At 58.5% G+C, this 122,747-nt stretch overlaps 4 protein-coding genes across 5 annotated transcripts; all 4 read right to left on the bottom strand.

Moving 5' to 3' along the window:
* Positions 1-2,032: 2,032 nt before the first annotated feature.
* TRIM54 (tripartite motif containing 54) lies at positions 2,033-36,159 on the bottom strand. The gene is made up of 10 exons (XM_065400611.1): positions 35,992-36,159; positions 31,802-31,974; positions 31,304-31,475; positions 29,959-30,054; positions 19,950-20,183; positions 19,533-19,555; positions 17,226-17,350; positions 16,549-16,656; positions 13,197-13,235; positions 2,033-2,235 (listed from the first exon to the last, which is right to left on the bottom strand). Exons 1-10 carry the CDS (start codon positions 36,157-36,159, stop codon positions 2,033-2,035), a joined length of 1,341 nt encoding a protein of 446 aa, XP_065256683.1.
* Positions 36,160-48,905: 12,746 nt separating this feature from the next.
* On the bottom strand, positions 48,906-55,679 carry DNAJC5G (DnaJ heat shock protein family (Hsp40) member C5 gamma). The gene is made up of 5 exons (XM_065401334.1): positions 55,610-55,679; positions 53,284-53,402; positions 52,700-52,913; positions 50,769-50,922; positions 48,906-49,150 (listed from the first exon to the last, which is right to left on the bottom strand). Exons 2-5 carry the CDS (start codon positions 53,394-53,396, stop codon positions 49,062-49,064), a joined length of 570 nt encoding a protein of 189 aa, XP_065257406.1. The 5' UTR covers positions 53,397-53,402; positions 55,610-55,679; the 3' UTR covers positions 48,906-49,061.
* Positions 55,680-56,233: 554 nt separating this feature from the next.
* Positions 56,234-80,650, bottom strand: LOC135875680 (uridine-cytidine kinase-like 1). 2 transcript variants are annotated; one of them, XM_065400635.1, is made up of 15 exons: positions 80,604-80,650; positions 79,431-79,630; positions 74,272-74,378; positions 73,683-73,853; positions 73,265-73,336; positions 72,687-72,876; positions 72,071-72,132; positions 71,123-71,139; positions 67,504-67,602; positions 60,161-60,254; positions 59,662-59,724; positions 59,021-59,143; positions 58,777-58,884; positions 57,992-58,148; positions 56,234-57,743 (listed from the first exon to the last, which is right to left on the bottom strand). In XM_065400635.1, the coding sequence occupies exons 1-15, from the start codon at positions 80,648-80,650 to the stop codon at positions 57,670-57,672; spliced, it is 1,584 nt and encodes a 527-aa protein (XP_065256707.1). In that variant the 3' UTR covers positions 56,234-57,669. The 2 variants fall into 2 exon arrangements, with proteins under 2 accessions (XP_065256707.1, XP_065256708.1); XM_065400636.1 differs by lacking the exons at positions 79,431-79,630; positions 80,604-80,650 and having other exon boundaries at positions 73,683-73,870; positions 74,276-74,315.
* Positions 80,651-82,975: 2,325 nt separating this feature from the next.
* On the bottom strand, positions 82,976-111,359 carry LOC135875657 (cytochrome P450 26B1-like). The gene is made up of 5 exons (XM_065400609.1): positions 111,165-111,359; positions 102,793-102,841; positions 101,203-101,378; positions 85,509-85,784; positions 82,976-83,179 (listed from the first exon to the last, which is right to left on the bottom strand). Exons 1-5 carry the CDS (start codon positions 111,357-111,359, stop codon positions 82,976-82,978), a joined length of 900 nt encoding a protein of 299 aa, XP_065256681.1.
* Positions 111,360-122,747: the final 11,388 nt, after the last annotated feature.

The following is a 122,747-nucleotide window of genomic DNA, read 5'->3' as shown; positions in this document are numbered from 1 at the left end:
GACCAGAGGCAGCATGGGGACAGGGGAGCTGGGGGGCATGGGGACAGAGGCGCAGAGGAGGTGGGGGGACACAGGGACAGAGGAGCGGGCAGCACTGGGCAGTACGGGGACAGAGGCATGGGGGCACTGGGGGGACACAGGGACAGAGGTGCAGAGGGACCAGAGGCAGCATGGGGACAGGGGAGCTGGGGGGCATGGGGACAGAGGCGCAGAGGAGGTGGGGGGACACAGGGACAGAGGAGCGGGCAGCACTGGGCAGTACGGGGACAGAGGCATGGGGGCACTGGGGGGACACAGGGACAGAGGTGCAGAGGGACCAGAGGCAGCATGGGGACAGGGGAGCTGGGGGGCATGGGGACAGAGGCGCAGAGGAGGTGGGGGGACACAGGGACAGAGGAGCAGGCAGCACTGGGAAGTATGGGGACAGAGGAACGGGGGCGCTGCCAGGGAATGGGCCGTTGTGGGAATAAACAGGGTCACTCCAGGATTTCCCTGACTCTTGGTACCAGCCCCTCTAATGGCAGCTGCTGTTTGAGGCCTGACTGCCAGCGACCTGTGCAGGCCACAGGTTCCGGCGCTGCCCCCAGACCAGGGGCCTTTGCATGGCTGAGGAGGGGACTCAGCGCCCAGGATGCGACCCGCATGTCAGGGCCAACTCTGCGGGCACCAGGCGCCCCGCGGGGGGTGGGCATCGCTGGGGGGCCCATGGAGATGGACCCTATGACAAAGTGGGGATTTTCCCTTGTTATGTTGTATGTGAGTCTGACTGTTTTGCATGAATGCTGCGTGTGCCTCAGTTTCCCTGTGTATTGCACCAATGTCTAGGTGGTGGGAATAAGGGGAGTGACTTTTGCAGAGGCCCAGGAGGGGGATGTGGCCAGATGACTCTGGCCCAGGAAGCAAGACAAAGGCTGGAGGAGGAGCAATGGGCAGGGCAGGGGCCAGGCAGCTGGAAGCGAGTCAGTCCCGGCTGGCTTAGGGTGCAGGCTCTGGGTTCCCCTCCCCCCAAGATGGACTTGGCTGAAAGTCACTGATTGCTGTGCTAAGAAGTTCTGCGCTACGCCGCGTTCCTGTCGACAAATAAACTTCCTGTTTTCCCGGCTGGCTGAGTCACATCTGACTGCGAAGTGGGGGGTGCAGGACCCTCTGGCTTCCCCAGGATCCCGCCTGGGCGGACTCGCTGTGGGAAGTGCATGGTGGGGCAGGGGATGCTGAATGCTCCAAGGGCAGACCCAGGAGGTGAAGCCGTGTGAGCGTCTTGCCCTGAAGACAGTCTGCTCCGAGGGAGAGGAGGCTCCCCAAAGTCCTGACTGGCTTCGTAGGGAGCAGTTCCAGAGCATCGCCCGGGGACTCCGCGACAGACCCACTGTTGGACACCTGTGGGGCCGGGCCTATGGGGGTGAGCCCAGGGCTGGGTTCTGGGGGCGCTGGCAGGCACTTGGCGTCCCAAGGCTGCTGACCTGAGCCCCTGGCTGGCCTGGGCTCAGGGTTCCTCACAGGCCACAGCACCACTCGCTGCCCTTGGAAGTGGCTATAAAACTCTGCTGCTCCATGGCGCTGACACTGAGGGCCTGGAGGGACCCAGCTGCGTCTTGCGGCTGCCCTGACGCTCCCGTGGCGTCCTGCAGCCCCAGAGCCGCTTGCATTGGGTGTGGCGTCCCGTACAGGGCTGGGCAGCTGCAGGCTGGATGGGCCACCAGTCCCCATGCCCGAGGGCCGGGCCCTGCCATGGCTGGGGTCTGGGGGCCCCAGCCTGGCCCCTGGCCCCAAGAAGCAGAGGCCGGTCTGGGGCAGACTCCTGCACTTTCCGGGCACTAGCAGTGAGCTGGGGAAGGGGATATCAGCTTCCTTCAGCCACAGTAGAGGGGAGCCCAGTCCTTGCCCCCCATGGGGGGTATTCGGAGTGGGGGGCTGAGCCCCCACCATGCGATAAGTTCTGCACTGATCCACCTCGGCAGTGGCGTCAGAGCCAAGCCGGGGCTGCGCACAGAGCCCCGCCCGAGCGTGTGCTGAGCCGGGGCTGGCTCCTGCGTCACTGGGCCTCCGGCGGCTCCAGGGCCGGGGTCAGGTTTGTGGAGCCGGCGTGGGCTGCTGCAGGCACAGCGCCGGGGGCAGGCGGGGGCGCATCGCCCAGCTCACGGCAGTAATTGCACACAGCCCCACGCTGCCGGCCGCCTGCTTGCTCCAGCCCTGTTTGCTCGCTGCCGCCAGAGGAAATTGCATGAGACACAGCACCTGGCAACGGGGGGCTACTGGGGGCTCCGTGCTGCTCTCCCTCCCCTGCCGTGCCCACAGCTCCTTCCCATGGAGGAGCCACCAACCCCACAGCCGGATACAATTGGAGGCCCAGCAGGCTAAGGAGGGCAAAGCCAGAGCCCTGCACCCCAGGCAGCGTGTGCAAGGTGAGCAGGACACCTGGCTTCTATTCCCCGACACCCCCCCTCAATATATTAATACCTCACAGCACTGACCCCAGTGCGATGCCAGGGAGCAGCTCAGCAGGGGACGCTCTCCCCGGGCAGGCAGGGCTGGCCCCAGGGCGGCGCTAGGGGGCGCTGTGGGGCAGGGAGCAGGGTGTGGGGGGCTCAGCGGGGGGCGCTCTCCCCTGGCAGGCAGGGCTGGCCCCAGGGCGGCGCTAGGGGGCCCTGTGGGGCAGGGAGCGGGGCGGGGGCAGCAGGGGGCGCTCTCCCCTGGCAGGCAGGGCTGGCCCCAGGGCGGCGCTAGGGGGCGCTGTGGGGCAGGGAGCGGGGCGGGGGGCTCAGCAGGGGGCGCTCTCCCCTGGCAGGCAGGGCTGGCCCCAGGGCGGCGCTAGGGGGCGCTGTGGGGCAGGGAGCAGGGTGTGGGGGGCTCAGCGGGGGGCGCTCTCCCCTGGCAGGCAGGGCTGGCCCCAGGGTGGCGCTAGGGGGTGTTGTGGGGCAGGGAGCAGGGTGTGGGGGGCTCAGCAGGGGGCGCTCTCCCCTGGCAGGCAGGGCTGGCCCCAGGGTGGCGCTAGGGGGCCCTGTGGGGCAGGGAGCGGGGCGGGGGCAGCAGGGGGCGGTCTCCCCTGGCAGGCAGGGCTGGCCCCAGGGTGGCGCTAGGGGGCGCTGTGGGGCAGGAAGCAGGATGTGGGGGGCTCAGCAGGGGGCGCTCTCCCCTGGCAGGCAGGGCTGGCCCCAGGGCGGCGCTAGGGGGCACTGTGGGGCAGAGAGCGGGGCCGGGGGCTCAGCAGGGGACGCTCTCCCCGGGCAGGCAGGGCTGGCCCCAGGGCGGCGCTAGGGGGCGCTGTGGGGAAAGGAGCAGGGTGTGGGGGGCTCAGCATTGGACGCTCTCCCCTGGTAGGCAGGGCTGGCCCCAGGGCGGCGCTAGGGGGTGCTGTGGGGCAGAGAGCGGGGCCGGGGGCTCAGCAGGGGACGCTCTCCCCGGGCAGGCAGGGCTGGCCCCAGGGCAGCGCTAGGGGGCCCTGTGGGGCAGGGAGCGGGGCGGGGGCAGCAGGGGGCGCTCTCCCCTGGCAGGCAGGGCTGGCCCCAGGGCGGCGCTAGGGGGTGCTGTGGGGCAGAGAGCGGGGCCGGGGGCTCAGCAGGGGACGCTCTCCCCGGGCAGGCAGGGCTGGCCCCAGGGCAGCGCTAGGGGGTGTTGTGGGGCAGGGAGCAGGGTGTGGGGGGCTCAGCAGGGGACGCTCTCCCCGGGCAGGCCGGGCTGGCCCCAGGGCGGCGCTAGGGGGCGCTGTGGGGCAGGGAGCAGGGTGTGGGGGGCTCAGCAGGGGGCGCTCTCCCCTGGCAGGCAGGGCTGGCCCCAGGGCGGCGCTAGGGGGTGCTGTGGGGCAGGGAGCAGGGTGTGGGGGGCTCAGCAGGGGGTGCTCTCTCCTGGCAGGCAGGGCTGGCCCCAGGGCGGCGCTAGGGGGCGCTGTGGGGCAGGGAGCAGGGTGTGGGGAGCTCAGCGGGGGGCGCTCTCCCCTGGCAGGCAGGGCTGGCTCCAGGGCGGCGCTAGGGGGTGTTGTGGGGCAGGGAGCAGGGTGTGGGGGGCTCAGCAGGGGGCGCTCTCCCCTGGCAGGCAGGGCTGGCCCCAGGGCGGCGCTAGGGGGCACTGTGGGGCAGGGGCAGCAGGGGGCGCTCTCCCCTGGCAGGCAGGGCTGGCCCCAGGGTGGCACTAGGGGGCCCTGTGGGGCAGGGAGCGGGGCGGGGGCAGCAGGGGGCGGTCTCCCCTGGCAGGCAGGGCTGGCCCCAGGGTGGCGCTAGGGGGCACTGTGGGGCAGGAAGCAGGATGTGGGGGGCTCAGCAGGGGGCGCTCTCCCCGGGCAGGCAGGGCTGGCCCCAGGGCGGCGCTAGGGGGCACTGTGGGGCAGAGAGCGGGGCCGGGGGCTCAGCAGGGGACGCTCTCCCCGGGCAGGCAGGGCTGGCCCCAGGGCGGCGCTAGGGGGCGCTGTGGGGCAGGGAGCAGGGTGTGGGGGGCTCAGCGGGGGGCGCTCTCCCCTGGCAGGCAGGGCTGGCCCTAGGGCGGCGCTAGGGGGCGCTGTGGGGCAGGGAGCAGGGTGTGGGGGGCTCAGCAGGGGGGGCTCTCCCCTGGCAGGCAGGGCTGGCCCCAGGGCGGCGCTAGGGGGCGCTGTGGGGCAGGGAGCAGGGTGTGGGGGGCTCAGCAGGGGGCGCTCTCCCCTGGCAGGCAGGGCTGGCCCCAGGGCGGCGCTAGGGGGCGCTGTGGGGCAGGGAGCGGGGCGGTGGGCTCAGCAGGGGGCGCTCTCCCCTGGCAGGCAGGGCTGGCCCCAGGGCGGCGCTAGGGGGCGCTGTGGGGCAGGGAGCAGGGTGTGGGGGGCTCAGCAGGGGGCGCTCTCCCCTGGCAGGCAGGGCTGGCCCCAGGGCGGCGCTAGGGGGCGCTGTGGGGCAGGGAGCGGGGCGGGGGGCTCAGCAGGGGGCGCTCTCCCCTGGCAGGCAGGGCTGGCCCCAGGGCGGCGCTAGGGGGCGCTGTGGGGCAGGGAGCGGGGCGGGGGGCTCAGCAGGGGGCGCTCTCCCCGGGCAGGCAGGGCTGGCCCCAGGGCGGCGCTAGGGGGCGCTGTGGGGCAGGGAGCGGGGCGGGGGGCACAGCAGGGGGCGCTCTCCCTGGGCAGGCAGGGCTGGCCCCAGGGCGGCGCTAGGGGGCGCTGTGGGGCAGGGAGCGGGGCGGGGGGCTCAGCAGGGGGGGCTCTCCCCTGGCAGGCAGGGCTGGCCCCAGGGCGGCGCTAGGGGGCGCTGTGGGGCAGGGAGCAGAGTGTGGGGGGCTCAGCAGGGGGCGCTCTCCCCTGGCAGGCAGGGCTGGCCCCAGGGCGGCGCTAGGGGGCGCTGTGGGGCAGGGAGCAGAGTGTGGGGGGCTCAGCAGGGGGCGCTCTCCCCTGGCAGGCAGGGCTGGCCCCAGGGCGGCGCTAGGGGGCGCTATGGGGTAGGGAGCGCGGCTGGGGGGCTCAGCAGGGGGCGCTCTCCCCGGGCAGGCAGGGCTGGCCCCAGGGCGGCGCTAGGGGGCGCTGTGGGGCAGGGAGCGGGGCGGGGGGCTCAGCAGGGGGCGCTCTCCCCGGGCAGGCAGGGCTGGCCCCAGGGCGGCGCTAGGGGGCGCTGTGGGGCAGGGAGCAGGGTGTGGGGGGCTCAGCAGGGGGCGCTCTCCCCTGGCAGGCAGGGCTGGCCCCAGGGCGGCGCTAGGGGGCGCTGTGGGGCAGGGAGCAGGGTGTGGGGGGCTCAGCAGGGGGCGCTCTCCCCTGGCAGGCAGGGCTGGCCCCAGGGCGGCGCTAGGGAGTGCTGTGGGGCAGGGAGCAGGGTGTGGGGGGTTCAGCGGGGGGCGCTCTCCCCTGGCAGGCAGGGCTGGCCCTAGGGCGGCGCTAGGGGGCGCTGTGGGGCAGGGAGCAGGGTGTGGGGGGCTCAGCGGGGGACGCTCTCCCCGGGCAGGCCGGGCTGGCCCCAGGGCGGCGCTAGGGGGCGCTGTGGGGCAGGGAGCAGGGTGTGGGGGGCTCAGCAGGGGGCGCTCTCCCCTGGCAGGCAGGGCTGGCCCCAGGGCGGCGCTAGGGGGTGCTGTGGGGCAGGGAGCAGGGTGTGGGGGGCTCAGCAGGGGGTGCTCTCTCCTGGCAGGCAGGGCTGGCCCCAGGGCGGCGCTAGGGGGCGCTGTGGGGCAGGGAGCAGGGTGTGGGGAGCTCAGCGGGTGGCGCTCTCCCCTGGCAGGCAGGGCTGGCTCCAGGGCGGCGCTAGGGGGTGTTGTGGGGCAGGGAGCAGGGTGTGGGGGGCTCAGCAGGGGGCGCTCTCCCCTGGCAGGCAGGGCTGGCCCCAGGGCGGCGCTAGGGGGCACTGTGGGGCAGGGGCAGCAGGGGGCGCTCTCCCCTGGCAGGCAGGGCTGGCCCCAGGGTGGCACTAGGGGGCCCTGTGGGGCAGGGAGCGGGGCGGGGGCAGCAGGGGGCGGTCTCCCCTGGCAGGCAGGGCTGGCCCCAGGGTGGCGCTAGGGGGCACTGTGGGGCAGGAAGCAGGATGTGGGGGGCTCAGCAGGGGGCGCTCTCCCCGGGCAGGCAGGGCTGGCCCCAGGGCGGCGCTAGGGGGCACTGTGGGGCAGAGAGCGGGGCCGGGGGCTCAGCAGGGGACGCTCTCCCCGGGCAGGCAGGGCTGGCCCCAGGGCGGCGCTAGGGGGCGCTGTGGGGCAGGGAGCAGGGTGTGGGGGGCTCAGCGGGGGGCGCTCTCCCCTGGCAGGCAGGGCTGGCCCTAGGGCGGCGCTAGGGGGCGCTGTGGGGCAGGGAGCAGGGTGTGGGGGGCTCAGCAGGGGGGGCTCTCCCCTGGCAGGCAGGGCTGGCCCCAGGGCGGCGCTAGGGGGCGCTGTGGGGCAGGGAGCAGGGTGTGGGGGGCTCAGCAGGGGGCGCTCTCCCCTGGCAGGCAGGGCTGGCCCCAGGGCGGCGCTAGGGGGCGCTGTGGGGCAGGGAGCGGGGCGGGGGGCTCAGCAGGGGGCGCTCTCCCCTGGCAGGCAGGGCTGGCCCCAGGGCGGCGCTAGGGGGCGCTGTGGGGCAGGGAGCAGGGTGTGGGGGGCTCAGCAGGGGGCGCTCTCCCCTGGCAGGCAGGGCTGGCCCCAGGGCGGCGCTAGGGGGCGCTGTGGGGCAGGGAGCGGGACGGGGGGCTCAGCAGGGGGCGCTCTCCCCTGGCAGGCAGGGCTGGCCCCAGGGCGGCGCTAGGGGGCACTGTGGGGCAGGGAGCGGGGCGGGGGGCTCAGCAGGGGGCGCTCTCCCCGGGCAGGCAGGGCTGGCCCCAGGGCGGCGCTAGGGGGCGCTGTGGGGCAGGGAGCGGGGCGGGGGGCACAGCAGGGGGCGCTCTCCCCGGGCAGGCAGGGCTGGCCCCAGGGCGGCGCTAGGGGGCGCTGTGGGGCAGGGAGCGGGGCGGGGGGCTCAGCAGGGGGGGCTCTCCCCTGGCAGGCAGGGCTGGCCCCAGGGCGGCGCTAGGGGGCGCTGTGGGGCAGGGAGCAGAGTGTGGGGGGCTCAGCAGGGGGCGCTCTCTCCTGGCAGGCAGGGCTGGCCCCAGGGCGGCGCTAGGGGGCGCTGTGGGGCAGGGAGCAGAGTGTGGGGGGCTCAGCAGGGGGCGCTCTCCCCTGGCAGGCAGGGCTGGCCCCAGGGCGGCGCTAGGGGGCGCTATGGGGTAGGGAGCGCGGCTGGGGGGCTCAGCAGGGGGCGCTCTCCCCGGGCAGGCAGGGCTGGCCCCAGGGTGGCGCTAGGGGGCGCTGTGGGGCAGGGAGCGGGGCGGGGGGCTCAGCAGGGGGCGCTCTCCCCTGGCAGGCAGGGCTGGCCCCAGGGTGGCGCTAGGGGGCCCTGTGGGGCAGGGAGCGGGGCGGGGGCAGCAGGGGGCGGTCTCCCCTGGCAGGCAGGGCTGGCCCCAGGGTGGCGCTAGGGGGCGCTGTGGGGCAGGGAGCAGGGTGTGGGGGGCTCAGCAGGGGGCGCTCTCCCCTGGCAGGCAGGGCTGGCCCCAGGGTGGCGCTAGGGGGCCCTGTGGGGCAGGGAGCGGGGCGGGGGCAGCAGGGGGCGGTCTCCCCTGGCAGGCAGGGCTGGCCCCAGGGTGGCGCTAGGGGGCGCTGTGGGGCAGGAAGCAGGATGTGGGGGGCTCTGCAGGGGGCGCTCTCCCCTGGCAGGCAGGGCTGGCCCCAGGGCGGCGCTAGGGGGCGCTGTGGGGAAAGGAGCAGGGTGTGGGGGGCTCAGCATTGGACGCTCTCCCCGGGCAGGCAGGGCTGGCCCCAGTGCGGCGCTAGGGGGCGCTGTGGGGCAGGGAGCAGGGTGTGGGGGGTTCAGCGGGGGGCGCTCTCCCCTGGTAGGCAGGGCTGGCCCCAGGGCGGCGCTAGGGGGTGCTGTGGGGCAGAGAGCGGGGCCGGGGGCTCAGCAGGGGACGCTCTCCCCGGGCAGGCAGGGCTGGCCCCAGGGCAGCGCTAGGGGGCCCTGTGGGGCAGGGAGCGGGGGGGGGCAGCAGGGGGCGCTCTCCCCTGGCAGGCAGGGCTGGCCCCAGGGCGGCGCTAGGGGGTGCTGTGGGGCAGAGAGCGGGGCCGGGGGCTCAGCAGGGGACGCTCTCCCCGGGCAGGCAGGGCTGGCCCCAGGGCGGCGCTAGGGGGCGCTGTGGGGAAAGGAGCAGGGTGTGGGGGGCTCAGCATTGGACGCTCTCCCCGGGCAGGCAGGGCTGGCCCCAGTGCGGCGCTAGGGGGCGCTGTGGGGCAGGGAGCAGGGTGTGGGGGGTTCAGCGGGGGGCGCTCTCCCCTGGTAGGCAGGGCTGGCCCCAGGGCGGCGCTAGGGGGTGCTGTGGGGCAGAGAGCGGGGCCGGGGGCTCAGCAGGGGACGCTCTCCCCGGGCAGGCAGGGCTGGCCCCAGGGCAGCGCTAGGGGGCCCTGTGGGGCAGGGAGCGGGGGGGGGCAGCAGGGGGCGCTCTCCCCTGGCAGGCAGGGCTGGCCCCAGGGCGGCGCTAGGGGGTGCTGTGGGGCAGAGAGCGGGGCCGGGGGCTCAGCAGGGGACGCTCTCCCCGGGCAGGCAGGGCTGGCCCCAGGGCAGCGCTAGGGGGTGTTGTGGGGCAGGGAGCAGGGTGTGGGGGGCTCAGCAGGGGACGCTCTCCCCGGGCAGGCCGGGCTGGCCCCAGGGCGGCGCTAGGGGGCGCTGTGGGGCAGGGAGCAGGGTGTGGGGGGCTCAGCAGGGGGCGCTCTCCCCTGGCAGGCAGGGCTGGCCCCAGGGCGGCGCTAGGGGGTGCTGTGGGGCAGGGAGCAGGGTGTGGGGGGCTCAGCAGGGGGTGCTCTCTCCTGGCAGGCAGGGCTGGCCCCAGGGCGGCGCTAGGGGGCGCTGTGGGGCAGGGAGCAGGGTGTGGGGAGCTCAGCGGGGGGCGCTCTCCCCTGGCAGGCAGGGCTGGCTCCAGGGCGGCGCTAGGGGGTGTTGTGGGGCAGGGAGCAGGGTGTGGGGGGCTCAGCAGGGGGCGCTCTCCCCTGGCAGGCAGGGCTGGCCCCAGGGCGGCGCTAGGGGGCACTGTGGGGCAGGGGCAGCAGGGGGCGCTCTCCCCTGGCAGGCAGGGCTGGCCCCAGGGTGGCATTAGGGGGCCCTGTGGGGCAGGGAGCGGGGCGGGGGCAGCAGGGGGCGGTCTCCCCTGGCAGGCAGGGCTGGCCCCAGGGTGGCGCTAGGGGGCGCTGTGGGGCAGGGAGCAGGGTGTGGGGGGCTCAGCATTGGACGCTCTCCCCTGGCAGGCAGGGCTGGCCCCAGGGCAGCGCTAGGGGGCACTGTGGGGCAGGAAGCAGGATGTGGGGGGCTCAGCAGGGGGCGCTCTCCCCGGGCAGGCAGGGCTGGCCCCAGGGCGGCGCTAGGGGGCGCTGTGGGGCAGGGAGCATGGTGTGGGGGGCTCAGCGGGGGGCGCTCTCCCCTGGCAGGCAGGGCTGGCCCTAGGGCGGCGCTAGGGGGCGCTGTGGGGCAGGGAGCAGGGTGTGGGGGGCTCAGCAGGGGGGGCTCTCCCCTGGCAGGCAGGGCTGGCCCCAGGGCGGCGCTAGGGGGCGCTGTGGGGCAGGGAGCATGGTGTGGGGGGCTCAGCAGGGGGCGCTCTCCCCTGGCAGGCAGGGCTGGCCCCAGGGCGGCGCTAGGGGGCGCTGTGGGGCAGGGAGCGGGGCGGGGGGCTCAGCAGGGGGCGCTCTCCCCTGGCAGGCAGGGCTGGCCCCAGGGCGGCGCTAGGGGGCGCTGTGGGGCAGGGAGCAGGGTGTGGGGGGCTCAGCAGGGGGCGCTCTCCCCTGGCAGGCAGGGCTGGCCCCAGGGCGGCGCTAGGGTGCGCTGTGGGGCAGGGAGCGGGGCGGGGGGCTCAGCGGGGGGCGCTCTCCCCTGGCAGGCAGGGCTGGCCCCAGGGCGGCGCTAGGGCGCGCTGTGGGGCAGGGAGCGGGGCGGGGGGCTCAGCGGGGGGCGCTCTCCCCTGGCGGGCAGGGCTGGCCCCAGGGCGGCGCTAGGGGGCGCTGTGGGGCAGGGAGCAGGGTGGGGGGCTCAGCGGGGGGCGCTCTCCCCTGGCAGGCAGGGCTGGCCCCAGGGCGGCGCTAGGGGGCGCTGTGGGGTAGGGAGCGCGGCTGGGGGGCTCAGCGGGGGGCGCTCTCCCCTGGCAGGCAGGGCTGGCCCCAGGGCGGCGCTAGGGGGCGCTGTGGGGCAGGGAGCAGGGTGTGGGGGGCTCAGCGGGGGGCGCTCTCCCCTGGCAGGCAGGGCTGGCCCCAGGGCGGCGCTAGGGGGCGCTGTGGGGCAGGGAGCGGGGCGGGGGGCTCAGCAGGGGGCGCTCTCCCCTGGCAGGCAGGGCTGGCCCCAGGGCGGCGCTAGGGGGCGCTGTGGGGCAGGGAGCGGGGTGGGGGGCTCAGCAGGGGGCACTCTCCCCTGGCAGGCAGGGCTGGCCCCAGGGCGGCGCTAGGGGGCGCTGTGGGGTAGGGAGCGCGGCTGGGGGGCTCAGCGGGGGGCGCTCTCCCCTGGCAGGCAGGGCTGGCCCCAGGGCGGCGCTAGGGGGCGCTGTGGGGCAGGGAGCAGGGTGTGGGGGGCTCAGCGGGGGGCGCTCTCCCCTGGCAGGCAGGGCTGGCCCCAGGGCGGCGCTAGGGGGCGCTGTGGGGCAGGGAGCAGGGTGTGGGGGGCTCAGCGGGGGGCGCTCTCCCCTGGCAGGCAGGGCTGGCCCCAGGGCGGCGCTAGCGGGCGCTGTGGGGTAGGAAGCGCGGCTGGGGGGCTCAGCAGGGGGCGCTCTCCCCTGGCAGGCAGGGCTGGCCCCAGGGCGGTGCTAGGGGGCGCTATGGGGTAGGGAGCGCGGCTGGGGGGCTCAGCAGGGGGCGCTCTCCCCTGGCAGGCAGGGCTGGCCCCAGGGCGGCGCTAGGGGGCGCTGTGGGGCAGGGAGCAGGGTGTGAGGGGCTCAGCAGGGGGCGTTCTCCCCTGGCAGGCAGGGCTGGCCCCAGGGCGGCGCTAGGGGGCGCTGTGGGGCAGGGAGCGGGGCAGGGGGTGCACTGGGGTGCTCTCCTGTTGCAGTTAGTGGCGCTATCCAGTGTTGACCTGGTGGAGGCGCCATTGCGTGGCGGAGGTGTGGGATCGGGGGGTGACAGGCCTGGCCATTGGGCTCGGGGGGCTGTGATGGCTGGGGCCCCACTCCCTGTATGTGACCAGGGCTCTGCGGGACGGGGCCTGATGGCCCTCAGAGCTAGCGCAGCTGGTGATGCAATGGGAAGATCCCGGCCCCGGCCCCCACCAGTGTCACCTGAAGCCCAGCCCCTCCCCCCCACCCTGCCGCCAGCACCACCCAGCCAGTGACACAGGAGGGTTTTTCACATGCTTTTAACAAAATTACAAACAAAATTCCATTATTCTTGGAATATAGAAAACCTGAGGGAAGGGGGCCAGGAACGTGGCAGGGACTTAGCTGGGGGGTGGGTTCGAGATGGGGCCGGGAACGCAGGGTCGCGGCCGGGGGAGAAGGGGCCGGGAACGCAGGGTCTCGGCCGGGGGAGAAGGGCCAGGAATGCAGGGTCGCGGCCGGGGGAGAAAGGGCCAGGAACGCAGGGTCTCGGCCGGGGGAGAAGGGCCAGGAACACAGGGTCGCGGCCGGGGGAGAGGGGGCCAGGAACCCAGGGTCTCAGCCGGGAGAGAAGGGGCCGGGAACGCAGGGTCTCGGCCGGGGGAGAAAGGGCCAGGAACGCAGGGTCTCGGCCGGGGGAGAAGGGCCAGGAACGCAGGGTCGCGGCCGGGGGAGAGGGGGCCAGGAACCCAGGGTCTCGGCCGGGAGAGAAGGGGCCGGGAACGCAGGGTCTCGGCCGGGGGAGAAAGGGCCAGGAACGCAGGGTCTCGGCCGGGGGAGAAGGGCCGGGATCGCAGGGTCGCGACCGGGGGAGAAGGGGCCGGGATCGCAGGGTCTCGGCCGGGGGAGAAGGGCCAGGAACACAGGGTCTCGGCCGGGGGAGAAGGGCCAGGAACGCAGGGTCTCGGCCGGGGGAGAAGGGCCGGGATCGCAGGGTCGCGACCGGGGGAGAAGGGGCCGGGAACGCAGGATCTCGTCCGGGGGAGAAGGGCCAGGAACGCAGGGTCGCGGCCGGGGGAGAGGGGGCCAGGAACCCAGGGTCTCGGCCGGGAGAGAAGGGGCCGGGATCGCAGGGTCTCGGCTGGGAGAAAAGTGGCCAGGAACCCAGGGTCTCGGCTGGGGGAATCAGTCGCTGATGACACCACGTCCTGGGGATCTCACTCGTGGGCTCCTCCTGCATTGCCGGCTCTCAGTGCTGACCTGGTGCGGGGAGAGGGGGATCAGCACCCGCCCCCTGCGCTGGAGCCCTCTGGGCGGGCACTGGCTGAGATCCCAGAGGGTCAGGCCTGGTGCGGGGCTGAGCACAGGGCGAGGCGCTGGGGGGCAGGGGCTGGCGGCTCCCAACCCAGCCAGGCCAGGGTCTGGGGCAGGGTCCGGGGCAGGCCTGTCCTGACGGTCGGGGCTACAGGGCTCTCCCCCGGCTGGTTCCTAAGCATCCGAGCAGCAGGGCTCCCGGCCCCCCCGGGAGAGACACCCCCGGCTGCACCCATCTCCCTGCTGGGGCATTTGCAGTTCCACCCAGTCACCCCCTAGCCCCCCTCCCCCCATGGCCTTTGCTGTCTTATCAGCCCCTGCCTCCATCTACACTCTCCCCTGTGGGTCGGGACCTCCGGCTGGACGTCAGCTGCCCTCGGGGTAGGGCTCCCCCACCCCCAGGCTGGCCCAGCTGTGCCTCGGCCCAGTGGGGGCCTGGCCGGGAACGGCACTTACCATGCGGGGAGCTCGCTGGCTTCTGCCTGGGCCCCACTGCTAGGGAGGGAAGGAGAGAGGGTGGGTGAGCTGGAGCAGGAGGCTGCCTGCATCTGCCCCTCCCCAAATATTCCCCCTGCCCCTGCTGCCCAGCGCCCCCACCCAGCCCCACTTGGGAGCCTGGGCCAGGTGAGCTGATGGAGGAGGGGTCAGTGGCGGGCCAAGAGTGGGGCCAGCGGGGCAGCGAAGGCACATGGAGCCCTGGGCTCAGGGGCCTCCAGCCAGACCCACCCCCAGTGCAGGCCGCACCTGCCCCTCCCACCTCCCTGTGGCCCAAATCGCAGCCTCTGACCCGTGCGGGCCCCGGGCTGTCAGGCTGGGACTAGGGGGCATTTTTTGTAATATTTTATAAGCCCTGTGTGTGCCTCAGTTTCCCCTCGGTGCTGCGTCGTTACCGAGTGGGTGGAAAGGGGCTGTGTGCTCTCAGGGCAGGGGGAAACGGGGGTGGGTGTCGCCTAGGGTTACCATACGTCCGGATTTTCCCGGACATGTCCGGCTTTTTGGGCCTCAAATCCCCGTCCGGGAGGAAATCCCAAAAAGCCGGACATGTCCGGGAAAATAGGGAAGGAGGGGCCGGCGGTGCTCGGCCAGGGGCTGGAGCCGCTGGGGCCGGTGGTGTTCGGCCGGGGGCCGGGGGCTGGCGCCCCAGGGCCCAAGCTGAGCCGGGCGGGAGACGCCGGGGCCAGAGCCTCTTGGCCTGGGCCGGCCGCCGGAGGGAGCCCCTCGGCCGGGGGGGCCGGACTGGGCCGCGCCTCCTCGCGCCCCCCAGCCCCAGCTTACCTGCTGCCTGCCTGCTTCAGGCTTCCCGCGAATCAAATGTTCGCGGGAAGCAGCGGAGTTGGGGCGGGACCGGGAAGGGGCGGGGCAGGGCTGGGGGCAGAGTTGGGGCAGGGCCGGGAAGGGGCGGGACAGGGAAGGGGCGGAGTTGGGGCGGGACCGGGAAGGGGCGGGGCAGGGCTGGGGGCAGAGTTGGGGCGGGGCCGGGGCCCCGTGGAGTGTCCTCTTTTTGGACACTTAAAATATGGTAACCCTAGTGTCGCCCAGCTGCCCAGGTCCTCACCAGCGGAGCTCTGCAGGTGACAGTGGCAGATTCAATCCCCAACGCCCCAGAGGGAGAGGGACGTCCCGCCTCTCCGCAGGGCAGCTGAACACCAATCCCCAGCTGAGAACAGGCTGGGGGGGGGGGGGGATAAGTGTTGGCTGCTGGAGGCTCTGGCGGGGGGTCGGACCAAGGAGTGAGATGGAGACAGACAGAGCTTGAACCATGGGGGTCACTGCAGCTGGGCTGGGCGCCGGCTGCCCAGAACGGACTCTGCTGGGACCTTCACTTCTCTGGGCTCCCCCAGGGCTGCCTGTGCCGTGCGCCAGGCCGCGGATACACCCGCCTGTCTGCCCGCGCTGGCTGGGTGTCCCCGCAGACGCTGGTGGGGGGGTGCTGCTCCCCCAGATTGTACACGTCTCCCCCAGGTCTGTCCCAGACTCGCTGCCCGGCGCTCCCAGGGTGGAGCAGGGGGGCTGCAGGCCCAGGGGCCCAGTCTCAGGAGGCGGTGAGGCCGCGTGGCTCACCCTGGGGGAAGAGTGAGACCCCGGGGGGGGGGGGAGGGTCAGGGTCACTGAAGGCCCCTCCCAGGGACTGTTAGACTCATAGACTTTAAGGTCAGAAGGGACCATTATGATCAACTAGTCTGACCTCCTGCACAACGCAGGCCACAGACTCTCACCCACCCACTCCGGTATCAAACCTGTGTCTGAGCCATTGAAGTCCTCAAATCGTGGTTTAAAGACTTCAAGGTGCAGAGAATCCTCCAGCAAGTGACCCTTGCCCCACGCTGCAGAGGAAGGCGAAAAACCCCCCAGGGCCTCTGCCAATCTGCCCTGGAGGAAAATTCCTTCCCGACCCCAAATATGGCGATCAGCTAAACCCTGAGCATGTGGGCAAGTCTCACCAGCCAGACACCCAGGAAAGAATTCTCTGTAGTAACTCAGATCCCGCTCCCTCTAACATCCCATCACAGGCCATTGGGCATATTTACCGCTAGTAGTCAAAGATCAATTAATTGCCTGTTCCCAGGCTGGGGCGTAGCCCGGCCCTGGGGGTCTGTGACAGAGGGTCAGACATGCCCCTGCCCAGTGGCCCCAGCACTAAGTGGCCGGGGGTGAGAGCAGGAGGGAGGTTGATAAACTGGAGAGAGGTCAGGGAAGAGCCGCGGGAACGATCGAAGGGTTAGAAACCTGCCTCAGTGACCCGCCAGGAGCTCAACCTAGACCAAGGGAGGGTCCAAGGGGTGACGTGATCCCAGCCTAGAGCAGCGGCTGCTCCGCCTTTGTGGGCTCAGGGCCCATCTGTAAATGGCGCGACCCAGTAACTAGTCTGGGGGTGGGGGCCCTGGGGTGGTTTTGAACAGGTCCTGCCCCTCCAGGGGGGTTGGGGCCTGCCCGGTTCCTGTGCTGTGGGGGGGTTGGGCTTGGCTCTCTGCAGCCGGGGAGCTGTAGGTAGCCACGGACCCGCTACCTGCCCGGGGCATGGGGCGGGGCTGAGAGCAGGCCCTGGCCTGTGTCCCCACCCCATGGTCTGGCTGCAGCTCTTGGGCCCCCAAGGGCCTGCCCCCCCCCCCTCCCCGGCCAGGCTGGGAGTCGGAGCCAGGCCAGGGTAAGAGCCGCGCGGGCAGCTGTGGGGCGCCGTGGACCCTCCACCTGCCCTGGGTGGGGGGCCTGGGGGTCGGGGACACGGGGCTGCTCTTCGGCTCCCCCACCCCGAGCAGGTGAAGGAGCCCAGCCTCCCTGGCCCAGCTCCGGCTTCTGGCTTGGCCAGGGGGTGGGGCCTCAGGGGAAGAGGAGGGGCAGGGGCGGGGCCGCGGAGGGGGGCCTCGTGGCCCCCCCACCTTTAGGAAGAATCCATAGGACAGGAGCTGCCACACGACCCTTCAACACAGTCTGGGTCCCGACCCCCAGGCGGAGAAGCCCTGCTCTGGCAGTACCTCTGCGGGAACAAACGTTGCCCAAGGGGCTGTGCGGGCAGGTGGAGGAAGGGCGAAGCCAGAGCGGTACAGATCCCCACTGGCAATGGGGGTCGGTGTTTAACGGGGAGGTAATTAGCCAGTGGACAATCCCCTGGGGCCGGGTGGTTCTCCGGCACTGACAGCTCAGTGCAGCCAGCTCTGCTCCGGGGCAGGTCTCTGGCCCGGGTCGTACGGGGGCAAAGCACATGGTCACGGACCCTGCTAGCTGGGGGCTCTGGGGGGCTCTGTACAGCAGGAGGAGGCTGTTACCCTCGTGTGGCCCGGGGTGACTGTCCCTCACTCCAGGCACTCACCTTCGGCCCCCTCGAGCGCCTCTGGCCCCTCCGGCCTGTCCTCGTCGGCTCCAGCGTCTCCTCCATCCCCGCCCGCAAACCCGTCCATGTCGTCCTCACCCAGCGAGTCTGGGAGAGCGAGGGAATCCAGAGTCAGCACCCGCGCCGGTGGGGGCTGAGCCTGCCCCACCCTCCCCACTGAGGGTCCCTGGCCAGGCTGCCCCAGAGAGCCCAGCAGGGCGGAGGCGTGGGGCAGCCGGATAGGATGCTCCGGCCATGCCACCTGCACCCAGCTCAGCCAGTCCTGGGGTCCCTGCCAGGCATCCTGCCCCCAGCACAGAGCCAGCTGTGTGCTGGGGGCAGAAGCTGGGACCCACTGCCGGGGAGGAGCCGTGCTGGCAGCCACCCCAGGAGGCTGAGATCAATGCTCTGCCCCCCCCTCCTGCGCCCCATCCCCCCACCTGCACCCCAGCCACACCCCCTCCAAGAGCCCGTACACCCTGGGCCCCACACCCCTCTACGGGATCCCCCTGCCACAGCTAACACCAGCCCTGCCCCTGCCTTGGTGCATGTCAGACAGACACACAGACGGACGTCTGGGCCAAGGAGCGGCTCTGCCCACCCCGCACAGCACCAAGGGCCGGGGCTCACACCATGGCCCCAGGAGGACCCGCCGGTGCCATACCCCCCTGGGTCACCTGTCTGGAATTCGATGGTTCTCAGCATCTCGGCCAGGTTGTCCACATTGACAGAGAAGTGGTCCATCTTCTCGTAGCCGGGCTCCGGGCGGCTACTCATTGACACCTTCGACGTGTCCGTGATCCTGCCAGGCAGAGCCGGGGGCTTGTCAGACTCACAAATCTTCACTCAAAGCCAATGCAGGGCACCAAGCCTGACTCCGTGACACCCCTGCACAGCCTGACCAACCCCCCCCACCCTCTGGGATTGAGGGGGGCAGCAGAGCTGCGTGTGGGGCGCCCAGGGCTGGGGTGCCAGGGGGCCGTGGGACGGGACGGGGGCACTGGCAGAGCTGCGTGTGGGGCGCCCAGGGCTGGGGTGCCAGGGGGCCGTGGGACGGGACGGGGGCACTGGCAGAGCTGCGTGTGGGGCGCCCAGGGCTGGGGTGCCAGGGGGCCGTGGGACGGGACGGGGGCACTGGCAGAGCTGCGTGTGGGGCGCCCAGGGCTGGGGTGCCAGGGGGCCGTGGGACGGGACGGGGGCACTGGCAGAGCTGCGTGTGGGGCGCCCAGGGCTGGGGTGCCAGGGGGCCGTGGGGCGGGACGGGGGCACTGGCAGAGCTGCGTGTGGGGCGCCCAGGGCTGGGGTGCCAGGGGGCCGTGGGGCGGGACGGGGGCACTGGCAGAGCTGCGTGTGGGGCGCCCAGGGCTGGGGTGCCAGGGGGCCGTGGGGCGGGACGGGGGCACTGGCAGAGCTGCGTGTGGGGCGCCCAGGGCTGGGGTGCCAGGGGGCCGTGGGACGGGACGGGAGCACTGGCAGAGCTGCGTGTGGGGCGCCCAGGGCTGGGGTGCCAGGGGGCCGTGGGGCGGGACAGGGGCACTGGCAGAGCTGCGTGTGGGGCGCCCAGGGCTGGGGTGCCAGGGGGCCGTGGGACGGGACGGGGGCACTGGCAGAGCTGTGTGTGGGGCGCCCAGGGCTGGGGTGCCAGGGGGCCGTGGGGCGGGATGGGGACACTGGCAGAGCTGTGTGTGGGGCGCCCAGGGCTGGGGTGCCAGGGGGCCGTGGGACGGGATGGGGGCACTGGCAGAGCTGTGTGTGGGGCGCCCAGGGCTGGGCTGGCAGGGGGCCGTGGGGCGGGATTGGGGCACTGGCAGAGCTGTGTGTGGGGCGCCCAGGGCTGGGGTACCAGGGGGCCGTGGGGCGGGATGGGGGCACTGGCAGAGCTGTGTGTGGGGCGCCCAGGGCTGGGGTGCCAGGGGGCCGTGGGGCGGGATGGGGACACTGGCAGAGCTGTGTGTGGGGCGCCCAGGGCTGGGGTGCCAGGGGGCCGTGGGGCGGGATGGGGGCACTGGCAGAGCTGTGTGTGGGGCTGGTTTGGTTTCCTTGGTGTGCAAAGGACCCCCAGCCTGGGGCTGTGACTGCCCTGCTCTCAGCAATCTGTCCTGAATTGGCGCTCTCCGTTGGGTCCCGCCAGAACCAGCATTGTTACAGCTGCATCGTTACCCAGTGAGGGGAGAGCTGGGCACCCCCAGGCAGGCTCAGGCACAGATGGGAATGGTGCCCCGGTGGCTGGGACTACGTGGGTCATTGGGAACCAACTGGCTGAAGCCAACCCCGGATCAATGGAGAATCCATGGCAACGCTGGCAAATCTAATTGTGGGACATGGACACCTGGCCCCACCTCTCCGCAGGAGCCGAGCAGCATCTCCCCAGCTGGGGAACAGGGGCTGGGAGGTGCGAGGGGGGATAAGAGCTGGGGGCTGGCAGGAGTCGGGGGCAGGGCTCTCACCTGGAGTCTGACCAAGGAGGTTGGATGGAGACAGACAGAGCTTGAACCACGGGGGTCACTGCAGCTGGGCTGGGCTGTAACCGTCAGTTCTCTGGGCCGCCCGAGGGGCTGCCTGGGCCGTGTGCCAGGTGACCAATAAACCCACCTGGTCTGACAGCGCTGGGTGAGTGTCCCTGCAGACACTGGGCGAGGGGCACTGATCCCTGAGGAGAGGACACGTCTCCCCCAGGGTCTGTCCCAGACTCGCTGCCCGGCGCTCCCGGGGTGGGGCAGGGGGGCTGCAGGCCCAGGGGCCCAGTATCAGGAGGCAGGGAGACCACGTGGCTCACCCTGGGGAAAGAGTGAGACCCCGTGGGGCGGGGGTCAGGGTCACTGAAGGCTCCTCCCAGAGACTGTTCCCAGGCTGGGGGCTTAGCACTGGCCCCGTGGATCTGTGACTCTGCCCCAAGGACCCCCGACCCCTACAGGGATGGGCTCCAACCGGAGGTTTCTCTCCTCTGTTGTCTCCCCCCACCCCACCCCACCCCCCAGACTTACTTTTTAAGCAGCTCCTTGGATTGCTGCAGGGAGGGAGAGGCAGAGAGCTTGGTTAGCATCAGCCCCTGCTCCTGGAGTCGAGCCCCCGCCAGCCCCCTGAGCCCACAGGCCCTGGTCCATCAGCTGCAGGCTGGCACTGGCATTGGCACCAGCTCTGGCTGGGGGCAGGCTCAAGACCAAGTTTCCCTTCCAAGCGGCCTGTAGGATGAGCAGCCATCGGGCTTTACCCCTCAGCCAAGCAGGACCTTCTGGCTGGGGGTAGAGAGGCAACCACAGGCGCCCGTGGCCTAGCAGGCCCCTGCCCCCGAGCCCTTTGCCCATTCCAGGAGGATGGTGCCCACGGCTTGGCCAGATCCCAGCGTGGAGAAGCCCCTCTCCTGCCCCCCCCTTCCCAGACACCCCGCTCCCCGCACAGACCTGCAGGTATGCGGCCATCTGGGGCTCCTCCATGGCCTGGATGGCCGACTCCACCAGCTTGGCGGAGATCTCCAGGTGCTCCCCGTACTGGCGGATGAGGGAGCGCACGTGGCTGACCCGCTCCTCCTGCTCCCGGCTGACGCGCTGCACCAGCTCCTTCTTGCGCTCCTCCAGGGTGCTGTAGAGGGAGTCGAAACGCTGGCTCAGGTGCTGCTTCTGCCGCCGACTGTTCTCCTGCAGGGGGAGCCGCACGCACATCACTGGAGGGGCTCAGGGGCCACCCCACCTCCAGCCCCACAATAGCCCCCGCCTCTTCCACTGACCTCCACCAGGGAGCAAGGGGGCCAGTGGTCAGGGCAGGGGGCTGGGAGCCAGGACTCCTGGGTTCTCTCCCCAGCTCTGGGAGGGAAGGTGTCTAGTGCTGGGGTGGGAGCCAGGACTTGTGGGTTGGATTAGCCGTCAGGTCACTGACTCGCTGGGGCCGTTCCCTTCTGTTCTCCAGAGTCAGGAGATCACCCCCCTGACCCCCGTGCTGTTCTGGCCAGAGACCTCACCCAGCGATTCCTGCATCAAGCCTCGCCGTGCTGTTTGGGCCCCAGCGGATCCGTTACAGATGCCTGGCCTGTGACAAAGTGGGAATGTTTTTAACGTTTTTTCTGAATACGGTGTGTGCCTCAGTTTCCCCTGTGTGTTACTCGAGGATCTAGGTGGTGGGATCAGGGTGTGTGATCATTGTAGAGGCCTCTCAATGGCAGGTCTGACTGCTCCTAAGAACGGCCATACTGGGTCAGACCAAAGGTCCCTCTAGCCCACTGTCCCGTCTTCCGACAGTGGCCAATGCCAGGTGCCCCAGAGGGAATGAACAGAACAGGTAATCATCACGTGATCCATCCCCTGTCGCCCATTCCCAGTTTCTGGCAAACAGAGGCTAGGGACACCATTCCTGCCCATCCTGGCTGCCTGGGCCCAGAAAAAAGCCGACACTGTATCCTGGCAAAGGAGGGCCGGGCCCCCTCCTCTGCAGCAGCCGTGCGGAGGAGTTGGTGCAGCCCAGGTGACCTGCTTGCTGGAGAAAGGGACAAAGGATGGAGGAGGAGCAATGGGGGTGAGGAGACCAGGCAGCTGGAACTGGTCAGTGTCGTGCTTTGAGACCCAGAGGGGGGAGTCCGGCGCGCTAGGCCCTGGATCCCGCTAAGATGGACTTTGCTGCTGTAATCCGGGTCTGGATGAATTCTCCCGACAGCCAGCGGGGAGCAGGAGAGACGTCAGGAGCAAACCGTATTTACATGAACACCCCAACTCTGCGTGGGTGCAGACCAGACAGAGTGGTGCTGCTCAAAGTGATCAGCTTTGGTCGGCGTGGGGTACAAATCACGTTAGTACTGACTTCAGGGGGAGTGAAATGTTGTTGTCTTTATTGTATGAATAAAGGGGAGCAGAACTGTGCTTAACCTGTCCCAGCTGAGGGGTCACCTTCAGCTGAAAGCGCCTCGGTACGCCAGGGGCTTGAATGCCAGAGCCCTGGAAAGTAAGAGAGGGTGGGGACAGGGATCTCAGCCAGGAAGTGCGGCTTCTGTCTAAGGGTGCCTGGTCAGGTTTAACCTGTTCCTCCCCATTGTTTAAAGCTAGAGCTAAATAGGTTTCATTAGAAGCCTTTTGTTATGTTAAATGCTCAAAATAGCTGAAATCACTTGCGGTGGGTCAGTGTCTCTTCCCAGCCGGCTGAGAGCTGGGGGGCACCTCCAGAGATGGACTGCAGAGGTCCCAGCAGGGTGGTAGGAGGTGTCCCGTGAGTGGGACCACGGCTGGGGGGGTGGCCAGAGCGAGTGCTCCGATGGCAGAGCAAGCAAAGTACCTTCTTCCCCGGGTGGGACGGGAACTCACACAGAGGCACCTCTGAACGCCGGGTCCGCTCTGACCAAGGACAACCCCTGGGAGTGGGGTGTGGTGAGGGAGCAGAGAGGGGCATTCGAAAGGAGATTTGGGTTGTAGGACTCTAGAACATGAGGCGGAAGGCACTGCCCTCTGGGGTGGGCGTCCTGCTCACAGTGTTATGTGTATGAAACCTGCTTGTGGCATTTTCCCTAATTAGTGTCGGGTGATTTCCCTCCTTTCATTAAAAGTTTCTTTTCTACACTCAGACTCTGTGCTTGCGAGAGGGGAAGTTTTGCCTCTCAGAGGCGCCCAGGGGTGGTGTGTAATTGTCCCAGGTCACTGGGTGGGGGCTTGAGCCTATTCTGTGTTGGATGTATGAAAAGGAACCCCTTGATATTGAACCCGGCCCTAGTTGCTGCCGGCTCCAGCGGGCAGAAGGGTTACACTAAAAAATATTGATTTCTGAGCTAACAAGCTCTGTTCTGTGCAGTGTTGTGTTCCTGACAACTAAGAACCCGTCTGCATCACACGCTGGCTGGGTCACTGCTGGCTGCGGAGTGGGGGGCAGGGCCCTTTGGGGGCACCCAGGGGGACTCGCTGCAGGGAGCTCCCTGGGCGAGCAGGGGGCTGAACGCTCCGAGGTCAGACCCAGAAGGTGCCGAAGCCGAGCAGGCTCCTTGCCCTGGTGACAGGAGCCCTGAGCGGAGACGCTGCCCCAGACTCCTGCCTGACCCTCATTCAGAGCGAGTCCAGAGCCCTGGGACTCCGTGACAGAGAGACCCCACCCGCAATTCCTGCATCAAGTCCTGCCTTGCTGGTTGAGCCCCAGCATAGCTTTTACAGCTGCCCAGCCATCATAGGAAGCCCCCAAGAGCTGGAGAATCCGCTACTCCCCCCGGTCAGTCATTGCAGTGGTTAAATACCCTCTGTCCTGGATCCACAGGGTCGGGGCTACATCTCAGCCTGGGAACAGTCTCTGGGAGGAGCCCTTCACTGGGCCAGACCCCCCGGGGTCTCACTCTTCCCCCAGGGTGAGCCACGCGGCCTCACCGCCTCCTCGACTGAACTTCTGGGCTCCAGTCCCCCTGCTTCTCAGGTCTCTGAGGTCCCTTGAATCATAGAATAGAATCACAGAATACCAGGGTTGGAAGGGACCTCAGGAGGTCATCTAGTCCAACCTCATGCTCAAAGCAGGACCAATTCCCAACTAAATCATCCCAGCCAGGGCTTTGTCAAGCCTGACCTTAAAAACCTCTAAGGAAGGAGATTCCACCACCTCCCTAGGGAACCCATTCCAGTGCTTCACCACCCTCCTAGTGCAAAAGTTTTTCCTAATATCCAACTGTGACGTTATTGATATAATCTGGGACCATATAGATCATTGTTGCAACCAAAGTCCCGTAGTGGCACCAAATCTTGTATAAAGGGGTCAAATGAGGTGTCTAAGACCAGGTTATGGTTTGCTGGTTATGATTAGGCTGTCTATATGTGTGTATCAATTTTGTAATTGAAGTTATGAATATTGGCTCTGTACTGTCTGTATTTCAAATTTATGCTATGCTGCTGGGTGACATCCCAGACAAACTGGTGTTAGCTCTGCCTAGCCTGCTTGATGGCCCATTAAGGACCATCAGCTAAACAATTGACCCATTGCAAGAAGGCAAATACACCTTGTAACTCAGCAGAGTATGCAGGAACTTGCCTATGTGACTCCAGACTCCATTTTCCTGTAATTTTCCACAGTAAGAACAAAGAGGTGTTCTTACACCTGGAAAAGACTATAAAAGACTGATGCCTCATCTCCTGCCTGTGGAGGGACTTTGCTACAAACTGAAGCTCTGAACAAAGGACTGAGGACCCATCCCAGCTGTGGATGTTCCAGAGACTTGATTTGAACCTGCAGTTTATTCTATCTCTGCTACAAGCCTGAACCAAGAACTTTGCCATTACTGTATGTAATTGATTCCATTTAACCAATTCTAACTCTCATCTCTATCTTTTTTCTTTTATCAATAAACCTTTAGATTTTAGATTCTAAAGGATTGGCAACAGCGTGATTTGTGGGTAAGAACTGATTTGTATATTGACCTGGGTCTGGGGCTTGGTCCTTTGGGATCCGGAAAACCTTTTTTCTTTTACTGGGGTATTGGTTTTCATAACCATTCGTCCCCATAACGAGTGGCACTGGTGGTGATACTGGGAAACTGGAGTGTCTAAGGGAATTGCTTGTGTGACTTGTGGTTAGCCAGTGGGGTGAGGCCAAAGTCCTCTTAGTCTGGCTGGTTTGGTTTGCCTTAGAGGTGGAAAAACCCCCAGCCTTGGGCTGTAACTGCCCTGTTTGAGCAATTTGTCCTGAATTGGCACTCTCAGTTGGGTCCCGCCAGAACTGCATCGTTACACCAACCTAGACCTCCCCCACTGCAACTTGAGACCATTACTCCTTGTTCTGTCATCTGGTACCACTGAGAACAGTCTAGATCCATCCTCTTTGGAACCCCCTTTCAGGTAGTTGAAAGCAGCTATCAAATCCCCCCTCATTCTTCTCTTCTGCAGACTAAACAATCCCAGTTCTCTCAGCCTCTCCTCATAAGTCATGTGCTCCAGAGCCCTAATCATTTTTGTTGCCCTCCGCTGGACTCTTTCCAATTTTTCCACATCCTTCTTGTAGTGTGGGGCCCAAAACTGGACACAGTACTCCAAATGAGGCCTCACCAATGTCGAATAGAGGGGAATGATCACATCCCTCGATCTGCTGGCAATGCTCCTACTTATACAGCCCAAAATGCCGTTAGCCTTCTTGCCAACAAGGGCACACTGTTGACTCATATCCAGCTTCTCGTCCACTGTGACCCCTAGATCCTTTTCTGCAGAACTGCTTCCTAGCCATTCGGTCCCTAGTCTGTAACAGTGCATGGGATTCTTCCGTCCTAAGTGCAGGACTCTGCACTTGTCCTTGTTGAACCTCATCAGGTTTCTTTTGGCCCAATCCTCTAATTTGTCTAGGTCCCTCTGTATCCTATCCCGACCCTCCAGCATATCTACCTCTCCCCCCAGTTTAGTGTCATCTGCAAACTTGCTGAGAGTGCAGTCCACGCCATCCTCCAGATCATTAATGAAGATATTGAACAAAACCGGCCCAAGGACCGGCCCTTGGGGCACTCTGCTTGATACTGACTGCCAACTAGACATGGAGCCATTGATCACTACCCGTTGAGCCCGACGATCTAGCCAGCTTTCTATCCACCTTACAGTCCATGCATCCAGCCCATACTTCTTTAACTTGGCAGCAAGAATACTGTGGGAGACCGTATCAAAACCTTTGCTAAAGTCAAGGAATAACACACCCACTGCTTTCCCCTCATCCACAGAGCCAGTTATCTCATCATAGAAGGCAATTAGGTTAGTCAGGCATGACTTGCCCTTGGTGAATCCATGCTGACTGTTCCTGATCCCTTTCCTCTAAGTGCTTCAGAATTGATTCCTTGAGGACCTGCTCCATGATTTTTCCAGGGACTGAGGTGAGGCGGAGGTCTACTCGCATTGGCCGCTTTGGGTTTACCCCAGTCCCACTTCTGGGGCGTCTCCACGTCCCTCTCCCAGCACCCAGGCTTAGGCCAGTCCCCTTCGGGTCTCTCCACCCCCAGACCGACTGTCCCCAAAGTGATCTGCCCACCGGCCTGCCCACAGCCCCTTCGGCTTCCTGTCCATGACCCACGGTCTAGGCTCGTAGGGACACATCTCCTGGAGTTGTTCCGACCCAGCCAGGTTATACAAATCCTCCAGCGCAGTGACCCCTTCCCCCACCCCACTTGTGGGGAGATCCTCCCAGCGGGAGGCAGGGCGGCTTCCATGTAGGTCACCCCTGGGATCTTCTGCACACCAGTGGCGTAGCCATGTGACGGGAACAGGGGGAGCAATAAAAAAAAAAAAAGGCACCACCCGCTGCGGCGCTTTTACTCACCCGGCAGCGCTCCGGGTCTTCGGCCGCGGGCCCTTCACTCGCTCCGGGTGTCTTCGGCGGCAGTGAAGGTCCCGGCGCCGAAGACCCGGAGGGTCTGGGAAGCAGGAGCTGTGGGGGGCACTTTTGGGGGCCCACAGGCCCAGGAGTGGCCCAGGGGATTAGCAGCCTGCTCCACTTCCCTCGCCCCAGCCCCAGCCGTGTCGCTCAGGGGAGGGGGCTTGCGGGAAGGGATCCCCCCTGAACTCACCGGCAGCGGCAGAAGCGGAGCAGCCCGGCCCCAGCCCGCTCCACTCCACCAGCTTCCCGCCGCAGGTGAGTGCGGGGAGGCGGGATCTTTCCCCAGCCCCAAGCAACACGGCTGGGGCCCGGGCAAGGGAAGCGGAATTGGCTGGGGCTGTATCGCTCCGCTTCCCGCCGCCAGTGGGTGCAGGGGGGCGTCCTTTCCCCAACCTCCCCGCTCACCGCACTCACCGGCGGCGGGAAGCGGAGCGCCGCGGCTGGGAGCTGGCAGAGTGGAGCGGGCTGGGGCCACATTGCTCCACTTCCCGCCGCTGCTGGTGAGTGCTCTGGCCCCGGCCCCAGCCCCAGCCCCAGCCACCTTCCTGGGCTCCGCCGCGCCCGGCGGCTTCACCCCCTTCCCGGCCACCGCGCTCATGATCCTGCCCCTGCCCCTGCCCTGCTCCGGCCCTGCGCTGACCTTGCCCCACTGTCGCCGCCGGCCGCTAGGCACCATGGGAACGCCCCCTCTCACCCGGTTTAAAGGGACAGGCGCACCCGCTGTGCCGCGAGCTGACAGCGTGAGTGTAAAAATTTAAAAGGCGCCACTTTTGGGGAATGTGCTGAGTGGGGGAGCGGCTGCTCCCCCTGCTCCCCCCCAGCTACGCTAGTGCTGCACACCCCAAAACCTGTTCCCATAAGTCTCAGGTGCCCATTCAGACTTGAGCAGTGGAGGCTGGTTCCTAGTCCCCAGTATCGGCTCCGCCCATCTGGCTGGGCGCCCCTATGGCTCTGGGACCGAGCAAGGGGGTGAGACGCGGAGCCGGCCTGCGGGGTCAGCCTGGTTCGATCGCAGGCCTTCTCAAAGGCAGTGAGGTAGGACCCGATAGCCCGCCCCTCCTCCAACTGGGCAACAATTTGGGATCTAGGCTCCCCTAGAACTGGCATCCTGGGGCCTTTCCCCATTTTACCCTCGGTTTCTCCAGCCCCCGTTCATGCTTTCGCTGCCTCTCTTGCTTCTTCCTCGTGTTTTCACTGCATCTCATGGGCTGCCAGCCTCTGTTCCTCCAGCCAAAGCTCCTTCGCTCAGCTCCAGCTCCCACCAACTCCATCAATGGGGAACCAGGTCGTGACGACGCCCTGCTGCTGCCTCCATTACTGTGGGACTTTTCTGGAACCCCACTTGGGCCTGGAACCTGCTTCTTGGACCGACTGTCCTTCTCCAGCCGTGCAACCAGATGCAGCTTGTCGAGTTTCCCAATGTTTAACCCTCTCTCGCTGCACAGGTTTGCGACGTCCCTCTTATGGAGGTGGTTATACCCCATTTTCTTGCATTTCCTTTAAACTAGCCTTGTTTTACTGTTGCAAATCACTTATTGCAAAATGCTACTGGTGCATCCAGGATCCCACCCTACCACCACCTGTCTTGGCTCCACAGGATCAGTGCTATGGCCTTAGCTTGGGAACAGTTTCTGGAAGGACCCTTCAGTGGGCCAGACCCCCTGGGGGGGCCTCATTCATCCTTCAGTGTAGGCCACATGGCCACACCGCCTCCTTAGACTGAACTTCTGGGGCTCCAGTCCCCCTGCTTCACCCCTTGAGCTCTGTTCAGTGACTGTAACTGAGCCAGACCCTGGGGGAGACGTGTCCTCTCCTCAGGGATCAGTGCCCCTCGCCCAGCGTCTGCAGGGACACTCACCCAGCGCTGTGAAACCAGGCGGGTTTATTGGTCACCTGGCACACGGCCCAGGCAGCCCCTCGGGTGGCCCAGAGAACTGACGGTTACAGCCCAGCCCGGCTGCAGTGACCCCCGTGGTTCAAGCTCCGTCCGTCTCTCTGTGACGTTGCACTCTATATGATTTTATAAATATATGCTAATGAGTGAATATAATGTAACTGGAATATGCTTCATGCAGAAGGTCTCTTGTAAGGTATCATTACAAAGCTTATAATCTACTGTGTGTGATCATCCCATTTGTATAAATGTAACACTCTTGTATCTGAAACTAGAAATATGAAATATAACTCTGAGGGCCTATTGTAATTATGCAAAGCGTGGGCCATTAATGGTGGTTGGGAATCTTGATGGCTCCCATCAACCAGGACAATTGACTGTGGATGGCTCTGTTTGCAGGCAAGCCTTCCTGTGAGTCAGGCTGGGAGGAATGAAGGCTTGGGGGTCTCACAGTGACATGTGATCATGTCACCTGAACTGGAATCCATCTTTAACCTGGTGTCTTTCCATTGAGAAGGAGGGGTGGGGACCCAGAGCGGGACAAAGGGTTCCCGCCTTATGCAAAAGATATATAAAGGGGTGGAACAGAACAAAGGGGGGAGAGGAGCCAGCATGAGGAATCCCCTAGCTACCACCTGAGCTGGAACAAGAGCTGTACCGGGGAAAGAATTGTGCCCAGGCCTGGAAGGTGTCCAGTCTGAGAAAAAAAAACTTACTGAAACATCTCTAAGGGTGAGATTATCTGTATTCAGTTTGATTAGATATAGATTTGTGTGTTTTAGTTTATTTTGCTTGGTGACTTACTTTGTTCTCTCTGTTACTACTTGAAACCACTTAAATCCTACTTTCTGTATTTAATAAAATCACTTTTACTTATTAATTAACCCAGAGTATGTATTAATACCTGGAGGAGCAAACAACTGTGCATATCTCTCTATCAGTGTTATAGAGGGCGAACAATTTATGAGTTTACAATTTATAAGCTTTATACAGGGTAAAACGGATTTATTTGGGTTTAGACCCCACTGGGAGTTGGGCATCTGAGTTTTAAAGACAAGAACACTTCTGTTAGCTGCTTTCAGTCAACCCTACAGCTGTTAGGGGACGTGGTTCAGACCTGGGTCTGGGTTTGCAGCAGGCTAGCGAGTCTGGCTCAAACCAGGCAGGGCACTGAAGTCCTAAGCTGACAGGGCAGGAAAGCAGGGGCAGAAGTAGTCTTGGTACATTAGGTGGCAGCTCCTAGGGGGGTTCTGTGATCCAACCCGTCACACTTTCCATCCAACCTCTTTGGTCAGACTCCAGGGTGAGAGCCCTGCCCCTGACTCCTTCCAGCCCCCAGCTCTTAAATCCATCTCCCGCTGGGGTGTTGGGTGCCTGGTGTCAACGTCCCGGTGACTGGATCAGCCAGTGATGTGGGGTCAGCCTCGGCCAGTCCTTTTTAATGCCCCACCTGGCTCAGACTGCTGGGCGCCATTCCCACCTCCGTCTCTTAGCCTATCCTGAGAGCAAACGGTCCCTTCCCCCCACTGGGTAACACTGCTACATAAAGGGGAAACTGAGGCACATGCCGGCATCATAAAAATATTACAGAAAATTCCCCCTTTGTCCCACCCTCACTGTTCAGTATCTGCACCTTGTTCCCAGACTGAATTCGTGTAGTGCCCGCTCTCAGCCGGCGGCTCGTGTTAGACTCTCTGGCAGAGGGAAGAGCCGTCTGCTCTCACAGATCTCTTCCCACACAGGTACTAGCAGACCCTGAGCAAGTCACCTTTCAACCGTCTCTTTGGCGAGACGATCAGATCCACCTCCTCCAGGCTCTCCGCAGCCGGCGGATTTTCTAGCCCTTTGTCCTGTTCCCTGAACCTTGTCCAGTCCATCAACCCCCCATTGGCAGAGCAGGCGCCAGTCCCCGGCTCACTGTCCCTGTCTGGAGAGCAAACACCCTCTGCCAGTCCACCTTGTACATCGAAGGCGCCTTCGCCCTCTTCGCTACAGCGTTGCACGGGGCTACGCTGGGCTGGCTGGTTTCTCCCAGGAGCCCTTCCCTGCCTTCCCGGCGCACCTCCAGCCTCAGGCACCTGGGCTGTGACCTGGCGTTTGGCTACAAGGTGCGTTGTGCCCCAGGGCCCCGCTCCCCAAGCCATGTGGGAGGAGAGATCCCCCTGCCCACGGCCGCCAGCTGCTCTCGCCCCATGCAGGGGCCGCTCGGGGACCCCTCTCACCTCGATAGCCTTGCAGATCTCCTCCATCTGGGTCACGATGGCCTGGATGCGGTCGTTCCCAGCCACCAGCATGGCGACGCCGTCGCTCAGTTCGCTCTGCCACGGGGGGGGAGAGGGGTCAGTGCTGGGCATGGGGGGGGTCTGTGCTGGGCACGGGCAGGGGGGTCATTGCTGGGCATGGTGGCGGTCTGTGCTGGGCACGGGCAGGGGGGGTCAGTGCTGGGCATGGGGGAGTCAGTGCTGGGCACGGGCAGGGGGGTCATTGCTGGGCATGGGGGGGTCAGTGCTGGGCACGGGGGGCATTGCTGGGCACGGGGGGGGTCTGTGCTGGGCACGGGTGGGGGAGTCAGTGCTGGGCATGGGGGGGTCTGTGCTGGGCACGGGCAGGGGGGTCAGTGCTGGGCATGGGGGGGTCAGTGCTGGGCACGGGGGGCATTGCTGGGCACGGGGGGGGTCTGTGCTGGGCACGGGCGGAGGGGTCAGTGCTGGGCACGGGGGGGTCTGTGCTGGGCAGGGGGGTCAGTGCTGGGCACGGGGGGGGTCTGTGCTGGGCACGGGTGGGGGAGTCAGTGCTGGGCATGGGGGGGTCTGTGCTGGGCACGGGCAGGGGGGTCAGTGCTGGGCATGGGCGGAGGGGTCAGTGCTGGGCATGGGGGGGGTCTGTGCTGGGCACGGGCGGAGGGGTCAGTGCTGGGCATGGGGGTGTCTGTGCTGGGCATGGGCGGAGGGGTCAGTGCTGGGCATGGGGGGGTCTGTGCTGGGCACGGGCGGAGGGGTCAGTGCTGGGCATGGGGGGGGGTCGGTGCTGGGCATGTGCGGCGGGGGTCAGTGGTGGGCATGGGGGGGGGGTCTGTGCTGGGCACGGGCAGAGGGGTCAGTGGTGGGCAGGGGCGGGGGGCAGCCCCCCCCTCGCTGCAGGAGGGGGCCTGGCCGGCAGCCACCAGACCAATGAATACGTGGGTTGCTCAGCAAGCCCAGAGTGGGCCCTGCAGGCTCCCTGCCGGTCCCCGCTACCCCCCGGCCCTCTGCCAGGAGCCCCACAGAGCCTGCACCTGGGGCAGCTCTGGCCCCTCGGCGCCCCCTGGGGAGGAGAGACCTGCCCCAGGCCCAGAAGGGGGTGCAGCCGCTGAATCGCACAGACCTGGGGGTGGGGCTGCCTCCCTCCTGCTGCTCCAGCCAGGCCGGGCCAGGCCGGCTCCTGGGGGGATCAAGGCAGCCCAAGGGCCCCCGCAGCCAGGTGGGCACCAACCGCGGCAGAGGAGAAGGCGGCACAGGGACCCCGCCACGCCCCCGGCCACGCGCCCCCTGCGCCGGTTCCTGGCCCCCCAGGAGCAGCCCCAGTTACCTTCTGGCGCTTGTAGACGCTGGGCAGCGGGGCCACCTCGCAGTCCTTGTGGGCCCCGAACACCTTGCACAGGGAGCAGGTGGGCGCCTCGCAGCTCAGGCAGTAGATGTTGATCTTCTCATCCTCGTGTTCATCGCACATCAGCTGCTGCTCTGCCTTGGCGTGCAGGGGCCTGAGGGACGGGCACAGCATGGGCCCCACTCCCTGCACACTCCCTGCCGGCCCCCCCACCCTCCGTGTCCCCTGCAGCCCCCTCCATGGCCCAGAATCACCTCACGCCCTCCGGAAACCCCGTGCACCCCCTGCTGGGCCCCCCACCCTGCGGGTGCCCTGCAGCCCCCCGCACGGCCCGGAATCGCCCCACGCCCTCAGGAAACCCCGCGCCCCCCCCCGACCCCTCAGAATCCCCCTGCACAGATCTTCCCCTCCCCTCCCCAAGCCCTTGGGCCCCCCAGGCCCTGGCAGACCCACGCCCCTCGCTGTGCCTCTGCCCCCCACCTGGTCGACTCCTGCTTGTAGATGTCGATGATGTTCTCCACGAGCAGGTTGCGCTGCAGCCCGTAGACGCCGTGCCGGTCCAGGACGACCTCGTGGCGGCAGGAGGGGCACCGGAACCGCCCCCCCGACGACACCGAGCTCGAGCCCCGCGACTGCCACAGCGGGTTGGAAGCCTGGCAGGGAACGGGCACGAGTCAGGGGGGTGGGGCCAGCCCGCGCCAGGAACGCTGAGGCCAGGAGGCCATGGGGAGAAACCCACATACGCCCGCCCAGCGCTGAGCACCCAGCCCGGGGTCGCCCCTCTGTGCTCCAGCCCCAGAGCGGGCTGCAGGGCACCGGCCCAGGCGCCAGGCACAGAGACAGCAACACCCAGGGGGAGCGCAGGGCAGAGTCACAAACTCAGGCCAGGGCAGGGCTGGGCCGCGACGTACAGCAGCAAAGGGGCCAGCTCTGCCCGGCTCAGGGGAGCGAGCCCCTTCGATAGCCCTGCCAGCCCCACCATAGCCCTGCCAGCCCCGCCCACAGCCCTGCCAGAGCCACACCAGCCCCGCCCACAGCCCTGCCAGAGCCCCACCAGCCCTGCCCACAGCCCCACCAGCCCCGCCCACAGCCCCGCCAGAGCCACACCAGCCCCGCCCACCGCCTGCCAGCCCCACCCACAGCCCCGGCAGAGCCACACCAGCCCTGCCCACAGCCCCACCAGCCCCGCCCACAGCCCCGCCAGAGCCACACCAGCCCCGCCCACCGCCTGCCAGCCCCGCCCACAGCCCCGCCAGAGCCACACCAGCCCCGCCCACAGCCCTGCCAGAGCCACACCATCCCCGCCCACAGCCCTGCCAGGGCCACACCAGCCCCCCCCACAGCCCTGCCAGGGCCCCACCAGCCCCACCCACAGCCCTGCCAGCCCCACCATAGCCCTGCCAGCCCCGCCCACAGCCCCACCCACAGCCCTGCCAGAGCCACACCAGCCCCGCCCACAGCCCTGCCAGAGCCCCACCAGCCCTGCCCACAGCCCCACCAGCCCCGCCCACAGCCCCGCCAGAGCCACACCAGCCCCGCCCACCGCCTGCCAGCCCCACCCACAGCCCCGCCAGAGCCACACCAGCCCTGCCCACAGCCCCACCAGCCCCGCCCACAGCCCCGCCAGAGCCACACCAGCCCCGCCCACCGCCTGCCAGCCCCGCCCACAGCCCCGCCAGAGCCACACCAGCCCTGCCCACAGCCCCACCAGCCCCGCCCACAGCCCCACACCAGCCCCGCCCACAGCTGAACCAGGCCGCCCGCTCGTCACTCCCTGCACCCCAGCGCGTCTCGCCGGGCTCCTCTCCCCAAGCCCCAGACAAACGAGCAGCCCAGACTGAAAGACGCTTCCCCTGGCAGTCCGGATGGGGCTGGTCTGTCCCGACGGCCAGGCCTGAGCCCACAGTGGGGAAACTCACTGCCAGCCCCTGCAACCTGCTCCTTGCCTGTCTCACGCGCCCGACTTTCCATCAACGCCTGAATAACCTGCCCTGCATCGGCCCCGCGAGACGAGACGGCCACAGCCCGGCCGGCCGGAGGAGACAAGGCCCAGCCATGTGACGTCCCAGCCCGGAGTGTGAACCAGGGGCCAGGGGCGCCCTGCCAGCCAAAGCCCCGTCCGTGGCCAACCAGCGGCCCCGTGCTCCAAAGCTGCATTTCCCCAGCTTTCCTCTCCACTCTCCTCCGCCTTGTGTCCGGCTGGTGACCCCTCTTCACACAGCAGGACTGTGGCCAGGGAGCCCTTTCCGTCCTCCCCAAGGCCGCTCAGCGATGAAAAGGAGACGCAGGTATTTTACTGCCAAAGCAGAGAGACTTTCGCGTATGTTTGTGCTGCACAATCACTCAGTTTCGTTTCTGTGCAAATGCTTGTTTGAATTTCTTGTTCGTTCCTGTTTGAGCAGGAACCTGCCGGGCTCAGAAAGAATGGGGAGGGGAGGGGGGGCGGGAGGGTGTTTGCCAAGGACCCGAGTGTGACGAAGTTGGGGGGGGGGTTCTTGGTTTTTCCTTGTTTTTCCAATGGTTTGCATGCAGAGGGGGTGGGACTCAGTTTCCCTGGGTGTTACTGGTTTAACGAGGTGAGGGAGAGGGAGTTTGTTGTTACACGGGACTGGAGAGGGACCTTGGGACCCCAGCCGATGGCCTGGAGGATGGAGACCCCAGCGAATGGTGACCCGGAGGCCCAGCTCGGGAGTCACAGTCGGTTCTGGCCAGTGGGAGGACAGTGGGTTGAGGACAGAGGACCCGGGTGACCTTACCAGCCGGTTCCAGCCAGAGGGGCCAGAGGACAGAAGCGAGGAGAGGAGGCCCAGGGGACCCGGTTTACGACTGTTTACCTGGAGAGAAGACAATGGACAGAGGCGGGACCTGGGGCCGGGGATCTCAGATGCCCAGCTGGGAAGCAGGGGGGCTCTGGGCTGGAGACGGGGAGCAGTCAGAGCCCACCTGGATGCAGAGAGACTGGGACGTGCTGGGCTGAGGGAGGCCAGGCCTGAGGGTCAGAGAGTTTCCTGTGCTGGGTTCAACTCTCAATAAACCCTCCTGTTTCATGCTGGCTGAGAGTCACTCCGGTCTAGAGAACAGGGTTGCATCAACCCCTTCGGGGGTGGAGGCCCCGGGGGTCCAGAGCGAGTGGACTCCCTGAGGGGGCCCACGGCGAGAGACAGACGTGCTCAGGCTCAGAGAGGTGCAGCTCCAGGAGGTGGAGGGGCCTGACCCCGGGAGAGAGTGGACCCCCGAGAAGGGCTGTCGCACTGGAAGGGGCACCCCCCACAGACCGCACGGGGCCATGAGTGAGCCACGACCTGTGAGTCGGTGACACTGAGCCAGCCACGGGCTCTGGAAACCCCCCAAACCCGAGAGTCGCTGTTCTAAGGTGGGACAGTGACAGAGTCACTAAACACCTTGAGATCAATGCAACAGGCCTCGGCCCAGGAGTGGGGGCTGCTCAGGGCAGCCAGTGCCCGTGGGGGAGAGTCTCGCTGACTCGCACTACCCCCATGGGACAGCGGGCTCTGGCCACGGGGGGCACATGGCACAGGGACGGGGCACATTGTGAGCGCAGGCTCACCAGACACTCGTCCGAGCTGCAGCCGCAGGGGGAGACGGCAGCTGTGACTCTCGAGGGCTGTGCAAGCAGCTCAAAAACCCCGCAGCTGAGCCGGTTCCCTGCCTCCCGGCCACGGTGACCCCACAGGGGCGAACTGGCCGCCCAGGGAGCCCCCAGCCTTGGCAGCGTGTGGAGAACATGGGAGCACGTCGGGGGCTCGGACGCGGATCGCAGGGGCCGGGGCCAACGTCCAGGGCCAGCCGTCGGACCAGAGGGCAGCGCACCCCATGGACCAGAACTGAGCCCACGGGCCCCTGGGCCCCTCACTGGAGCAGTGACCCTGCAGGCTGCAGCAGCTGCTGCTGGTCCAACCAGGGAGGGGACGTGGGGCTAGATGGACCCTGATTCTGATCCACCTGCCCATTCCTGGGCCGATCTTCCACCTCCCCCCGGCCGGAGCTGAGGAGCCCCCTAACTTACCCCTCCAGTCCGGAAGCTGCACTAATCACCCAAAGCAGGGCCCCCCCACAACCTGAGCAGAAGCAGCAGGCACCAAGCAGGACCCAGGGACCCCTGGCGCCCACCCTGCCGTGCCCAAGAGGCCCCCTCCCGCCCCCCACCCTGCTGGTCGCGCTGGGCACTCACAGCCATGGAGGCTGCCCCACACCAATAGATCAGCTGTGCCAATGTCTCTGGAAGGGGCTGCAGAGGCGGGGTCCCCAGGGTGCCCTTGGGAGCCCCAGACAGGCACTTGGCAGGAGCCCAGGGCAGAGGCCAGTTACTATTGGAGATGGAGACGGGACGCGCAGGCTTGTGAGCAGGCCACAGGGAGTGCCAGGGGCTGGGGAAAACCACAGAGCCCCCCTCACCAGCCATGAGGGGTGGCTGCATGGAGGTGAGACAAGGCTGGGGGCCACTGCAGGTCCGGACATGTGACGCTGACTCCGACCAGGCTCTGCGGGGTGGATGAGAGTGTCGGGGGGCCTGGCCCCCCACGCAGCCCCATCCCCATCCCCCAGTGCCGCTCCAAGACCCCCATGCAGCCCCCAGTGCTGCTCCCAGCCCCAATGCCACCCATCCCCGTAGCCCATCTCTCCAGCCCCCCCACCCCCCCCACACACACCTGGAAGATGTCGTTGGCACACTTGCGGCACAGGTTGTGCTGACAGGGCAGGATGACCACGGGCTTGCTGAACATCTCCAGGCAGATGGGGCAGATCAGCTGCTTCTCCAGGCTGTCCATGCTGTGCGAGTCCCCCAGCATGGGCTTGAATCCCACCGCAAAGTTCATCCCCGCGGCCCTGCCCTGTGCCCCACGCCTGGTCCCACGCTCTGCCCCGGCCTCCCCTTGGGCTGCCTGGCCCTGGCCTGCGCTCGCCCTGTCTGGGCCTCTGGCTCCCTGCGTCCGTCTGCCCCAGAGCCGCTCCCCTGCCCGTCTGCACTCGCTGCCCGCTCCGGCCGCGGCCCCAGCCCCAGCGGTGAGCGCGGGCGCTAATTTTAGCAGCACGTGGGCCCCGTGGAATCCCAGAGCCAATTTTATCCCGGGCCGAGGCTGCAGCTGTCAGCGGCGTCGGGTGACACTGAGTCATGCTTCCTCGGTGGGGCCTGGCTCCAGCGGGGAGCCTGGGGGCAGGCAGCGGGCAGCCCCCGTACTGCTGGGGGGCAGCTGGAGAGCCAGGCGCTAAGCCGAGACCCAGCCACTGGGTCCTGGGCCTGGCTGGACGCGGGAGGCGCTCATGCAGTGGCGGGTTGCCCCAGCTCCCACTGTCCCGGCCTGTACTGCCGGGGGCTCTGGGCCAGGCTGGTGACGCTGGGTCCTGGCAGGCCGGTGTGCTCCTCCCCATCGCAGCCAGTGGCCCTGCGGTGCTGTCCCGGGGAGGCCGGCAGGAGGAAAAGGGCCCCATGCAGCGGGGTGACCCTGGAGGGCAACCTGCTCCTTGGGCTCTGGAATGGGAGCAGCCCCCGCAGCGCCGGCCCTGCCCAGATGTGCTCCCAGGCCAGGCCGCGAGGCACCGCAGGGAGAGCAGGCAGAGGAGGCCAAGCCGCGACGTGCGCGTGCTGGTTACTCCAGGCCGGCTGGGTGGGTGCAGCTGCAGCCACCCCTGGGTTCGGGGGCTGACATTGCTGCAGGGGAGAATTGGGCTCTTGGTGACTGTGCCACACGCCAGGGCCCTGCGCCTGTAATTCCCCTCAGGGGGCCAGCAAGGCCGGCGCGCTCGGGCCCCAGCCCCCTAGCCAGGGCCCCCTTGGAAACCCACGTTCCCCTCCCTCCTGCAGGGGCATTGCCTTCTCTGGGCTGTTCCCAGCAGACAGGCTGGCCAAGTGCCCGGACACTGACAACACAGTGACTGTCCCGGTGACAGAGCCGCACAGCTCTCCTGTGTCACCCAAGCACCCGGCTGCTTCAGGCTGACAGCAGAGCGACTGTCCCGGTGATAGGGCCACTGTGATGTTACGGACATGAACTGGGACCATATAGATCATGGTTGCAACCAAGGTCCTGTAGTGGCACCAAATCTTGTATAAAGGGGATCAAATCAGGTGTCTGTGACAAAGTTATGGTTTGCTGGCTATGATTATGCTATCTGGATGCACGGATCATTTTTGTATTTAAAGTTATAAGTATTGGCTCTGTACTGTCTGTATTTCAAACTTGTGCTATGCTGCTGGGTGACACCCCAGACAATTTGGCATCAGCTCTGCCTAGCCTGCTTGATGGCCCATTAAGGACCATCACCTACAACTGACCCATGGAGAGAAGCAGATACACCTGGTGACTCAGCAAGACATGCAGGGACCTGCCTATGGACAGAACTCTAAGGGTTTTCCAGGCCATGGGCTGGGGAGCTTGTGTTTGGAACAAAGGAAGCAGAGGCCACATGACAAGAGACTATAAAAGGCTGCTGCAGCTCATCCATCTTGTCTTCAGTCCTGCTTCTGACCTCTGGAGGGACTTTGCTACAACTGAAGCTCTGAACAAAGGACTGAGGACCCATCCCAGCGGGGGATGTTCCAGAGACTTGATTTGAACCTGCAGTTTATTCTATCGCTGCTACAAGCCTGAACCAAGAACTTTGCCATTACTGTATGTAATTGATTCCATTTAACCAATTCTAACTCTCATCTCTATCTTTTTCCTTTTATGAATAAACCTTTAGATTTTAGATTCTAAAGGATTGGCAACAGCGTGATTTGTGGGTAAGATCTGATTTGTATATTGACCTGGGTCTGGGGCTTGGTCCTTTGGGATCAGGAGAACCTTTTTCTTTTACTGGGGTATTGGTTTTCATAACCATTCATCCCCATAACGAGTGGCACTGGTGGTGATACTGGGAAACTGGAGTGTCTAAGGGAATTGCTTGTGTGACGTGTGGTTAGCCAGTGGGGTAAAACCCAAGTCCTCTTTGTCTGGCTGGTTTGGTTGCCTGGGTGTGCAAAGGACCCCTAGCCTGGGGCTGTGACTGCCCAGCTCTCAGCAATTTGCCCTGAATTGATACTCTCAGAAGTGTCCCACCAAAGGCAGCATCGTTACAGCCGCACAGCTCTCCTGTGCCACCTAAGTGCCTGGCAGGACGCTCCATTCAGGGTCAGAGCCCATGTTGGCACAAGCAACTGCCCGCTTGTCCTTGGCCCCCCGAGTCCCCCTTTCTCTCCCCGGTCTGCAGGTCTCTGGGCGCCTGTCAGGAGCCCAGCTATGGGGGAGGGCGTGGCTGAGTGGGGGTGCAAGGTAAATTCTCAGAATGGAGAGGGGTAACTAGTGGTGTTCCCCAAGGGTCAGTCCTAGGACCAATCCTATTCAATTTATTCATAAATGATCTGGAGAAAGGGGTAAACAGTGAGGTGGCAAAGTTTGCAGATGATACTAAACTACTCAAGATAGTTAAGACCAAAGCAGATTGTGAAGAATTTCAAAAAGATCTCACAAAACTAAGTGATTGGGCAGCAAAATGGCAAATGAAATTTAATGTGGATAAATGTAAAGTAATGCACATTGGAAAAAATAACCCCAACTATACATACAACATGATGGGGGCTAATTTAGCTACAACGAGTCAGGAAAAAGATCTTGGCGTCATCGTGGATAGTTCTCTAAAGATGTCCATGCAGTGTGCAGAGGCGGTCAAAAAAGCAAACAGGATGTTAGGAATCATTAAAAAGGGGATAGAGAATAAGACTGAGAATATATTATTGCCCTTATATAAATCCATGGTACGCCCACATCTCGAATACTGTGTACAGATGTGGTCTCCTCACCTCAAAAAAGATATTCTAGCACTAGAAAAGGTTCAGAAAAGAGCAACTAAAATGATTAAGGGTTTAGAGAGGGTCCCATATGAGGAAAGATTAAAGAGGCTAGGACTCTTCAGTTTGGAAAAGAGAAGACTAAGGGGGGACATGATAGAGGTATATAAAATCATGAGTGATGTTGAGAAAGTGGATAAGGAAAAGTTATTTACTCATTCCCATAATACAAGAACTAGGGGTCACCAAATGAAATTAATAGGCAGCAGGTTTAAAACAAATAAAAGGAAGTTCTTCTTCACGCAGCGCACAGTCAACTTGTGGAACTCCTTACCTGAGGAGGTTGTGAAGGCTAGGACTATAACAATGTTTAAAAGGGGACTGGATAAATTCATGGTGGCTAAGTCCATAAATGGCTATTAGCCAGGATGGGTAAGAATGGTGTCCCTAGCCTCTGTTCGTCAGAGGATGGAGATGGATGGCAGGAGAGAGATCACTTGATCATTGCCTGTTAGGTTCACTCCCTCTGGGGCACCTGGCATTGGCCACTGTCGGTAGACAGATACTGGGCTAGATGGACCTTTGGTCTGACCCAGTACGGCCTTTCTTATGTTCTTATGACACATGGGGACAGGGCAGATGTGCCTGACTGAATGGGAGAGGCTCCACAACAATCCCCATCCCCCCAAAAACCTGTTCCATTCTTCTTCCACCTACACCCAACAACCCTCCAGGTTTGCTCCCAGGCTCCTGTCCAGCAATTACTTCCCTCTCCCTCAGCTCGTCCGTTACCCCTGACTCCCCCCAGCCTTTGCAATGCTTCTGAGGGGTGTGGGAAAAACGGTTCTGTATTGTAGTTTAAATGAATTATTACTCAGAATTCTGTATTAATATGCCTAGTAAATCTAATTAAAAATGCCTAGTATGAATCTATTTGTCAAAAATCATTTCCTGAATCTTTTTTGGTGTCTGTATTGTTACAAACATACTTGCTGACAGGTATTTTGAAATAAATGACCAAAAATAATTGAAACTGGTGTGATTATATTGTGTTATTTTGATAAAATATGCAGAATTTTATTATATTGTGCGCAGAATTTTTAATTTTTTTGCACAGAATTCCCTCAGGAGTAATAGACTCATTGACTGCCAGGCCAGAAGGGACCACTGCGGCCATCTCATCTAGGGTGACCAGATGTCCCTATTTTATAGGGACAGTCCCGATTTTGGGGTCTTTTTCTTATATAGGCTCTTGTTACCCCTCACCTCTGTCCCAATTTTTCACACTTGCTGTCTGGTCACCCTAATCTCATCTGACCTCCTGAATAACACAGGTCAGAGCCTTTCCCCACTATAATTCCCAGAGCAGAGCTTTGAGGAAAACATCCCATTGTGACTGAAAAATGACCAGCGATTGAAAATCCACAGCTCCTGGTAAACTGTTCCAATGGCTAATTAATTACTCTCACCATTAAAAATGTATACATTCTTACCAGTCTGAATTCGTCTAGCTTCGACTTCCAGCCACTGGAATTAGACCTTCCTCTGCTAGACTGAAGCACCCACTATAAAATATTTGTTCCCATGTAGGTACTTACAGACTGGGCTCAGGTCACCAGAGCACCAATATGTTCCCGCTTGATGGCAGACAACCCCTCAACGTTCGGCTGGTGGACCGTAAGTGCCAGACCTACGACTAGGAAATCATCATCCGAAACCTGTTTGACCAAGATTCGTGGTAATCATCAAATTCAATCTGCTAGTTGCATCGTCTGTTTCTCCAGACCGCAGACAAGTTGCCACTGGGTACTTACAGAGGACGCGTCGTGAACGCCGATCCATTGCCCCAGTAACGGGGCTGGCACCCACCTCTCATGAGCACCCCCTTTCTCTGGCTGACATGCCTGCAAACACAGGTCTTTTCAGAGGACAGCACCCACCTCTCGTGGACGGCCCCTTTCTCTCGGTTGGGTGTGAGCCTGCTTGTTTTTCCGTTCTTACACCAGAGTGGCACCCGCCTCTCGCGAGCACCCCCCTGGCTGATGGTTCTCTCAGCGGGTCTTCAGCAGCTCAGCCCTCCAGCCGAGCCGCACACGCTGCTCCCCCTTCTGGGATAGACAGTCCAAGTTCTTATCTCGGCCCTGATACGGGGCCACAGCGCTAAGGCTTCTCCCAGGGGCACTGCCCAGCTGGGGCCCATCTCGGTACCCGCAGTTGGTGGTGTTTCAGCAGGCCCCACTGGGCTCAGTGGATGACCAGCCCAGTGGGGCCCATCTCGGTACCTCGTGGGCCTGGCCAAGTTCTGTGCTCAGTCCCCCGGGTGCAGCCTGCCTGCACTGACCTTCCGCTGGTCCCGCTGCTCTTCCCGCCAGCCAGGCACCCGGTCTTCAGCAGCCTTCCCTGGGCTTCAGTCCTGTCTGCAGTGAGCTGTTCATGCTGTGCCAGCCAGCCAGGCACCCAGTCCTCTATTGTTGAGCTCCACCCAGCAATGAAAGCTCTGCTCTGCTGATTGCCTTTTATCCGACCCTTCTGGTCCCTTATTGGTCAGTCCAGCAGCCCCTCTGATTGGCCACTTCTCTGCAGCCGCTCTAGGCAGCCTGGAGGACTCCTCGCTGCTCTATTCTGGGGCAGGGTGCCACAGGGCGGCGAGGCCTCCAGTAGGGGGCCCCGGCCCTAAGTCCACCCTGCCACAGTCCCCCTTTCACATATTGTGACCATCTTACAAAAACAGCAACTACCTGCTCAGAAAGCTGGCCAGAACGCCATGGGCGCCAGTGCCCAGACATCACACACGTTAGCCTTGGCACTCATTGGCAGAGCACTGCGCTCCAGTCTGGGCTCGCTCGTCTCACACAACAATGATCAACGTACAACTTAATTCCACCATGCGTATTATTTCGGGCACACTTAAATCTACTCCTCAGCCATGGTTACCGGTTCTCTGCACTATTGCTCCACCCAGTGTTCGCAGAGAGGAAAGCGTAGCAAAGCTTATGATGAAATTGTGTGATATGCCACATCTACCGTTAACTAAAGACTTGTTTAATCCGCTACGTGGTCGTCTGCCCTCACGGCGCCCACTGTGGATAAGTTTACCGGGTGAGGGATTTACGGTAGAGGACGCGTGGCGAGCTTCATGGTTCGCAGAGAAAGTGACAAATAATTAGCTTGTCTCTGACCCCACTCAACATCAACCCGGGTTTGATTTACCACAAAGGCAATGGAGCCTTCTCAACCGCTTTCGTACCAGATGTGGAATTTGTGCTCAGGGGAATTTCAGTGGTGTTTTAGAGCCAGTCACTCTGTCAGCGTGGGCAACCACAAACCCTGACACACATTGTTGAGGACTGCAAAATGACTCAACTTCCTGGACTCTTCATGCCTGAAACATTGTCGATAAGGACACTGGGGCTTGGCTTGACCGGATTGCGTACGCCAAATAAATAAATAAGTAAATAAATCAAGTTACTCCTTAGCTTTCCCTTAAGATAATTAGATTGAGCTCTTTGAGTCTATCGCTATAAGTTTTGTAATCCTTTAATCATTCTTGTGGCTCTTCTCTGACTCCTCTCCAATTTATCAATCTCCTCCTTGAATTGTGGGCACCAGACCTGGATACAGGATCCCAGCAGCAGTCGCACCAGTGCCAAACAGAGGTACAATAACCTCTCTGCTCCTGCTTGAGATTCTCCCGTTTATGCTCCCAGGATGGCATTAGCCCTTCTGGCTACGGTGTTACACTGGGAGCTCATGTCCAGCTGATTGTCCACCACGACACCCAGGGTAGAGTCCCTCTGCCTGTAAGTCTGACCGGCATCCTTTGTTCCTAGTGGTACATTTACATTTAGCCGTACTAAAATGTACACTGCTTGCTTGTGCCCAGCGTCCCAAGGGAGCCAGACCACTCTGTGTCACTGACTTGTCCTCTTCATTATTCACCACTCCCCCAATCTATGGGTCATCTGAAAACTTTATCAGTGTTGGTTTTGTTTTCTTCCAAGTCATTGATAAAACTGTTAAATAGTGTAGGGCCAAGACCCCATCCCTGTGGGACCCCACTGGAAACAAACCCGCTTGATGAGAACCCCCGTCTACAATTACCTTTTGAGACCTACCACTTAGCCAGTTTTAATCCATTTAATGTGGGACAGATTCATTTTTTATCATTCTAGTTTTTTAATCAAAATGTCGTGTGATACCAAGTCCAATGTAGACACTAAGTGAGGTGTCTACACTGACGCTGCGTCGCTCTAACTACGTTGCACAAAGCTCTATGCCTCTCGTCGCAGTGGTTTTCTGATGTCAGCGTAGCAGGGGAGTTCCGTCGGCGGGAGATGCAGCGCAGTGTATACTCGTCCAGTGTTTTGTCAACGAAAGCTGATGTCTGTCAACAAAACCGTGTAGTGTAGACAAGGCCTTAGAGAAGTCTGAGTATGTTACGTCAACACTGTTACCTTTACAGTGGGAGGGAGGGATAGCTCAGTGGTTTGAGCGTTGGCCTGCTAAACCCAGGGTTATGAGTTCAATCCTTGAGGGGGCCACTTAGGGATCTGGGGCAAAATTAGTACTTGGTTCTGCTAGTGAAGGTAGGGGGCTGGACTTGATGACCTCAAGGTCCCTTCCAGTTCTAGGAGATGGGATATCTCCATTAATTTAAATTTATTTATTTAATTTAATTTAAATTTACCAATCAAACTTGTCATCTCATCAAAAAATAGATCCTGTCAAACTAACTCAATGTATTTCCCATAAAGCTGTGATGATTGCCATTAATTATACCACCCTCCTTTAATTCTTTATTAACCAAGTTCTGTATCAGCTGCTCCATTTGTCTCGCCTGCCCCAGATCGGTGCTATGCCCCCAGCTTTGGAAGTCTCTTGGAGGAACTCTTCAGCGGGCCAGACGTCCCAGCGGGTCCCACTCTTCGTGCAGCCTCACTGCCTCCCGAGACTGGGCTTCCCCAGCTCTAGCACTTCCTACTTCTGGGTCCAAAGGCACCAGCCAGTAGCCTTTGGTGAGATCCGTGGTAATGAGGTACCAGGCCCCACCCCAACTTGTCTAGGGTCTCATCAGTCATAAGCATGGGGTAGGCATTGGAGACGGTGATGGCACTGAGCTTCCAATAGTCCACACAGAACCAGATCAACCCGTCCTTCTTGGGGACCAGCACCATCGGCGAGGCCCAGGGGCTGGAGGACGGCTGGGTCACCCCTAAAGCCAGCATGTCCTTGCCATCTTTCTGCAGGCCTGGGCTGGTTTCCTGTCTGCAGCAGACACCAAGTAATGCCCAGCATGTGCTGTATCTGTTCACCCTTGGCGCCAAAGGCATTCAAGAGACTTTTCCTTTGAGTTGTCAGTGACTCACAAACAGGTAACAGAGTGCCCCTCCCCCTCCCCTTTTGCCCACCCTTCTCACAAACGTTACCCTTCAGGGTTTCGAGATCCCTAGGTGGGGATCTACTGGGGTCAGCTACCCCCCCCCACTTTTTGCCTTTCCCCAAGTCCCACGTCTGGGGCACCCCCACTGGTTTGTTTCCCAGGACCCAGGCTTAGCCCCATCCCCTTTGGGTTTCTTTTCATACCCAGACCCACTGGCCACAAACATCTGCCAACCAGCCTGCACGGCACAGCTCCTTCAGCTTCCCACTAGCCCCAGGTTCAGCTCGCAGGACAGATCCTGGTGCTGCTCGAACCCGAGCAGCTCGTGAAAACGTGTGTGGAGACAAACTCCCATCGGGGGGGTGGCTTCCATGTACATCGATCCCTTGGGCACTGCGCACGCCAAAACCTTGTCCTGGGAGCATCCACGCCCTCCGTCCGGCTGTGCACCTCTACCGCCAGGGACCGGGCGGGGGGCCAGACGGTGGGGCCGGTCTGCAGGGGGGACCAGGCTCAAAGCGCAGCCTTCTCAAAGGCCAAGGTCTCCAGCACCCTCCCTTAAACGGGGCACTTTGTACACCGCAGGTTCCCGTGGACTCGCCCCTCAACGGGACCTCATGCTCCTCCTCCCTCCAAAAGCTGCTGCGGCTGCTTGTCCTGGGACAGCCAGTGTCTCAGCCAGCTCCCTCCCTCCCGCCCTCCGCTGCAGCTCCAGAGAGGGGAACTGGGCATGAGGACGCCCTGCTACTGCCTTCATTGCGCTTGGGCTCTCCGAGCCCCGCCCGGGTCTGACCAGCCTTCTCCTGCTGCACCTTGCTTTACTTCCGCCGCTCCCTGCACCACTCTGCCATGCTCTTCCTAGCGAGGGGGTGTCATGGACCCACAGGATCGGGGCTCTGGCCCCATCCTGGGAACAGTCTCTGGGAGGGGCCTTCAGTGGGCCAGACCCCCCCCCCCAAGGGTCTCACTCTTCCCCCGGGGTGAGCCACGCGGCCTCCCTGCCTCCTGAAACGGAGCCACTGGGCTCCTGCCTCCGCCCATCACTCTGCCCAGCGAGTCCTGCTGAGCCAGACACCCGGGAGAGCCTCGGCCGCTTTGCAGGGACCCCTGCGCCCGCCAGTGCCTGCAGCGACACCAGGCAGCCTTTCCCCCAGAGCCAGTCTTGGTCCCCTGGGTGCGGCATGGGGGGCCCTCGGGTTAAGACACAGTCCAGCTGGCCAAGCAGTTGTGGGCACCGCTTCCGCTCCCTCCTCTGTCTGTCCGTGCCAGGCAGCCCCAGGTCCCACCAAAGGCCAGCTCCTGTCCCAGCCTTCGGTCCCCACCTGCCGAGCCCTGCAGAGTCCCCAGCCCCATCTGCTGGAGCTTGTTCAGTCCTGGGGCTCCCATTGTCCAGCCGGATCCTCCCTTGAGCTGAGGCGGGGTCAGCCTGGCCTTAACGCCCCGCCAGGCCTGACACACCCCTCCTGCCCCTGCTCTGCCCTAGGAGCATTTAACTCCTCTGCCCCTGGGGCAGCAGCCCCCAACCCGGGAAGTCTCACCAGGCTCAGCCTTCAGGAAAACACTGCAAGAAATTCCCAATTTGTTGCAAGGGGGCTGGCGTGCTGCTGTTGGGGGAGGGGGAACCCAAGGTTGACGTGGTGCCACTGGTGGGGGAGGGGGGCACTGGGGGCTGGCCTGATGCGGTACCGTTGGTGGGGGCCCAGCAGCGCGGGGGGAGGATGGCTGGGGGGTGGGGGTTGAGCCACCTGACGGAGAGAAAGGCCAACAAGCCTGGCCCTGTGGGTCGGGGGAGGGGCTCCCTCCTGAGCGCCACGGAGCTGCCCTGGTTAAAGGGCCGGGTCATCCCCTGGCCTGGTCAGTCCCTGCCTGGTCTCTGCTACCAGCATGTGAAACTGGCTGGCCCCTCCCACAGAGCGTAGCCCCATGGCCTCTCTGCCCCATGGGACGGCAGGTGTGGCACCAACCATGGCACTGGAGAATGCGATGCCTCTGCCCAGCCACGCCCTGGCACCCCCACCTGCCCAGCCATGCCCTGGCACCCCCACCCGCCCAGCTGATTCCAGCCCCCAGGCCAGGGCAGCCTGAGCAGACAATGAACCCTGGGCACAGTGAGCAGGCTGTTGACACCGCAGCTCCAGAAGCCGTCAGTGGCCCTGGCAGGGCAGCAACCTGGACCCATTGCCCCCTCCCCATGCAGCACCCCCGAGGGAGGGAGGGCAGCCCGAGGCAGCGGGGGGACGAGCATTGGTGGCTCCAGCTCACAGCGACTCCCTTGGGAGCAGAGGCCTGGGCAGGCGCCTTCCCCAGGCCAATCTCCAGGTGGGGGAGGAAGCTGGACTTGGGGGGGGGGGAGGGGAAGGGGGTTGTGTTGGGAGGTGCAGTGCAGGGAGCAGCTGTGTGGTGGTGGGGGGGTGTGTGATTCCAATGGCCCCTTACCCTCCCCCAGGCCCATTCAGCCTCTAGAGCAAGGCCATACCCCACTCCCAGCTCTGCCAGGTGCCTGCTGGGCAACCATGGGGCAGGCGCTGCCCTGCCCCCCCTTAGCACAGCACAGTGGGGGCTGCTGCAGCGTCCAGCAGGCCAGGGGCACGTGGCCGTAACCGCTCCACTCTGAGCTCAGCCAGGCGCTGGGGGATGGATGCAGGAGGTGCTGGGGGGCTCTCCAGGCCAGCTGAGGTGGGGGGCACAATGGGCCCTTCCAGCTGGACTCCACCCCCCTCACACCTGGGCCCCAGCCAATGTCACCCCAGCTGACCCCCCCAGCCCTGCCCCCTTGGCACTGCCACAATAATCCACACGCCACAGCCGCTCCTGACTTCAACAGAGGGACAGGTCCCCACACACACCCCGAAGAGCCCCCCCGCTCACAGCTGCAGTGCCTCTGAGCCAGTGTAGGGACCAGCCCCGGGCTGCAGGGGGCAGGATGGCGACCGCTCTCCAGCCACAGGCACACACTGGGAAGGGGGAGGGGGGCCTTGGGCAGGGAGTCCCAAGCTAGGACAGCTGGGTTCACTCACGTCCCTCCCTGACCCAAATCACCTAGGCTCCCCCCCGCCCAAGGAGGAGCAGAACCTGGTCTGGCGCTGTGATAACATTAGCCTTAGGTCCAGCTGCTTGGGGAAGCAGAGAGTGGCACAGTGGGTGCTGCTAGGCGAGCCCAGCCCGCGAGCCCAGGGTGCCCTTGGCCTGGCTCTCTCCTCACCCCACACAGTGGCAGGAAGTTCCGCAGGCGAGTTATAGGTTATACAAGAACCAGGCAGCTTTGGCTCTTCTCAGGGACCCTCTGATTGCCCAATGGGCCTGCATCAAGGGGCTCACTCCTTCCTCCTCACTCAAGCCAGGCTGCGTGGCTGGCAACGCCCCTCGCATCCCCGAGTGCAGCTGCCAGGGGCTGAGGGCTGAGCAAGGACCCTACCCCTGCTCCGCCGGGCTCCCAGGGAGGAGGCCCAGCCATGTCCCTTCCCCTCTCTGGTCCCTCACTGTCCAGCTGACGGCCCCTGCAGGGAAGCAGGGAGGGCTCCCGCCAAGCTGTGACCACGCACCCGTCGCTGGCTCTGGGCACACAGTAATGCGACAGCGTGAGACCGGCTGGGCCCCCGGGGCTGGGGCCAGTCCTGGGGCACGGGCGAGAGGTCTCTGGCCACGCTCCTGAGGACACAGTCTGGAGCAAGGCTGGGCAGGGAGCAGTGCTGGCAGGGCAAAGACCACGGTGAGAGACAAGCCCCTCAGCAGCCTTTAATGGTGTCATCAAAGCCAGACAACAGGTTCCTTTATTGCCCTGACACCGCGCCCCGGTGGGCCCCAGGGCGCCGGCAGGGACACCACCGAGGCTCAGACACAGTGACTGAGGCTCTGTCTGGGCCAGGCCAGGAGCGCTGGGGGAGGGGGTGCTGCCCCTGGGGGGCAGCAAGCCACAGTACAAGCAGGCCGTGAGTGCGCTGCCTGCCAGGGGCAGCCCAGCCCGCCAGGCCCACGCCCAGCCCGGAGAGCTGTTTGGCACCCGACACAGGGAAGGGACAGGGTGGCCGGCTGGCTCAGCCCGCGGCTGCCCCGTCTCCATGGGCTAGTTACAGTGGGGTTGGTCTCGTTTGCCTCCAGACTGCGCGGCTGGGGCACAGACTTGTGCTTCTCAGGCCAGGGCCCTGCGAGCTCGGCATCCACGCAGCTGTAAACACAGGGTTTGTGGGGGGAGGGGCCCGGCTGGGGAGAAGCCAGGCGGGTGCTGGTGCTGCTGGTGAGTGACTGGCCGAGGGAGGGAGGGGGGCTGTGCCCAGGGGTTTCCAGTCTCCGGTTCCTTGTGCAGCAATGCCAGCGCAGGGAGCCTGGCCCGCCAGCAGGCTGCAGCAGCCAGAGAAGTCACAGCATGAGGAGCCTTGGCAGACGCAGGCGCGAGTCCTTGCAGGAACGGCCTCCCCACAGGCGTTGCCAGTTTACCTGAGATTCGAGCCACAGCCAGGTGGCCTGGCTGCCCCCAGCGGGGGGGACAGGATCCCCGGGCAGCGGCAGTTCCAGTGGGGTTCTCACCCAGAGTCCAGGCGAGGGGACAGGCAGTCGGCAGGTCGAAGCTGGCCTCATGCATCAGTCCTGGGGCTGGCGCCTGGCAGCGGCTCCTCTCCAGCTGCCGCAGGCAGGGGCTGCACCACAATGGGTGTCTGGGTCTCTGAGGGGCGACAGGCTCAGTGAGGGGCAGGGCATTCAGGGGCCTCAGAGCACCCCCACTTCCACCTGGGATCCCCCCAAGCCCACACCAGGCTACCTGCTTGGCACAGAACCTGGTAGCCACAGGCATGGGAGTCAGGGCTCCGGACAGCTGCTCCAGGCTCCGAGAGCAAACCCAAGCAGAGGCCCCAGGGAGGTGAGAGCCATGGAGCCCAAATGGCTATTATTGGCCCACGACTGTGGGCAAAGATGGTGGGGCCCTGGCAGCCAGGGAGAGCTAGGGGAGCCCAGGCTGGGCAGGTCGGGGGGTGGGGGGGAGCCCAGGCTGGGCAGGTCGGGGGGTGGGGGGGAGCCCAGGCTGGGCAGGTCGGGGGGTGGGGGGGAGCCCAGGCTGGGTTCAGGGGACAAGGGAGCTGTAAGTGCTCCTCTGACTCACTGAAAGGCTCCTCCAAGGGGCTGGTGAAAGCCAGGATGTACCACAAATCCTGTGGGTCCGTGACAAAGGGCCACCCACAGCCGGCACCAGAGGGGCAGTGGCACAAGTGTGGGGACTCCAGGAGCGCCCCATCAGCCGACGGGGCTGTCTCCCTCCACGCCTGCCTGGGGCCCCGGGGACACGCAGGTGGGGGAGGCTGTGGCAGGCAGGGCCTGGGGGACGCGGGGCTGGTGAGTGCTGGGGTGAGTCCCAGGGCGGCCTTGCCCCAAGCGTAGGGAGACAATCACCTTGTGCTGGGCCCCCCCTCCTGGCCACTCAAAGCACTGTCACCAGGCCTGTCAGCCGACAGGAGGACCCCCCACCCTCTCGCTGGGACCAACGGCAAGGAGGGCTCAGCCCCATATCGGAGGGCAGGGTCCCCCCGACTGCAACTGGTAGCAGCAAGAGCCGGACTGGGCCCGTCAGGCGGGGCAGCAGGGCAGGCCCCAGGGACGCTCAGCTCCCTCCAGGTGCCTGGATCCCAGCCGGTCTGCTCTGCCCTGCACCCTGCTCACACGCAGCCCTGGTGCCTGAGTGCCACACTGCGGGAGGGACCGACCCCCGGCTCCGCCAAGCCCCTGCTCCCACATGGGCTGCTGGCCCCGCCCCACAGGGGGCAGGAGAGCACAATCCCCCAAGAGCTCCAAGCACTAGGGCCCAGCACTGCCTGCCCCAGCCCAGAGGGGACCCCAGGGTGTCAGCGAGATCCTGACCCCCCTTTCCTCCACGTCCCCCCTCCCTGGTGATGGCTGCCAGGCCCCCCGCAGCCCCTGGGATGGGCCAGGACAAGCCAGCCACAGGGTCGTGTGGAGACAGCGCGGGGCAGGGCAGACGAGAGACCTGCCCAGAGTTCACAGCAAGCTGTGGCCAGAGCCCAGTACTGCCCCCTCCCCGAGCTCCTGCTCTTGCTGTCATCTGCCCAGCACCTGCCCCGTGCTGCCCACCCCCGGTGCTGGCCATGTGCCCGCAGCCTCAGGGCCTCCCCTCCTGCCCCAACCCCCCCGTTACCCTCACTGCTCAACCGCACACCTGCCTGGGGGTGCCCTGCCCCGCTCAGAGCGAGGCTCGGACGAAGGACATGCCCCGGGCTGAGCTGGGCTCCCCTCTGGCAGCAGCACAGTGCAGGGCAACTCCTCCTCCTCACCTTCGGCCTCAGCTTGGATCTGCGCCTCCAGGTCCTCCGGGTTGACATACTTGTAGGAGTCCTCATCCTCTGGCGGACGGCACTTCCCGCAGCAGAAACAGCAGCAGCAACAGCAGCAGCAGCAGGTGACGATGCCACAGCACACGGCCAAGGCCTGCAGGGGAGGGAGCAGCCGGGTCATAGACTCCGAGGGGCTGGGAGAGGCCTCCCAGCCCAGTGCCCCGCACTGAGGCAGGACTAAGGACTGTCTGACCAGCCCTGACAGAGGTTTGTCCAGTGTCGGGGATTCCACAGCCTCCCTGGGCAATTTATTCCAGTGTTTAACCACTCTGACAGTTAGGAAGTTTTTCCTCATGTCCAACCTAAACCTCCCTTGCTGCAATTTAAGCCCATTGCTTCCTCAGGGGTTAAGGAAAATAATTTACCTTCCTCCTCTTTATAACAACCGTTTATCTACTTGAAGACTTATCATCCCCCCCCCCCCCCCAATCTTCTCTTTGCCAAACTAAACAAACCAATTTTTCAATTCTTCCTGGAAGGTCATGCTTTTCAGACCTATAATCATTTTTGTTGCTCTTCTCTGGACTTTCTCTAATTTCTCCACATCTTTCCTGAAATGTGACGCCCAGAACTGGACACAATACTCCAGTTGAGGCCTAATCAGCACGGAGTAGAGCAGAAGAATCACTTCTCGTGTCTTGCTTACAACACTCCTGCTAATACATCCCAGAATGATGTTCGCTTTTTATGCAACTGTGTTCCACTCTTCACTCATATTTAGCTTGTGATCTACTATGACCCCCAGATCCCTTTCCGCAGGACTCCTTCTTAGGCAGTCATTTCCCATTTTGTGTGTGTGCAACAGATTGTTCCTTCCTAAGTGGAGTACTTTGCATCTGTCCTTCTTGAATTTCGTCCTGTTTACTTCAGACCATTTCTGCAGTTTGTCCAGGTCATTTTGAATTTTAATCCTGTCCTCCAAAGCACTTGCAACTCCTCCCAGCTTGGTATCATCTGCAAACTTTACAAGTGTATCTCTATGCCATTCTCTAAATCACTGATGAAGATATTGAATAGAAGTAGCCCCAGGATAGATCCCTGTGGGACCCCACTTGTATGCCCTTCTAGCTTGACTGTGAACCACCGATAACGACTCTCTGGGAAGGGTTTTGCACCCACCTTACAGTAGGTTCGTCTAGGTTACATTTCCCTAGTTTGTTTATGAGACAGTCACTTGAGACAGTATCATATCTCAACTTCAGTAAGGCTTTTATCTTCCCCCTATCCACAAGGCTTGTTACAATGTCAAAGGAGGATATTACATTGGTTTGCCAAGTTTTGTTCTTGACAAATACACGTTCACTGTCACTTATCACCTTATTATCTTGTAAGTCTTTACAAATACATTGTTTGAATATTTGCTCCATTATCTTTCCAGGTACCAAAGCTAAACTGACTGGTCTGTAATTCCCTGGTTTGTCCTTATTCCCATTTAGTGACAAGGGATATATTTGCCCTTTGCCAGTCCTCTGGGATCTGGCTTCCGGGAGTTCTCAAAGATAATCACTAATGGCCCAGAGGTCTCTTCAGCCAGTTCCTTAAGTATTCTAAGATGTATTTCATCAGGCCCTGCCAACTTGAAGTCACCTAACTTGTCTATATAATTCTTGTTCTTTCTTAGTTTAGCCTCAGATCCTGCCCCATTTACACCGATGGTCAGACTGACTGTGAACTCCCACCATGGGTGGCTCAGGGTCTGGGCACCCCACCCACCTCCAGTGGGGCACCCAGAGCCCAGGAGACCTCTCCGCATCAAGCCACGTGGCTGGAGCAGCCAGCGCTGGAGAGTGGCCCGTGGTGTCTCCGTGGGAGCCCGACAGGCACACAGAACAGGCCAGGGGGGCTGTGCCCAGCAGGCAGCGGGCACTCACCTTGAACCACCACTTGGACATGAGGAAGTAGTACTTGACGCTCTCCTCGCCAAACTGCTCTGCCACGTAGAGCCCCATGGAGCCATACTCGTCATAGATCCGCCGCTTGTTCTCGTCATTCAGCGTCGCGTTCGCATTGTTGATCTCCTTGAACTTCTCCACTGCCTCGGGATTCTCGGGGTTCTTGTCCGGGTGGTACTTCAGGGCCAGTTTCCTGCATGGTGCAGGGGAGCGGCAGGGCTGAGGAGACGTCCAAAGCCGCCCCCCCAGATCTCAGGTGGGCACCCAGAGAATCCTCCCTCCCTTTTCCCTGGGGCTTGGAGGCCCTAAGCTCCTTGGTATGACCCTGCCCCATGCTGGGGGCAGGAGGACCCTTGGGACGGCATGGTGTAACTCCACCCTGCAGTTCCAGGGTGTGCATTCCTCTCCAGACACAGGGCCAGAGCCCAGCATGCGTGCGGAGGCACTCGCCTGCATGGCTGGCTGGGCTCTCCCTGCCCCAGCAGGTCCGGCAGCGGAGGTGCAGCCACAAAGGGCCTGTGGGAGAGGCTGGGGTCGCTGGGCCCAGCAGGCGGGCTCCCTACCTGTACGCCTTCTTGATCTCCTCTGAAGAAGCCCCCTTCTCCAGGCCCAGGACTCTGTACAAACTCTCCCCGGCCCGGGACATTTTCCGCTGGGGTCGGCCGGGTTCCGCCATGTTGCTCTGTATTGGAGGGGGAATGGGGGGATGTAAGTCAACATGCCCATGCGCTGCAAGCTGCAGCCACCACTTTGTGGGGCAGGACTGGTGAGGACACAGGGAGCTGGGCGCAGGGCCTGGCACGTCAGCTATTCCAGCTCCCCAGAGCGAGCAGCGGGGCATGTGCTGGCCAGGATCCTGTCACCCACTGCAGGGCCATCTCATCATGGCAATCCAGGCAGGCAGCGGGGCACAGCTGCCCAGGGGGTCCCCCTCCCATCACAGGGCCCGCTCAGCAGAGCCCCCTGGGGGATTATGAAACCATGCAGACACCAGCTCTCCAGCAGAGGGTCAAGCCCGGGGCTCCTACGCTGCAGCCAGCGCTCACAATACCAGCGAGGAAGCAGGGAACAGCAGATTTCCGGCAGGCCCCGCGTGCACCACCTGGCCTGGGGCTCCCACACGCAAGGCCAGCAGTGCCTACAGCTCCCTCCATACCAAACCTCCCCACCTCCATAACACGCACAGCCCTGGACAGCGGAGACAAGGCCACATCAGTGCCAGGTGCAGCAAAGCACACCAGCACCACGGGCCCCCAGCAGCCTGGGGCGACCCTGCCACATGCGCAGACACTCTGGGCAGGCCGCTCGCAGCAGCTGCTCTGCCTCTCCTTCACCCTCACGAGTCAGGGCTGCCAATGGCCAGCACTGCCCACTCCTGGCCACAGGGCCCACAGCAATCCCAGATACATGCCAGCGCAGCACGCCCCATTCCCAGCCATGCACTAACCGCAGAGACATCGAAGTGCATCTCCCCACACAGACACCCCCAAACCCTCTGTCTGCAGCTTGTCAGAGCTCTGGGCTTCTCTCACCCTGCAAGCTCCCCTGCCCTACCCCCAAAAAGGGCACGAGAGCTCAGCAGCAGGACAGGGGCCAGGACGCAGCACTTACCTAGCCAGGTGCTGGGAATCCAGGCTCACCCGGCAGCAGGAATGAGGAAGTGAAACAAGGCAGGGCAAGAACTGGCCAGACCGGGACGAGAGACAGAGAGAAAGCCCAGCAACCAGCCTGCCCACGACCCAAGGGAGGGCACAGACAGCCCAGAAACCAGCCTGCCCACAGCCAGCGCCCACCTGCCCATGACCCAAGGGGGAGGGAGGCGGGGAGACACAGACAGCCCAGCAACCAGCCTGCCCACTGCCAGCCCCTGCCTGGCCCCATGGATGTGACGGAGCTCTTGGGCTTGATCCCTGGCTTGGGGAATCACTTCCTGCTCCGAGCCCCACCCCTCAGCCCAGCCCAGCCAGGCTTGCTCTCACTGACCGGCTGCAGGGCGGGAGCGTGGGGCAGCAGGGTTACGACAGACTTAGCAGGCTTTGAGACTGACCCATGTTAATCAGATTGCACAGAGCGGTGCCCTCACAGCATCAACAGGCACCAAGAACCGAGTGGGTCTCGCCTGCCGGGGCTTGGCCCGAGCGGACCGGACTTGGCCCAATGACAGCCCAACTCCTGGCCCCGGCTCTGGCCGACGGTGGATGGGGGGCACGGCACACGCAGCTGCCCCAGGCAGCGGGAGGGGTGATGAGCCGGATCCCAGACCCTTCCCTCACTCCCTGGAGGGGTCACGGTGATTGGGGGTCGCCCCAGGTCCCTGGGGGCAGCCGCCAGGAGCTCCGGGCGGGGACAGCTCACACCGGCCCAGCCCCGCGCGGAGGGGGCCAAGGGCGGCGGCGGAGCTGGGCCGCCCCAGGAGATGCTCCTGGGACAATCCGCGTAGGCAGGGCAGGCGGCCTGGCAGGAGACCGCTCCCGGCACGGGCAGGGCTGTCCCGCGGGGAGCCGCTCCCGGCGGGGCACCGGGCTGGGGGCGCGGGAGGACTCGGGTCCCCAGCTCCTGAACCCGGCCGCTCCCAGCGCCACTGCCCTGGCCAGGCCCCACCGCGGAGCCCTCGACTCCCGCCCCCCGAGGCGGGCAGCGAACGAGCCCGGCCCGAGCCCCGGCCGCCCACGGGCTCGCAGCCCGGGGCCCAGCGAGGGTCGGAGTCAGCGCCGGGCCGGGCCGGACCCCCCGACGCAGCTCGGGGCCGCGCGGCAGAGGCCCCGGCCCCGCCCGTCTCGTCGCGGGGAGTTCCGCAGGCCAGCGACGGCGGGAGGAGGGGGAGGCTGGGCCCGGCTGATCCGCCCCGGCCCGCCCATGACCCGGCCCCGGCCCCGGCCCGTCTCTCACCGGCGGCTCCCGCGGCCCCGCTCAGTCTCCACCACCGACCCGGTAGAACTAGATCCTCGTCGCGACTGCGCATGCGCAGCCCGAGCCCTGCGCAGGCGCCTTAACCCTGACCGGACCCTGCGCATGTGCAGATCCTTGTACGGAGATGAAAGGGCAGAGCCCGTCCCTAGGGACCACCGGGCCTGGGAGCCCCCCAGAGACACAACTCCCGGCATGCCCCGCTCCCCGTCACCCCCCGCTGGCCTCCAAGTCCCGGCATGCCCCGCTCCCCGTCACCCCCCGCTGGCCTCCAAGTCCCAGCATGCCCCGCTCCCTTCCAGATACACCAATTCCCAGCATGCCCCGCTCGCCTCCAACTCCCAGCATGCCCCGCTCCCTTCCAGATACACCAATTCCCAGCATGCCCCTTTCCCCTGCTATGGCAACTCCCAGCATGCCCCGCTCGCCTCCAATTCCCAGCATGCCCCTTTCCCCTGCTATGGCAACTCCCAGCATGCCCCGCTCCCCCCCCCCCCCCAGGCAGTGGAGAGGCCCCTGGCCCCCAGCTCTGGGCAGCCATTGCTCGTTGGTTGCCCTCTCCTTGGAGCTGATGTGCGAAAGGAGGCAAGCAGGGAAATCCTGGCAGACCCTTTATTAGCGCGTACAAAACAAAGCCCGCCATGTACAGTATTGCAAGGGCAGAGCAGGAGGGCACCCGGTCCCAGGGCTGGCGAAGAGCTGCTTGCAGGAACCAAGCGCTAGGGGCATCTGCCACTTCCCAGGCCTGTCAAGCGGGCCGAGGAGATCCTGCAGAAGCCTTGGATGCCCTTGCCAGTCTCAGTAAAGGGCCAAGAAACGCATGCCCCACCGGTGTGCTGCTGATGCCATTCCTGGGGCCCGGGCCCAGAGCCCCAGCAAGACATGAGGCAGCCCCTGGCTTCTAGCACTGTGCGTGGCAATGGGAGACCCCACTGAAACCAGCTCTCCGAGGAGACGGAAATCGTCTTGTCCCACTCTGTGGTCCTGATTTCCTGTGCATTGAAGTAATGGATGAGCCAGCTCTGGCGCGGCAGCCGTCTCCCCATGCCCCGGGCAAGGAGGCAGCATTGCGGGGAGGGGCTCGGACGGGGGGCTGCTGAAATATGTTGAGACTGCCTTGCCGTGCTCCCCCTTGGAGCAGCTTCTGCGGCAAGTAGCTGTCCTGCCCTGAGCACGAGACAGGAGTCAAGGAAGGAGCTCAGGGTCTCCTCCCAAGCCCACACCCATGGAGGGATGAACTGCAATCCCCCACCTGCCTCCCGGACAGGCTGAGCGTCTCCAGCAGAGCTGGCCCTGACCACCCCCCCATGGCCAGCGCCCCAGAGAAGAGGGAGCTGCCAGACTCATGAACCTGGCCCGTGGGCTGGAATGCCCGCTGTGGAAGGTGAGGGCACCTCCTATTCTGCACCAGCCCTAGTTCCCTGCCAGCACCAGACTGCTCCAGGCTAAACAGCCCCGGGGCCCTGCCCCATGTTCAGGACTATCTGGGCACTGGGGTGGGAGGGGGGAAAGAGTAGAGCTGCGGGTTGACAGAGACGGGGCTGTTCCCTTCCATTTGATCCTTGGTCCCTGACAATTTTTCAAGTAGCTGGCCCATGAGCCGGAACGTGGGGGGAGTAACTGTTCCGAGCAAATAAACATAGAGCGCCTGCCCCAGCCAGTGCATGGGCCTCACCTCGCCCCTTCCAGGCCACAGGGAGAGTTTTTTACCACCTCCACCACTCCACACACACCCACATCCATGTGGGGCCACAGGGAGAATCTGACCCCCCCTCCGCCCACCAACCAGAGGGGGGCACGAGGAGTGTGTACCCAGCGTGCGGACACTGCAGGCCACAGGCAGTCTCTTCCCTGCATGCACACTGGAGGCGCTGGTGGGCAGTTTCCAAATAGCTGCCCGCCCGACAGCGTGTGGTCCAGAGGGAAGTAGCATCAGGGCCCTGTGAGGCCAGCAGGGAGGGGCCATCCTTGGGGAGCAGAAGGGCGAGGCTGGAGGGAGGGAGGAGGCAGCGGGGGCAAGGCTGGCAGGCAGGGAGGCCAGCTCAGTAGTCCGTGCTCTCACTCTCACACCAGGCGGAGGGGGCATCAGTACCAAAGTACCTGTCTCCAAAGTTACCTAGACACAAAAGCAACACAGTAAGGCGACCAGCAGCAGCACCCTACCCCATGATGCCAGCCCCTCTCCCCCGAGGAAGCCAAAGGGGAATGAAACCATTGCCTCACATCAATCCGCCCAGGTCTGCAGCCCGGCCCGGCCCTGCCGGGAGCACAGCTGTCTCCGGGCCGAGGAAGGGCACCGTAGGGCCTGGTCTGAGCGGCCACAGGCAGTCGCCCAAGCCAGGCTGATCTCCCCACCCCCCTTACCGATGCCAGGGATGATGTGGAATTCCTCGTTAACCCTCTTGTCCACGGCTGTGGTGATGATGCGGACACGGGGGAAGGCGTAGGCCACGGAGTGAACCCCCATCTCCGCCATCAGCAGGGACAGCAGGAAGATCTTCTCTTCGTGGACATCGTGATCCTGCAGCACAGACAGTGCTGAGCAGTCTGGCCCCAGAGCGAAGTGCATGGGCGGCAGGTGAAGCCCCCTTCCGGGAGGCTAGGGCCCAGCCCTGCCCCTTCCGCCCAAGCACCCCCGGGCCGCCCCAAGCCCACTCCCCTGTCGTCCTTCCCCAGGCCGCCAGGAGCCCCAGGCTGCCAGGAGCCCTGAGCCCACCCCCTCCATCGCAAGCCCCAGGCCAGCCCCAGCCACGCCGCACCTCCCCTCCCGAGACACCCCACTGGAAAAGCAAAGCGCTTCCTGAAGTTTTTTCTATGCCCCGTGCAGGTTCCGAGGCGGCTGAGGAGGTGGTATCTGCTACTCCAGGAGATTACTGATGAACTGGGGGAGCTGAGTAGCACATACCACATCCTCAACCACCTCAGCACCTGCCTGGCGCATAATAATAAGCAAAAACTTTCCCCATGCAAACTGCCAAAACCCGCAACCTGGCAGCAGCGGCTAGGCCAGGGGAGGCTTAGCCTATTATACTACCACCTATGGCGAAGTGCCCCATGCTCTCAGAGCAGTAGCCTCCCTGCTTCCATGCTGGAAACCCCAGGCAGCCCGCCCTGATTCCCAGAGGGTAGGGCCAGCCCGGCAGGCTCACCAGCAGGACGCGCACAGCCATCATGGCTGCAGCCCCCGTGGACACGGTGCTGTCCATCAGGATGACATAATCTTCGCTGATCTCCTTGGGGAGCCGCAGATAGTGAAGCTGAGGAGAGATGGGGGACAGGGCTTATGAAGGAGTCAAGTGCGACACCCTGCCCCCACCCCGCAGCCCCTTGTGGAATTCACAAGCACTCTGTGGGCGCTGGGGGCAGAGAAGGGACGGACAGGGCAGCGCTCACCTCAGGCTCCCCTGTGTCGTGGTTGGTCTGGATCAAAATCTTGCCCAGTCGAATGTCTTTGCAGACAGCAGTGAGCGCCTGCTCCATGGTCTCCCCCGCCCGCAGGATGGACACACCTGTGATCTGGTGCAGAGGGAAGACAACAGCCACCTTAGACTGGACTGGGCATGCAGCTACCCCGAGGGGGCAGCGACCGCCTCCCGCCTCTCAGACCCCCCGCCAGGGCAGCACTTCCCTCCCTCCCCCCCACCTCCCACACTGGGGCAGCACATCCCAACAGCCCCCCAGCCCTCATACTGGAGCAAGGACCCCCAGCCACCCACCCTTCCTTCCTATTCCCCAAAACAGTCTGGGAAGCCTTGCATCCCCCTCCTGGAGCCCAAGGGGGTGTTGTCCTAGATGGGTGAATAGATATTTCTCTGGTCCCCATCAGCCCAGGACCTGAGAGCCTCACCATCTTCTCCCAATCCTGCCTCGCTGCACGGGACAGGGGGAACTGACCTCACAGAAGCTAAGTGACTGACCGGGGGTCACACAGGCAGTCTGTGCAGAGCAAGGAATGGAACCAGCTCTCCCCAGGCCAGGGCTGTGGAATGGCCACCCTTCCTCCCAGAGTTCTGGGGGGACCTGGCCAGTCTCACCCGCTGCCTGTGGAACCGCTTCCCTTCATACACAGTCCCCTGAGGCGTCTCCACTGTCACTGGCTGCAGGAGAAGAGCAGGTTGTTAATGTGGGGGCAAACCCTGAGCCAGGCTGCAGCATGACGCAGCAACTTCGTCCAGACAGCATAAGAGCAGGTAGCAAAGGGCAGGGCCTGGGCCTTACATGGCAGGTTGGGGGCAGGGCCTGTACTGTGAGTGGCAGGCAGGAGGGGTGGGTCACTGGGGAAGGGGCAGGACCTTTACTGTAAGCAGGAGGAAGAGGGGCAGGGCCTGTAGCATGAGTGGCAGGCAGGAAGGGCGGAGCCTGTAGCATGAGTGGCAGGCAGGAGGGGCAGGTCACCAGGGAAGGGGCAGGGCCTGTAGCATGAGTGGCAGGCAGGAGGGGCAGGTCACCAGGGAAGGGGCGGGGCCTGTAGCATGAGTGGCAGGCAGGAGGGGCAGGTCACCAGGAAAGGGGCAGGGCCTACAGGTCACATACGTTGAGTGGCAGGAAGGAGAGGGCATGTTCAATCAGCAGCCTCATCAGGCGCTTGGAATAGAAGATGAATTCGTCTCTGGTTGTGTCCTTGTTCCTGTGGGACCAGTGACACAGAGGTGAGAGCAGACTCCAGGCCCTGGGGCCCCTGCGTCCCCCCCACCCCAATGGCACCCCAATTCCAGCCCCATCCCACGGGCAGGAGAATGCAGCGCAGGGGAGTGGATGGGGGCAGAGTAGGCATATTGGGGAAAATATCTCGGCCCTTGCCAGAGTGAGATCCATGCACCCCCAGCACCAGGAGCCTGTCACCTCTCCCACGTGGGGGTCCCAGGGCATAGAGGGGACCTAGCCATCCCCTCCCCTCCAGGGAAAATAAGGGAAGAACTGATATGGGAATCACTTAATAAAGAATGGCATTACTTATATTACTCTCTTTTTCAATCAACGTGGAGTTATGGAAATAGTTTGACAGGATCTCTCTTTTTGTGATGAGGTTACAAGTTTGGCTGATAAAGGTAATAGTGGTGATGTGATAGACTTAGATTTCTGTAAGGCATTTGACTTGGTACCACCTGACACTAACTAAAATAATACAAATTCAAAATGGCACACAGTAAGGGGATTAAAAGCTAGCTGACCGGTCTCAAAATGTAACTGTAAACAGGGAATCCTCCTCCAGTGGGTGTTCCTAGTGAGGTCCCACAGGGATCTGTTCTTGGGCCCTCTGAAAGAAAACAAAACCAACCCTGAGAAAGATTGGGGGAGTGGTAAATAATGAAGGGGACAGGTCACACAGAGATCCAGATCACTCGGTAAGGTGGGTCTTTTAATATGGCTAAATGTAGATGTATAGATCTAGGAACAAAGAATGCAGCCCATACTCAGCCTAGGGGACTCTAGCCTAGGAGACAGTCACTTTGGAAAAGATTTGGGAGTGGGGATGGATAATCAGCTCAACGTGAGTTCCTCCTGTAATGCTGTGGCCGAAAGGGCTAATGCCAGCCTTGGATGCATAAATGGGGACTCTCAAGTAGGAGTCAAGAGGTTATTTTACCTCTGTATTTGTCACTGATGTGACCGCTGCTGGAATAGCGTGTCCATTTCATGTGCCCACAATTCAAGGAGGAGGTTGATAAATTGGAGAGGGGTCAGAGAAGAGACAAGAATAACTAAAACATTAGAAAAAGTGCCTTACAGTGTCGGACTCAAGCTCAATCTATTTAGCTTAGCAAAGAGAAGGTTAAGAGACGATTTGACCCCAGTCGATAAGTAACTACCCAGGGAACAAATACTTGGTAATGAGCTCCTTAGTCTAGCAGAGGAAGGTCTAACATGATCCAGTAACTGGAAGTTGAAGCTAGACAAAGTTGGACTCGACAGATGGTGTATTTTTTAAACAGAGTAATTAACCATTGGAGCAATTGACCAAGGATCGTGGTGGCTTCTCCATTGCTGACCATTTTAAATCAAGATTGGATGTTTTTAAAAAAAACAACGCTCTGGTTTAACGGGAATCAATCCAGGGGAGTTCAACGGCCTGTGTTATACAGGAGGTCGAAGAAGATGATCTCAATGGTCCCTTCTGGTCTTGGAATCTACAGACCAAGGAGCAGCAGGAGGGCTGCTCTCCCCAGTGGACACAGTGCTGCCTAAAGGGAAGCACAAAGCCCCAGTGAGCAAAGCCAGACAACCCTTCCACAGGCGAGTGAAATGCTGTGACAGCCACCAGCTGAACCCTAATGGAGTTCCGGGACAGCCCCTGTGTTTTTAAACACAGCAGGGAACTGAGCATGTCCATGAGGAGAGATGCAGAAGCGGACACAGATAGGGCTTCCTCGACCACGGCTGGGCCCAATCCGTCCGCAGCTGGGTTTGGGCCGCGGCAGGTCCAGGCTGCAGGCTGAGCTGGGTCCGGGGGGAGGGGGCACCCTAGCCGAGGCAGGTCCCTGAGCGCCTGCGTGGAGCTAAATAGGCTGCTGCATGGCTGCGCAGCTTACAGGGAACTTAGACCTGGAGTAGAACCTTCTTCCAGCGAATACTAGAGCAACAGGCTCGATCGCCCCCAGAAGCAGGTGCCTTAGGAGACTCTTGCGAGAAGGGTCTCTGCAGAGGGGCAGGGTACATGTGTGTGACAGTGCCCAAAGGATGCCTGGAGGCTGGTTCTGCAGTGAGAGATCTAGAGAAGGGATCCTCAACCAACACGTCAAACGGCTGTTTGGAGGAAGTTGCGGACTGCAACGTTCCCACTGAGGTCTGCACCTCTTTCTGGGGGGTTCTGCTCCTCTCCTTTAGGTCTGGAATTGAAAAGGCCAGGCGCGCTGAGCAGTCTGATTGCTAAATCGTCTCTGCTCAGGTGTACAGATCTCAAGGGGTTGAAGTTGCCCTGGAGCAAGCCGGTGGTGTCACTACTGAAGAGCTTGAGGCCTTAGAAAGGAAGGCCCAACACCATGTTCTGTACCACCGGGGAGGCCGGCAGACCATAGCCAGGAGGCTCAGTGCATGGAGACAGCAGTTGCCATCGAGCACAAGGCTGTGTCAGCAGCGTCAAGAGAAGCTTGAAGCGAAGCCTTCGCAATCATCTGGCCTTCAACCGTGAGGGCCTGAGCCAGTTCCTTTTGGTCTTGCGGTAGGTGGTCAATAAAATGTGAAAATTTGGCATAGTTTGTGAAATCCCAGAGCAGCCAATGAGTAGCTCTTTCAGCCCGGCAGGACCGCTTGAGTGTTTTATCTGAGGGAATCAATTTGGAGCTGGGTCTGTCGACTCCTCTTGTTGACCACGTCCATTACCAAGGAGTTGGGGGTAGGATGGGAGAAAAAATATTCCAGCCCTTTGGTCAGTACGTGGGTTGTAGCCCACGAAAGCTTATGCTCTAATAAATTTGTTAGTCTCTAAGGTGCCACAAGTACTCCTGTTATTTTTGCGGATACAGACTAACACGGCTGCTACTCTGAAACCTACAATATAGTTGTTATTTGCCCTCTTGCAAACAGGCAGGATGGTAGCAGGCATGTGCCACATGGCACAGACGGCTGACAGTAAAGCCTCGTTAAGGGCTAAGGCAAGGTGGTCCAGCAGGGAGTGAGTTTCCTGGATTTCCTCCCAAGGGATCTGGAATGATTCCGCTCTCTTCATCTGGTCTTGAAAAGCCCTGAAATCATCTACGTAGCACAGCGAATGGGATGTGCCTGCCTCACTGGGGGAGGAGGACTTGTTAGATGGCCTCCTGGGGAGGAGGTTCCTGCAGTACCGATGGCTGCTGCTCTGGATGGAACGGTAGCTATGCTACTGCTCACCAGAAAGCCCAGTGCACTGTGCATAAGCAAAGGGAGTGGGACCCCGCTGGGGATAACATGAACGCCTGCTGGATTCTGCAAGGAATACCTGCAGACAGGGCAGAGAGAAGGCAGAGTCTTGGGCAGAAATGTCCCAAGCTGAGGTGTCCTCTCCCATATCCTGTGGAGGAGCTCGAAGCATCAGTACCAGGAGACCGAGGAGGGGCTGGCGGCTGGGTCAGTACCAGTGGTTGAGATCTTGTGCTGGGGTGCAGCAGAACCAATGGCAGCTCTGGCTCCGAAGGGTGTGACAGGATTGAGGGGGATCCCTCTCGGTACCCCTTAAGAGGGGAGATCCAGGCCCTTCTGCAACTAGTAGCTCTTCATAGAAGAGGAACCTGGACAGACACCGGGGACAGTGCACAGGTACAGTCCGCGTGCTCCGTAGATACGCAAGCGGAGGAGGGTGGTTACAGACATGGTGCAGAGGTTTGGCCAATGTGGTTCTTGGGACTGCGACCCAGGAGGGCAAGCCCAGAGCATGAGATGAAGAAGGCTTCTTAGAAGAGTCCCTGTTCCTGGAAGGATCCTTAGCCTGGATCCTTAGTCTCTGCTTCCAGGACTGACAATCGTGCAGCTTGTTGTGACTTGCTAAAAGGCTCCTCAGCGTGGGGCATACCATAAGTCCTCTTGGGACCAGGACGCATAGAAGCCTCAGCAGTATCCATGCTGGGATGTGGTCTCCTTTCCTAGCCTCAGGGGTTACCTTCTCCTTCCTTTGGAGACTCCCTCAGGGAAACTGGGTTTCTTCTTTTGAGAAGGTTTCACTTCTGAAGCAGCCCCATGGCGTTTGCTCAGTGAGGCTGCAGTCACCCATGCAGGGAGCTAGAAAGCGTCGGGCCCTGCAGGAGCTTCAATCTACCGTCCTTCAGTTTGCAAGATATGCGCTCACACGCAAGCAGACCTTGCCCTCACGTGGGGCTTAGGACTCCCTGAGGCAGCTGGAATGCCTGTCACTGTGGGGGAAAGACCTGTGGCAGGTCTGAACCCCTTGTCATTGGCATAACTTGAGCAACGAGGGCACAGAAAAAAACAACGGCTGAGGGTAAGGTCCTGGCCACAAAGAAAACGGGCTGAAGGGGAACCCCCAGCCCCCCAAAGCACAAGCCTGAGCAAAAACCAATTGAAAAGCAAATATAATAAAACAAGACGACAATACTAAGAAAAGGTGGTAGCTGAGACACTAGCAGCAGACACTGCGCGGGTCTGTCTGGCACCACCGGCTGATGATATGGATATAAACAAATGGATATAAACTGGCCATCAGGAAGTTTAGACTTGAAATTAGACGAAGGTTTCTAACCATCAGAGGAGTGAAGTTTTGGAGCAGCCTTCCAAGGGGAGCAGTGGGGGCAAAAGACGTACCTGGCTTCAAGACTAAGCTTGATAAGTTTATGGAGGGGATGGTATGATGGGATAGCCTCATTTTGGCAATTGATTGATCTTTGACTGCTAGCAGTAAATATGCCCAATGGCCTGTGATGGGATGTTAGAGGGAGTGGGATCTGAGTTACTACAGGGAATTCTTTCCTGGGTGCTGGCTAGTGAATCTTGCCCACATGCTCAGGGTTTAGCTGATCGACATATTTGGGGTCGGGAAGGAATTTTCCTCCAGGGCAGATTGGCAGAGGCCCTGGGGGGTTTTCGCCGCCTTCTGCAGCGTGGGGCAAGGGTCACTTGCTGGAGGATTCTCTGCACCTTGAAGTCTTTAAACCACGATTTGAGGACTTCAATGGCTCAGACACAGGTTTGATACAGGAGTGGGTGGGTGAGAGTCTGTGGCCTGCGTTGTGCAGGAGGTCAGACTAGATGATCATAATGGTCCCTTCTGACCTTAAAGTCTATGATTCTATGAGAAGGAACTGCAGCCTTGGTGGCTCCCAACATGCCCTCACACTGCAGCCCAAGGGTGCACAGGGTGGGGTGGACACTGCTGACGAACAGCTCCAGGCAAGGTGAGCACACACCCCCTATGGTGCAGCACCTCCAGGGATGGTGACACAAAGACGTGCTGCTACAGCCTAGGGCGGGAGCGCCTGGGGGAGGGCAGTGACAGGCAGATGAAAGCCAGAGACCACGCTGGAGAGGAATCGGGGGGACATTCATGCGGATGGAAGGCGGCTTAGCCCAGGCCTGGTGCTACAGGGTGACACAGAGACAAACCCAACAGTCTGAATGGGGCCCGGTGAACTTTGCTCTGGGGCAGCCCAGGAGGGAGCTGGTTGTGTGCTGGTGGTGGGGGACAGTGATGTTGGGTGAGCCGGGCACTGGCAGCCAAGGATCTAACGGCTCTGAGTGCCCTAGTGTCCAGGCACCAAGGACGGGGAGTAGCTGAGATGCCCAGGCAGAGTCCCCATGGGCATCGGCAGAGCACATGCCACCACATGCACCAGCGTCGCGTGATGCCCAGGGCTCTTTGCTGCCTCAGCCAGGGTGGGGCCAGAACCCCAAGGAAGAAAAGACCCAGCCCCACAGACACTGCTGGCTAGAAGATCCGAGCTTATGCTATTCCCAGGAGCAGGGTCTGTCCACGCTGCATCCTGACCCCATGTGAATCTGCCTCCAAGCCACCCCTCATGTCCCTCCGACACGGCCCTGTTGCCAGGGGCACCAGCCATCCCCAGGACCAATGGCACATTGGTCGGGTTAGTCCGGGGTAACCAGAGGCCACCCCCAGCCCGTCCCCTACCAGCATGTCCCAGCCTCCCACGCCCAAGACGGCTGAGGGGGACGTTTCCATACCCCCAGGCTGGGCAAAGGCTGTAGGCCTCAGGAAGGGCCCTGCCAGAGGCCTGGGACTAGACAAGGCTCTGCAGAAAGGCCAGGGACGAGAGTGGGACCCTGTGACAACGTGGGAATTTTCTGTAATATTTTTTATGAAGCCTATGTGTGCCTCAGTTTCCCCTGTATTTTGTATGCCTGCTGGGAGGGGCCATGGGAAAGGACTGGCCAAGGCCAACCCATAGCAATGGAAAATCACTAGGACACTGACACCGGGGGGGGGGGGGGGGGGAGGGAGGAAAGAGACGGACGGACGGGACACCGGACACCAATTTCCACTTCTCAGCAGGGAAGCTGAGCAACGTCAGCTCAAGAGCAAAGGAGCTGGGAGGTGGGGGGCAAGAGCTGGCTGCTGGGAGGAGTTGGAGCTCTCACCTGGGATCTGAACGGGGAGAGAGAGAGAGCACTTCAGCCATGGGGTTCACCACAGCTGGGCTGGGCTCTGGGCTGACCAGAATGACTTGGACCATGCTTTCCCCTTCATCTCTCTGTGCTGACCAAGGCTGGCTCCCGTCGGCACAGGGGGCTACACGGGAGGCCTTCCAGCGCACTGCTGTAACCTCGCTAGTGTGCACGTAGCCTGACAAACCCAACCGGTTTGAAAACGCTGCCTGAGTGTCACTGGAAATACCGGGTGAGGAGCAGGCAAGGCTCTGCCAGGTGTCTAGTGCAGCTTGACTCACTGACGGGAGCTCAAGGGGTGGGGCAGGGGGGCTGGAGCCCCAGAGGCCCAGCCTCAGGTGGTGAGGCTGTGGGGCCTACCCTGAAGGAAGAGAGACCCCTCGGGGTCTGGCACCTCCCAGAGACTGTTCCCAAGCGGGGGAGCGTACCCTCAATCGCGTGGATCAGTGATAGACCAGCAGCCCTGCTCCACTTAATGAACCGGGGGAATCAGGGTAGACTGGACACCCTGCAGCGAAGGGAACCAGGGCCAAAGGAAGCCCATGTTTGAGAGACTTCGTCAACCACACCTCAAGGGTGGGGGGCTTGATTTGAAACATGCCTGGCTGAGAGTGAGTTACTGGAAAAGTCAGAAGAGAAACTGAGGTAGGGAGACAGGAGTGCTCTAGGACTGCAACTAGGCCAGTCTCCCCCCCCTCACCCCCCGGGAGAGGGCAGGGGGGAAAGGAGAGGCACCCCCCCGCCCCCCCAGGGAGAGGGCAGGGGGGAAGGAGAGGCACACCCCCCCACACACACCCCCGGACAGAGCAGGCGGGAGGACTCAGTACCTGATGATGGTGTGCATGCCTCGCACCTGCGGCGTGCTCTCGAGGACACTCAGAGACTTGGGCAGCGGCTGCCCTTGGTGGGCAGAGGCCAGGGCCGCTCTGCAGAGAGACACAAGTGAGTCTGGCCCAGCAGCCCTCTGCCAGGCGTTGGCACAGGCATGCACGCGCCAGCCCCCCTGCCAGCAGCACATGCAGGGACGTGCCGGTGGCCCCACCAGCTCTGTTCCATTCACTATCCCGCAGGCACGTGTGTGTCTGACACCTGCACGGCAGCTCCATCCACCAGGGGGCTGCCAGGCAGTCCCATGCCCTGCTCCCGGGGCCCCCTCCAAACACAGGGCACAGACCCCCACCTCCCCGAAACCAGCTGCATGGGGGGGCCACGTGGACACTTGCTCCGGCACGCAGGGCGGGCCCCACCTCCAAGCAGCTGGACTAGCAATGGCAGTGAAGCTGCAGTAGCCTGGGCGGTGTTGCAGGCTAGCCCCCCCCCCCCCCCCCCCCCGCCGGGGCCCTGGTACGTATTTATCACTCAAGTGAGTTGTGATCTAGCTAGATTGAGACTAGTTTAGATGGACGCTAACACAGGTGCAGCCTCCCCACGCAGTACAGACAGCCCTAAGGGCCTGCTGTGACAAGGGAATTGTAAGAGCTGTTCTGAAGCCTAGCTGTGCCTCAGTTTCCCCTATGCATTGCACTGGTACTCACTGGGGAAAAGGGATGACATTGGCTCTCAGGGCAGGCTAAGAGACCCAGGTGGGTGTCATCTCCCCGTCTGGGTGGAACGAACAGAGTCATCAGCGAACCAGCTGACACCCACCCAGATCAAGAAGGGGGCCAGAGAGACAAGACCAGCTCCGATGACTCCTGGATCCGCGCTCTCAGCAAGGAAGCTGAGCAGAGAACAAATGACTGGCTGGTGAGAGGTGGGATGAGTGCTGGCTTCTGGAGGAAACTCTCTCACCTAGGAACTAGGCAGGTCTACGCTACCGCTTCTGTCGATCTAACTTCCGTCGCTCAGGGGTGTGAAAAGGCCACCCCCCCACCCCCCCCGCGCGCGACGCACGTTACAGCCACCTAGGCGCTGTCCACAGCGGCGTGGTCAGCGGGAGACGCTCTCCCACCACCATCGCTTCCGCCTCTTGCCGAGGTGCAGTAATTACACCGATGGGAGAGCGCTGGCCCACTGGCATAGCGCATCTCCACCAGATGTGCTGCAGGCTGTGCCAATGTGGCGCTTCTGGTGTAGACAAGCCGTGACTGAGGAGGTCAGGCTTAGGGCTTGTCTATGCTCAAAATGCTGCAGCTGCCTTGCTGTAGCTGCTCAGTGCAGACACGACCCACGCCGAAGGTGTAGATCATCCACCTCCTCAGGAGGCAGCAGCTAGGTCGATGGAAGAATTCTTCTGTCAACCTAGCGCTGTCTAGACGGGGACTTAGGTCACCTCAACTACGCCACTCCCGGGGGGGATCTTTCACACCCCTGAGCAACGTAGTTACATTGACCCAATTTAAACCAGGGGGGGGGGGGGGGGGGGTTTAAAAATGGAGTTCACTGTGGCCTGGCTGGGCTCTGCACTCACCACCATGGTCCATGCTTCAAGCTTCTCCTCTCTGGGCTCACCCAGGACTCCCCTCTCTGGGCTCACCCTGTTTAAAGAAGCTGTGAGCGTCACTGCAAATATCCAGCGAGGTGCCTGGATCGTTGCGAGTGGACAAGTCTCTACTCGGATGGGTCTCAGCGGGACTCGCTGACCAGAGCTCTTGGTGTGAAGCAGGAGTGCTGGAGCCCAGCGGTTCAGACTCAGGAAGGAGGAGTGGGACCCGTGGGGTCTGGCCCACTGAAGGGCTCCTCTAAGAGTCTGTTCCTGAGCTGGGGACGCAGCACCGATCCCGTGGCTCCGTGACACCCGCGCAGCCCTGACCCCAGCTGGGTGCCCCTTCCGGGCCCAGCTGCTCTCACAGCTGTGGTGCAGTTTGAGGCCAATGAAGAGTGTGTCTCACTGGAGGAAAGGCAGGAGCAGCCTGCCCAGTGCTCCCCTGGGCGAAGCCCATATCCCGACTGCGCAGGCCGCAAAACTCACTGCCTCCCAGCTCCTCCAGGAGCAGGGCTAGCAGCTACTGGGCTGGGATGCAGGAATTGCCGCCTCCCCCCGGTGACCAGAGCCCTCCTCCCGCAGCAGGGAGCCCAGCGGGCACCAGGGCCCTGCCTGGCAGAGGGTGAGTGCCAAGAGGCTGCGGAGAGGCCTGGGTGACAGCACCAGCCCCGCAGGTCACACACACACAGCACTGGGGGAAGGGTCTGCTCCGCTCCGGGGGGCTGGGGCTCAGAGACAAACAAAGCAAGTCACCAGCCAAGGAGACATCCCCCCAAGCCAAGCAACACACAGAGGAGCGGCCAGCGCAGCAGGGGAGGAACGGAGACAAACTGTCCTCACATATCCCAGCGCAGCTTCCTCTGGTGCAGACACCGCGGGCCAACAGGGACAGGGGAGGGCACGACAGGGGGACAAGAGAGAGACAAACGGGCATTAGAGGGCAGCAGGCAGCGGCAGCTTCCTGCTGTGGACACAGAGTGCTGGGGGAGAGGGGGGCAGCCCAACAGGGCGCGAGGGGAGAAGCATCTGGCCCCAGCGGCAGGGACAGGGAGGGGGGTGGAGCAGCCTGGCCCCAGCAGGTGGCCATGGAGGACCCCCCCCCCCCCATTTTGGCTTTGCCCTGCCACCCCCCAGCAGCAGTGGCGGCAGCAGCACGGCAGTGTCTGAGCAGAGCATGCCCAGCAGCGCTGCGTTAAGCTGGCAGTCCCCGGCGTGGGAGTGTGGGCTGGGGCTGGTGCCCCTTTCCAGACCCCCTCTGGAGGAGCCGAGCCAGCCCCCCCGCCCCAGAATCTGAGCCCCACGACTCAGCAGCACAGCCTGGCCCGGTGCGAGCAGCAAGGAGAGCGGCCAGACCCCCCCTCGCATACACACACACTCCACTTGGCTGCCCACGAGGAGGCAGGGCACAGGTCCCGGCGCACCTCCCTCCGGGGAGCTGTGCCCAAGCTGCCAGCAAGCCGCAGCAGCTCTCCCTGCTTGGGGAGCCCCTCTGACTCCAGAGGGGTCGCGATCGGCAGCTCCCGTGCTGCAGGCCACCCAGCTGCGGGCTCAGCCGCGCCAAGCAGAGGCCCCCGGGGGACCCCAGCACACGCTGCGGAGGGGCCCGAGCCATCCCCGGTGGGCAGGTGGCGGGTGCGGGGCTCCCAGGGAGCTGGCTACAGGAGCAGCAGCAGGGAGTCTACGCACGCCATGCGCCACGGGAATCGAGTGGCCACTAGCACTGCCAGCCCTTCAGTGGGGCCGGTGCTCCCCACGCCTCGTCTGTCTGGCTGCTCCCCGCCCCCGTCCCCGCACTGCGCCCCGGGGACAGGTCTGGGCTGCTCCCGTCCCCGCACTGCGCCCCGGGGACAGGTCTGGGCTGCTCCCCTCCCCGCACTGCGCCCTGGGCTGCTCCCCTCCCCGCACTGCGCCCCGGGGACAGGTCTGGGCTGCTCCCCTCCCCGCACTGCGCCCTGGGCTGCTCCCCTCCCCGCACTGCGCCCTGGGCTGAGGTGCGAGAGGCCGCACTGCACCCATCATACCTGACTGTGATTTCACGCTGCAATGGTAAGAGCCCACGTCAGGAGAAAACAAGGTGATTACAGGGCAGGGGATGGGGAGAGAAATACAGAACATCTGTCACTGCATGCAACTGGCCACAAGCCAGCCAGCCCCCACGCCTGCCCCGGCGGCAGCCCAGCCCCCACGCCCGCCCCGGCGGCAGCCCAGCACGTCCAGCCATTGCTAACTCCAAGAGCAGTGGGTGCACGTATATCCATGGAGGGGCAGGGCTGGGGTAGCAGAGCTGTGTGAGAGGAGCTCAGGGCTGGCAGGGGGCAATGGGGCAGGATTGGGGGCACTGGCAGGGCTGTGTGTGGGGAGCTCAGGGCTGGCAGGGGCCAGTGGGGCAGGATTGGGGCACTGGCAGGGTCGTGTGTGGGGAGCTCAAGGCTGGCAGGGGGTTGTGGGGCGGGATTGGGGCACTGGCAGAGCTGTGTGTGGGGAGCGCAGGGCTGGCAGGGGGCAGTGGGGCGGGATTGGGGCACTGGCAGAGCTGTGTGTGGGGAGCGCTGGGCTGGGCTGGCCGGGGGCTGCAGGTCAGGACTGCAGAACCAGGCAAGCAGGGGCCAGCTACCAGCGCGGGGCGCCAGACTGGAGAACAAGAGGGGGTGGGAGATGTGCAATGTGGTGCCCTGGGCCAGCCAGCTCGGTCCCTGCTCGCTCTCACCGTTTCCCCCTCAGCCTGGCCGGGGGCACCACATGGGGCACCGGGGGCCTGGAGACGGGGACAATCCCGGGTCAGCAGGAGCCACAGTACACGGGGCCCGTGTCCCCCCCACAGCGCACATTGACCAAGGAGCCAGAGACAGCAGCAGCAGCAGGGCTGGGCCCAGCCCCCGTCACCTTCTCCAGCCCCCCACCCTGGCCCTGGCCCAGCCCCCCTCACCTTCTCCAGCCCCCCACCCTGGCCCTGGCCCAGCCCCCCTCACCTTCTCCAGCTGGCTGTGCACATGCTGCACAATGAGATCCAGGGCCACAAAGTTCTCCCCACCTGACAGGGGAGCAAGAACCGGAGATGAACCACAGCCCCACAGCCCTCCCCTGCTCTGTCAGAGGCCACCCCACCAGCCCTGCCCACCCCACACTTCCCCCCTCCCTGGAGCCCAGTCCTCCCCACCCACCACCCCGACCCCCCAGCCCAGCTCCCCACCTACTCAGCCCGACATCTCCACCCACCTGGAGCCCAGCACCCCAGCCCTGCCCACTCCACAACTCCACCCACCTGGAACACAGCCCTGCCCACACGACACCCTTGCCCTGCCACCCCAACCCCCAAGCCCTGCCCACACACCACGCTGATCCCCAGCCCAGCTCCCCACCCACTCACCCCGACACTTCCACCACCCTGGAGCCCAGCCCCTGACCTCTCCACCCTGACCGCCCAGCCCTGCCCACCGACACCCCTTCAGATACCCAGAGCACTGCCTCACCCCCTTTGCCCCCCGTCTGCCCGACAGCCCCGCCCACCCTGACACCCACTGCCCACCTGGAGCCTGGCCTCAGCCCCAGATCCACGGAGACCCGCTCCCCCCGGCCTGGCCTCACCTCTGGGCACCACGATGTCGGCCACCTGCACGGTGGGCTCGATGTACTGCTCGAAGGCCGGCTTGACGAACTTGTTGTACTGCTTGATGACGCCCACGATGTCACGCCCGCGCTCCATGATGTCACGCTGCAGCCGCCGCACCAGCCGGATGTCAGAGTCCGTGTCCACAAACACCTTCATGTCCAAGAGCTGGGGGTCCGGGAGGGTGAGCACCCGTCTGGGCCCCCCCGCACACCCAGCTCTGACCACACAGAGCACAGTGGGGGGTTCTCAGGAGCGGCCAGCTGGCTGTTCCTCCACCGCCCAGGTCAGTCTCCCCAACCCCGCTAGGGTGCTCTGAGGACAGACCTGTCCTCCCCACCGGTTCCCAGGCAGCGCTCAGCCCCCGCAGGCACCCAGGACAGCGCTCTGTGCCCCAGGCAGTGCCCAGCCCCCACAGGCACTCAGGACGCCCTCCCTGCCCCCGCAAACAGCGCCCAGCCCCCGCAAGCACCCAGGACGCCTGCCCTGCCCTAGGCAGCGCCCAGCCCCCGAAGGCAGCCAGGACAGCGCTCCCTGCCCCGCAGGCACGCCATACCTTCAGCAGCTCCTTGTTGGAAAAAGATAAAATCCCCTCGAACACTACCACATTGGCCCCATAGATGGTTTTCTGCAGGGAGAGAAGGGCCACAGCACGCTTCAGAGACTGGTAACCCTGCCCCGTCCACTCCCCCACTGCACCCCATGCCCCTGCCCTACCCCAACCCATCCCACACACCCCATCCTCCCCACAAACACACACACACTATGCACTGCCCCCAGCCCTCCCCTCCCCCCGGGAAGCCGTACGTCTGGAGGGGCTCCCCGCCCTGCCCCCACACACCCACTGCCCCCAGCCCTCCCTCCCCCCCCCGGGAAGCTCTACGTCTGGAGGGGCTCCCCGCCCTGCCCCCAGCCCTCCCCTCCCCCCGGGAAGCCGTCCGTCTGGAGGGGCTCCCCGCCCTGCCCCCACACACCCAGTCCTTGCGGCGGCTGTGCGTGGTGAAGTCGTACACCGGCACCTTGACGCTCTTGCCCTTCTTCAGCTTGCGCAGCACGCTGATCAGCAGGTCGAAGTCGAAGGCATCGGGGTGGTCGAAGTTGTACTCGTTGTGGGCAGCCAGCTCCTGCTGCTCCTTATTCAGCACCTGGGGGGGGGGCGCACAGGGAAGAGGGTGGAGCAGTGTAAAGGGGAGGGGCACAGGTGCAGTATGTGGAAGGGAGGGAGAGGGGCATGGGGAAGGGTTGATAAGATGGAAGAAACTTAGTCCGTTCGATCTGCCAAAGTTCAGACACGGAGCCCAGTGCCCCCACCCTGACACCCCCCAAGCAGCTGCCCCACTGGTAGGGACCCAGGGCTGTCTCCCAGGCAGGAGATGTTCCTGGGCAGAGCTCAGGGAGCCCAGCTCCCCAAGCCCTCAGCCTCAGCTAGGCTCTGGCCCCCCACCCCCATTCCCAGCAGCTGGTCAGCCTCAGGGCTGGGGCAGCCGAGTGCCAGAGCGCTGTGCAGCAGAGATGTCCACCCCTGTCGGGGCTCCCCCTTCTCCCAGGGGCGCACCGGCTCACCTTATAGAAGCAGTCCATGGACAGCAGCACCACCCAGGGCACATCCAGGGCCTCAATGATCTTATTGGCCACCGTGGTCTTGCCTGACGCGCTCCCTCCACACAGGCCTGGGGAGAGAAATCCGCCCAGGACGCTGGCGTTACCCGTTGCTTCCCCAGCGCCACGCAGAGGGGCCAGAGCCGCCTCCCCCTCCAGGAGATTCACAGGAAGGTCAGCATGGAGAAAACGGCCACAGCCCACCCGCCATCTGGGGAGGGGCACGGGAACCCTGTCGGCAAGGGCTTGTCACCAGCACGCTGCAGCTCGGGCCCGCCCCCCACATACCCAGCAAGCCCCACAGGGAACCCTCTGGGCCAGTTAGCGAGGGCTCCCAGCCCTCAGAGTCAGGCACAGCCCCTGCTAAGCCACACCCTCAGCAATGACAGTCACCCTACCCCACCCCCGAGGGGTATCAACCTCCCACCATGCACGCTGCTGCCCCTGCAGGCACTGGGCACCCTCGGGGCCACACGGGGGGGGACACCGGAGAGACGGCAGGCAACACATGCCCGTCCCCGTGGCTTCAGGGCAGCTGGTCCCTACTTGGGGAGCAGGACGGGACAGAGTTGGTCTGACCCACATCATCTCCCGAATATGCTGTCTGGTAGCATTGTTCCAAACTTAGACTCTGCCCAGGGCTAAGCTCAGGCTTGGCAGAGGCCAGGTGGGTCGGTGCAGGCTGCTGGGCAAAGGGCTGTGACGTTGTGCAGTCTATATGGTTTTATAAAAACTTGATAATAAGTCAATATAATGTAACTGGGATAGTTTTAGAGAAAATACGGTAATAAGTGAATGTAACGTAACTGGGATATGCTTCATGCAAAAGGTCTCTTGTAAGGTATCATTACAAAGCTTATAATCTACTGAGTATGATCATCTGATTTGTATAAATGTACCACTCTTGTATCTAAAACTAGAAATATAAAATGTAACTCTGAGGGCCTATTGTAATTATGTAAAGTGTGGGCCATTAATGATGGTTTGGAATCTTGATGACTCCCATTGTCTGCAGAGTCTCCCTGTGAGTCTCCCTGTATATAGAACAGGAGTACTTGTGGCACCTTAGAGACTAACAAATTTATCCCTGTATATGTGTGTGCTGGCAAGTGAGTAATGAAGTCTTGCAGTGACATGTGATCATGTCACCTGAACTGGAATCCATCTTTAACCTGGTGCTTTTCCAGTGAGGGGGGGTGGAAACCCAGAGGGACAAAGGGTTCCCGCCTTATGCAAAAGATATATAAAGGGGTGGAACAGAAGAGAGAGGGAGAGAAGCCATCATGAAGAATCCCCTAGTTAACACCGGAGCGGCAACAAGAGCTGTACCAGGGGAAAGAATTGTGCCCAGGCCTGGAAGGTGTCCAGTCTGAGAAAAACTTACTGAAGCATCTCTGAGGGTGAGATTATCTGTATTTAGTTTGATTAGACATAGATCTGCGCATTTTATTTTATTTTGCTTGGTGACTTACTTTGTTCTGTCTGTTACTACTTGGAACCACTTAAATCCTACTGTCTGTATTTAATAAAATCACTTTTTATTTAGTAATTTACTCAGAGTATGTATTAATACCTGGGGGAGCAAACAACTGTGCATATCTCTCTATCAGTGTTATAGAGGGCGAACAATATATGAGTTTGCCCTGCATAAGCTTTATGCAGGGTAAAACGGATTTATCTGGGTTTAGACCCCATTGGGAGTTGGGCATCTGAGTGCTAAAGACAAGCACACTACTGTGAGCTGTTTTTGGGTAAACTTGCAGCTTTGGGACAAGTGATTCAGACCCTGGGTCTGTGTCTGGAGCCAGACTGGAGTGTCTCGCTCAGCAAGACAGGGTGCTGGAGTCCTGAGCTGGCAGGGAAAACAGAAGCAGGGGTAGTCTTTGCACATTGGGTGGCAGCTCCCAAGAGGGTTTCTGTGATCCAACCCGTCACAAGGGCCAAGGCCTTTCATAGAGCAGCTCTGAGAACTGCCCAGACACCCCCTCCCCCACTCACCAGCACCTGCTGTCACCCCTTGAGCCTGCCCCCCCATTCTCCATTGTCCCCTCCCTGCCTGCCACTGCCCCCTCCCATCCGCATCACTCCCTCCGCCACTCACCAGCACCTGCTGTCACCCCTTGAGCCTGCCCCCCCATTCTCCATTGTCCCCTGCCTGCCACTGCCCCCTCCCATCCGCGTCACTCCCTCCGCCACTCACTAGCACCTGCTGACCCCTCCAGCTCACTGTCACCCCTAGACCCCCTGGCCCCTCCCTACTACTGCCCTCCCCACCCATGTCACCCCTCCCCCACTCACCAGCACCTGCTTACCCCTCCAGCTCACTCTCACCCCGCTCCCCCGTCCCCTCCCTGCCCCCTCCCGCCTGTGTCGCCCCCTCCGCCACTCACCAGCACCCGCTTACCCCTAGACCCTCCCCAGCCCCTCCCATGTCACCCCTCCGCCACTCACCGGCACCTGCTGACCCCTCCAGCTCACTGTCACTCCTAGACCCCCCGTCCCCTCCCTACTACTGCCCTCCCCACCCATGTCACCCCTCCCCACTCACCAGCACCTGCTTACCCCTCCTGCTCACTCTCACCCCGCTCCCCCGTCCCCTCCCTGCCCCGTCCCGCCTGTGTCGCCCCCTCCTCCTCAACAGCACCCACTGACCCCTCCAGCTCACTGTCACCCCTAGACCTCCCCAGCCCCTCCCATGTCACCCCTCCACCACTCACCAGCACCTGCTGACCCCTCCAGCTCACTGTCACCCCTAGACCCCCCCGGCCCCTCCCATGTCACCCCTCCGCCACTCACCAGCACCCGCTTACCCCTCCAGCTCACTGTCACCCCTAGACCCTGCCCCTCCCACTGCCCATCATCCCCTGCCTACTGGCCACTTCCCTCCTCACCCTCTCATCCCCCCAGCTCCTCCCTCCACTTGCCATCACCCCTCTGCCCCCTTAAGCTCACTATAACTCCCACGCTCGCTTGCCATCACCCCACCCAAAGCATGATCCCCTCTGATCCCTGTGTCCACCCTGTCAGTTGCTGACTCAGGGCCTCCTTGGACCCTTCAAGGCAGTCAGCATGTCCATTCTGACACGTCAGCCACACGGCCTCCCTCCCCCCTTGCTCTCTGCCCCACTGCGCCCCAGAGAGCTCAGACTGGGGAAAGAGAGGGGGTATTCCACAGCTGGTGCCGGGGGCAGCAGTGCTTGGAGCAGGCAGCTCATCTACTCACAGCAAGGCCCAGTGGGGGGAAGGCAGAGCGGGGGAACGGCGCCAGGCTGCAGGGATGAGGCTAGCAGTGCAGAGCCGGGCCTGATCAGGGGGTGGTGGAGTGGTTGGGTGGGCAGGAGAGGCCTGGGGGTTGAGGGGTGCACAGTGGCAGGTTCACACCCACAGACAGTCAGGGCAATCCATACTGGAGTCCTCGCTCAGCAACACCCACAAGCAACACTGCCTACAACCTCCGGCTGGCTAGGAGACCCTGCCCCTTCCTGGCGGGCAATGACCTGCCCCAGTTATACGGGCTTCAGCCCCCATCTGCATCACGGCAACGCGACACACCTGGGCAGGGAGCCCTGGGCACTGCAGGGACTCATAAGAACATAAAAAAGGCCGTACTGGGTCAGACCAAAGGTCCATCTAGCCCAGTATCTGTCTACCGACAGTGGCCAATGCCAGGTGCCCCAGAGGGAGTGAACCTAACAGGCAATGATCAAGTGATCTCTCTCCTGCCATCCATCTCCATCCTCTGACGAACAGAGACTAGGGACACCATTCTTACCCATCCTGGCTAATAGCCATTTATGGACTTAGCCACCATGAATTTATCCAGTCCCCTTTTAAACATTGTTATAGTCCTAGCCTTCACAACCTCCTCAGGTAAGGAGTTCCACAAGTTGACTGTGCGCTGCGTGAAAAAGAACTTTCTTTTATTTGTTTTAAACCTGCTGCCTATTAATTTCATTTGGTGACCCCTAGTTCTTGTATTATGGGAATAAGTAAATAACTTTTCCTTATCCACTTTCTCAACATCACTCATGATTTTATATACCTCTATCATGTCCCCCCTTAGTCTTCTCTTTTCCAAACTGAAGAGTCCTAGCCTCTTTAATCTTTCCTCATATGGGACCCTCTCTAAACCCTTAATCATTTTAGTTGCTCTTTTCTGAACCTTTTCTAGTGCTAGAATATCTTTTTTTGAGGTGAGGAGACCACATCTGTACACAGTATTCGAGATGTGGGCGTACCATGGATTTATATAAGGGCAATAATATATTCTCAGTCTTATTCTCTATCCCCTTTTTAATGATTCCTAACATCCTGTTTGCTTTTTTGACCGCCTCTGCACACTGCGTGGACATCTTTAGAGAACTATCCACGATGACGCCAAGATCTTTTTCCTGACTCGTTGTAGCTAAATTAGCCCCCATCATGTTGTATGTATAGTTGGGGTTATTTCTTCCAATGTGCATTACTTTACATTTATCCACATTAAATTTCATTTGCCATTTTGCTGCCCAATCACTTAGTTTTGTGAGATCTTTTTGAAGTTCTTCACAATCTGCTTTGGTCTTAACTATCTTGAGTAGTTTAGTATCATCTGCAAACTTTGCCACCTCACTGTTTACCCCTTTCTCCAGATCATTTATGAATAAGTTGAATAGGATTGGTCCTCCAATCCAATTGGACTCCAGCCAGCCCAGCCTCTGCAACACGTCTCCTCCGCAGCCAGGCTCCTGCCAGCACATCCCACCTGCCCACGGGCATCAGGCCAGGTTCAAGGTCTCGGCCCTTCCCTCTGGGGCGCCCCAGGGCCTGGGCCCAGCCGACCGAGCAGCGTGAGGCCAGGTCTAAACTGAACCTTTCGCCAGTCTAGCAACATTGGTGAGCGGCGAGTTTGAGCCGCCCTTGGACGCCAGCCCGAGCCCGACGCAGGCCCAGCGATGCTGCGCTTTCGCCGGGACGCACGGCACCGGACGGCAGCGCAGGCAGGGGAGCGGCGGGGGCAGCCTGAGCTGTCCTTGGGGCCAGGAGCTGGATTGGGGAGCCCAGCTGCGCGTGCGGCTGGGGCAGGCCCCTCCTGGCGGGTCCCGCGCCTGGCACAGCTGCAGCCGGGCAGGGGGGGGTCTCACCGATGACGAAGGCTTCCTTGAAGGGCGTGCCCGTCTCGGTGTACCAGGGCGGCCGCCCCGCCGTGTAAATGGTCCGTTTGCTGGTCCGCAGCAGCGGGGGCTCCGTCTTCGACTGGCTCCTGGTCCTCTTCCGCGGGGACAGCGCGGGCGTCAGCGGCAGGCGGCTCAGCAGCGTGTCCAGGGAGTCCTCACCACTGCCACTGCGGGGCACCACGCCTCAGAGCCGGGCCGGCTGGGGGCAACGCGCCCTAGAGAGCCCCCCCACCGCACCGGGCAGCGCGTCCCAGAGAGCCCGAACCCCCCCCCCCGCCGGGCAGCGCGCCCCAGAGAGCCCGAACCCCCCCCCCCCCGCCGGGCAGCGCGCCCCAGAGAGCCCGACACCCCCCCCCGCCGGGCAGCGCGCCCCAGAGAGCCCGACACCCCCCCCCCCCGCCGGGCAGCGCGCCCCAGAGAGCCCGACACCCCCCCCCCCGCCGGGCAGCGCGCCCCAGAGAGCCCGACACCCCCCCCCCCGCCGGGCAGCGCGCCCCAGAGAGCCCGACACCCCCCCCCGCCGGGCAGCGCGCCCCAGAGAGCCCGACACCCCCCCCCCCCGCCGGGCAGCGCGCCCCAGAGAGCCCGAACCCCCCCCCCCCGCCGGGCAGCGCGCCCCAGAGAGCCCGAACCCCCCCCCGCCGGGCAGCGCGCCCCAGAGAGCCCGACACCCCCCCGGGCAGCGCGCCCCAGAGAACCCGAACCCCCCCCCGCCGGGCAGCGCGCCCCAGAGAGCCCGAACCCCCCCCCGCCGGGCAGCGCGCCCCAGAGAGCCCGACACCCCCCCGGGCAGCGCGCCCCAGAGAACCCGAACCCCCCCCCGCCGGGCAGCGCGCCCCAGAGAACCCGAACCCCCCCCCGCCGGGCAGCGCGCCCCAGAGAACCCGAACCCCCCCCCGCCGGGCAGCGCGCCCCAGAGAACCCGAACCCCCCCCCGCCGGGCAGCGCGCCCCAGAGAACCCGAACCCCCCCCCGCCGGGCAGCGCGCCCCAGAGAACCCGAACCCCCCCGGGCAGCGCGCCCCAGAGAACCCGAACCCCCCCCCGCCGGGCAGCGCGCCCCAGAGAGCCGAGCCCAACCCAACCCAACCCAACCCCCCGCCGCCGGGCAGCGCGCCCCAGAGCCACCCCCCGCCCTCACCTGTCCCGCCGCGCCCCCGGCCGCTCCTCCGCGCCCGCCGCCGCCATCTTGCCGGTTGCCGCAGGGGCTGCCGGGAGCTGCGGGCCCCAGGGCCGTGTCTCGTGGCTCTGTCGGGCGGGGCCGCGGGAACTACAGCTCCCGGCAGCCCCCGCGCGGGGGGAGCGGCCCTCGGCCCCGCCCACTGCCTGCCCAAACCCCGCCCACTGCACCGCCCACCTGCTGCATAGCCCCGCCCACTGCCTGCCCCATGGTCACCCCTACCAATCCTGCCCCATAAACTGCCCCCCCCCGCTTGCCCCCAAACCCTGCCCACGGCCACGCCCACCTGCCCACGGCCCCGCCCACTGCTCCGCCCGCCTGCTGCATGGCCCCGCCCACCGCCTGCCCCACCAGCATCAAGGCGAGAGCTGGGGGCAGCAGGGCCTGGATCCCCGGCCCAGGCAGCCAAGCTGAGAGGACGAGGCAGCCAGCAGCAGCCTGGGGCGGATCATTTCTTCCTTCCCCGTCACACAACGTCATGGGCTTGGCCGCGTTTCCAATCCCCCGGCCGAGCATCGTCCCAGCTGCTCCTGCAAGCGGCCAGCCCGGCTCGCGAAAGGGCCTTTCCCTCCCCTCCGGCCAAGCCACGTTCACCAGTCGCTCGGCCCAAGGCTCCTGCTCAAGTCACTGCAGCTTTCAGGAATTCTTCCCCAGCCGCTGACTAAGCCGGAGGGAGACATTCCCGCTCTGCTCTGGAAGGGGACGTGGGCCCAGCCCTGCCTTCTCCCCGACGGAACTTGGCAAAGTCCAGTTTGGAAAAGAAAAACAACCGCTCCTGTCGGGGCTGCCGCTGGCGTCCTCCTCCCCCCAGCTGCGAGAGAACACAGGCAGCCCCTCCCCGCAAAGCCAGCAGTGCCGCTTCAGGGGGGTTTCCCTTGGCACTTACCAGCATACGAACACCCCCTTATCTATCTGCCCCCAGAGAGAAAGGAACCAACAACATCCCTCAGGCATGTCTGTCACGCCCACAGAGTGCCTGACGCTGATCTCCCTGACGCCAGGGTCAGCCCATTGACTTCACTGGAGCTATTCCTGATTTACACCCATCTACACCATGAATAAGCCCTACACCACTTCTGACCTGCGCAGTGCCGCCCCCTGGAGAGCAGCCTGGGTCTCCGTAGGCTCAGTCGTCCTAGGCCTGTCTCCTGAGACTGCTAACAAGGGCCTGGGATGGGTTCGCACTGGTGCCCACGGTATCAAAGGCTCTGCCCCCTTGCGAAGCATTCCAGTCTGTACGCAGCCTTTCCATGCCAGCTGCAGCCAGACGGCGGGCTGATGGCTCTGGAGGTTTTCAAACAACCGCCACCCCTAAAGCACTCCTGTCCAGCATTGTCTTACTTCGGGTTCTTCTTTCTCATGTGGTTTTTACCTCCCTCCCCCACAGATTTAGCATGCACTCAGGGAAAAGGACAGACTTCGTTCCAAAGGGAGCAGAGGGCACCCCACATGATGTGCTGCCTGGCCAAAAATATCCCCGTTCAGTTCGTTTACGTGTCACGGGAAGCAGAAAGGACCCCCAAGATTCTCCAGTGGCATTTCTTTCCTCTCCCTCTCCGCATGGCCCACCTTGCAATTTATAGCTACTTACTGGTTTTGAGCCAATGTTCAATCCAACAGAAATAAATAGCCATGCTGCAGGGTGTTCCTGGGGGTTAACAATGGGCTAGAAGGAGCTGATGGCCTATGATGTAGCTTACGGACCCTGGGCAGTCATTAACTGAGCGTAGGGTGAGGCTAGTGGTCCGAGCACAGGCCTAGGCACCAAGAATGCCCAAGTTCTAATCTTGGGCCAGACACAGACTCTCTTCCCTCTCGGTGCCTCAGTTTCCCCACCTGTACAATTGAGGATAATAATCCTGATCAGCCTCACAGTGCCACTGTGAGGACGAGTTAATGTTCGTTAACTGCTGGAAAAGAAAGAGTGCCGCTCTGTAATAATAATATTCCCCAGAAAGGATCTTCCCCAAAGCCTGGACAGGAGCTGCACATAAATGTAGCTCTTAGGAAAAAGAAGGGTCTGCTGGCACTGGGTTTGAGCCACACAGAGTCCAGGCAGGTGCTGTGCAAATGCTTGCAGATGGCTTTGCTAATCCATCCCTGCTATTCTCACCCCAGCTCTGCCAAGGCCCCTCAACCCGGCCCTTCAGCACCCTTCATTAATCCAGCCCTGAGCCTCCGCACAGCTCTGCTGCTGCCATTCTGCCCCTCGCTGATCCCAGCCGGTGCTGTTCCTGAGCAGAAGCTACCCGCCAATCACATGGAGTTTTGTGGGATGGGCACAGCCGTGGGAGACTGGGCAAAGTGAAGGAGGAAACCGGACCAATGGTGACTTAAGGGAGGAACTGACCCAAGGCTGAGCTTCCCCGGAGATGCACAAGACCCTGCTCCTGCATGGTCAGCTCTTTGCCGTGCTCCTTGCCGCTTTCTATCAGGATGTCCAGGGCATCGGAATAGTCCTTGCCCTGCGTGTTCTGCAGCTTCTCCCGAATGGCTTTCTCCAGCCCCTTCTGCAAAATCTCCCAAGCTCGGATCCCCTGCAAAACAGCAAGCCGTCGGTCCATGAAATAGCCACTCAGCAGCCAAGGCATCACAACGGTTCCTCAGCTCTGGGGCTCCCCGAGGAGTTGGCATAACGCTAAATGAGTGTTTAATTGGCCCACAACTAGTCAGTCACTAGAGGGAGAAATATAGATGGACAGTGGGACGGAAAACCTTTCCTGACAAAAATCTGGGAATGGCTGCGTTACGCACCACGGATGGAAGCTGCATGGGTCATTCCAAACCCATGGGTAGCGTCAGCGCTAGAGATTGGACTATTGGCAGCTGGCCCAGTGGGCTAGAACCAATGCAAACACAAATGGCTCATCGTGCCCACGTTAGCCAGGCTAACCTGGTCCAGAACCAGTGCCAGGTACGTCCCTGTTCCATGCTAGAACTGAGTTGTAAAGCCCGCTGGGGATCTATTGCCAGCGTGGCTTCTGGGAGACTTCTAAAGGCCAATGGTGCATCGTGACATAGCAAGAGGCGTATTTTGGAACCGTTTGTGCTGTTCCACCAGTGACCTATGCGCTAATTCAAACAGGAATTAATTCATGGAAGCCCTATACCCTGTGCTATGCAAGAGGTCAGACTAGGTCTATGACTTGTATCCACATTGTTACTATCTAGGGGCAGGATCTGTTGAAAGAAGGCCTGTATTTGGCATAGGAATACCCTGTTGCAGACAAGTACTAGGCATGTACGTACCCAGTTCAAACCACTTGTATGCATGGACACAAATTGTTTTACAAGCATGCTGGAAGGAACAGACAGCTCTTAGAACAATACAATTCTCTATTGCAGACAAGGTTATGCCAATCAAATCCTTATTGTACCCCCCAACCAACCTGAGCTCTGAATGCGCCACATGACACACAAACTAGCTATTTGGGGAATGCTAGAGAGTCTTAAAAAAAAATACTGGGACTGTTTCTTGTAACCTCCTCGCCTATAAAGCAGGTGCCTTAGTTACCACGATTCCAATGAAATGTCAGACTTCAGTGCCGCAGCATCACTAGATACAGCAAACCTGCCACTTTTGCAGGGCTGGATCTTGCATTTGGGGAGGAAACATTTCTGAGGAAGGTTTATTTGTTTTTTTAAAGACAACTGTTGGAAGTTGTTCAGGGGGTTGAAATCCTAGAAAAATCAGTCCTGGGCAAAAGTCTCTTTGACGTGAGTGGCATAACTCCAGATTTACCCCAGTGCAGACGAAGGCCCCAAATATGCAAGATTCCACAAAAGTCTAATTGGCACCACCGTATGAAGGTTGTGTTTTAAAGTGAGAGCCACAACAATTATCCCCAATGTTTGCCCCCCCTCTCTCCCCACTCCTTGTCCCACAAATCTTTAGGAAACTTTACCTCAAAGGAATGTATCCAATTCCTCTGAAGGAGTTCTCTTCCCAAGAACCCAGTCGAATTCCCAAACTAGCTCTCTCACTGAAAGAGTCTAAGCTTTGCAATGGCGCTGTGCTCTTATCTAGTGTTTTTTCTGCAGAGAATCTGAAAAGTGCTTTAAAAGGCAGGTTGACATCTGTATCCCCAAGTTTAGGGCAGGTCGGAAAATGAGAACTATTGCAACGAATTTCGAGAGAAATGAAGAATTTTCATTGCTTTCTAAATTTTCTGGGCTTTAGTTTTTGAAAACCGATTTTTCCCCCCTCAATGCTTCATTCAAAGACTGGGAAGAAGCTAGAAATTAGGAAAAGGCCATTTTTTTCAGTTGATGGATCCGTTCTATCCCTTTTCCACAGGGGAAAAGGCGGGGCAGAGCGAGGTCAAAGGACATGCACTCGGACAATAATGGCAAAGTCACCCGTCAAAATAACCAGAAAAGCCACCACCTTATCCTCCTTTATATTGAGCTGTACAGCTCCTGGCACAAGGGAACCTTGATTGGCATTCCTAGGCGCTAGCGTAATATATAGATTAACAAGGAAAACCAAGCATAGGATCTCAGGCCCCTGCCCACTGGACCTCACTGCCTTCTCCTTCAAGGCCAGAAATTTCTGGTTCCTTCCCACCTCCACCATCTAAGTGTGGCCCTCATCACTGCAGTATCTGAGCGCCTCCCAATCAGTAATAGATTTTATTCTTGACACCCCTGTGTGACGGGGGCTATTATCCCCCATTTACAGATGGGGAACTGAGGCACAGTGACTTGCCCAGGGGCACATAGGAAGCCTGTGGCAGAGCCAGGAATTCAACCCAGGTCTCCTGAGTACCACTTCAGTGCCAGATCCACTAGACCATCCTTCCAAGCGATGCTCAGTGTCGCTAGCTCAATGTCATGGCCATACGCAGTGCTAGAGCCGCCCCTTACCCGCCTGTAGCCACTGAAGGGCAGATCCACGGGCAGCGAGAAGACGTTCTCCACAAACTGCTGGTAGACCTCGAAGAGTCGGGTGAGCTCCTCATCAGAGATGCAGAAGCCCAGCAGGACACGGATGGCCATGCGGAAGGTGAGCTTCTGCGCCTCGTAATAGACGTTGATGGGCTCCGGGGTGCTGCTCCACATCCGGAGAGTATCCTGGATCACCAGCTGGATCTTCGGGAGGTAACTCTCCAGAGCTTCGTGGCTGAAGATTTTGGAGAATACCTGCAATACAAACCATACATAGACAGAGATGAACCCAAGGTCTTCCAGCCTTCCCTAATAGCCAAGTATTGCTTGCGTTAAATGGTGTCTAAGGGCACCAGTGGAGAGCAAGGATCACATTATGCTAGATGTTGTGCAGACAAGCAGTATTACAAGATCCCGGCCCCAGAATGCTCACAGTCTAAATAAGCAAGTCAGCAAAGGGTGGGAGGGAAAATGACTTCCCCAAGGTCACTGAGTAGGTCAGTGGCAGAGCCAAGAAGACAACCCAGTCCAGTGTCCAATTCCACAGCTCGCGAAAGACCCTCCAACAATAAACCAGCACATGGGCAACCCTACAATCACCAACTAGTATGCCAAGCCCCAGCGCTCAGGAGTGACCCTACAATAACAAAGCAGCATGTGAACAACCCTACAATAACAAACCAGTGAGAGAGAGAGGAAAGTCTATGTCAACAGACAGCATTCTTCTAAACTCTGCAATTGAGCCAGCTCCCCCTTCTGCTACAGGGCCTGTATTACTGTGCGAGGACCCCAGCAATGCAAGGAATGTTCTCTGCTCTCTCCCCGCATCCCTTCCCCTCTGCTATAATCCCAGTTGGCTAACTCCACAGCACACGCTTTCATTCTGACCCCCCCGCCCCGTCTCCCAGAGTGCATGGGTGGAAAAGCGCTGTTTGTTTACTTTTTATTAACTCTCACCCACGCTGCCACGCTCCGGGCCTCCAGGAACCGAGAAAACAAAATCAAATCAAGCCCCCGTAGAGGGAAGCGCGCGCCAAGGTAAAGGTCAGACGAGACGGCGCAAGCTCCTCCAGCTCCTGCCGAGGAGATGAGAGGGCTTGCCAGGAGGGAGGGAGGGAGAGGCGGGTCCCCATTTTATCAAATTTAAAAAAAGAAAACCCCCAGCCAAAGCCCCTCCACGAACGTAACCTTTCAAGCTGTAAATGTGAGAATTTCCCCCGCAGTCAGCACTGGAAGGGAAAGGTAACATTTTCCTGGCCGTGACCCTGCATTGCTAATGCTCGGCGTCGCTCGCTGGAGTTTGTTTGGTGAAATAACACCCCTGGCCCTTTAAAGCCTGACCCTGGAGACTCAACAATCGCTGGTTCATAAAGTGCTCCAGTCCCTACACGTACTGGCGCGCTGGGCGACAGGCAGGGCCGGCTCCAGGCACCAGGCAACCAAGCTGGTGCTTGGGGCGGCACCTGGAGGGGGGCGGCGCTCGGGCCGCCGGGGGGAGAGCCGAGCCCCAGCCGGGGCTCGCCGCCCTCTCGCCGCCCTGCCCCCGGCGCTCTGGCCGCCGAGGGGAGAGCCGAGCCCCCGCCGGGGCTCGCCGCCCTGCCCCCAGGGCTCCGGCCGCCCTCCCCTCCGGCGCCCTCCCCCCGGCCGCCGGGGGGAGAGCGGAGCCCCCGCCGGGGCTCGCCGCCCCCCCCGGGCTCCGCCCCCCCCCCCGCGGGGGGGGGGGGGGGGCTGCCGGAGGCTTTTTTGCCTGGGGCGGCAAAAAAGCCAGAGCCGGCCCTGGCAACAGGAGGGGCTTTTCCCTAGGAGCAAAGAAAGAAATGAAGGAAGAGCCCACAGGGCCAGCAGGCTTTGTGGCTGTTAATAAAAAATATTCTCCAGCCAAGAGCCGGCGGGGGAGGAGGAAAAGCAGACGGGGGGATGAGAAAGAGCCGAAAAGGGCAAGAGGAATGGATTGATCTTGTCCTGCTTTCTGGAGCGTGGAGCCTGCCTGGCCCATGGCACTTTGGCTTAGTCTATTTTTAAGCCCTGGAAAGAGACGTGTGTGGGTGGGTAAGACACATTTCTAAAAACCATAGCTAGTAAACCTGACAACACAGCAGCCCCGCCAAGCCCAGCCGCCAAGCTCCCCCCCACCCCCCCGAGATCCCCGAATGCCCGGGCTGCACCGAACGAAGACGAGGCCTCCCCCCGTTCATGCTCCTCCAAGATCCACCTGGGCCAGGGCAAGCAGGGAGGGAAAAGAAATATACAAGCGTAGGCCGGTTCCAGTAGCTGGGAAAGAGACATTTCCCTGGTGGCCATGACCGGGACATCGGGCTTTGATACGGCGCCAGGTGCAGAAATGTTGGCGTCTCTTAGTGATTGTTGGCACCGGAGCCCAGGCGCTACTGCGCGGTGGAAACCTCTGCCACCATAACGCAGAAGGGGAAAGAGGGGTGTATTTCTGCCTTCCCCGCCTGGTACCGCAGACAAATTGCTAGAGCTGCCGAAGGAACCCCCAGGGAGAACAACCAGTGACAAGGGCGGCCTGGCAGATGCCAAAGGTTCAACCCCCAGGCTCCTTCTCTTGAAAGAAGCTCAAGCGATCTTGGCTCTTCGTGATGTTGTGTTGAGGGAGAGTAGATTTGGTAAAGCGGGATATGGCCCAGCAGCATGGGCCTGGGCATCAGGAACTTCTGAACCCAAATCTCCAGCTGTTGCATACAAGCAACTCCCCTAGAATCAGCCCCTGATTCTGACACTGATGCTTTACGAGAGTTCGGACAAAACATTTAACCTTCCCCATGCCTCAGTTTCCCCCATCTGAAACACGGGACTGATACGGCATTGAATGAGCTGGGGTTCAGGCTCCAGACTGGGACTCCGGACACCTGGGTTCAAGTCCCTGCTCCACCACAGACTTCTTGTGTGACTGTAGGCAAGTCACACAAGAAGTCTATCTCCCCTTGTAAGTATTCTCACACTTGCTTCTTATCAAACTGTCTGTACTGGGCTATCTTGATTATCACTTCAAAAGTTTTTTTTCTCTTACTTAATTGGCCTCTCAGAGTTGGTAAGACAACTCCCACCTGTTCATGCTCTCTGTATGTGTGTATATATATCTCCTCAATATATGTTTCACTCTATATGCATCCGAAGAAGTGGGTTGTAGCCCACGAAAGCTTATGCTCTAATAAATTTGTTAGTCTCTAAGGTGCCACAAGTACTCCTGTTATTTTTGTAGGCAAGTCACTTAATCTCTCTGTGCCTCCGTTCCCCATCTGTAAAATGGGGATAATGACACTTCCTTCCTACCACCTTTTTCTCCTGTTTTGCCTATTTAGATTTTAACCTCTTCAAAGCCGGGACTGTCTCTTACCCTGTCTCTGTGCAGCCCCCAGCACAATGGAACTCTGATCTCAGCTGGGGCCTCTAGTTGCTACTGGTGTGCAAGCAATAAACCACAACAGTGTGTGTGTGTTACTGCACACCACTGCCCTTTCCTGGGTGGCATCAGGACTGCTGAGCTGTGTGCCATAGTCCCCTTACTGTGCCTGTGGATGCATGATTCTCCTGCAGGGAGCATGTGCTTTGGAGCAGGAGCCCCCAGTTCTACCCTGGGGGTCATCGTGAAGCTGCAAGTGATCGTGGTTGTGCGACGCGGTGGGAGGGTTAATGTCCCTTTGAAGGCGAAGAGTGCCGTCCAGAGCGCTCAGCACTATTGCGGAAGACGGCTATTTGTATAGCTGCCTCCGTCCTACAGCCGCCAAAAGTACTTTTCAAACCCTAGCCCTTCAAGGGATCTCTTCTATTTCACCACCACCGGCAGGCTGGCTAGCGACGCTATTACCCATCCAAAGAGCTCTCTCATCTCTGTCCAGTCCCGGTCTGTCATGTTTTACATCCCAACCTCCCCCTAATCCTCCCCTCTGGCTCAGTGACCATGGGAGCCTGAAGTCTCCCGCGAAGCACATTACCAAGCCAGCATGTAGGGAGAAGTGCCCCTAACCCTGCCTGTGCTGTACAAGTGTAGCAAGAGCACCAAGAAATCAAAGCCTTTCCCTACGTCCGATAAGTCACAATATTACCAGGGCCCTAACCTCACTCAGCAACATGGATTCTATTTTAATCCCCTCTTGAACCTTCAGCATATATCCTTGGTGGAGTCAGTGACCCGCACTGGTATGGGCCACCGGGCGATACAGCTGCAGGGACACCTGTGGCCGGAAAAGCTACATTAGCTCACACACTGATCCCCAGTCGAGAACTGCTGCTCAGCTAACAAGGAGCCCGGGGCCCCCGGCTCAGATGGATCGTTTGATTTTTTTTTCCATGGTGAGTTTCCGAGACTCCAGGCTGGGCTTGGAGTGGCAGAGAATCCCATTAAGTGTATTTGGGAAGGATAATAGCCAGCGTCCCTCTGTCCATTGCCCTTGTAGTAGGTTAGGAGGATCCAACCCTGGGAAAATAGCTGTTGTGTGATGCAATCTGGCCCATTCTAAAGGCAGAATAAATGTGCTCTTATGAGTACCAGGCAGGGATGGGTTAGCAGGATCCAAAGATGACGGTGACTTCATCAGAGACAGGGACATCACCCCAGCCCTGCCTTCAGCTTTGTTGTCTGAATCTTCAAGTGGGAGAGGAAAGTTCCCAAGAGCTACATCCAACACATCCCTGGCAATTACCATATTTATCCCAGTGCTTAAACACTCTTCAATTTCCATCGATAATTAAGGTTCCCTCGTTTTCAGTGGTATTCCCTCGGCCCTTTGCACAGGTGTAAAGAACAGTGCAAGGTGCAAGGCAGCGGAGAATAACGCAACTAGAAGTAACCGCATGAAAGTAAGAGCAGGAAAATGGAAGCAGAATCACAAGAAAAACTGCCTAGACAGCAAGATTCCTTGGACTGGAAGAGCACTCAGATACCAGAGCAATGAGTGGGATAATACAACCTAAATAGAATCGGTAGTTGAGACACTTAGAAGTGGAGGATGGATTAGATCACTTAAAGTTGCTACCCAATCTCTGTGATTGGTACATGGCGTTCTATACTCCCTGCCCTGCTCTGTTGCAGTACACTGTTGAACCACTGCTATGTTGCACCCCAGAGATGGTTGTGTTTCCAGGGTAGGCAAAGAGCATTTGGGGTAAAGCACTACCTTAAATTTCTATATGTCTCAGAGGACATCTGGCATCTTTGGATGATAGTAATAATAATCCCCAGCTCTCGTATAGCGCTTTTCATTAGCAGATGTCAAAGCGCTTTACAAAGGAGATCAGTATCCTTATTCCCATTTTACAGATGGGGAAATGGAGGAACAGAGAAGGGAAGTCACTTGCCCAAGCTGGTTAAACAGGGCTCTAGTGGAAGGTGGAGGAAGGCAAGGTGGCCTGCTTAGAAAAGCCTATGCTCCCAGGATATCTGTACGATTGCTGGTGTAGGACCAAAGGGATTGCACTGTAAAACATCCTTAAAGCTTGCAAGGCATTTCAGGATGAAAGGTGTTATGAAAATGCAAAATATTATAGGAGGCAGCATATCCACACGGGTGTTTTTTGTTAAAGCTCTTGGAGTTACCCTGGATTTTCTCTGAGAGTCAGATCCGGTCTAAACTCAGGGAGGCAGCCTCAGTGACAATCTCTCAGTCGGGACATGATCCTGCACAACGGGAGTCTTTCCACTGACTCCAAAGGGCTTTGCATCAGGCCCTTTGCATGTGAACTAAAACTCATTGGGCCAGATCCCCTAATGGTGCAAAGTGGCGTAGGTCTACTGATGTGCCAGCTGAAAAGTCCGTGGAGCCCTGCTGATTCACACCAGCTGAGGATCTGGCCCCATTGGCTCAGGACGGAGGAGATGGTTTCCTTTCCACCATATGATTTATACTCCATGGCAACACGGGCGAAAAGGTTCAATGGTAAACGTAAAATATTTTAAGAAGTTGGATCAGGGCTTTCATGATGTGAAAAGGTACCTTCCCGCCCCCCCTCCCTTTGCCCCTGCCCACAGCAGCTGGTTTGTATTTGGTTGTAAATTTATGGCCCCTTTTGTGTTCTTAATCCTCTCGCAAACTATATTAAAGCCTCAGACCTTTGTACTTGGTGCTAATAAGCTCAACACTTGTATGCCTCCGAGGCAGAACATTAACTGTGGTGTGGTAATGAATGCTGTAGTTTCGGACACTGGAGCAGTGAGACAAAGCAGGCCACTTGGCTTATGCCACAGTTTGCTTCCTCCAGAACTCCCAGGGTCTGGGACTTGGGGGATGGGGAGGGGTTTAAGCCAGCTGTGTCTGTTTTTAGGACTGCCATGCTGGAACAGACCAAGAGTCTATCTAAACTAGGATCCTGTTATCAATACTGAATGTTTCAGAAGAAGGTGTTACCCTTCACCCCATGCACACACCATAATGCAACTACCTGTACAATACTACCCCATGCAAGAGAAAATTCCTTCCTGACCCCAATTGGATGACCTGTCTATGCCCTGAAGCATAAGAGCTGAGAGCCTTCCAATTTTATTTATTTATTTATTTATTTTTTGCTAGCCAAGTTTGGCTGCAGAAACTATTATTATTCATAGAGGCGTGTGATTCGTGTTACTTACATTTCCTTATTGGTCATTCACATTTTACAAAGCACAAACCCATTTCCCCTAAACCCCACCACACAGCAGATTTTTCTCCTCATCTCTTACAGGTAAATATGGATTTCAGGTCATGTCCTCCCAGGACCCAAATCCTTTGCCAACCCTAAAATACATAGGGCCAGATTCTACATTAGCATATGCTGGTATAAATCCAGAGCAACTGCATTCACTTCAGTGGAGTTGTCCGGGTGTAAATGAGAATAGAATTCAGTCCATAATATTTAACTATTTAAATATATAATAGTGCCCTCTCTACATGGTATGTAGGATACAGCATTCAGTTCTGAGTGGTTAGGAACCGGAGAGGGGCCAATACATTAAGGGGAATTGAGTGAAGCGTAACAAAAATGGGCAAGGGGCTGATTTATTAGAAGCCTCGAAACAGCGTGAATGTCTGCAGTGAGGATGACCAAGATTGGGGTATGACATCAGTCTGACAAGTACTTCAGAGACTGAACTGGGGTAACACCAAAGAGGGAGAAGACTTGTTTAGGGTGATCTAAGAAGGAATAGCCCCAGGGATAAGACTGAGCAAAGGAAAAATCATAGGCTAAATATCCGGCAGACATGTGTGGAACTGTTCAAGGGCAGGAACTCCTATTAACCGAGGAGCTGATTTTAAAAAGCGATCAGCACCCGGGATTTCAGTGGGAGAGACAGGTGCTCAACCACTATGAAAAATCAGGTTCTTAGACAAATGTATTGTACTGCAGGGCACAATCCCGTCCTGGCAGAGGGATGCAAGAGCGGAACCCAGAGCAGCGCGTCTTTGCCTACTATGCAGACAGCGTATGATTTCGGGAAAGGGGTGTCTCATGCTTAGACTGTCAGCAATTTAGAGCAGGGGCTGTTCTTTTGTTCTGGGTTTGTCCAATGCCTAGCACAATGGGGCCCTGGTCCATGACTGCGGCTCTGAGAAGCTACGATAATACAAATAACAAACAACAACATTATAACAGCATCGCCTCGCTGGGTAAACTAGCGCCTGTATTTGTGACAGCTGGAGTGTTTTCTGTGCCTGATCACACACCCTAGCAGGAGGGAGCCTCGGCTGCAGTAGCTATTTTCAGTCTCATGCGCTCGGTTTGAAGTGGCAGGCTGTATATTTACAAGCTCCCTCCATGTGGGTGCATGGGGTTGGTGCTAGTTTGCTGCATAAGCCCAAAGCTGGAAATGGTTTTTTCAAAGCCAGCTAACATTCTTCTCTAACTTCAGTGTAAACCCTGTGATCCAACCACAGTAACAACCGCTAGGTACATATTGATCTGGGGCTTCCAGTGCTTGCAAATGTTCTTATCCCTCGGTTTCATCTTGGGCCAAGGATGAAGCCACCTTTGATGATATCAGCCATAAACAGATATGATTGCTTAAATGTGCAGTCCTACCAAGGAGACTGCATGCAGCTCCTTTCTCACCTTTCCACCCCAGCCCCTGAGCTGTTTGGTTCTGGAGCAAAGCGGTTCTTTAGCCACAGATGCACACTCCAATAAAGACTGACGAGTTAATTTCCCAAAGGCAAGCTTTCCCCAGTTTATATTCACTTGGACAACCACATGCGGAGGAGTTTTAATAAACAGAGGAGGGGAAAGCCGTGAGCTGCCATAGCTACAGACTTTTTAATACAGCGTAATAGGAATACTTTGTTCTTCTTTAGCACCTTTCATCCCAGGATCACAAAGCCCTCTACAAATGTTAAGAGATTAAAGCCTCAAGCACAGAGAAGTCAAGTGATTTGTCCAAGATCACAGGCTGTGGCGAAAACCTAGATCTCCTGATCCAAGAGTCCATGGCAAAGCTAGGAATAGAAGTACCTAATCGTCCAAGCTCCCAGATCCTGGTTCTAACCCCTACTCCACAGTAGCTCTGCTTCACCTCAAACATTCTCATTGCGTGAGACGTTTTGACCTGGAATGGACAAAGCGATGGAGATGAATACTGCAGAGAACAATCATCCTTCATTTCGCTCTCCACTGGGGAGAGACTAGATGATGTAAAACATCATCTTCTGTCGATAAGGCATCAGAGAAAACCTGCCACATGGCCTAGGCTGTTAAAGTGTCCTAAGTATATGGCTTCCACTTCCTCACATGCCCTGAAGCACATTCTTGTTAACACTCCCTTCAACACCAATAGCGGGATGAGAAGAGTTAGAAATTAATAATAATAATAACTGCAAAACAAATAGCAGCTTCGGATCGAGACTGCTTTATCCAAAAGAAACCTGAGACTACCATCTGTGGCAGGGCACCTGACCTGATAGGACCTTGGGCTGGTCATCATCTTGTCTACACCAGCCAGAGTACAGAGATACAGCCAAGAACAAAATGATCTTTGTTTTCTTCGTATTTGAAACATGTTTGTCTGATTTCCAAGGGAGTAACTTACTTAGAACTGCCTCCCATCCAGGGCAAGGACATGCTTGTGTGCATGGAAAAGAATGATTCAAGGGACTGCCAGGTAAATAGTTGCACTTGGGCACACACCAGATGCTGACAATCCAGAAAACAATAATTGAGAGGAAAGCTGACCAGGGAAGGCAAGGGAACCAGACTAAGTTTTTTCAAAGGAAACTGATCCAGCAAGCTTAATCGATTGGTACAACAGTAGATGTTGCTGAAAGAGAAAACTTAACAGTCACCACAGAAAAATACCTCATTAAAAATGGTTAGCATCTAAAAATGTCTCTCATTCTCCCTTCCCATCCCTCATGCCCCTAATCCTTGAAGGTAGCTTGTGTTTATTTATGATGTCAGCCAGAATTCAAATGGAAGGTAGGCGTAGACTAGCTGAGGAAACAGCATATAGGGTTCGGATGACACCAAAATCTTATTCGATTTCAGCTCCGCTCAAGTCAAAATTTTGTGAGAATATTTGGTGTCATGAGGTTCTGGCCACATTCTAACTGGAAAATAGGCCCCCGAGTTTTGGATCAGACATGGAACCAAACCATGTGAGCTGGGGTTTTCAGATTGGCGAATTCGGATCTTAATATGCCGTCCCTTTCCACACTCACAAAACTTGGCCTGCATCTAGGGGATGTTGTTCCCCCTCGGTAAAAATAAAAAATAAAATAAAAAATAAAATTAATGGAGATATCCTATCTCCTAGAACTGGAAGGGACCTTGAAAGGTCATTGAGTCCAGCCCCCTGCCTTCACTAGCAGGACCAAGTACTAATTTTGCCCCAGAACCCTACGTGGCCCCCTCAAGGATTGAACTCACAACCCTGGGTTTAGCAGGCCAATGCTCAAACCACTGAGCTATCCCTCCCTCATTAGTAAACCTGAAGGGCTCTATAGGCAGGTGTGAAGACCTTTTAAGTGTATTCCCTTTCCATTACCTCATTCCCATAACCTACTCTCTTCCTCCACTCCTCTATTTTTTTTCCTGAGGTCTAAACTTCATGGTTTTATTAAAGCTTCCACCTACTGAGATTTCAACCAAAGGTCCTCAGCTCCCCCTTGTTTGCAATAAAGAAGAAACATCTTTCCTTCCCTGAGGGAAACGAAAAAATATTTACATGGACTTTCAAGTAATTGTTTGACTCTGCCCCCTTCCTCAATAGGAAACTTGAGGGAGCTTGAGGGGACAAGTGAGCAAAGCCCGCAGGTAAGTGGGGAACATGGAGACCTGGGAGATGGGTCGGAAACGAGAGGGAGTGTGGGCTATATTGGCAGAGAGAAAGGAGGGTCAGGACAAAACTGGGAGGAAAGATCAAACCAGTATCTTAGATGCCTATATACAAATGCGAGAAGTATGGGTAATAAGCAGGAAGAACTGGAAGTGCTAATAAATAAATACAACTATGACATTGTTGGCATCACTGAAACTTGGTGGGATAATACACATGATTGGAATGTTGGTGTGGATGGGTACAGCTTGCTCAGGAAGGATAGACAGACAGGGGGAAAAGGGAGGAGGTGTTGCCTTATATATTAAACATGTACACACTTGGACTGAGGTAGAGATGGACATAGGAGATGGAAGTGTTGAGAGTCTCTGGGTTAGGCTAAAAGGGGTAAAAAACAAGAGTGATGTCATGCTAGGAGTCTACTACAGGCCACCTAACCAGGTGGAAGAGGTGGATGAGGCTTTTTTTAAACAACTAACAAAATCATCCAAAGCCCAAGATTTGGTGGTGATGGGGGACTTCAACTATCCGGATATATGTTGGGAAAATAACACAGCGGGGCACAGACTATCCAACAAATTCTTGGATTGCATTGCAGACAACTTTTTATTTCAGAAGGTTGAAAAAGCTACTGGGGGGAAGCTGTTCTAGACTTGATTTTAACAAATAGGGAGGAACTCGTTGAGAATTTGAAAGTAGAAGGCAGCTTGGGTGAAAGTGATCATGAAATCATAGAGTTTGCAATTCTAAGGAAGGGTAGAAGGGAGAACAGCAAAATAGAGACAATGGATTTCAGGAAGGCGGATTTTGGTAAGCTCAGAGAGCTGATAGGTAAGGTCCCATGGGAATCAAGACTGAGGGGGAAAACAACTGAGGAGAGTTGGCAGTTTTTCAAAGGGACACTATTAAGGGCCCAAAAGCAAGCTATTCCGCTGGTTAGGAAAGATAGAAAATGTGGCAAAAGACCACCTTGGCTTAACCACGAGATCTTGCATGATCTAAAAAATGAAAAGGAGTCATATAAAAAATGGAAACTAGGACAGATTACAAAGGATGAATATAGGCAAACAACACAGGAATGCAGGGGCAAGATTAGAAAGGCAAAGGCACAAAATGAGCTCAAACTAGCTACGGGAATAAAGGGGAACAAGAAGACTTTTTATCAATACATTAGAAGCAAGAGGAAGACCAAAGACAGGGTAGGCCCACTGCTTAGTGAAGAGGGAAAAACAGTAACAGGGAACTTGGAAATGGCAGAGATGCTTAATGACTTCTTTGTTTCGGTCTTCACCGAGAAGTCTGAAGGAATGCCTAACATAGTGAATGCTAATGGGAAGGGGGTAGGTTTAGCAGATAAAATAAAAAAAGAACAAGTTAAAAATCACTTAGAAAAGTTAGATGCCTGCAAGTCACCAGGGCCTGATGAAATGCATCCTAGAATACTCAAGAAGCTAATAGAGGAGGTATCTGAGCCTCTAGCTATTATCTTTGGAAAATCATGGGAGACTGGAGAGATTCCAGAAGACTGGAAAAGGGCAAATATAGTGCCCATCTATAAAAAGGGAAATAAAAACAACCCAGGAAACTACAGACCAGTTAGTTTAACTTCTGTGCCAGGGAAGATAATGGAGCAAGTAATTAAGGAAATCATCTGCAAACACTTGGAAGGTGGTAAGGTGATAGGGAATAGCCAGCATGGATTTGTAAAGAACAAATCATGTCAAACCAATCTGATAGCTTTCTTTGATAGGATAATGAGTCTTGTGGATAAGGGAGAAGCTGTGGATGTGGTATACCTAGACTTTAGTAAGGCATTTGATACGGTCTCGCATGATATTCTTATCAATAAACTAGGCAAATACAAGTTAGATGGGACTACTATAAGGTGGGTGCATAACTGGCTGGATAACCGTACTCAGAGAGTTGTTATTAATGGTTCCCAATCCTGCTGGAAAGGCATAACGAGTGGGGTTCCGCAGGGGTCTGTTTTGGGACCGGCTCTGTTCAATATCTTCATTAACGACTTAGATATTGGCATAGAAAGTACGCTTATTAAGTTTGCGGATGATACCAAACTAGGAGGGATTGCAACTGCTTTGGAGGACAGGGTCATAATTCAAAATGATCTGGACAAATTGGAGAAATGGTCTGAGTTAAACAGGATGAAGTTTAACAAAGACAAATGCAAAGTGCTCCACTTAGGAAGAAAAAATCAGTTTCACACATACAGAATGGGAAGAGACTGTCTAGGAAGGAGTACGGCAGAAAGGGATCTAGGGGTTATAGTGGACCACAAGCTAAATATGAGTCAACAGTGTGATGCTGTTGCAAAAAAAGCAAACATGATTCTGGGATGTATTAACAGGTGTGTTGTGAGCAAGACACGAGAAGTCATTCTTCCGCTCTACTCTGCTCTGGTTAGGCCTCAGCTGGAGTATTGTGTCCAGTTCTGGGCACCGCATTTCAAGAAAGATGTGGAGAAATTGGAAAGGGTCCAGAGAAGAGCAACAAGAATGATTAAAGGTCTTGAGAACATGACCTATGAAGGAAGGCTGAAAGAATTGGGTTTGTTTAGTTTGGAAAAGAGAAGACTGAGAGGGGACATGATAGCAGTTTTCAGGTATCTAAAAGGGTGTCATAAGGAGGAGGGAGAAAACTTGTTCACCTTAGCCTCTGAGGATAGAACAAGAAGCAATGGGCTTAAACTGCAGCAAGGGAGGTCTAGGTTGGACATTAGGAAAAAGTTCCTAACTGTCAGGGTGGTTAAACACTGGAATAAATTGCCTAGGGAGGTTGTGGAATCTCCATCTCTGGAGATGTTTAAGAGTAGGTTAGATAAATGTCTATCAGGGATGGTCTAGACAGTATTTGGTCCTGCCATGCGGGCAGGGGACTGGACTCGATGACCTCTCGAGGTCCCTTCCAGTCCTAGAATCTATGAATCTATGAAATTGCAGGCTTCAGCACAGCTTGGTTTCCTTCCTGCAGCCATCCCAAAGTTAGCATTGCTTTTTTCAGCATTGTATAACCAGGCCTCCTCTCCTCTCCCTCAAGCCTCCCAAGCTACGCCCCCATCATAGAGGGAGCAGGGTCATCTCTTTTGTGTGCAGTATCACACCCACATCCTGACACTACAATGGGGCGCATTGCTATATACTAAAAAAACCCCACAACAAATCAAATTTGCAAACTGGAATCCAATACAATGAATTCTATTAAATTCTCTGTAGGTTCTTATACTGTGCTCATCACTGGAGTGTCCGAGCATCTGCCAATAGCGCATTAAGAGATGGGATTAAAATCTCTCATCTTCTCCCCAGGGGGATAAACGTGCATGGTAGAGTGCTTTGTTTTGGTAGGGTGTTCCCCCGCCCCAACACACACACACAGCCTGCTTTGTGTTTATGTTAGAGAAGGCAAGGTCAATGAACCATTATGGGTCTTCAGTATGCAACAGTATACCTGGGTCTATTCAGCATGCAGCAGTATTGTGAGATAATGGTTACAGTCTTATATGTTTTGTGTCTCTTATTCTACTGTCCAAATGAAAGAAAGCTCAGAAAAAAACTATTTTCTGGTGAGAATCAAAGGGTACATGGGGGAAACAATTGCCCCTCTGTAATCTAGTGCATAAGCTTTCGTGGGTAAGAACCTCACTTCTTCAGATGCAAGAAGTCTTGCATCTGAAGAAGTGAGGTTCTTACCCACGAAAGCTTATGCTCCCAATACTTCTGTTAGTCTTAAAGGTGCCACAGGACCCTCTGTTGCTTTTTACAGATTCAGACTAACACGGCTACCCCTCTGATACTCTGTAATCTAGGCAATCCACAATACAAATACCTGGAGGTCAGGCCACCATCTCGTGCTAATGCAGTGCATTATGGGCCCGAATGCCAATGTTTGTCTGCTAACACCCAGATCTTGCCATGAGCTCTGTGTGGGCCCCTGGGCGCAGAAATTCTGCCTGCAAGGAACGCATTGCAGGATTGGTGCCTGGGACTGTAAACTCTAGGGAGGAGCAAATGCTGCGATCCTGATCTCTGTTACTCCAGAGTAATTCTCCTGAAGGCAATGGTTCCCTACAGTGTATATTCTAAGAATTGCCCTTTCCTCTGTGCTTAGATCAGATGTATTATGATGAGAGAGCTGTTAGCATGCTGGGCAATGCATAGGTCGCAGAGGAAGACAGAGGGACAGGTGCTGCTCTCAAGTTACCCTGGGGGTTAGGTCAGTGAATCAGAATCTGAAGTCAGTCCTACAGCATCGGATTTCAGCCCTTCCTGACTGAGATCAGAATCTAGCCCTAGGAGGTCGCCTGCGTTCAGTGCAATGCCCGGCATGCTGATGAAGCTCTGTAAAGAAAACCAGAGCCCAGCACAGGGGAAAGCAGGAGACTGCTCGAAACGCACTGTAAGGAACCAGTGGGTGAAACTACCGTTCTGCGCCTTTGAAATAACAGCGTCATTGTCTCTCCCCTTGCATTCACAGGGACAGGGACAGCCTCCCCCGCCCCCGGCACAGCCCTGGCGTTGCCCTTTTAAGAGGGGAGCTGATGGACAGAACTCGATCGGTTTTCAGGTGACTGCGGTTCAAGTCACACGTGCCACCGGCTGCAATTGGGGGGAAGGGGAGCCCCAGAAGGGAGGGGGGATGTGCCGCACTCTGTCCTCCCCAGTCTCTCCCCGCCGCCCCACGACAGACCCATAGCAAGTCCATGGATAAATCCAGAAGCGCTGACGAGCCCGAATTTCCTCCCCATCCCCCATCCCGCGCTCCGCCTCGGAAAGAAGCTGGCGCTGCCGGCGTCCGTCCCTGGGCTGAGCTCGACCAGCAGCAGCGCCCTCTGAGCAGTCGAGCTTGGAGCTCGGCCGGGCGGGCCCTCGTGTGCTGAGCCCCTCGGTGATCGCCCTTCTCCCGGCGGGTATGCAGAGCCGCGGGGAAGCCCGCACCAGCCGGCTGCCAGCCCTCACCCCCACCCGGGCCCGCTCGCATCTCTCCATCGCCCTTTTAAACTCCTCAAAGGACTGGCGGGGCTGCCGGCAGCGTTCGGAATTTCGAACGCTCGCCCTGCCGCGTTCCATTATCCGAACGCCGCGACTCTGCTGGGGCCACCCACGTGCGGGGGGGGGCGGAGCGGCCCGACCCGCAGGGGACCCAGGGTCACAAGTTTGCTGCCCCGCCCAGGAGCTGGGGGTGGGCAGTGCCCGTGCTCCCCTCTCCCCCTTCTGTGGCGGAGCAGGGACCCAGCTCCCGGGGGGCGGGGGAGCTCTGGGACAGGGGCCCACTTGCCTGGTTGGGGCACCCCGGGGGTTGAGAGTGGGGGAGGCATTAAGCTCGCTGCCGCCGGGAGTGGGGGGTACCCTAGTCTCCCTCCCCCCAAGCTGCTCGCTGTGGGGTGAGGGCCCCGCCCCTTACCTTTCTCTTGTGCCTGTGGATGTCCCCGATGGAGCTGGCCACCGTGTTGGGTCCAAGGAGCATCCTGGTGCTCCGGGGCCACTCCGTGCTCACCAGGTGGTGCTCTCCCATCAGGATCTTCTGCACGTTCTCGGCGCCGGTCACCCGGATTAAGGGGCGTCCCAGCAAGTGAGTCTAATGTAGTGCCCATCTTTAAACAAGGGAAGAAGGAGGATCCGGGGAACTACAGGCCAGTCAGCCTCACCTCAGTCCCTGGAAAAATCATGGAGCAGGTCCTCAAGGAATCAATTATGAAACACTTAGAGGAGAGGAAAGTGATCAGGAACAGTCAGCATGGATTCACCAAGGGCAAGTCATGCCTGACTAACCTAATTGCCTTCTATGATGAGATAACTGGCTCTGTGGATGAGGGGAAAGCAGTGGATGTGTTATTCCTTGACTTTAGCAAAGGTTTTGATACGGTCTCCCACAGTATTCTTGCCGCCAAGTTAAAGAAGTATGGGCTGGATGAATGGACTGTAAGGTGGATAGAAAGCTGGCTAGATCGTCGGGCTCAACGGATAGTGATCAATGGCTCCATGTCTAGTTGGCAGCCGGTTTCAAGCGGAGTGCCCCAAGGGTCGGTCCTGGGGCCGGTTTTGTTTAATATCTTTATTAATGATCTGGAGGATGGTGTGGACTGCACTCTCAGTAAGTTGGCAGATGACACTAAACTGGGAGGCGTGGTAGATACACTAGAGGGTAGGGATCGGCTACAGAGGGACCTAGACAAATTAGAGGATTGGGCCAAAAGAAACCTGATGAGGTTCAACAAGGACAAGTGCAGAGTCCTGCACTTAGGATGGAAGAATCCCATGCACAGCTACAGACTAGGGACCGAATGGCTAGGTGGCAGTTCTGCAGAAAAGGACCTAGGGGTCACAGTGGACGAGAAGCTGGATATGAGTCAACAGTGTGCTCTTGTTGCCAAGAAGGCTAACAGCATTTTGGGCTGTATAAGTAGGGGCATTGCCAGCAGATCGAGGAACGTGATCGTTCCCCTTTATTCGACATTGGTGAGGCCTCATCTGGAATACTGTGTCCAGTTTTGGGCCCCACACTATAAGAAGGATGTGGAAAAATTGGAAAGAGTCCAGCGGAGGGCAACAAAAATGATTAGGGGTCTGGAGCACATGACTTATGAGGAGAGGCTGAGGGAACTGGGACTGTTTAGTCTCCAGAAGAGAAGAATGAGGGGGGATTTGATAGCTGCTTTCAACTACCTGAAGGGGGGTTCCAAAGAGGATGGAGCTCTGCTGTTCTCAGTGGTGGCAGATGACAGAACAAGGAGCAATGGTCTCAAGTTGCAGTGGGGGAGGTCTAGGTTGGATATTAGGAAACACTATTTCACTAGGAGGGTGGTGAAGCACTGGAATGCGTTACCTAGGGAGGTGGTGGAGTCTCCTTCTTTGGAGGTTTTTAAGGCCCGGCTTGACAAAGCCCTGGCTGGGATGATTTAGTTGGGAATTGGTCCTGCTTTGAGCAGGGGGTTGGACTAGATGACCTCCTGAGGTCCCTTCCAACCCTGATATTCTATGATTCTATGATTCTTAAAGACGTTGCCAAATTTCTCCCTCCTGGACGATTGGAAGCAGGATCCCTAGGACAGACACACACACACTGAGCCTGGGGACAGACAATCACTTATGGGCACCGACTTTGATCCCTAAGGACAGGCACCTTTATTGAGATCTCTGCGGCTTTTACTTAAAGCTGGGGAGGGGGTCAAAATGTTAGTAAAGGAGTGGGGGGCTCCTCTCTTTTCTCACCGCATCCCCCCACTTCCCTCATGCTCCCGCTTGAGGTGGCAGACGGGGAATGCCCTAAAAGGTGCTCCTTGGGATTTCCCAGCGCTGTGATGAGGAGGGGGTCGTGCAGTGCACTGGCTTTTCCAATATTAGGGGCCCAGCCAGGAAAATGTTTCCCTGTCGAAACCTCCCTCTCCGTTTAAAGATCCCAGAAAATATTGTGGAGGGGAAAATAGATGATGAGCCTGCAGTGTGGCACGCACCCCAGTGACCTTTGATTCACCCCCAATGGGAGGGTGAAGGCTCCTTTAACCCCAATCAAAGAAACTTGTTCCAAGACCATCCCTGTACTTTGCAGCCCCTCAGGAACTATGGCCACTAGCCAGTGGCTAATAACAGAAGCCACTGATCCCCCAAGCTCCCCGTTGGATTTATGATGAAACGCATTGATAAGCAGTTTAAAAGGGAAACAATATGCTACTGTAGTTGCACCGCATAACAGGGAGGAATGCAAACTGGCTGTTGTGCAGGGAGAGACACAGAACTAGACGGATGCCAAGCAGGTCTTGGGCGCGGTCTGGAGAGAAGTTTGGGGAAAGAAGGTGGACTTGGGGGGAGGGGGCTCCCTTTTCTGGGGCGTCAGACCCACCGGACCGAGGTCCTCGATGTGTGCGAAAGGTCAGCGAGGAGAGACGGCATCGTTTAGTGGGAGGCAATGGGTCAGCGATGCGGGAAAGTGATGATTTGACGGAGGTTTGGACGTGGGTAACTGGGATGGGTTGAGTAATGTGAAACCAATAGGGCGTGTGATTCTATCCCAGCAAGACTCGGGGGCAGTCTGGCTGGATTGGGTAATGACTGGCATTAAGGTGCATGTAACCAATGCTAGTAAAATGATCTGGAGCAACAGGCGGTTGGGAAATACCTTGGTTGGTGGGGGGCAGGAAGGGGGGGGGTATAGACTGAGACAGCCTGGTGGAATGAACCTATCTATCTAGACACGGTTTTGCATAGCTGCGTGAAATCAAGTATCCTTAAAACTTATCAGGTTGGACTATCAGGGGTGTTGCCGGCTCCCATCAAGCTTGGAGGAAGAGGTCGTGTTTGTCACCTTGATACACTCAAGTTCCCTGGATCATCAGGCTAATTTGGAGAACTCTCCTTTTGTCCACACCCCGTCATTGAGTGAAGTGCTGGACCCTGGGCGATAGAGAGGCATTGTTTTCTCTGCCTGGCGCCCTAATGAAGTTAGGGAGTCCTCCTATTACTAATCTTATCCACTACCTCCCGACAAGAAACGTTGGCGTCGAGTTCCTACCCCCTTGCCAATGAATGCACAAACTTTACTTAAAGTACCGTGATAGCGAATAGCACGAACACTGGTTGTAAGTTGCTTGGTCCCCAACACAGGTAGATCTGTTTCATGCTACTCTTCTCTGTCTGCAAGGGTGAATTAATGACCAAGTCTTCCAATGAGGGCGGATTTAATGGACGAAGGATTTATCCTATAAAGAACAATTCATTCAGGAAACCAAAATAACTGACTGCCCCCTTTCAGTTTCATAACATACCAAAGCTTTAAAACTTTTCATGAAATCTGAATTACTTTTAAAGGGTGTAATTGTCTTGGGCTAAGTCAGTCTGCAGATTCTGGAGTTTTAATAACTTTTCCACATGCGCGGAGGTTCTTTTGTCATAGAAAAGGGGCACAAGGAGGCCAAAAAAAATTATGTGGTAGGAGTTTCGAGTGGAGTCCAATTTCTACAACATTTTGTATGTTTAGCCCTGGACTCTGTTTGGATGGAGCCTGTGGAAAGGGAGAACCCTTTTCTGGTCCCCCTGTAAAAATCTGATACATTTCTTTAAACATAAGAACATAAGAACATAAGAAAGGCCGTACTGGGTCAGACCAAAGGTCCATCTAGCCCAGTATCTGTCTACCGACAGTGGCCAATGCCAGGTGCCCCAGAGGGAGTGAACCTAACAGGCAATGATCAAGTGATCTCTCTCCTGCCATCCATCTCCATCCTCTGACGAACAGAGGCTAGGGACACCATTCTTACCCATCCTGGCTAATAGCCATTTATGGACTTAGCCACCATGAATTTATCCAGTCCCCTTTTAAACATTGTTATAGTCCTAGACTTCTTTAAAAAATAAAGCACTATTGAGACCGTGCAGTTAACTCTTTGGCTGCTGCCAGAAGGTCGGCGCTCTCCTCTTTTACAAGTCGGCTGGCGTGGAAAGAGAGGGTCTCTGGCTGGGTGTTTCCAGAGTTTGTTTTGATTCTAACTTGTTATGGCTAGAAATGTTGGGGTCCGAGGAGGAGGGAAAGTTGCTACCGGCATGCACACACACCAGCCCGATGCATTTTATGTCTTGTTAGCACCGAAATGTGCGAGGGGAGGAATCCGCTGAGAAACCAAGAACGTGTAAACCGGTGTAGCCTCCTCTTCCCAAACCAACCAATGAAATCTGACCTTTGCTCGTTAGAGCATCCTTAAAATAATACATTTGCTAATTCCAGGCAGGTTCCCTCCTAAACCAGTCGAAATGTATTTAACCGGAGTGGTGAATGAAAGCGACCGATTTGTGCATCGAACAGCCTGGATATTGAATTGAGATTGTTTGTTTGAAAAGTGTGAATTGGGAGTGCTTTGTTCCAGGTGGGCCTTGTGTGGGCCTGACTGGTATATAAGGGCAGTCAGCAGCGAACCAGCTGAGCGGCGAACAGCAGAGGCTAACAGAGGGAGTTTGCCTGGGAGCTGTCCGAGAGGAGGTACGCTAAGTGCTGCATTAGGGGGGCTGTGTTGGTGAGTATCTGAGTGTCTGTTGCTGGGGCAGTTTGTCAGTTTGACCGTGTGCTTGATTGCTTGCTTGTTTGTTTGAAAAGTGTGAATTGGGAGTGCTTTGTTCCAGGTGGGCCTTGAGTGGGCCTGACTGGTATATAAGGGCAGTCAGCAGCGAACCAGCTGAGCGGCAAACAGCGGAGGCTAACAGAGGGAGTTTGCCTGGGAGTTCGCCTGCGGAGAGCCCACTGAGCCTTACATCTGCAGGTTTCTCTGAGTAGTTCTTGCAACAGCTGAGGAAGCTCTTAAGAGGAAGGTGATATGGAAGGTGAGCGATCAGCTGTTGTAACCTGCACAGGTTGTGCCATGTTTGTCTTTCTTCCACAGGACAGAAGCGACTTTGTCTGTACAAAGTGCAAGCTGGTCTCCATATTGGAAGAGAAGGTTCGAGGTCTGGAGAAACGAGTATCGACTCTGCGTTGCATAAGGGAAAATGAAGATTTCCTGGACAGACGTCAGGAGAAGCTTCTACGCCACAATGTTCTGAAGATTCAGAGCAGGCGCAGCAGGGACAGACGGATGATGAAGAAGTTTGGCAGCATGTGACCTCCAAAAGGAGAAAGAGGAGCGTCCATGTACCAGCAATGGAGATACAGGTGAGCAATCGTTTCCATGTTCTCTCTAGAGGTACTAATGCGGAGAGTGGAGTAGATGACCCATCTGAGGGAAGGGAGCAGAAGGAGACTCCACCGATTGGAAGGCAAAAGATGCACTGTCCTAGGGATGGGGGTTCCACGACCACCACTCCCAAGAGGAGGAGGAGGGTGGTGGTGGTCGGGGACTCCCTCCTCAGGGGGACTGAGTCATCTATCTGCCGCCCCGACCGGGAAAACCGAGAGGTCTGCTGCTTGCCAGGAGCTAGGATACACGATGTGACGGAGAGACTGCCGAGACTCATCAAGCCCTCGGATCGCTACCCCTTCCTGCTTCTCCACGTGGGCACCAATGATACTGCCAAGAATGACCTTGAGCAGATCACTGCAGACTACGTGGCTCTGGGAAGAAGGATAAAGGAGTTTGAGGCGCAAGTGGTGTTCTCGTCCATCCTCCCTGTGCAAGGAAAAGGCCTGGGTAGAGACCGTCAAATCGTGGAAGTCAACGAATGGCTACGCAGGTGGTGTCGGAGAGAAGGCTTTGGATTCTTCGACCATGGGATGGTGTTCCAAGAAGGAGGAGTGCTGGGCAGGGACGGGCTCCACCTAACGAAGAGAGGGAAGAGCATCTTCGCCAGCAGGCTGGCTAACCTAGTGAGGAGGGCTTTAAACTAGGTTCACCGGGGGAAGGAGACCAAAGCCCTGAGGTAAGTGGGGAAATGGGATCCTGGGAGGAAGCACAAGCAGGAGAGCGCAAGAGGGGAGGACTCCTGTCTCATACTGAGAAAGAGGGACGATCAGTGAGTTATCTTAAGTGCCTATACACAAATGCAAGAAGCCTGGGAAACAAGCAGGGAGAACTGGAAGTCCTGGCACAGTCAGGGAACTATGATGCGATTGGAATAACAGAGACTTGGTGGGATAACTCACATGACTGGAGTACTATCATGGATGGATATAAACTGGTCAGGAAGGACAGGCAGGGCAGAAAAGGTGGGGGAGTTGCATTGTATGTAAGAGAGGAGTATGACTGCTCAGAGCTCCGGTATGAAACTGCAGAAAAAACTGAGAGTCTCTGGATAAAGTTGAGAAGTGTGAGCAACAAGGGTGATGTCGTGGTCGGAGTCTGCTATAGACCACCAGACCAGGGGGATGAGGTGGACGAGGCTTTCTTCTGGCAACTAACAGAAGTTGCTAGATCGCAGGCCCTGGTTCTCATGGGAGACTTTAATCACCCTGATATCTGCTGGGAGAGCAATACAGCGGTGCACAGACAATCCAGGAAGTTTTTGGAAAGTGTAGGGGACAATTTCCTGTTGCAAGTGCTGGAGGAACCAACTAGGGGCAGAGCTTTTCTTGACCTGCTGCTCACAAACAGGGAAGAATTAGTAGGGGAAGCAAAAGTGGATGGGAACCTGGGAGGCAGTGACCATGAGATGGTCGAGTTCAGGATCCTGACACAAGGAAGAAAGGAGAGCAGCAGAATACGGACCCTGGACTTCAGAAAAGCAGACTTAGACTCCCTCAGGGAACTGATGGGCAGGATCCCCTGGGAGAATAACATGAAGGGCAAAGGGGTCCAGGAGAGCTGGCTGTATTTTAAAGAATCCTTATTGCGGTTGCAGGAACAAACCATCCCGATGTGTAGAAAGAATAGTAAATATGGCAGGCGACCAGCTTGGCTAAACAGTGAAATCCTTGCTGATCTTAAACGCAAAGAAGAAGCTTACAAGAAGTGGAAGATTGGACAAATGACCAGGGAGGAGTATAAAAATATTGCTCGGGCATGCAGGAGTGAAATCAGGAAGGCCAAATCACACTTGGAGTTGCAGCTAGCAAGAGATGTTAAGAGTAACAAGAAGGGTTTGTTAGCAACAAGAAGAAAGTCAAGGAAAGTGTGGGCCCCTTACTGAATGAGGGAGGCAACCTAGTGACCGAGGATGTGGAAAAAGCTAATGTACTCAATGATTTTTTTGCCTCTGTCTTCACAAACAAGGTCAGCTCCCTGACTGCTGCACTGGGCAGCACAATATGGGGAGAAGGTGACCAGCCCTCTGTGGAGAAAGAAGTGGTTCGGGACTATTTAGAAAAACTGGACATGCACAAGTCCATGGGGCCGGATGCGCTGCATCCGAGGGTGCTAAAGGAGTTGGCGGATGAGATTGCAGAGCCATTAGCCATTATTTTTGAAAACTCATGGCGATCGGGGGAGGTCCCGGATGACTGGAAAAAGGCTAATGTAGTGCCCATCTTTAAAAAAGGGAAGAAGGAGGATCCGGGGAACTACAGGCCAGTCAGCCTCACCTCAGTCCCTGGAAAAATCATGGAGCAGGTCCTCAAGGAATCAATTATGAAACACTTAGAGGAGAGGAAAGTGATCAGGAACAGTCAGCATGGATTCAGCAAGGGGAAGTCGTGCCTGACTAACCTAATTGCCTTCTATGATGAGATAACTGGCTCTGTGGATGAGGGGAAAGCAGTGGATGTGTTATTCCTTGACTTTAGCAAAGCTTTTGATACGGTCTCCCACAGTATTCTTGCTGCCAAGTTAAAGAAGTATGGGCTGGATGAATGGACTGTAAGGTGGATAGAAAGCTGGCTAGATCGTCGGGCTCAACGGGTAGTGATCAATGGCTCTATGTCTAGTTGGCAGCCAGTTTCAAGCGGAGTGCCCCAAGGGTCGGTCCTGGGGCCGGTTTTGTTTAATATCTTTATTAATGATCTGGAGGATGGTGTGAACTGCACTCTCAGCAAGTTGGCAGATGACACTAAACTGGGAGGCGTGGTAGATACACTAGAGGGTAGGGATCGGATACAGAGGGACCTAGACAAATTAGAGGATTGGGCCAAAAGAAACCTGATGAGGTTCAACAAGGACAAGTGCAGAGTCCTGCACTTAGGACGGAAGAATCCCATGCTCAGCTACAGACTAGGGACGGAATGGCTAGGTAGCAGTTCTGCAGAAAAGGACCTAGGGGTCACAGTGGACGAGAAGCTGGATATGAGTCAACAGTGTGCTCTTGTTGCCAAGAAGGCTAACGGCATTTTGGGCTGTATAAGTAGGGGCATTGCCAGCAGATCGAGGGACGTGATCGTTCCCCTTTATTCGACATTGGTGAGGCCTCATCTGGAGTACTGTGTCCAGTTTTGGGCCCCACACTACAAGAAGGATGTGGAAAAATTGGAAAGAGTCCAGCGGAGGGCAACAAAAATGATTAGGGGTCTGGAGCGCATGACTTATGAGGAGAGGCTGAGGGAACTGGGCTTGTTTAGTCTCCAGAAGAGAAGAATGAGGGGGGATTTGATAGCAGCCTTCAACTACCTGAAGGGGGGTTCCAAAGAGGATGGAACTCGGCTGTTCTCAATGGTGGCAGATGACAGAACAAGGAGCAATGGTCTCAAGTTGCAGTGGGGGAGGTCTAGGTTGGATATTAGGAAACACTATTTCACTAGGAGGGTGGTGAAGCACTGGAATGCGTTACCTAGGGAGGTGGTGGAGTCTCCTTCTTTGGAGGTTTTTAAGGCCCGGCTTGACAAAGCCCTGGCTGGGATGATTTAGTTGGGAATTGGTCCTGCTTTGAGCAGGGGGTTGGACTAGATGATCTCCTGAGGTCCCTTCCAACCCTGATATTCTATGATTCTATGATTCTATGATAATCTGGACTCTTCAAAGCACTCGTTATTGACAACAGATTGTACTGTGTTTTCACAGGGTATTGGGGATTGTTCGCTAATAACCAGCCACGCTTCACCAGTACCGCTAAAAGTTAGTTCTCGGACCAGCACACACCGTCATCCGGTGGTGACTGTATCCAGGTCTTTCGGTCTGGGGGTGATCAAATTCCACAAAACGCTGTTCAGCCTTTAACAAGGCTAATCCCGGGTTAATCTAACGATTACCTACAAATGCTTCCCACTCCAGTGGATCTGAGTTACACTGTTTATACATCTCATCTAATCTATGGCAACAACTGCAAATCAGAATCACTTCCCTTCTATCGCTCCTGAATCGACAGTCACCGAGTTTTAAACCAGCAACCCCGCTGACGGGGGTCGGGAGTCGCTTTGATTCCTCCAGGGTGTACTCTGACTTTCAGAAAGGAGCTGATTTTACCTGGCTGACTAATGTAAATCTGTCCTAGCTTTAAAGGGGCAATGCACCCACTTGGGTAATGTTCGCTCCCAGGCTGGCTTGCAACGGAATTCTAAGAGGTACCCGTCGGGGCAGAACCATGCCCAGATGGTGACCCCAGTCCCTGGCGATGATGCGGACCTTTCTGAAGTCTTAAAAGTTCACAGTTCACCCAGCCATCTGCTTGGGCAAAAGGGATCATTTGTAAAGGAGACTCGCTGTTTTTTAGTGGCCAATAAAACACAATTTCAACGGTCCAGATTTTTTGCCTCCTCGAGCAGTAAATGGTCCCGATTCTTAAATGCACGATGCTATTTCAATGAATGCAATTCCTGACCGGCCTGAGATTTGAGGAGGAAAGCCCAGACAACACTCAGCAGCTCAGAGCAATCCGCTTGCCATGGACATAAAGTGTTGCAAATCGATAGGCTTCCATTCAGTGCCTCACTCTGCTTTGAAAACGAACCCCCCCACACACCCCCCACAGAATAAAAGTGCCTCTGAAATCTTCCCCCTGCTCCTGCGAGAATGCATGATGCAATCCCACTGGTGCAAACCAACTGTCCCAGCCCACCTTAAATGAAGGAAGGGGAATCCTTACCTGGAGCAGCCAGTGGAACGTTTCTCCGATTAAGGGGAATCCCATAGACCCTTTAGGGATCGGTAACTTGCAGCTTTTGTCCCGAGTGGCTGCCCGGCGCAGCTGCCGGGACACTGCCAAGAGCAGAGTCAATGATACCAGGCATGCAGCAAGGGTAGCCAGCGCAGAAACCAGATCAAAACTTTCGAAAAGCATATTTGGAAGGAGAAGGGGGGGGGGGAAACCCAAACCCTCTGAAATGCACCGCACACAGGCACAAAAAGGCAAATAAAAAGTCACCCACTGGAGCGCTTCATAGAAGGTGAGCTCAGAGCAGGGAAGGGGGAGGAGATCAGAATTTGGGGGGTGGGGTGGGGTAGGGAGGTGTCTGGTTCTCTTCCCCCCACCACCAGCAGCAAAATAAGATTCCCCTCTCTGAAAACGTTTAAAGTAAACTTTTACAGAGCACACAGCCAAAAAGAAAAAAAAACAACCCACAAACTCTGTGTGTGCAATCAAATTAAAAAAAAAGAAGAAGAAAAAAACCCTATGCAAATGCTATAGGTCTCTTTGCTGCCAATGCAAGCCAGAAAAATATAGCATCTATCTATATCGTGAAATAATTCAGCAAAGCTCTGGAGAGATGGAGCAGGAATTAAAGATATATATAAATAGAGAGAGAGAGTTCTAGAGCTATATATAGGCTGGTTAGTGTAAGCCCTAGACTTTTCTCCACTGCATTGCTGTAAAGAGGGAGGTTTGGTTGTTAAATCCTCTCTCAATGTGAGTCTGAGTAAAAAAGAAAGTCAATGTGTGTGTTTAGATAGAGGCAGGGAGGCTGAGTAATGGGCAAGCTGCTGACTGCTTCCCCCGCCACCCCCTTCACTTCAGAGGACTTTTTGGAGACGGGGTGAACGTCTAGGCAGACCGGACGCTGGAGCGTGCGAGGTTTGGCTTCAGTCCCAGAAAAGAGACAGCCAGGGAGGGTTGTAGAAGGATCAAACTGAGTTTTTCATTTTCCTGTCTGCTGGAATCCACACCTACAACAAGGAGATCAACAAACAAGCGCTCAGCCATGTGGGGGCATCTTTCCCAGCCCTGGGCTGTTGCAGCGGCTTTCACCTGGAAAGGGGCGAGGGGGGGGTGACTGGGGCATCACCCCTGTTTGCAGCCACTTGTGTTTATTGCTTCACTGATTTTATTTTTGAATGAGATTTTTCTTTCCACCGTGTCTCATTGACACACACCCTGCCGCAGCAAGAGGCGATCCCAGGAGGAGCTCTACAATTGATTTACACCAGTGTCTCTGGAGATCAGCCAGCTTCCCCACTCCCCCCAAAGACTTTAAAATTACTCGACAAAATAAGCGCCGATCCGACTTGCTTGTTCCGCATTAGCAGCCCGTGCGCTTTCACTGGGGCAAAAGGCTGAAGGGAAGGTGTGTTTGAAAAGACACCGCTGCATTTTATATAGAACTGAAGTTTTGCCATCCCAGTTCGAGGGAGGCTGTCAAACTGTCTTGCTCTCCTTTGATTCCTCCTACATATAATAGTTATTGTTATCAAGAGTCTCTCCCGGCCCCCACCCCTCACCACACCCAAAGTTTGCTCCCCACACACCAGGGAAAGGTGTTCTCCAAGGGTCAGGGCTGGGTACTTAAAGGCAGATTTGCAAAGAATTTGCTTCAGGTTACAGGGAAAATGAAAGTTCATTGACCCCCCCCCCCCCCCCCAGCTGGTGTGAGTCTGGTGGATAGTGGGGCTCAGACATGGATGTAGCTCTCTCCCCCCCTTTCTCTGTCTCATTGTCCTGATGATTTTGTTTTCTCTGTGTCAATGGCACCAGAGCCAAGGGTGAGTGTGTCAGCAGAGCGCCTAAAGGACTGGCTCTCATTAGCTGCCCTGAATGCACTTCTAGCTCGGAGCATGGACTAGGAGAGGCGCTCAGCTCGCTCCCCCACCCTCTCTAGTCCTGCCCTCCTCAGAGCTGGATTGTAGGTCTGGGCTCCCATCGCTTGGAGCCTCGCGGTTCACTCTTTGCCCTGCACCCCCCTGGTGGACAGTGTGGATAGTGCACGGCTTCGAACAGCAGGTGAATGCAGAAAAGAAGAGCGCATCTTTTCATTCTGCATTCAAAGGGGGTTTCGTTTGAATGCTAAAGGACTTAGGAAACCAGGCGATCTCTTTCCCCCTCTCTCCCTCCTGTCCACTTTTCATTTCTATCGGTGGTGCCTATTCAGCCACTGCTAAAGTATCTCTCGTTTTAAAAAATATATCATAATCTGTGCAAACAGCTGGAGAATTTTATTCGCGGGTTCTAAAGGATGCCTAGACAGTAGGTTGTTGGAGGTAACATCAGATTGTCCCCCCCCACCCCTGACCTATCAGTTCTTTGCAGGACCTACTATCCAAATGTAGGGGTCAGAACTAGAAACAGATCCCTGTCTCCTAGTTAAGTATGCGGCTCCCTCGCTGGGCATGCAGGATAGAGGCCGCGTTTTCAACAACTACCCTCTCCGAAGCTCTTTGGGCCAGGAGGTCTCTTTACTGCCCACCCCCCCCAAAGAGGAAGGAGTTGGCGCTTGCAGAAATGAGACCGAGGCCATCCCAGATTGAATTTCCTGCTAAATCATTCTCTCCCCCAGCTGCTGGGGAGCCTTTCTGCCGTCAAAGGGGTGCTGGGAACTGCTAAACTGCTCTCAGCAAGGCAGGGACCCAGAGCAACAGCAGACCGTGCCCTCATGGCGGGCTGCTTCCCAAGCAGCAGGTTCCCAGGCCTCTTTACCTTCAGCAGGAAACAATGCTAGAAAGTCTGCTGTAAGGAGTTGGGTGGAGGTGGGAGGGACTGGATGTCCTGGTGGTTGCTGAGCTGAGTCTAACGTCCATCTGCCTTTCGGTGCAAGTTCCTTGGCCAAACCCTGGCTCGGCAGGGAGTGGGGTGATCTCCGGGGTCTATGATTAGGGCCAATGGGGACCTGGTGCCCCCTTTTCACACAGGCACCCATGTCGCCCCTGCATTCCCACCCCTTTGGAGAAGAACTCGGCGAGACCGGTGGGAGCACCGGGCAGCCACTGAATTCAGCCTTGTGTGGTGGTTCTGCTTCTCTGGGCCCAGCCTTTCCCCACCTTCCTTCCCAAGCATCTTCCAGATAAGCCAGCTAGTGCAGCTAGTTTGCCAAGCAGCTTTCGTTCTCCCTTCACATCTTTAATGCCCTCTGGGGAGGGAGGGTGGGCAGAGACAGCCAGAGGCAGGGCCACCGGGAGGAAAGGGGAGGTCTGGAATCATAGAATCATAGAATATCAGGGTTGGAAGGGACCTCAGGAGGTCATCTAGTCCAACCCCCTCCTCAAAGCAGGACCAATTCCCAACTAAATCATCCCAGCCAGGGCTTTGTCAAGCCGGGCCTTAAAAACCTCCAAAGAAGGAGACTCCACCACCCCCCTAGGTAACGCATTCCTGTGCTTCACCACCCTCCTAGTGAAAAAGTTTTTCCTAATATCCAACCTAGACCTCCCCCACTGCAACTTGAGACCATTGCTCCTTGTTCTGTCATCTGCCACCACTGAGAACAGCCGAGCTTCATCCTCTTTGGAACCCCCCCTCAGGTAGTTGAAAGCAGCTATCAAATCCCCCCTCACTCTTCTCTTCTGCAGACTAAACAATCCCAGTTCCCTCAGCCTCTCCTCATAAGTCATGTGCTCCAGACCCCTAATCATTTTTGTTGCCCTCCGCTGGACTCTTTCCAATTTTTCCACATCCTTCTTGTAGTGTGGGGCCCAAAACTGGACACAGTACTCCAGATGAGGCCTCACCAATGTCGAATAGAGGGGAATGATCATGTCCCTCGATCTGCTGGCAATGCTCCTACTTATACAGCCCAAAATGCCGTTAGCCTTCTTGGCAACAAGGACACGCTGTCGACTCATATCCAGCTTCTCGTCCACTGTAACCCCTAGGTCCTTTTCTGCAGAACTGCCACCCAGCCACTCGGTCCCAATGGCCTCCACCTCGCCATGCAGCTGCCCCGGGATCTGTGGGGTGGAGGGAATGTTGTCTGGTAGTCAGAGCTCAGGACTAGGAGTCACAACCCCTCGGTTCTATTCTCCAACAGTCCCGCCCTTGGCTCGCTGTGTCACCTTGACCACTCTCTGTGACTCAGTTTCCCTGGCCCCAAGCTGGCCTTCTGCCCAGGGGAGAATTTCACCCATCGTGATCGGAGTTCTCCAAGGTACATACAACCACCTCCAACTCCACAGGCTCGACACTCCTTCTCCCGCGGATCTGAGCCTTTTAAGACAGTCTCTGAGCTGCTGATCGCTTTGGATCCAGAGGCAAGCTTTGGTGGCGGTGCATGAAAACTCTGTGGGCACGGGGGTGGGGGCAGTTACACCTTGTGTAAAATTAATATGGCTAATATAATGTGATGGAAATGAAACTATTTCCCAGGACATGTGCAGTGTATATTAAAAAAGGGGTAAAAGAAATGCAAACAAAACGTGGTACTTAATTAAAATCCTATTAGGGCTCCAAAAGAAGCCACAATAAATTGTGCTTTCTTTTTCAAATCTCTGTGTGTTTTAAAGCAGGAGATGAAAGTGAAAAGTAATGAGAACTCTGGTGGAAGTGAAATGTGTCCCTTTTAAGACAGTCTCTGAGCTGCTGATCGCTTTGGATCCAGAGGCAAGCCAAGAAAGCCTCTGTGTAAATGCAAAGTACCTAACTGATGGGGGAAGAAGAAAACTACCCATAAGTAGCAGCACAAAAAATCTGGAAATAATAAATCCATCTGGTCAGCAAACAAGCTACTAGAAGACTCAGATTATGGCCCTCCAGAAGAGGGAGGTGAAAAAACAAGTCAAGCCTGAAAATAAGGGGGACAGGTTAACCCTAAGGGGTGTGTGTGTGTGTGTGTGTGTGTGCGGGGGTGTGTGTGTACAGAGCAGAAATCTGAAGCTGTCTCTCAGCTATTACCTGACAATAAACGTAAAGCTTAGTACAGCAAAAAACTATTGCAAACCTGGTCTGTTGTACAAGAGGTGAAACTGAGGCACACCACCTCATCTATTTCATAAATGACCAGTGAGTGGGGTAATTTACTAGCCTGACTATATAACAAAATAAGAACAGCCTAAAGGTAATTCTTCTGTTTTTCCTGCTATTAGCAAGGAAATTTGTAAAAGGAATTGGTATTATTATTAAGCAATAATCTGTCCCCACCAAAGGGGGTAAAAATTGTTTCTTTTGTTTTTCAGACACTCTACAAGCATGCTGACGCCAGCGAAAGAATAACCCAGAATACCATGGATCTAGGTTTTGTGGTGTTTGTCTCGCTGCTAGCATGACGTGGGTGGGGGATGGCTTCAAAAGGCTGACGGGGTGGAAAATGTGTACGAAAACACAAAATGCTCAACGAGGAGGCCAGCACCTGTGTAACAGGTACCATGGTACCTGAAAATAGAACGGCAACTAAAATGATGCTTGCTAAAAGTTTACCCCAATAAACATCAAATTGTTTGCGCCTTTGAACTTCAGGTATTGTTGCTCTCTGTTCATGCAAGAAGAACCAGGAAAGTAAAAGGGTAAAAAACTAAGCCCCCTAACACTGGGGAGGGGGCTGCAGGGAGCCAGGGTCTTGCTCACCTCTGATGCCTGCAGTCCCTTTGTGATGTCAGGACCCGCCTGGTCCTGGCCCTTTATGATGCGTCACTGGAACAAACAGCCCCTCGGGAGAGATCCAGTGGCAGCACCAGCAGGGAGCCCAGTGTCCAGACCGTCCTCCCCAGCACGAGGATGGGGATCATGCTGAGCTGGTTCTGGGCCTGCTGGGACAGCTCCTGCGTGTTGGACATCTGCGCCCTTCTGGTCCTGGTCATCTGGGTGGCCATGGCGACCCAGCACAGTTTCTCCAGGAGAAGCAGGAAGGTAGGAGGACCCCCCCCCCAGCCCCCCTGCAGCCGTCCTACACTCTCAGCAGAGCTTGCCTGGACACAGCCCCATGGAAGGGAGGGAGGGTGGGTGGGTGAGAGCGCCCGAGGGCCCCTGTTCTGACCAGGCCCCATTGGGCTGGCAGGACACATCCACAGAGAGAGACAGGGCCACAGACCGAGCTTGTGGCTCCATTCATTGGTTGTTCCTTACTGCCCCGACCACCCCAGCTAGTGATGATAGAACACTTGCTGCTACCTAATATAAGACATACCTGTGGCATTTTGTCCCTGCTGGGGTCTCCATATACAGTGATCCAGTAAGAAGAGGCTCTGTTCTTGAATCCTCCAATTTTCATGAACACTTTAAATTCAGCAAAATCACAAAGAACAAAATGTCTGAAACGAGCATGCAAATACAGACTTGTTTTGCTCAGATTAAAATGCATAGCAGCCTCTAATTGGCATTTACAGGTATATTACAAGTTAAAATATTTATTATAAGATCAAATGAATAATTCATTACCTCCAAGCAACAAGTAGGATAGAAAAAACAGGAGTACTTGTGGCACCTTAGAGACTAACAAATTTATTTGAGCATAAGCTTTCGTGGGCTACAGCCCACTTCTTCGGATGCATAGAATGGAACATAATATTGAGGAGATATATATATACACATACAGAGACAGGTGGGAGTTGTCTTACCAACTCTGAGAGGCCAATTAAGTAAGAGAAAAAAAACTTTTGAAGTGATAATCAAGATAGCCCAGTACAGACAGTTTGATCTTGATTATCACTTCAAAAGTTTTTTTTCTCTTACTTAATTGGCCTCTCAGAGTTGGTAAGACAACTCCCACCTGTCTCTGTATGTGTATATATATCTCCTCAATATTATGTTCCATTCTATGCATCCGAAGAAGTGGGCTGTAGCCCACGAAAGCTTATGCTCAAATAAATGTGTTAGTCTCTAAGGTGCCACAAGTACTCCTGTTCTTTTTGCGGATACAGACTAACACGGCTGCTACTCTGAAAAAAGGATAGAAAGAATCTAACCTTAAACAGAAAGAAGATTTATTAAGGGATAGCTACAACTGGGGGAAGATTCACTATGGGGAACACTACAAATACGACTACCCACGAATAGATTCCAATAAGGGAAAGCTGGAACATGGGTGTGTTGGGGGTGGGGGTGGTTCTGCTTGTTAATGGTGTTTACATTAGAAATTCAGGTCTTGCCTCCAATCGTAGGAATCTACCCAGTCTGGCAGCAGGCCCAGCCTCTGCCTCAGTTTCCCCTCTCAGCAATTATCCACAGGCTGGCAAGCGGCTGTCGGGTTCTCATGTAGGAGCACTGCTGCACTGGGGTGACTTAGCCAAGTCGCAGAGTTCACCCCAGTCGGAGTCAATCAGAGTCCAAAGGAAAATGCCAAACCCCATCTTCCAGCCCAGCCCTTCTTCTGAGGGTCTGTCCTGTTCCCCAGCTGGCTTCAGACCCTCAGTTGGCTCCAGCATCCAGCCCTCCTGGGCTCCAGTCTTGCCCTTGTTTATGGGACAGCATGGGGGAACACCCACCCACCTTCTACTACAGGCCTTGGGATCCTAAACAATTGGTCTGCCTGTCCCATACCCCAGCCTGCCCTGGCTTCCCTTTCCAGGGCCTCTTCCCATGTGTGTGTGTAACCCATGCTTCTGTCACTGTTCCTTTCAACAGGAGTATAGGCTGGTTTGTGCTTTTGGCCAGAGGAGTGAAGCAGCTGGCTACTGGCTCCAGCTAGTCTGGGACTAATCGGGAGGGGGGGGGAATGTTCACAAACCCTTGGGACATGCTGTCACGGTCTTTCTGGTTTGGGGTACAAATCCAGACCAGCGAGGGGCTGTCACCATCTTCCCGGTAACCGTGGGTACCTCACAATGCTTTGCTATTCTAGCTCCCAACCTGGGCCACTCCCAACCAGCCTACCAGCCTACCACCCCCTGAGTTTGTGTGTGCCAGGCGGCCTGGTTACTACATGCAGGGTGACCCCAACACACACCCAGTCCTGGATTTTCCTCAACCCGTGGACAGTCCAGAGAAATCATATGGTTTGTTTGTTCCTTTAAAGACACCAAAGCCCTTCACAGCTTATTAACTTAACTGGAGGTAACTAGACTCTTCCCTTGAAACGCAGCACTGAGTTGATGGTCAAACTGAAATGAGTCTATTAACAAACCATACATAGGATTTCTTGAATTCAAGTATAAGGAATGCAGCTAGAAAGAGTTACTAGTAAACCAAAACAAAATACACTTGTAAAGGTCTAAAACTTCATCTAGCAAGACACAGGCTCTGTTCAAGATGGTTTCTCTCATCCACAGTCTCCCAGCTAAATGGTGACTGGCTCTCCCCTTGGTCAGGCTCTCTTCCAGGGGCCCAAAGGTGCTGGTGTTTTTGTTTTCTTAGGTGAAAGAGAGAAGGTGGGGTTCTCTGCCCCTTTCTTTTATAGTCTGTTGAGTCTTGGAAGTGGGTTCTTCTAAAGCAGTGGTTGTCATCCAGGGGTACGGGGTACACAGAGGTCTTCTAGGGAGTACATCAACTCCTGTAGATATTTGCCTAGTTTTACAGCAGGCTACATAAAAAGCACTAGTGAAATAAGTACAAACTAAAATTTCCTACAGACAAAAGGAGAAAGTCAGCAATTTTTCAGTAAGAGTGTGCTGTGACACATCTGTATTTTATGTCTGATTTTGTAAACAAGTAGTTTCTAAGTGAGGTGAAACTTGGGGGTACACAAGACAAATCAGACTCCTGAAAGGGGCACAGTAGACTGAAAAGGTTGAGAGTCACTGTTCTAAAGGATACCCCTCAAAGCAAAGTTTATCCAAGCTGTGAGGAAGGCGCCTGAAGTCTGGTGGTGAAGGCTCCATCTGTAACCCACACACCTCCTGGGTGTGGTGTCCTGTCCCATCTAGTGGCACCAAGACCACTTAATGAGAGAGAGCTAAAATGAGGCTGTATCATTTCTGTATCTGAAGTTAGGAATACGGGCTCTGTATCAATTACAAAAGTGCTTGCCCCAGGGGAATGCCCACCAAACCGTAGGCAATCAGCCTGGATGGGCCATTAGGACTTTGAAGATACTAAACTTCCTCCTTCCTGAGAAGTTTCCTGGGATGCTGCTTTGACACTGCAGGGTCATGTGATCCTGTCACCTGGTACTGGACATCATTTTGGACTGGTGGTATTTTTCCACTAGGAGGGAGCAGGGGGGTCAAACTGGGAGACAAAGGATTCCTGTCAAATCCAAATCCTATTGAAGGCTTCGAAGTGAGTTAATCTGGGTTCTTCTCCACCACCTCCCTGCCCAAAAAGGAAGACTGCTGAAAACACCTGGAGAAACAAAGGAACTAAATTGTGGGGGAGGAGGGCAGGGGCTGAGCCCAGGCGAGAAAGATCTAGCCTGTGAAAGGAATTCCTGGATATTTAAACTGCAATCAGTGCAGTTTACCTTCCAGAAACTTTGCAACCTGCACAAAACAACATTTAGGGTGAGAATGTGCTACTATTAACCAGTTAATTTAGTGTATTAAGCTTAGGTTGCGTGTTTTGTTTTATTTGCTCAGTAATCTGCTTTGATCTGTTTGCTATCCCTTATAATCTCTTGAAATTTACCTTTCGTAGTTAATAAACTTGGTTTTGGTTTATTCTAAAAAACAGTTTGTGCAATTCGTAACTGGCGGGGGGGAGGAGGGGGATGGTATGCATATCTTCCTCCACATTGAGGGAGGGAGAGAATGTCATGAGCTTACGTTTTATAGATCTCTGTACAGCGCAAGACAATATAATTTTGGATTTACACTCCAGAGGTTGTGTGCACCTGAGTGCTGGGCGATCCCCGAGCTGAGTCTTCCCAAACAGAGCTGATTGCAGACTCTGTGTGATTCTACAGCTGGGTGTGTCCCTGCCAGTGTGTGTGTGCAGCAGGACAGGGTGAGGGAGCCCAGGCTGGTGGAACAGATGGGCTCAGTGGGACCCCAGTACATCAGGTGGCACCCCGGAATGGGGGTCCAACCCCTCCCAACCCCCTCCAAGAATTCTAATAGATTGGTGAGGCATGAGTTCCCTTTTCAAAAGCCGTGTTGACTCTTCCCCAACAAATCGTGTTCATCGATGTATCTGATCATTCTGTTCTTTACTAGAGTTTCAACCAATTTGCCTTGTACTGAAATTAGGTTCACTGGCCTGTAATTGCCAGGATCGCCTCTGGAACCTTTTTTAAAAATCAGCATTACATTAGCTACCCTCCAGACATCTGATACAGAGGCTGATTTAAGCAATAAGTTAAATACCACAGTTTAGTAGTTCTGCAATTTCATATCCGAGTTCCTGCAGTACTCTAGGGGGAATAGCGCGTGCCTTCTCTAAACCATTCATTTAGTCAAACACAAGTTATTGGACTCAATAGGGGAAGAAATTTTCTGGCCTGTGTTATACAGTAGGTCAGACTAGATGATCCAATGGTCCCTTCTAGCCTTAACTGCTATGAATCTATGAATGATTTGATACCTCTAGCATGTTCCCTCTTGAAATAGTCCCAGGCTTTTCAATCTGTCTCTGGATACAGGAGTCTTTCCAGGCCTTTAATCCTTTTGGACCCTCCTATTTCAGCTCATGACAGGGTGCCCCACCCTTCCCCACTGCCCCGGAAGGGGAGGTTAAAGTGCTTTGGAATGCAGGAAAAGTACCTTCCACACCCCAAAGCGATGGGCCCTGATGACAGCTGGGTCTGGGTAAGAAGCTCCTTCAAAGGAAGATTTTGAGCCACGGGAGAAGTCCTTACTCCCAGAAAGAAGCACACTCAGTCTGGGCCTGGGTTGAGAATACTTGTCCTACCGAAAGGACCCAGAGCTGAGCAGAGTGATGCACTCTGAACTCAGGGTGCTTGGTACTCTTAGGACTGTCAGAACAGTCCCCGGTCAACCAGGGACCCTTTGTTGTGAGTTAATGCCCCAAGAGGGTGAAATAAGACCTGCAGTGGGTATGTAGCTAAGTGTTTGAACCCTGAAGTTGGCAGACCTTCATCAGCCCTATTGGGGCTGGCAGGTGTGGTGGCAGTAGTGGGATCTACAAGGCACCATATCCCAATGACTGCTGCTGGGCTGGGCAGAGAACCAGACCCAGCAACAGCACTTCTATTCTCTCCTGCAATGCTTATAAACTCTGCAGGCTCCTGGTACCAGCAATCCCTGTTTCTCCAACCCCTGGATTATTCCAGTGACCCCTGTTATGGGTTGTGCTGTGTGCCCTATATTGGCTGCATCATAGGAAAGCGCAATGCCTACCCATGATGCCTCCTAGTGCAATACTCTCCCACAAGGAAAAACTGCCCCCTGGCCCCACATGGCAATCACCTCTGGCTCATTGTTCTCCCCGTTTTATTGAGGAGTTCTCTTATAACCCTGCTGCTTTCTCTGTGTGTGGCAGGCTTCTCCAAAGAAGACGAGGCACAGGGACAAAATTAAGAAACCGAAAGGTAAGCAGCCCCTGACCCCACAGCTGCGGTGGCAGACTCGGGCCCCACACAAAGCAGAGAAATAGGGTCTATTCCCCCACCTGCCTCCCCTCTTGCTGCGAAGGCACAGTCATGCCCACAGTCGTGCAGAGGCGCTGGCTGGGGCCCCTGAAATCTGGGGCTCTGGGGCG

Source organism: Emys orbicularis, chromosome 3 (assembly GCF_028017835.1).
Source record: "Emys orbicularis isolate rEmyOrb1 chromosome 3, rEmyOrb1.hap1, whole genome shotgun sequence".
Classification (NCBI taxonomy): domain Eukaryota; kingdom Metazoa; phylum Chordata; order Testudines; family Emydidae; genus Emys; species Emys orbicularis.
Note: the sequence above shows the minus strand (reverse complement) of the source record. Positions and strands in the feature narration are given on the sequence as shown.

What these genes read in the sequence shown, in the direction of transcription:
- TRIM54 (XM_065400611.1), bottom strand. Translation starts at nt 36,159, where the DNA reads ATGAACTTTGCGGTGGGATTCAAGCCCATGCTGGGGGACTCGCACAGC. An exon ending in AACCATCGAATTCCAGACAG is followed by an intron (nt 16,657 to 17,225) that starts GTGACCCAGGGG and finishes TCGCTCTCCCAG; the next exon opens with ACTCGCTGGGTGAGGACGAC. An exon ending in GCCAGCGAGCTCCCCGCATG is followed by an intron (nt 2,236 to 13,196) that starts GTAAGTGCCGTT and finishes CCCCGTTGCCAG; the next exon opens with GTGCTGTGTCTCATGCAATT.
- DNAJC5G (XM_065401334.1), bottom strand. Translation starts at nt 53,396, where the DNA reads ATGGCGGAACCCGGCCGACCCCAGCGGAAAATGTCCCGGGCCGGGGAG. An exon ending in GAGATCAAGAAGGCGTACAG is followed by an intron (nt 52,914 to 53,283) that starts GTAGGGAGCCCG and finishes TGCACCATGCAG; the next exon opens with GAAACTGGCCCTGAAGTACC. An exon ending in GATCCAAGCTGAGGCCGAAG is followed by an intron (nt 49,151 to 50,768) that starts GTGAGGAGGAGG and finishes GTCGCCCCTCAG; the next exon opens with AGACCCAGACACCCATTGTG.
- LOC135875680 (XM_065400635.1), bottom strand. Translation starts at nt 80,650, where the DNA reads ATGGCGGCGGCGGGCGCGGAGGAGCGGCCGGGGGCGCGGCGGGACAG. An exon ending in CCGGGGGCGCGGCGGGACAG is followed by an intron (nt 79,631 to 80,603) that starts GTGAGGGCGGGG and finishes GGTGCCCCGCAG; the next exon opens with TGGCAGTGGTGAGGACTCCC. An exon ending in CGACATCGTGGTGCCCAGAG is followed by an intron (nt 72,133 to 72,686) that starts GTGAGGCCAGGC and finishes CTCCCCTGTCAG; the next exon opens with GTGGGGAGAACTTTGTGGCC.
- LOC135875657 (XM_065400609.1), bottom strand. Translation starts at nt 111,359, where the DNA reads ATGCTTTTCGAAAGTTTTGATCTGGTTTCTGCGCTGGCTACCCTTGCT. An exon ending in CGTTCCACTGGCTGCTCCAG is followed by an intron (nt 102,842 to 111,164) that starts GTAAGGATTCCC and finishes TGTCTGTCCTAG; the next exon opens with GGATCCTGCTTCCAATCGTC. An exon ending in CCTTCAGTGGCTACAGGCGG is followed by an intron (nt 83,180 to 85,508) that starts GTAAGGGGCGGC and finishes GCTGTTTTGCAG; the next exon opens with GGGATCCGAGCTTGGGAGAT.